This window comes from Momordica charantia (genome assembly GCF_013281855.1).
Source record: "Momordica charantia cultivar OHB3-1 chromosome 9 unlocalized genomic scaffold, Mcharantia_2.0 BLBB01000009.1, whole genome shotgun sequence".
Lineage (NCBI taxonomy): Eukaryota > Viridiplantae > Streptophyta > Magnoliopsida > Cucurbitales > Cucurbitaceae > Momordica > Momordica charantia.
This window is the reverse complement of record NW_028275167.1, coordinates 849,432-971,327: the sequence shown is the minus strand read 5'-3', so window position 1 is coordinate 971,327 and position 121,896 is coordinate 849,432. Positions and strand designations below refer to the sequence as shown.

The 121,896-nt window shown below is 34.5% G+C and overlaps 12 protein-coding genes and 1 pseudogene across 14 annotated transcripts; 5 read left to right on the top strand and 8 right to left on the bottom strand.

The window, feature by feature from the left end:
- The first annotated feature begins 300 nt into the window (after window positions 1–300).
- On the top strand, window positions 301–10,834 carry LOC111019877 (uncharacterized). Its single transcript, XM_022296386.2, has 8 exons — window positions 301–430; window positions 518–628; window positions 930–1,016; window positions 3,022–3,183; window positions 7,221–7,379; window positions 8,507–8,728; window positions 8,831–8,892; window positions 10,371–10,834. The coding sequence occupies exons 1-8, from the start codon at window positions 361–363 to the stop codon at window positions 10,743–10,745; spliced, it is 1,248 nt and encodes a 415-aa protein (XP_022152078.1). The 5' UTR covers window positions 301–360; the 3' UTR covers window positions 10,746–10,834.
- Window positions 10,835–13,082: 2,248 nt separating this feature from the next.
- Window positions 13,083–14,344, bottom strand: LOC111021211 (membrane protein of ER body 2). The gene is made up of 3 exons (XM_022298083.2): window positions 14,153–14,344; window positions 13,971–14,032; window positions 13,083–13,676 (listed from the first exon to the last, which is right to left on the bottom strand). The coding sequence occupies exons 1-3, from the start codon at window positions 14,292–14,294 to the stop codon at window positions 13,311–13,313; spliced, it is 570 nt and encodes a 189-aa protein (XP_022153775.2). The 5' UTR covers window positions 14,295–14,344; the 3' UTR covers window positions 13,083–13,310.
- Window positions 14,345–15,113: 769 nt separating this feature from the next.
- LOC148208809 (putative disease resistance protein RGA4) lies at window positions 15,114–17,584 on the bottom strand (annotated as a pseudogene).
- Window positions 17,585–25,536: 7,952 nt separating this feature from the next.
- LOC111022349 (S-protein homolog 1-like) lies at window positions 25,537–25,980 on the top strand. Its single transcript, XM_022299517.1, has one exon. The coding sequence runs from the start codon at window positions 25,537–25,539 to the stop codon at window positions 25,978–25,980; it is 444 nt and encodes a 147-aa protein (XP_022155209.1).
- Window positions 25,981–27,786: 1,806 nt separating this feature from the next.
- LOC111022369 (S-protein homolog 74) lies at window positions 27,787–28,260 on the bottom strand. Its single transcript, XM_022299535.1, has one exon. The coding sequence runs from the start codon at window positions 28,258–28,260 to the stop codon at window positions 27,787–27,789; it is 474 nt and encodes a 157-aa protein (XP_022155227.1).
- A 2,428-nt stretch (window positions 28,261–30,688) lies between these two features.
- LOC111022387 (S-protein homolog 1) lies at window positions 30,689–31,153 on the top strand. Its single transcript, XM_022299557.1, has one exon. The coding sequence runs from the start codon at window positions 30,689–30,691 to the stop codon at window positions 31,151–31,153; it is 465 nt and encodes a 154-aa protein (XP_022155249.1).
- A 5,086-nt stretch (window positions 31,154–36,239) lies between these two features.
- Window positions 36,240–51,703, bottom strand: LOC111015471 (uncharacterized). The gene is made up of 17 exons (XM_088116937.1): window positions 51,229–51,703; window positions 51,041–51,105; window positions 50,835–50,933; window positions 50,622–50,720; window positions 50,409–50,540; window positions 49,997–50,116; window positions 49,757–49,882; window positions 44,414–44,518; window positions 44,173–44,322; window positions 43,905–44,021; window positions 43,666–43,800; window positions 43,290–43,421; window positions 43,103–43,207; window positions 38,447–38,800; window positions 36,970–37,110; window positions 36,832–36,893; window positions 36,240–36,744 (listed from the first exon to the last, which is right to left on the bottom strand). The coding sequence occupies exons 2-17, from the start codon at window positions 51,081–51,083 to the stop codon at window positions 36,343–36,345; spliced, it is 2,322 nt and encodes a 773-aa protein (XP_087973063.1). The 5' UTR covers window positions 51,084–51,105; window positions 51,229–51,703; the 3' UTR covers window positions 36,240–36,342.
- Window positions 51,704–64,489: 12,786 nt separating this feature from the next.
- On the top strand, window positions 64,490–65,677 carry LOC111018881 (olee1-like protein). Its single transcript, XM_022295145.2, has 2 exons — window positions 64,490–64,939; window positions 65,024–65,677. Exons 1-2 carry the CDS (start codon window positions 64,783–64,785, stop codon window positions 65,365–65,367), a joined length of 501 nt encoding a protein of 166 aa, XP_022150837.2. The 5' UTR covers window positions 64,490–64,782; the 3' UTR covers window positions 65,368–65,677.
- Window positions 65,678–81,843: 16,166 nt separating this feature from the next.
- On the bottom strand, window positions 81,844–88,868 carry LOC111014436 (membrane protein of ER body 2). 2 transcript variants are annotated; one of them, XM_022289163.2, is made up of 5 exons: window positions 88,710–88,868; window positions 86,780–86,857; window positions 83,439–83,774; window positions 83,306–83,367; window positions 81,844–82,585 (listed from the first exon to the last, which is right to left on the bottom strand). In XM_022289163.2, the coding sequence occupies exons 1-5, from the start codon at window positions 88,846–88,848 to the stop codon at window positions 82,082–82,084; spliced, it is 1,119 nt and encodes a 372-aa protein (XP_022144855.2). In that variant the 5' UTR covers window positions 88,849–88,868; the 3' UTR covers window positions 81,844–82,081. The 2 variants fall into 2 exon arrangements, with proteins under 2 accessions (XP_022144855.2, XP_022144863.2); XM_022289171.2 differs by having other exon boundaries at window positions 82,438–82,578.
- A 3,156-nt stretch (window positions 88,869–92,024) lies between these two features.
- On the top strand, window positions 92,025–98,335 carry LOC111016652 (oleoyl-acyl carrier protein thioesterase 1, chloroplastic). Its single transcript, XM_022292115.2, has 7 exons — window positions 92,025–92,520; window positions 93,199–93,332; window positions 93,440–93,553; window positions 96,093–96,188; window positions 96,761–96,848; window positions 96,919–96,987; window positions 97,816–98,335. The coding sequence occupies exons 1-7, from the start codon at window positions 92,179–92,181 to the stop codon at window positions 98,089–98,091; spliced, it is 1,119 nt and encodes a 372-aa protein (XP_022147807.1). The 5' UTR covers window positions 92,025–92,178; the 3' UTR covers window positions 98,092–98,335.
- Window positions 98,336–100,540: 2,205 nt separating this feature from the next.
- On the bottom strand, window positions 100,541–104,515 carry LOC111015304 (RPM1-interacting protein 4 (RIN4) family protein). Of its 2 annotated transcripts, none has more exons than XM_088117322.1 (4): window positions 104,313–104,515; window positions 102,911–103,387; window positions 101,975–102,160; window positions 100,541–100,808 (listed from the first exon to the last, which is right to left on the bottom strand). In XM_088117322.1, exons 1-4 carry the CDS (start codon window positions 104,316–104,318, stop codon window positions 100,779–100,781), a joined length of 699 nt encoding a protein of 232 aa, XP_087973448.1. In that variant the 5' UTR covers window positions 104,319–104,515; the 3' UTR covers window positions 100,541–100,778. The 2 variants fall into 2 exon arrangements, with proteins under 2 accessions (XP_087973448.1, XP_022145992.2); XM_022290300.2 differs by having other exon boundaries at window positions 102,911–103,390; window positions 104,313–104,513.
- Window positions 104,516–108,091: 3,576 nt separating this feature from the next.
- LOC111017268 (GPI transamidase component PIG-S-like protein) lies at window positions 108,092–114,201 on the bottom strand. The gene is made up of 13 exons (XM_022292977.2): window positions 113,877–114,201; window positions 113,083–113,779; window positions 112,342–112,426; window positions 111,936–112,025; window positions 111,572–111,645; window positions 110,743–110,827; window positions 110,573–110,659; window positions 110,363–110,493; window positions 109,801–109,882; window positions 109,647–109,694; window positions 109,034–109,106; window positions 108,823–108,926; window positions 108,092–108,403 (listed from the first exon to the last, which is right to left on the bottom strand). Exons 1-13 carry the CDS (start codon window positions 114,028–114,030, stop codon window positions 108,287–108,289), a joined length of 1,827 nt encoding a protein of 608 aa, XP_022148669.1. The 5' UTR covers window positions 114,031–114,201; the 3' UTR covers window positions 108,092–108,286.
- Window positions 114,202–115,520: 1,319 nt separating this feature from the next.
- Window positions 115,521–120,237, bottom strand: LOC111014608 (uncharacterized). Its single transcript, XM_088118160.1, has 6 exons — window positions 119,855–120,237; window positions 117,910–117,971; window positions 117,538–117,806; window positions 117,141–117,215; window positions 116,973–117,035; window positions 115,521–115,847 (listed from the first exon to the last, which is right to left on the bottom strand). Exons 1-6 carry the CDS (start codon window positions 119,959–119,961, stop codon window positions 115,803–115,805), a joined length of 621 nt encoding a protein of 206 aa, XP_087974286.1. The 5' UTR covers window positions 119,962–120,237; the 3' UTR covers window positions 115,521–115,802.
- Window positions 120,238–121,896: the final 1,659 nt, after the last annotated feature.

The window sequence follows — 121,896 nt, the reverse complement described above, 5'->3', positions numbered from 1 at the left end:
GGAGTGCTCACCCTTTTGTAGGTCCGCCCAAGCGTTCAGATCGGTCCGGAGACCGAGTTCGAGCTGTAATCAGAAATACACTGTTGTGCATGTCCTTGCATAAACAATAAGCATAACATGATTTCATATTTGGTGTTTATAGCTGTAAAAAAGAAGAATATTTAAAAAAATCCTCTTCTTGGAAACACCACAAAACAAACGACATGTGAATTTCTGTACATGAAAGGATGATTCAAATAAGTTTTGGTTCCCCAGTTGACATTAATATATAATATTAATTAATATATATTTAAAGAAACTGCCGATCTAAGGGACTCAGTTTCAACGATCATCGGAGAACAGCCGATCGGGTTCTCTGAAATGGCAACAGAAGGCGTTTCTCCTATCCACGCAGATCATGAGCTCATAACTTCCCAAGAAGAATTTCTGGGTATTCTAATAATTTACTGCCCACCATTGATTTACTCTAGTTTCCACCATTTTTTTTTTTTTACATTTTACTGCTTGTTTTTTACAGAAGGATTTCAAAAGTGGCTAGATCTAGATGCAGGGCGAAACAATAGGCTTTTGGGCGGCAGCCAGAAGAAGAATGTATCATTAACAGATCTGGAATCACGACTTTCTACTGGTAAACTACTTAGAGTCGGTTTGGCAACGTACTTTTCTATTTCGCAAAGGTGAATTGCATGGCTAGAATGATAAAACAAAGTTTTTATTCATGTTGGATTGAATCGGAAGCGAGAATAAAAATAAAAAACTAAATTTATATACAATTTTGAAAATGTTGCTGAAAAAAAGAGAAAAAAGAAACATTAATAGTTGCCGATTGGTTGAGAAATGAAAAAATTTAACAATGTCCTTAATTTCTATTTTCTATTCCTCGATTTTTATTTTTTTTTTCTTTTTCCTTTTCATTTTCGTTTAAGCAGCGAGGAATAAGAGAGAAAAGTATGGCCGCATCGGCACACTGCCAGATGAAAAGACCTCTTTGGCCTCGAGACATCAACAAAATATGGGTAATTTTTAGATTTAATATTTCTGCTTTTGGTAAAATTATACAAAACGCTTATCTTTCTAAGTAGGTTTTGGAACAAAAGTTTGTAATTTTCGTTATAATTATGGTAATCAAAATGCGCTCATATAATGTATGTAGTTGTTTTTAGTTTAACAATATGTTTAAAAATTTTTAAATTTACCCCCAATCATTTAATTCTTGTTAGGTATTTTAAGGCAAGTTTCAGTATTGAAGCATTTTCAATATTAGGGTAAAATTGAAATTCAGTACATAAATCAAGGTTAAGAGTGTTCTTCATCTAGAACAAAATAATTAATAACATTCTTACTTTATTTTTTTTAGTTGGAATACCAATTACGCTGAGTTATATGTACCGCTGAGTTATATGTAAAATTTGACCTATATTTTTCTTTATATAGATTTTGTGCCAAAACTCCGTGGACCCATTAACCCCCTGTTTGTACACTTCATTTGGGAATTGTAAAATCTTAACCGATTTTGGCCTTTAAATAAAGAAAAAAAGAATTTAAAATCCTAAATGATTTAAAATTCTGTTTTTGGTTTAAATATATTCCGTTCAAAATAGATCGGATTCGGGAGAAATTCCCATTTTAGGGCTAAGGTATTGGTCGTTTTAGTTGGAGAGAATTTTAAAAATAGTAGTCTAATTCGTTGGTTATCTATTTCCCTTACAAATACAATTTTCATTTTAATAAATAAAAATGTTTCATTCATATCATTTCTCTTTTTCTTCTTCCAGTTAGGTTGTGGTCTTCATTCTTGTTGCAATTTGTGGGATTTAAACATGCCTCGTTTATTTTGGAATGAGTATGGTAATGAAAATCAATCATTCCATGTGTAATCGTAATCAAACATATGACCGACGATTATCAAAACACTTTTGTAAGATTTTTTATATTGAAAAAAATAATTACCTATAATAATTTTTAGATCTACTTTATATTATTTTACTTTTTTTTGAAAAGATATATTATTTTTTTGTAGTAATAAATTATATCTTTTGTATTTAAGTCTAAAAAAATCTTTACACTTTATTTGATATTATTATTACATTATTTATTATAATACATTTTCTTTTACAAGTTTAATTTAAAATTAAATAATTTGTTTAAAAAATACAGAAGTAAATAATGTTCAAATGCACCCAGGAAACGGAGTTAGGAGCATTCAAATTCAAAGGGTAGAGGAGCAAGGAGAGCAGTTGGAAAAAAAAAATCCTAAAAGAGAGCAGAAAATCGTGAGTATATACGAGAGAGAAAAGAAAATTGGTAAAATAATAAAAGAAATGTATCGTGTGTCATACATAATAATAAGGAATAGGAATGAGATTACATATGTATATTCGGAGTGTAATGAGATTACACATTTTTTTGGGAGTTATTCCCAAATTTATAAGGATGGGGCCCACTTTTTATTCTCAACGCCTTCAAATACTTCACTCATACCCAAGGCTGAGTTGTTTAGCCGTTAAAATTGTTATTACTAGGTTTAACAGTTGTAACCAATTTGGTTAATTTACTCTTTTTATCCTAGAGGACTTTTAAGTGAGGAGGGTATGTGAATACTCGGTAATTGTTTTGAAGACTCTTAAGCTCATAATAGAACTTCTCTCTGACTCGAAAGTGGATGTAGACTTCGATCGAACCACTATAATTCCGAGTTTGTTCTTCTCCTTCAATCTCTCTCAACTTATTCATTCTTCAATTTGTTAGAATTTGGGTTTTTGGTTATCACTACAGGTAAAATACAATCACAGCGACTGAAAATGTTGATTACGATTCCTTGATTACAATTACAGGACTTTATATCAATTCTATTAAGGCAACCCTATCAAATAGTTGATTTGTAAATTTGCAACCCAAAGAGATATATTTTTCAAATTTAGAAGTGTGATTCAATTTAGATTACAATGACACAACTTGCAATTACTTCTTTAGTTTATTAAGGTTTACAGTAATTTTTTCTTATTTTACTTTTTATTTTAGAAAGACGAGAAGGTTATTCGCTCGACGAAATAAAGAAGATAACAAAAGAATGTTTCGAGCTTTTGAATCGGGGACTCGGCAAGAATCATGACAAAAAGTTTTTATTTGATGCTGCCAAAATACTTTCACAATCGGATGTATCCGTGGAAAAGGAAGTCAAAGGTTAGTTTATTGAAATAATTTTATACTTCGATATTTATCGGTGATAAAAGACAAATAAGTATTTTCATTGGATAGTTTTGCGTTGATTGCCGATTTTTGGGTCAGTGCTACGTAAGTCTGGTGTGGTGTTCTACCATATGTACTTTGATGTTTGAGTTAGAATATTTAAGATGGGTGCAAATAGGTATGGGGCAAGTAGGATAAGAAATAGTAATTTTGGAATTGTTAAGGACAACGGTACCCCTAATACCCTGAGTATCTCCACAATGGTACGATATTGTCCACTTTGGACATAGCCCTCACGACTTTCCTTTTGGTTTCATCCAAAAACCTCATAACAATGGAGATAATTATCCTATCTTATATACCATGATCATTTCATTCTCCAGTCAACGAGGGGCTTTGTTTGCACTCTTCTTGAAAACCCAACAGAAATGAGAATCTACTTGAGAGTGTATCAAATTTGTCACAGGGAGTTGCGTAAGGAAATTCCGTTTACCTTACTAGGATTTTGATTCCCCCTTAATATAAATGGAGGGTGAAGAATATTAAGAGAAGGTGAGGCAGACATGGAGCCAGAGTGTAACAACAGGAGATCATGGAAACCACCGACATTTTTCGTTCCACTGTGCGTTGCAAAAAGGGGCACAATGACGTCCTGTGCGATCCTTTAGAGCATGCTGGATTGAGGTAGTGTAGGGTGTTAGTGCCTTGACCACTGGTTGTCTCTTGTGTGGGTTGCCCAGGTGAGCTCGACTGCTTAAATCAGTATGCTTGGAAATGGGCTCCATACGATCTTTCGTCGCAGTTTTCCCGTTTGTTATTAACATGGACAACGTTGGTCGATTGGAGATTGGACGTGTGTCACCTTAGATTTACCCAATAACAATGATATCTCTTCGTTTCACTGAGCCTCTTCCCTTGGCCGAGGAACCAACTGATTTTTTAGAGTTAAGGTGCCACACGTTCTTTTCGACTCTAGTGGGGTATTTGCTTGCACCTCACTCTCGAGTGGACACATATCAGTTCTGATTTTTAGGAAAACGTCTTTTGGTTTGTCTTGCACTTTAATGTTACGCCATCAACATTTCATACTGCGAGATGCGTTTAAGTCACTTTGTTTGTCCTTTATTTGTATGCCTCAAGGCACACTGACTGGTCTTCTGATGGATGGCAATTTCGTGCCGATTAGATTCTTTCTACATCTATTTTTAAGAGGTAGTGGAGGACTCACATTCGTCCATTACTTTTGATACGCGACAATTCAAGCGTAGGAATTTCTTAAGCCTCTAACCATTTCAATCCAATTGTATAGTTGCTTCAAATCAAAAGGGAACAGTTAGATGAATTACCTTTGCAGTCAAATACCACGAGCAGCCGAATATTCAATATGCTTGAGGTCGGAAACACTCCACGAGTTTGGTGACCAACTAAACAAGCATGCTTAGAAGCAAATATGTACCCTAAGTTCAACCACATAAAGGATAACAATATTTTGGAGGAGGGGGGATTTGCACGAGACAAAGTTTGAGAGAAAACTCTCAACCCAAATTTTATTTTCATCATAAATCTATCTCAACTAAAGAGGAAACACCTATTTAGAGGCGAAGGCCAAAGACATTTACAAGTTATTTTGCAAAATAAAAATAAACCTAAAATCTAAGGAAAAATAAAATACAAAACATATTTGCTAAAATCGTAAATATGACTTGCCTAAAGTGCTAGAAATAATTATTTTAAACAAAATAATGCAAATTAGATCTAAAACAAAATTTAAGACAAATTAAAATAGTTTTCAAAACAAATAAGGAAAATTCATTCCTTAAATGAATTGGAGTGGGCAGCAAGTAAACTAAAAATGGCGGTAAGGTCGGGGTGTTCGCATGGGGGTGGTTGACGGGGCAACCGTTGGAGCTGAGGGGCATGCATGTGGCGTTGAGTGGGTAGGTGCATTTGCGTGTACGAGGGATGGTAGCAGGAGAGCATAAATATTAGGCATGTAGGCGGGTGTGGGTGCTGGGTGTCACAATCGCACCTTTTCAAAGCAGCTCGAGCGATTGTGCGACACTTGCTCTAGCTCAAACGAGCAAGTCAGCTGGGAAAAACTGTAAGTTGCGGACAATCTCGGTCGTGGGTCTAGCCTCCGCTCACGTTTTAAGAGAAAATTGGTTTTAGAAAACGTGAGAGAGAAAAACAGTTGAAAACATCTTTAAAACAAGCATTGTAGACATTGGATGCAAGAAAGCTTTGATTGCAAGAAAGCATACAACACTTGGTCGGGGGAGGTTTGATGACTACTTGGTCCCTCCTGAGGTACATTATAAGGCATTTTTGGTGTGGCAGGTGTAGACGTCCTAAGTGGCGAGGAGTCACTCGGTGGCCTACAGGGCCCGTGTGAACTCCGATTGACTTGAAATTTGGCGTGCTTACATATCTTACTAATACACACCTAGTTCCATAGCCGCTCGGCCAAATTCCACCTACAACCCCAAAAACCCGATACAAGAAAATTACACTAGAAAGCTTTAAAGACATGAAAGGAAAGCGAGTGGTGAGGATGGTTTGGACATGCGGCCATGGGGAACACCCTCTGGACAAGCATGCCCACAACACTGGGCATGTAGGCGCACATGCTAGGGCATTCAGGCGCATGACATGGGCGTCGGAGGGGGGGGGGGGGCGGAGGGGATTGTAGCTTTGCGTGCGGATGGGCATGCAGCAGGCACTAGAAGAGGTTGTACGTGGTCATGCGGCAGAGGCATGCAGGTGAACACATAGGCGTTGGGAGGGTTGTGGCTGTGCATGCGGATAGGTGAACACGACAGGCGCTGGAAGAGGCTGCAGGTACTGGTCATGCAGCAGAGGCGTGCAGGCCATGAGCGCTGAGGGGATGTGGTTATGCGTGCAGTAGGCGCTGGAAGAGGTTGCAGGTGGTCATGCGACAAAGGTGCGCGGGCGCTAGCTTGTGAGGTTAGCGGCAGGCGTCTGGCATAGGGGGCTATGCGATGGTGTTGGTGCTCGACCTTGATTTTTCCTCAATCTCCCTCTTCCTCCAGACTCTTGATAAGTTCTCTTTGTCTTTCAAAATTTTCAAATTTAATAATGGATCCAAGGTAGCCTCCTTTTTTTAGGGGTCTTTCTTCTTGGTTCTCCTCTTGTTGTTGATGTAGGTTGGTTTTTGGAGTTGGCGGTCAATTATGATATATAATATCAACTTCCCTTTGTTTTGGATCTTATTGCGTTTCAAATTTCCCCCAAGAGTGTTAACACTCTCCTCAGACAACTCTAATTCTTTCTCTTGAGTGGGGAATGGATGGATGAAGAACGACGGCCTTCTCTTTCTTCAATCACTAACCACGTTGTCGTCAAACTAGAGGCTTACTCGGTGGAAGTGTTTCGAGACGCACTGCACTGCGGGAGAACGAGAGGAAGCTTCGGCGCATGCAGCATAGACTGATCGCTGAGGGTCCACTCCGGGAGAGTGCATTATAGTGGTCCAGACTATACCTCATGCAGTAGAAGGAGTCCCGTGACCGAAACATCGAGCTAATGGTAGAAAACCGCAACCTAATGACTCGGGTGTCAGAGTTGGAGGTTGTTCTGGGAGAGCGGAGGAAGAAGTACTGGACTCCCCTTCTCCCTAATATAAGGTAGAGAGCTCCGAGAGCGTATTCATCACCTGGAACTTCAGAACCAGCATCTGAAGGAGCATGTCGCGGAGTTGCAGTAATTCTTGGGATTTAAAGATGTGAAAGTTCCTCTTGGAATGAGTATAGAATACTTATTCCACTGATATCAGTACTATTAAGACTACCATAGACAACCATATAAAATGGTTTGGCTTCTAAATTTGAAACCAAGAGAGTGTTTGATATATTTTTGAAATTTAGAAGTGTAATTTACAAAATATATAGATTACAGTGATCATATAATTTGCGATTACTTCTTTAGTTTATTATTCTTTAGTTTATTAAAGGTTTAGGAAAGTAATTTTTTCTTCTTTTCTTTTTTTGTTTTTAATTTTATTTTTATTTTAGAAAGAGAAGATTGTAGCGAAAAAGTGAAGAAGATATCAAAAGCGTTTCTTGAGCTCTTCGACGATCAACACATGAAGAATGTAGACAAAACATTTCTATATGATTTTGCCAAAAGAATAATGTCAGAATCTGACGTATCCGTGCAAAAGAAAGCCAAAGGTTAGTTGATTGAAATAATTTTTTACTTGGATATTTATCGGTGATAAAAGATGAATACTTTTTTTCTTTGAACATTTTGATTTTCTTTTTCAATTGTCAAAACGTACAATTGTTTTCTGATACTTTTTTTCTACAGAAACATTATTTATTTATCCAATATATATAGATACACTAAGAAAAAAATATTGCAACGATATTAAGATAGGAAGAGCTTTTAGCTAGTTATTAACTAATTAAATTATACTATATCGAGTTACTTTCTAAAAAGTAGTCTAACACTGTAAAAAATATTCGGAAAAAAAACATATAGAGAGAAAATTCGGAAACAAATAATAATTTTAAAAGGCTCTGTATAAGTTAACTAATATTGTCGAGTTTATAAATTTTAACACAGAGTTGGAGAAAAGTTGCTAGAATTTGGTGCGAGTCTCTTTGAATAAATAAATATAGATATACAATAATTGACTTTATCTTAAATTAATTCATAGAGTTTAGGATGCCTAAATTATTATTTCAAACCCAATTATAAATAGATACTGATCCAAACTTATTTTCATATAGCCCAAGTAAATTAGCAAAAAATTATTCTAATAACAATAAATTACTAGGCTAAGTCTGTTTGAATCTCAGTTCATCCAAGCTTCTTTCCCAGCTCAAATAACAAAAATATTTAGTTACTAACTAGTTAGTATTTATCTTTATATCGATCAGCATTGAAAAGTTGATTGGTTCATCAGCATCTAAGTGTTTCCCTCAATTAACGAGTTCTTTTTCTTTTTTCTAATACAATAATATGTGGGGTGAGGATTCGAACCCACGCGACTTTTTGGTCGAAGATACATGTCTTAACCAGTTGAGTTAAAGTTAAGTCGACTAGTTTGCATCTATTTTTAATTACACTCGCCTTTATCCCTTTTAGCTAATCTTTCTAAGCTAAGCTGCTATTTGTACTTATTTATTTTTTGTGTTTATGGGGATACCAACAAGAGTTTAAACATAACAAAGTTGTAACAATTTCTACTAATTAAGCTTGGAAAGATGCAAAAATGACTCTTATTCTAAGTTGTGTTTTTAATACGTCATATGACATGTGATCTGTGGCTTATGCTTTTCTCTCTGTAAAGCAGAAAACGAATTGCTAAATCCATTACTCCCAGAATCAAGCAGAGCACAACAGCGAGATATAGCAGTCACAATTACTCCCACCGAAAGCACAGAAACCATCCAACAGAGAAATGAAGCTAAAAGTTGGAAAATTTTGCAATGCGTAGTGGTTGGTGGTTTATTTGAATCCATTACAAGTTTAGTCATTGTAACATCTGCAGCAACAAGCAATATCATCTCCAATGGTAAGCCCCTTCAAATTTTCTTCTTTCTTTAATGACAAAAGTTTATACAATTAGTCATTTAGGGTTTATGAGGTATGAACCTAAAAATTTGCTAAATTGCAGGAAATATATTAGCTTTGGCATTGGCAAACTTGATTTCGGGATTCTTTCTCATCAGACATGATGTGAGTAATTACTATTCTTGCTGTATAATGTTAGATATCCTCTATATATGATTAAATTTACCCTAACCCATAACCAAAACTTTTGGGTTTACAGGTGTGTTTGGGAGTGATGGTAGAATGAGTGATTTAAAACAAAAAAGATTTAAGTATAATTGATTTTCCAAAATGACCGTCGAAGTGATACCTTAAAAATCAATTTAAAAAGTGATTCTAGTGATTTTATGCTTCTCTGGAATCAATTTTATAATTTGCCAAACATGATCAATGAAAAGATGAGCGCTTTTTTTACAATGGCAAAAGTGATTTTGGCCATGTGAAAATCACTCTCAAACACACTCTTAATAACGTTTAGAATGTAGGAGGACACTTCTCTTCACTTGTGGGCTTCAAAATTTGTACTAAACCCAATATGTGGATATCGATATTAAATAGGGAAGAAATGACTATACATGGTTCGAACATGGGATCTCCTGCTCTGATACTATCTTAAACATATTAAATCACGAATCAACAACCCAAAAACTTAAGTTCAGAGGTTAATTAAGGTAAATTTTGTATATCTTAACATATAAAATTACATTTTTTGAAATACATTTAGTGTGTTTGAAAATATGCCATCTAAATAATTAGGAATGTATATTTTTGGAGTTGAACTTTATTGACTCGATCAACTTCCTTTATACGTATTCTCCAAAATTTATCATGCTTACCTTCTTAGTAGTTGCTCTAGAAATCTTCTCAAAATTTGTATCCATTAATAGGCTTGATGAATAATGGTGAGATCTTTATGGTCTTTCTTTCTAGTATCCTGCAAAGTCTCTGTTGTTGAGCTTGATTCAAAATCACATCATTGGTTGATTTCTTCGTAACTTCTATCAACATCTCACACCTATCTTGTGAATCAAGTAAAGTGTTCATACGGATACACTAACTAGACTGTAGTTTTATTTGATGAGACGAGGTGCTTGGAAAAGAACCAAATTGTTGTTTGCCATTTGAAAAAACAACTCTCTTTTCAAACTCAACTCTGCTACCACTCTACGGAAGCATGTGATGGAAATTCACAAATTGAGAATCAAACGGGACTTATTTGAGAATCGACAACTTCACACTTGTATTAAAAATTTCTCACAAAATACGAACTTTTTTCACCAACTCCCTCGAACTCGCATTGTTTTCTTCTCCACATACTTGCTTGAAACACATAAAAGATCATCCTTTTTTTATAGGATTATAGTAGATCTAGATCCCAACAATAAATCTAATCTCATGGACTCAAACATACATGTATCCAATTAATCCATCTTAAAAAGCTAAATACATGAACACTTCATTAAATACTACTTCATGAATATGCATAATGTATTTAGGATTATAGTAGTTCATGTATATGATAATTATCATGTTTAATTTTCAATATTAAAAACGGATAAATATACACTTGTTTAGTTTCTAAAGTTAATGAGTGTAATTTGCAGCTATCGATAACACGAAAGGAACAGAAGCTGAAACAAGGAAACGAAATGCTAAGAGCTGCAGTGCATTATAGTTTCCATTTTACAGTGGCCATCATATCCTTCATATTATTTGGTGCTGTGCCCCCATTTGTTTATGCCTTCACAATTGGTGACAAAAATCTCAAGCTCGCCATCGCAGCAGGAGTTTCACTTTCATGCATTGCATTGCTTGCTGCTTTGAAAGCGCACCTTCAAAAGCTAAAACATCAGGCCGTGATAAGCTACATAAAAACTGTAGCTTCTTTCATGGTTTTTGGAGTTGCAGCCTTCGTCTTATCATATTTAGCAGGTTCTCTATTTGGAAAACTTATTGAAAAAGTTGATTGGTTTGAGTAACCTCCTGTACCAAATGTGTTTTATTAGTATTACAACTATACAATATTGATACTGCAACTTTAGTTTTTCTCTAAAGTCTTTTTTTTTTTTCCTTCTTCTTTCTTTCTTTCTTTCTTTCTTTCTTTCCATTTTTTACCTCTTGAAATTCTATAACCATGACATCATCTGAATGTTGCATGATGATCATGTTGGGTTTGCAAGGGAAATGTAAACAAGGTTCCGCATTGAGTATGGAAGGAGAGGTGATCATGCGTATATAAGATAGGACAATTATCTCAATTGATATGAGACTTTTGGTTCCAAAAGCAAAGCCGTGAGGGCTATGTCAACTTAGCTATGTTGTTGAATCCTCGAATGCCGAACAAAGAAGTGGTGAGTCTCAAAAGATGTAGTCATGGTGTAATTCGTAGTTGTGCTCCATTAGGTTGTGTTGCACCCTTGAGCCTTGAGGAGATGAGAAACTGAGAGCCGTTTTGGGCATAGTCCTCACGGCTTTGCTTTTAGTTCCCCTTAAAAGACCTCATACTAATGGAGATAATTGTCTTTTCTTATATACCCACGATCATTCTCTTCCCTAGCCAATATGAGACTTTGTTTGCAATTACTTTACAAACCCAACAGAACGTTCTGCGAGTAGACATGGCTATTTCGAAACTCGAGAGAACCAAGGGAAACGAAGACCAAGAGGGGCGAAAAAAGAGAACCATTCCCCTCCCCCAAAATAGGATTTAAAGCCTTGCCAAATGTCGTTTTGGATCCCAAACGGACGCTAATAATCGCAACTGCCGCCTCCACCGCTTCAATCGGTGCATGAGGGATGCGACAACCCACCAGGGGTATTTACGGTTTGGGTTGGGTCGGGTTAGGAGGGATTTTGGAACCAACCCGAATTTTTGGGTGGCCATATATAGGAATTGTCGGGTTTGAATGGGATGGTCAACCCAACCCAACCCAATATCTTCAGGTTGGGTCGGGATTGGTTTTCGGGTTGTGTTTTTTTTTTAATTTTTAATTTTTAATTATCATAGCAGCGACAGAGAGTTAGGATTAAAACTAAATGGGCGATAGAGATTAAGATAGAAACTAAAAGAAGATAATATGAAAACCTTAAATGGAAGCCTAGGATCAAAACTAAATGGACGGTTGACATTGAAGATAAAGATATTATTATTATTATTATTATTATTATATATATATATAATTAAAAAAAATAGACTTATATGTATAAATTCGGGTTGGGTTGGGTTGACCCTACTTTTTAAAGGTTGAACTCGAAACCCAACCCAACCCGATCGAGTTGGGAAAATCACAACCCAACCCGATGCTTCATCTAACCTAACCCAAACGGTTTGGGTTGGGTTCGTCGGATTATTGGGTTTTTTGAACACCCATACCACCCATAAAACAGCAATGGGCACTTGTCCCCTCATCAACGTGACCGTTTGCTATCACACCCCTGACTAGCCATGGCCCCACGTCTTGATATGAAAAAGATCTTTTCGCCACGCGCCATGCAATGCAACCTGGACACGCTCCGATCCACTCCAATGCTTTCAAACCCAGCCATCTATAATAGGATAGTCCGTCTCTGAAAGATGACTAACTGTTGGGGGAGAAATTCGAACAGAACATAGGTCAGATTCCGGGAGCGACAACGAAGCACGGATCACAGGTGATTATCACTATACTTTGTGCAGGCGTACAGGTGCGTCGACACCATAGCTGTACGTGGGAGACGTCGGGAACTGTGACCTGAAAGCTGCAAGCGGCAAGTTTATAGACATGCAGGTGAAGGCACCACCCACTGACTATTGGGAGCGTCCATCCCTCCGTCAGAGCCTCGTACAGCTCGGCACGCCTTTGCATCCACAACTGTCGTCGTTTCTAGTCGGCTATCCACACCTATAAAAGGGAAAGACGACCTCCACCAACACCAAGTAAGTGAAAAACTTCACTGAAATCCCAAGGTGTGTTTACTCCTATTTTTCTTTTACTCCGATTACTGACTTGAACATCAAAGTGTATTAAGCAAGGCACCGCATTGGTGTCGAGTTTTCTGGTTGCGGACTCATTTAATCTTCAGCGAACACACTCATCCGAGGGACACATGAACCTCTAAAAAATTAGCTGTCAACAAGACATATATTTCTTTACGTTCGAATCCCCTTACCTCATGAGAAGTTGTACTAAATAAACTAAAAAAAAACAAGAAACACAAAATAGTTATAAAAACATACTTTTGTTTATATTTCTTTTTCGTTTTTCAAAAACGAAGAAACAATTGAACACATTCCTATTTCTAGTTCTAAAAGAAATAGGAAATAGAAATTGAGAACATTACCAAATAGACCCTCAATTTATAAAGTTACTCATGAAAGAGGATGTAAGCAATTATAAGAAATAAGATAGAGAGTCGCCAAATAAAGTCGGTGGCCTGGGGGAGGGTTTATTCTTTAGTACAACAAGATTGTTCAACATCCGACCTCAAGAAAAGTAATTGATATCTTATACAATACAACTCGGAGAGGGCTACTAATACTCAACTCCGAGTTACTAATACTCAAATCAATCGAGTTCGTTGACAAGTTTTCCAAACAGCGCGCCTGCTAAGTATGACGAGAAGAAGGCCACAGCTCCAAAGCAAACGAAAGAGGCTGTAGTTCTGATGTAGCTGACGATCTGTCGTCTGAGCTTCTGAACGTGTGCTTTCAGAGCAGCAAGCAATGCAGTGCATAAAAGGGAGGCTCCGGCAGTGGCCGCAAGGTTTAGGAATTTTTTATCAGAGTTTGGGAACGTCAAGGCATAAACCAAAGGAGCCACCATACCAAACAATATGAATGATAGCGTAGCCACTACGTAATGGAAATTATAATGCCATGCAGCTCTAAAAATTCCAGTCCTAGGCCTGTGCTCGTTCAGTGTTATTGATACCTGCAAATTACTCATCAATGTAAGGAACAAACAAGTTTATATTCTAACTAATTTTATTTGTTTAAATTTGATTTCGTCCCTCACCCAGGATCGAAACCGAGCATTAGTCAAAATTTAGGGGTAAAAATTCACAAGCTCGAGAGGTAGCAGCAAATGAAACACTTACCTAACCTTCATGGACCATAAAGTGTATTATCCTTTGAAAAATAACTTCTTTGTAGAACTCTATTTCCAACGTACTTAAAGACCACAAGAAAATTTGATGTTATATGAGAAGCAAAAGTAATTACTCACATCGCGTCTGATGATGAAAAATCCTGCAATCAAGCTTGTGAATGCCAAAGCTATTACATGTCCTGCAATTATGAAAAATACGACTTCATACATGTCTCAAAAATTGTGTGCATGAAATTAAAGATGGCCTAAATTTTTAAGAATGAAGAAAGAAAACTTGTTTAAAGGGTTTAATTAATTACCATCAAAGATATTGGCTGCTGTTGCTGAGGTTACAATGACTAAACTTGTGATGGATTCAAATAAACCACCAACCACTATGGATTGTATAATTTCCCAACTTTTAGCTTCATTTCCATATTGTTGGATGGTTTCTGTCACCATTTCGGGTATTGTAACTGCTATACTTTCCAGCTGATGCACTCTGCTTGATCCTTGTAAAAGATTAACAATATTTTTTGTGTCGATCTCAATTCTCACTTGAAAATTATAAATAAACCATAATAAAAACTATATATTAATTATATTTATAGGACTTTTTTTCTTATTTTACCAAGAAAAAAAAGATAAATAACAATACTTTTTTTTCATATATGTCAATTACCGTTAAACTATGCTTCCTTTGACAGATAAAAAGTGTTATAAAGTACTATGTTTGCGATTTAGTTTTTACATTTTAATATTTGTAATGATTTAGTATTTGTAGTGTAATATATAATAATTTAGTTGTGTAATGTGCATTTGACTTTGGTAGCCACCAGGATTCCCTCTTTTCTTCATACGACCTATATTTTTTATACATAGGATCTTGGTAATGTCAAATTCCTGTTAAACATTATGAGGACTTTTCATGATTGTTATAAATTTCAAACTGCATGATTAAATGCATGCATGTTAAAATTAAAGACTAAATCATTTTCTATTTTAAATTAATTAAAAAGATTAATTATTACATACTAAAGTTTGAATCGTTATTTTAGATGAAAATACAAAACCATCGTTTTTTAACCCTTTTTTATTTTTAACAACAATATATATGTGAATCAACTATAGTAAAACCTGTTTTGACTCAAGACGGGATATAATTTTAAGATTGGGGTGAACACATGTTAAGCTCTTTTATCCTTATTTTTTTATTTTCCCTTTCTTACTATTACTTAATTATTTGCTTTTTCACATGTGGAACCAGAAAATCAAATATAGTTATTGTTTGTGAAGAATACCTGTAAAACTTTTATAGTGGATGTGTGCAATCTTAGGCCAATCCTATCGTTCATGCTTGCATCTTCCTTCAAGTTCAGGGCAACCGCGTACGGTGAGCTCTACCAAAGATTTGAGTTGTCGCATTTCCTCCGGTAGTGACTTTAATTTCGGACATTCAGTGATAGACAACGTAGCAAGTGAAGTGATGGTGCCAATCCATTCCGATAGACTCATCAAATTGGAGCATTTCTCTATTATGAGATGTTGAAGCCGTATAGACGAGGACATGGACATGTGTGGGATTGGGATACCCAAAGAAGAAGAACCCAAACTTTGCTGAGATTCCATTTTTAGATCTTTCAGATCCTTAATTTCGCAGAGTCTTACAATCTCAAAATTCCACAATGGACCCATTGCACTCACCACCTCAACACCAACATCACATAAACTAACACTTGCTTGAGTGGAAGCTATCTTGGGCATGGTTAACTTGGGACAGCGCTCGATACGTAGGAATCGAAGCTGAGGAAAAACGGGAAGAGTCTGATCCCCTGCTCTTGATTCCCACCATCCTTCCAAATTATCCATGTTTTCTAAAATTAGACCTTTGAGAGATGGGAAATTAGAGCATGAGCATGGCTCATTCTTGTCTATGAATCTGAGAGATCTCATGTTATCTAAGTACAAATGTTTGAGGGTCCGAAGGTGGCCCAACTGAGGTAGATATTTCACTCTGTCTCAGTTCATTCCGAAGGTGACCCAATTGGGTAATCTTACTCCGCTGTATCCCTCGATGCTCAAGGATTCAACATTTGAATGTGGTTGTAGGCCTTCCAGAACTATTTCATCGCCCTTACCCCCTTCGTCTTCATCGTCATCCCTGCCGCTCAGTTTCCATACGAGTACCAAATCTCGCACACCTTGAATGTCTTTCAGGTTTACTAACCTCACTTCAGATGGAGTGTGCCGAAATTGCTCTAAACCTATGATTGTTAACTTCCATTTGATGATTCTATAAAACCTTGAGCTATCCATTGTCTAATCAAATCATTTATTTTTAAACTCGTCCCTTTGGGAAATAAGGATAAATAGGCAAAACATGGCTTCAAATTTGATGGGAGATGGTTATAGCTTAATTTTAATATGGATGTCATAGGATAATTATTGTCTATACCATTTTGTTGAAGGGCTTCCAAAAGTTCATTCTCCTTAAAGGACATCCACTCTTTTTCTGAAGTTGTAGAGGATAACAAGCGTCCTATCTGTCTTATTACAAGAGGAACACCTCCACATCCCACTAAAATTTCTTTTCCCAACTTTATCAAGTTTGGATTTGCAGGCTCGTTGCCTTCTTTAAATGCCACACTTCTAAACAATGACCATGACTTACTCTCACGTAAGCCTTCTAAAGTTAACAAAGAGGTCATACTTTCGATTTCTGTAGCTACTTTATTATCACGCTTTGTGATCAAAATCTTACTCCCTCTTGCACCACCCATTAACAAATGTTTCAATTCATTCCATTTCTCCCCACTTTCATTCCATACATCATCCATAACTAACATATACTTTTTTCCTCTAATCACTTTTTGAAGCTCTATAAGTAAAGCTTCCATTCCTTTAACATTAGGATTAATAGAGCTTCCTGTTGCCGATTCTATCATTTTTTTCACGATTACTTTAACCTCAAATTGACCAGAAACCCAAATCCATATTCTTGAATCGAAACATTTTGATACATCGTCATCATTGTAGAGAGATTTAGCCAAAGTCGTCTTGCCTATCCCGTCCATTCCAACTATCATAACGAACAAAACATTGTGCATGACATTCATATCCATATCCAACAAAAGGTGCTTCACTTTTTTCTTATCATCATCCCTTCCAATCACCTCCTCTTCATTTGAAAAAGAGCAAGTTTCGTTTCTTTCCATCGTAATTTGGTCAAATGAACCATAATTTTCACGCAAATGAAATTGTTCTTTCTCAGCATCAACAGCATCTAGCCTCTCCCAAATATTCTTCATCTTGCAAGTCATCCTATAATTAAATGAAATTAGGTTAGATCCGGAGAAGAAGATGCGTACCTTTTTTGTATTTTTTTCTCTAGTCGTCGTGAGTTCTCGACGGAGAGCCTCATAGGAGAATTCATCAAGCATATCCTCCACGTCATAAAAAACTTCTTCCAGCTTTTGGAGCCAATTCTGTAGTGCGTGAGTTTTAGTTTGGCACTCCTCTGCATCAACAAGTACATTCTTAATGGCCGAAACAGTGGCGGTGAGTTTGGTAAGATCATCCTCCAGTCCAGGCACCATTCCAACCATTTGGGAAGTTATGGAGCCTAGCTTCATCAAGATATTACCAGCAACATGGACCAGAACTCCTTCAGCCATGGTTTCGGTTTCAGTTTCTGGTGGGGAAATAGAAATGAACCCTCCAAAAGATTGCTTAGGAAATATATGAAGGCTGTAAAAGAAGGCCTTTTTCCACGACTTGCATACAATTCTAGGACAATGATGTGACATATTTTACCCTCTTTCTCCCTTTAATTTGTCCCGAGAAGAATATAATATATACAAGTCAATAACCGAGCTTTCTCAGTTAAATCTGAGCTGTCAATGGTTGCATAGTCTATTATTTTACGTCATTACAATCTCGTTGGATTTTTTTGATACAAAATAAAGTAAATAAATAAAATTAAAGGTTTCACATGTTTTACGTTTTGCGGGGAGTAACCGTCAGAATTTTAGGAACAGTCGAATCAGGATTTTTTGGTAGTAGTTTTTCGTGGCAGCGGCTCGAAATTGTTGGCAGCAGATTGGGGGATCAAAATCATATTATTTAGGATAAATTGTATCTCGATTATTGTGAGTTTTCTATTTCTATTTCTAAGTAATTGTATTAAATTACTTAGAAGTTAGGAGGTTTTGAGACATCTAGAGAATATTTTTTGGGATAATTTATCATAAACAAACTTATTATTACTTTTAGAACAAAAATGAAGGATGAAGAGGTAAATAATAATAAGCTTAGGATGAATTTGAAATATTGAACTCTAAATACATATCTAAAGTAGCTGACGAGAACACAGAGTTGTGGAAAAAGCTCAATTATTGAACTGAAATGAAATGGAGAAGAAAGCGTGGGCTAAGATATGTCACATCATTGTCAAGTGGGGGCTTGCATATTCAAATTGTATAATTAATCTTTGACCAATTCTCCGTTTTTGTTTTTTATATGTCGAGCTGTATAGCACATCAGTGGAAACGAGTCATCCTTTTTACAGTACACGTCCGCGTTTTCTCGATATTTTCTGGCTGACACAGAGATATAAATCGATATTTTTATAGTATTACAAAAAATTTTACAAATTATGAAAAGAACAAACGGACAAAATAGTAATATTGATTATTTTTACCTTATTTAAAAAGAGTAAATGATTTATTTATGTTAATTAAATATGTTTTTACGAAGTTTTAATTTTTATAGCATTTTTAGAAAGATTGATCAAATACATCGACCTTTAAAATCTTGATTCGTATTTCATTTGGAATAACTATCCTAAATAATCTTTAACATAGATTAATAAAGCCTGAGAAAGCATAATATATCCCATTTCCATTTCCCCACCTGAAACTTAAATCATGGCCCAAGCAGTACTCTTCAATGATGATGGGCAGCAACATCATTCCAACAAGAATTAGTAACAAGTCCTTAATTATTTTGGGATCCAATGACTACAGAGGACATAAGGAACCTAATTTTCATCCATGATTGTTATGTTTGCGGAGGAAAATCGTTATGCCAGGTAGAGGATAGGAACACGTGTGGATAAAATCTGAAGTCAGGTCCACCTTAAACCTTCCTAGGTGGAAGACTTAGTCCATTGTTTGCTATATCCTCTTCATGAAAAGTTGATCTACTCCAAGGACCGACATGTCCGATCTGCCATCCGACATAAATAACCGCCGGTCGGAAAGTCTGTAGGATCCCTAACCTATAAATAGAGGACACCATTTTCACATTAGGTATCGAATTTCTCCTCGAACTTACTATTGAATCCGAGTTGTCTTACTGAATTGAGCGTCGTAAAGTTTGCCCTCTTATATAGGTAATTTCCGTGTGTTTCGAGTCAGCAAGTTTCCATGTCCGACCTTGACCAGGTCTGATCTCGATCCATTTTTCAAACATATAACATGTATCTTTTGACAAAGTCAATAGATGGTGTATTTTGCTGTGTATTGTATTGATAAAAATTTAATTATATGATATCTGAATGAGTTTAGAACTCTCACTTCTTTTAATAGAAGAACCATATTTTGTAGGTACTTCTAAACTTTCAAATACTACTACACAAATAAGAATCATAGACAAAGCTTAGCAATGAATCGTGAATGATAAAAATGTAAGAAGTTTGGAGGAATTAATAGCTTCAAACCATAACCACCTATTTAGAAATTAATATCTTATAAATTTCGCTATATCTATAACAATGTTAATTGTTAGTATGGATGTTATATTTTGTGTTGCAAAATATTTGTTTAATGTGATTAATTTTCAACATCTGTTTGATAGTTGTAGAATATGTGAGGACTAAAAACACTATTAAATAATAAAAAAAAAAACTTTTAATCCCTAAGAAGTTAAACAACCATCAAATTGAGAGGTTCCATTACAATATCACTTCACAAATTAAAAATAAAACATTTTTTTGAAAATCCTGATTTTAAAATTTTCAGTATTCCCATATTACCCTTTTCAGTTATCGCTTCGTTATTATATATCAAACATATATCACATATATATCATGAGTATATCTGACAACATTAGTATATCAGAAGTAAATCAATAGTATATTAGAAGTCAATCAGTTCTATATCAGTTGTATATTAGTAAATCATTATTTTACCTGCTTTAACCCTTTGTCTTGTATTTTTTTGATCAATTAGAAATTAGTAGGTATTGGCATGCATGGAAAATGAGAAAAAAAATTGATACTTACTGAAAATGAGAAAGAAAACTTGATAGGAACGTGAATGTGAACGTCAATGGTGATTTTCGAAATTACTGTGAATGAGAAATCATGTAACAACCGAAAAAAAAAATATAAATATATATATTTAAATTATTATTTTTATTTAGTTGTTTTCTTTTATTTTCTCAAAGATAAACCTTTTTGTTTTAGAAATTATTTTAAAAGATAATTTGTTCTTAGAATTTAAAAAAATAAAAAGTAAGAGTTTTATTAAACCTTCATCTTTTTATGTTAATCCTTTTTTAAAAAGGATTTATTAGGGTTTGTTATCAGTGAGGTATATCACAATGATATATTTTATATTAAGTATATCTATAATTGATATACTCAATACATGGTATATCGACTGCTTATATTAATTGATATATTTTATCATTGCTATTTATTCTATGTTATTTGTTGATTGGTGAAAGCATTTTCAAGATGTTGTTAATTGTTTCTAATTTAGAGTATTGTTGTACTTTAACCCTAGAATACCATATTTGATTATCCTATTAAAGTAAAATATAATATATCAAAATATGTCATAGGTATATCAACAAAGTAGATAAAAGATAAATCAGCAGCATATCAAATGTATATCAGATACTCATATCATTAGTATATAAAATGTATATCATACATTTATATTTCAAATATATCAAACATTTATATCAGTAGTATATCACATACATATCCAAGTATACCGGAATATCATATCAATAGTATATTGGAAATATATTACATAGAAACTCACATCAGGTATATTAGAATATCATATCAATAGTATATCAGACGTATATTAGACATATACCGTATTTAATAGGTTTTTTGTTCATCATTGGGATTTTTCTTTGCAATTTAGGGTTCAATTTTTTAGAATTCCAAAAATTTCTTACCGTATTTAATATGTTTTTTGTTCATCTTATTATTCTTTTTATTTTAAATTAATGAAGTGTTTATGTTCTTGATTCTATTATAATATGAAGCATATCAGATGAGTATATCACATTGATATACTACATATAAAATATATTATAGGTACATCAGTGTTATATCTGACATATATCATGACTATATCAGTGATAAATCAATAAATGGTAAATCATATAATCATATAAGAAGTTATATAAGTGATATATCAATTGTATATACCAACAATTTCAGCATGAAGTCACACGTTATATATACCAATAATATGTAATCACATCAGTTGTTCATTTTGAACCAAAACTTCGATCTCAAAGACAACTTTTTTTTGTGTGTAGAACATCATATAATCATATCAGAAGTTTATATATCAATACACATATATCATAGTTATATCCGGAGTATATCACTGATAAATTAGAAGTATATTAAGTACATATCAAATATATATAAGTGGTAAATCAATGATAAATCATATATCAGTACTATATCAAAAATTATATTAGTAGATCAATCAATGATAAATCATATAATCATATAATAGGTTATATCAAACGTAAATCAACTATATATTAGATGTATTTCAAATATATATTAGACATATATCAGAGTTATATCAGTGGTAAATCAAACAATAGTAAATAATATAATCATATAAGAAGTTATATCAGTAGATATCATGATTATATTAGAGTTATACCAGTAGTAAATCAGATACATATGAAGTATATATCACAAATATATCAGTGTTATATCAGTGGTAAATCAATACATGGTAAATCATAGAATTATATAATAAGTTATATGAGTAGATATCATAGTTATTTCAGTCCTATATTAGTTGTATATCAGTGGTAAATTAAAAGTATATCAAGTATATATCAGTGGAAATCAGAGGGAAATAGAATTTCAAACCGGTTGAAAATGGTTGAAAGGGAAGTTACCACAAAATGACATGCATGGAAAATGAGAAAGAAAGGGGTAAGTTACTGTGAAGGAGAAATCGAAGGGGAGGGGAAGGAGATGAATGTGTAATCAATTAGAAATCAGTAAGAAATCATAAGTAAATAGAAACCTAGAGTTCTTTTGGGCTTCCACCAACGGGCCTGTATTTATGGTTTTTTTGGGCTGTAGGGTATATTTGGAATTTACATAGTGGGCCTCCGTTTTTTTACCAAAAAACTGCTATATTTGAAAAACCCAAATCTTGTTGTTATTTTGCTTATTTTCCTAACTTTTTTGCCATATCTCAAGTTGCCCCTTTTATTAACTACTTTCAGTACATATCCAAATTTATAGTGGTCCTATTCTAGCTGTGGTTGTACGGTTGAAGGGATAACCTCAATTGTTTCTATCAATCATTCATCTACGTGGGGAAACATAAAAAATATATAGGTGATTCGAAATGATTTAGGGGACGTGAGAAGAATACAAATCAGGACTCTCTTTCATAATTTTTATATTTCTTGTTTCTCATTTTTCTATAAAAAAAATAAAATTAATTTTGATAATTTTTTCTTGTATTCAGGTCTTTTTTTATTGAAATAAAAGAACATGTTTGGTACCAATTTCTTGATTTTTTTATCGATTTTTTTCTGAAAAATGAAAATTTTATAGGAAAATAATCTTTAATATTAAATATTTGAGAATGATAAAATATGAAAACCTAGATCTAAATAAAGTCGGCCTTTTATCCATCATTTACCGAGTTGTCATCCACTGAGACACCGAACTGGTTGCACAATTTGACCCCATGACTTGATATGTTATTATCCGACTAGCGGTTAAGTTACCATCCACAGGAGATACCAAAATAGTTGCACGATTTAACCATATGACATGACATGTTCTCATCCCACTCACGGTTAAATTGTCATCCACCAGAGACACCAAACTGGTTGTACGATCCGGCCCCATGGCATGACATATTCTCATCTCACTGTTTATTAAGTTGTCATCCACTAGAGATACCGAGTTAATTATACCGTGACATGTTCTCATCTCGTTGGTGGTCATGCAATCCCACCCATAAAAATCTCGTCATTCACCTTCAGGGATCATACCACTTATCTAGCTTGTGTTTGCTTATAATACCTTTTGTCAAATTTTGTCCCGCAGATGGTGTCAATTGTTGACGCAGAAATTTGGCATTTTGGGATTCACTAAATTTGCACCAATATTCGAGAATGAAAATGGGTTCAACAGACCTTCAAAATAGAAGGGTTACATATTGGTGTGGTGCTAGCCACCTACACTCCGATGCTTAAGTTAGAATCAGATTTTTACTTGAAGTACAGCAATAGGTAGGATTTTTGTTGTGTACCTTTATTTTGAGGTTTCTCAATTTATTTATAGATATCAGAACCCTAAGGTTGATAGGATACGCTCTCTTTCTCAAGTAGTTTGGGCTTTAGTGATAGCACCATCGTGGGCCGAAAAATACAAGAGAATGGAAGCCGGCCTGTCATTCGATTTATTGGCGGAGCACGAAAATCACGCATGGGCACTGGTCAGCTGAGATCGAATCCTGGCCAAGACCTGGTCGGTTGGGACCTAGTTGGCCATGACTTTGTTGGGCCTTGGGTATTGTTACTCCTCCGACCTGGTCACGCTTGAGCCTGATTGGACCTTGGAGTACTTGTGATATGTGATGTTGTTTGCCTATTGGATTTAACTTCGTCTTTTCATAACACCAAGAGCAAAAAAATTTTTATTTTTTTTAACTTCTAAATACCATGACAAGATTTATTTTGTTTTTATAATGTAGAAAAAACATTATAAAATGATAATAAAGGCCATACGCAAATGAAAGACTATATTTAGAAAAGTAAAAAGGGAGTAAATCTTAAACGTTTTCTACAAATGAATCATATATAACAGTTGCATCATATTTTTTCTATTAATTAATTCAATTGTTGAGAAGTTAATAATCTTTGACTAATTTATCATATATAATATCTTTATTTACCAATTATAAAAATCCTCATTCATTCAGATTTTCCCTTACGTGCGCTTGGGAAGATTAAGCTACTTCATTCGGCATTCAGCTTATCATCTCTTTGGTGCACTGAAATACTTGTAATACTTGTAACTAAACCCTAAGCTCAACAATTTATTGAAGGCGTGACCGTCAAACGTATTCTTCGATATCTCAAAGATATTCCTACCATCGCACTGTTTATTCAGCTAAGTGGACATCAAACCTATTGAGATGTCGACGAAGTGACTAGTAGAAATAACTTTTTCGGGATAAAACTTTCTCAATGCAAATTTTTTGATCAAGAAGTTCATCAGTATATGTCCACCGAGAGAGCCCCGTGTCGAGAAAAACAAATCAAAGCATCGGGATGGATGGTCGTTGCTGACGTTTCCAAAAGCGTCGGAAAAAGTTTTTCTTTCTCTCTTTTTTAAATACATAATTTACATTTACTTTATTACAACCTATATCTTTAGAAAGGTAGAAATACTAAACAAAATGTGTTCTTAAACATTTATTTTTACATTAAGGTATCTAAGAAGAGTTACATCATAACTAAATAAGTACACAATCTCTTTAATCCTTCAATATATGTGGAGCCTTTAAGTAATCCGGACCACTTTTATCCAACCAAAATGCAATCCAAACCAGTTAAAAAAAAGTTCTTATGGCACCCTCGGCAATCAAATTTCTTAGCTTCAGAACTCCACCAAAACATTTTTTAAACAAGATTTCAACCCATAAAAATGGACCATAATAAACATCAACCAGGAATAATAAATTTCTATATTTCATTTACGGGTGTAATCGGGTCGGGGCAAGGACAAAACATGAAAATCCGAATCGACCTGAATATGTTCGTCTAGACCCGAATCTAGTTGGGTTTGGTTGGGCCATTTTGTGTCGGGTCTTTTCCTTTTTTCCTGCTCTTCTTCTTCCTAAGGTTTGTATATAAAATTCTAAAAGATCTGCCGACCGCAAATATAAAATAGGAAGACGAAACAAAAAACCCAAAATGATGCCAATCGTTTTATTCACTGCGGTTCTTCGATTTAGTTCGCACCCCTAATTTCATTGATGAAATGAAAATATCTTGACCTCATAGATGGTATAAAAGCGAGAGAGAACCAAACAACCAATTCCCGAAAAGATATTGAACATTTAATTAACATTATTCTTAAACCAAGCACTAATTACCTTCGTATATACATCATTTGGGATATTGAGATAACCACGACCTCTCGTTTGCGTGGAGGTTAAGGAGTAAGGTGCGTCAACCGCTTTAGTTTCCCACCATTCATATGGTTAACAATAAATAACACCCTTTCTATATTTAGTTCCCTCCCCTATACATAAAAGGCTTGAGCTTTACAAGTTCCTAACACGCTCAAAGATCATTTTTGTTATGTGCCTGATGTGATTCATAACTTTATCCAAAAAACCAAAAACCAAAACCAAAACAGAGAAACGAGCTGAGCAATATGCATCTTGGCAGATGGCAAATGGTTGTGTTGCTTGTCTCGTCGGCTCTGATGGTGGTGGGGGCACAGCAATTACTGCCAATGGTAGACGTGGAGCCAAAAAGTAGAGATGACAAACGTGTGTGGCGCGTTTATGTGGCCAATGGGTTGAGCAGTGAGATTCTATTTCTACACTGCAAGTCCAAAGACACTGACATTGGGGAGCGCAACTTGGACCTTGGAGCTCAAATCCAGTGGAAATTTCAAGTCAACTTTTGGGGGACGACGTTGTATTGGTGTTTCATGCGAAAGGGTAGCGACTCGGTCTCGTTAGATGTCTTCTGGGTTGAACGTAAGACCTCGTGGCTCCGCCCGAGGTGCGCTCCTCAAACAATGAGTTGTATTTGGATAGCCAAAGATGACGGAATTTACATAAGAAACCTTTCTGAAAATGTGGATGAGGTGATTCATAAATGGAACGAGTGAAACTTAATTAATTATCTCCACTTTGTTGTGTATTGGTTTGTGAAGAATCAGCAATAAATGAAAATTATATTTACATATATAATATTACACTATTTTTCCTCATTTTATCATTCGTCTTTTTTGTTAGAGAAAGAAATTAACATGTCTTTGGGTACCTCTTTCATTTGTAGTATCTTGATCTTCTCCAGATTTTAAAATTGAAAAAAAAAGTAAGTTTTTCCTGAAAATTGATTTTAAACATTATTGTGCCTATTATGAATTTTTAAATAGATGCCCACTAACCCTTGCTTAGTATCCAATTTTGAGGTGTCTCAAAATCCATGCACCATGTGTTGAAATCATAATGCCCTATGTGTCTCAATTTTAGACATTATTAGTGTCATGTAAATCACACCACATGCTTATCCATGGCCTATAAATAAGGTCAATGTGGTGCTCAATCAGAGAGATTTTGTGAGAAATTAGTGGTGAGAATTTGTGAGAAATTAATGAGAAATTTGGTGAGAAATCAAGTTTGAAAATTGGTGGGAAATGTCATTTTGAATTTTAAATTTTCTTTATTATTTGAATTGTTTTGTTTATTTTATTTTCCCGACGTTGCCTCGTTTCGTTCCTCAATTTTACAACAGTACCTTTTTTTTCCGATTGTTTAATTATATTTATCATACATTTTATAAGTAAAAAAGGTGATGACAATCTTTATTTATGTTATTGGAAAACGAAAAATAAGATCCTAAATTTAAGTCTATTTTAATAATGTTTTTCCTTTTGAAGCTAGGAACAAGGAAAAAAAATATGCATATGTTTCACAATAATTGAAAACATAAAAGGGTCTGGAAATTTATTTTTCGTTGAATCTATTGTTTTGAGATCACCAACGTACAAATTTCTAAATAAAACTCAAAACGAGAAACAAGAAAAGCATATGAGTCATTTGTTTCTTCTTCTCATTTCCAAATTTTTTTTTTCAAAACCATAAATAAAAGCATTATTTTATCATTCTAATTCACAAATAAAATTCATAAAAATATAACATTAAAATAATGAATATTTAATTTGAAAAATCACATTTCATATAAAAAATTCTTTTAGATTTAAAATTTGTTGCTCGAGGAACAATGAATGATTAACGTAAACATGTTTTTGTTTCCTTTTTTATAAAAGAATAAAAAATAAAAATGACAAAGAACCAATAAATGACTGGTAATCATTTATTGCTGTCCATTTCATAACATTTCCCTTCCCGATTAATTTCTAGTTTTATTGAGAAATTTAAGCTCCGACCATTAATTATGTTTTTTTTCTGTAAATATGAAACGAGACAGAAAAATAATTGTCAAGTCGCGTATGTTTCTAAAAACTAAAAACAGAAAAAATTGAGAACATTATTAGATGGATACTTCATAAGCGATTGGGTCCTTATTACATGTTTTCAATTGTTGTGAAACATATGCATGACTTTTCTTCCTTGCTTAAAAACTTAATCATTTTTCAGATAGTAACTTCAAATTTTTTTTCTATTTAAAAATTTGGAGAAAATAAACTAGAAATAGGTACCAAAAATATGGCAATTTCTTTGTTAAGAATAAAAATAATAAAAAATAATAATTATCGTTTTGGTTTCTCTCTATTACACATGACAAAAAACAGCTATACAAGAATATGTGGAGCTCGACATGTCTGGAAGCACAGGAGAACATTCGCCATGTTGCAAAAAAGAAAAGGGCCGATCAAAGTAAGAAATAATAATTTTCATTTATTGCTTTATTCATAAACCAGTACGATAAAGATCATGGATAATTAGTTTCACTCGTTCCACTTATGAATCAACTCATCAACATTTTGAGTAAGATTTCTAATGTAAATTCCGTCATCTTTGACTATCCAAATACAAGTTAATGTCTCATCGCCACCGCACCTTTCTCGGAGCCATGAACTACGTTTTTCAACCCAGAAGACATCAAACGACGCTTTGGCCCCTGACTTTGAAGCGAAGCACCAAAACAGCGTCGTACCCCAAAAGTTTGGCTCAAAGTGCCATCCGATATTAGCTCCAAGGTCTAAGAAGTGGCCCCCAATATTAGTGTCTTTGGACTTGCAGCTCACATAGCAAATATCACCGCTCAGCCCATTCGCCACATGAATCAGGAATCTGGTAGAAGAGTGGTCCACGTGTTGCACCTCCACCACCGGATATAATTGCTTTTGATCCGCCGCCGCCGCCACCACCAGAGCCGACCAGACAAGCAACACAATCACATGCCTTCCTGTCGGATCCATGCCTCTCATTTCTCTGTCTTGTTTTTTGGACAAATAATAAATAGATGGGAGACACTGCTACTAAATTTAGCAATTGGTGATAATATTAGTTAACAATGTGAGTTTTAGTTTTGAGAAGAATGTGGGGATGGTTTGATTAATAAAGCCGGTTGACACGCACTTCTTAACCTCCACCGCAAACGAGAGAGTGGCAAAAACAACCCAGATTTGGAATAAAGTGGTTACTTAAGACTTTGTCACGCATATAATGGACATCGATATCAATATGTTCGGTGCATACTAGTTAGTGATTAGGTTGGATTGTTAGTTCGCAAACTATCGCACCAAATTAATTTCTTGAAGAAGTTGGCGAACCCAAATGATTTTAGGGGAAACAATAGACCAGACCTTGATATTCTAACCTAGTGTTGGATGGAACAATAGCATTTTGTTTCTAATTTATTGTTTGTACGTAGCAATAGACTTGCTGTAATGATCTGACTTTTAGACTTAGACTATTGAGACTGTTACTACCTGTATGCTATTTATATTTAAAACTTTTAGAAAAATATTAAATAATAAATTACACTTTCATAAAATAATAAATGTAATTTTATTTGCAAGTCCAAAGAAATCAATATTGGAGAGAGCACAATCATCATGCATGCATCTTGAAACATGATGTGATAATTAATTTGGAAGCTAATGTCTTGAGTCTCTAACATAGTGTATAGTGTATGTTCTATGCACGCACCAAAAATATTGAGATCAATGTACATTATGTCCGTGAACACGTCCTTAATAACCACCTTGTGGTTTGATATATTCTCTCGTAACTGATTGCCTCACCAAAGTTCTTATCCGCTCTTAGTTGAAACATTTTTGCATTCTTCGGATTGTTTTTTCCACCCTCTCGTTTGGCGAGGGTAGCTTTACTTATCAACCATCTCCACATTCCTCTCAATAAACTAAAATTCATATTGTTAAAGTTAATATCCTTTCTAAATTTAGTACTGTCTGATCCCATCTATTTATTATTTGTCCAAAAAGAAAGGACAGAGAAATGAGAGCCATGGATTCGACAGGAAGGCATATGATTGTGTTGGTGGTCGGCTCTGGTGGTGGTGGCTGCGGCTCAACAACAATTATCCCCTGTTGTGGATGTGATAACTAAAGACAAGGATTCTGACGTATGGCACATTCCTATGGTGAATGGGCTGAATCAAATTTTTTTTGTGAGCTGCAAGTCTAAAGACACTGATATTGGGGCCACTTCTTAGACCTTGGAGCAGAAATCGTATGGCACTTTGAGCCAAACACTTGGGGAACGACACTATATTGGTGCTATGCTTCAAAGTCTCGTTTGATGTCTTCTGGACTGAAAGTAAACATCATTGGCTCGCTCGCGGCGGCCACCAAGTAAAAAGTCTTATTTGGATAGTCAAAGATGACAAAATTTACTTAAGAAACCTTGCTTCTAATGTCGATGAGTTGATTCATAAGTGAAATGAATGAACACTTCACTAAACTCATCTTTTATATTGTATCGGTTTATGAATAAAGTAATAAATGAAAATTAAACTTTATTATTTCTTGGAAAAAACTTTGCTCCTTATCCTCACGTCTTTATAATAAGAAGATAAATGTTGACTATTATTTATTTATTTTTTTCATTATTTCATTAGAACTCATAACCTCGTCAGAGTTTTTCTTAGTTTTTTTTGGTAAGTTGTTTTACATTCTTCTCTCCCTACAACTTCTCATCTCCTTCTATTCTCTATTCTTTCTCTCTCTCCAAAATCTCACTAATATTTTGGTCATCTGAAGCTAAAGGTAAAAGGGAAAAATGGTTACGAACAAAAGATTGCAGAAATCTCTATCTAAAATTAGAAGAAAATAAGGTATAGAATGAAACAATAATATAAGACAGAAAAAAGAAAAAAAAACAGTGGAGAAATATTTGTGAAGATGTATGTTTTATTCTGTAAACTAAAAAGAAAAATAGATGAGAAAGAGGAAAAAAAAAGGAGTTTACACTTTCCGGTACTATTTCAAGTTAGGGGAAAAAAATAAAGACAAAGAAAAGAGAAAAGAAGGAGTTGAGAAGTCAAGGGGGAGAGGGAAAAAAAAAAGAGATGAATCATCCAACCAATTTAAGTATAAAAAAATAATTAAAAAAGATTTTGAGAATTTTAACCAAATAATTAAAGAAACACTAAAAGCACTTGTGTTTTTATCACAGGACACGTAGCCCCTTATCCACTCATAGTTTGAACATTTGCGACTCCAAATTTGGGTTGTTTTTTTTGCGGTGGTGCGCATCAGGTGGGTTTAGTTATCAACCGCCGTCTCCACATTCTTCTCAAATTACTAAATCTCTTTCTAAATTTAGTAGTGTGTGGCCTCTATTTATTAGTTGTGGGAAAGGCAAGACAGAGAAATGAGAGCCATGGATCCGACAGGAAGGCATATGATTGTGTTGCTTGTCTGGTCGGCTCTGGTGGTGGCGGCGGCGGGTCAAGACCAATTATCGCCGGTGGTGGATGTGATAAGAAAAGGCAGGCAGTCTAACGTATTCCACCTTCATATGGTGAATGGGCTCGATGAAATTATCTTTGTGCGCTGCAAGTCCAAAGACACTAATATTGGGGACCATTTCTTAGACCTTGGAGCTGAAATCGTGTGGCACTTTGAGGCCAACATTTGGGGAACCACACTGTATTGGTGCTATGCTGCGAAGGCCGGGGCCAAAGTCTCGTTCGATGTCTTCTGGTCTGAAAAAACTCAGTGGCTCGGTGAGAGGTGCGGCGGTCGCGGAGTGTTAAATCTTATTTGGATTGCAAAAGAAGACGGAATTTACTTAAGAAACCTTACTAAGAATGTCGATGAGCTTATTCATAAGTGGAATGAGTGAACGCTTTCACTAAGCCCATCTTTGTTTGTTTTTCTTTTTAAACAAGGAACACCAGAAGGAATAAAAGTTATCAAATATGCATGTGTATTTCTCACAACAATTGAAAACATATATAATAAGGGCCAAAAGACTTATATTGAAGGATGGTTTGATAATTATGTTCTCATTTTTTCTTTCTTATTTCTTGTTAATAGTTTTTGTAAAACATATAAGCTTTTGGAAGTTACGTTCTTTTTTGTTTCTTATCTTTAAGATTTTTTTTATTAATTTTTTATTTGTCTTTTTCTTCCAAAATTTCTATACAATTTTGAAAATATTTTCCAATAAAAATGAGAAACAAAAATCATAAATAGCAGTCAAACGCTCAAGTTTCTTAATGCCCTTTGTTTCTTATTCTCGTTTTTCTTTTAAAAAACATAAATAAATAAAAGCATTGTTTTATCATTTTTGAGAATATATTCTTTTTCAAATCTAAAAATTTAGAGAACAAGAAAAAAAATAAATTAGTACAAAGCTATTTATAAGTGTGTCTTATTATTATTATTTTTTAGTACAACATGTACTTTGGCGTGTTTTTATTTATTAAAAAAGAGAAAACGATAAAGAAGAAGCATAACCCTCATCAACAACGGAAACAACCCCTAAAAAATCTATTTCGCATATGTAGAATTTTGAGAAATTAGTGACAGATTTTTCACTTACACTTTGGTGGGGGAGGTGATCAGTCTTCCCACTTATAGGTGTTCATGGCCAGCTAGGTGGGCACAATAGAGCTCCTCGTCGTATGGGATTTGGAGCAATATCGAAAAAGTGGAGCTAGGGTTTACGTTCTCTTCGATTGAGAAATTGAGGGGTTTTTCAAAGTGGAGGAACTCAGGTTTCTGCTCTCCTGTTGTCGTTGTTTAGGGAGAGGTGTGGTGCAGGCCGAGAGAGATGGGAGAGAGAGAAAGGCGAAAAAAGGAGGAGAGAGAGAGTAAAAATAAATTTTATTTTAGTTTATTTCAAAAAATTTTAAAATTGAAATTTATGGGTTCAATCTTTTCACTCCTAAAAGTTGAAGTTGAGGGTTAAATTTTTACCATTGAAAGTTCGAGGGTGTAATTATAACAAACATCATAGTTTAGGGATGATATATACAATTTGCCCAAAAAGATAATAATAAAAAATAAAATCTAACTCACAAACAAAAAATATACATTGAAGTTTTACCATATATAATAATAATAATAATAATAATAATAATAATAATAAAAATGGTCAACTTGAGATATGACAAAAAAAATTTTAAAAATAAGTAAAATAGTAATGATGTTTTGGTTTTTCAAATATAACCCTTTTTTTCAAAAAAAAAAAAACGGAGGCCCACATATTAAATTTTGACAACATTTCTGTGCAGGCCCAAACCCAAGCCTAGAAAATCCTATGTTTTGATATCCCTCTAATAATTTCCATCTGATATACTGCTGATATTTGTGTTTGATATACCACTGATATAATTGTCTGATATACTACTGATATAAGTGTCTGATATACTACTGATGTCATAGTCTCATATACGTCTTATATGAATGTTTCATATCAATATGCATGTCTGATATAAATGTGATATACTATATTGATATGAGTGTGTGATATACTACTGATATGTATATATAATATACACGTGATATACTATTTATATGAGAGTGTCTGATATACTACTAAAATGAGTGTTTGATATACTACTAAAATGATTGTTTGATATACTATTGATATGACTGTCTCATACACTAGAAGAAATCACAAAATGAGAGTTAGGGACTTGGAAGTTTTAGAGGACTTTCGGCGACGAAACGAATTTCGTCGCCAAAGGCCAACAAAAGTCGTTAGAAGAATTTTTGGCGACAAATTTATATTTCGTCGCCATATGTCCACTTTCAGCGACGATTTCTAGATATCGTCGCCGAAAGGTTTGCCTTTTGGCGACGACTTTTCGCCGAACCCTGAAGTCACCTAAACCCTTGACTGAGCGCGCATCACCAAGCTTGGACCTTCAGCGATGAAATTTGCTTTCGTCGCGGAAAGGGCCAACTTTTACGGAAAATTTTATCCCTAAAAGGGTCAACTTTCAACGACGAAATCAAATTTCGTCACTGAAAGGGCACACTTTCGACGACGCTGAAAGAATTTCGTCGCCGAAAGTGTGCCATTTCAGCAACAAAATCCACTTTTGTTGCTGAAAGTTGACCCTTTTAGCGACGAAAGCAAATTTCGTCGCTGAAGGCATGTTTTGGCAACGAAATATATTTTGTCGCCAAAGATTTCGTCGTTGAAACTTGAAATTCTTGTAGTGACTATTGATGTGATAGTCTGATTTACATATAATATAATGCTGATTTTACTTTAACAGAAAAATAAAATATGGTATTCTGATGCAAAAGTGCAAAAATATTTAAAATTAAAATTAATAGATATCATTCTCAAAAAGCTAACGTCAACCCAAATAGAAATCTTTAGAAGTAGACCATTTGAACACTTTCTGTCATTTAATATTAGGAGATGCTCACTAATGATTAGTGCATCTAATTCGCTGAATATCTAAAAAGAGTCCACAAGATGCACTGATATTCTCTGATATACTTCCGATATACATCTAATGTACCCCTGATATACATATGATGTACTCCTGATATACATATGATGTATCTCTGAATCTTGTCAATACTACGGTATTCAAGCACCAGTACGAGCATAGCTCAGTGTTAATTGACATATATATCCAACCAAGAGATTATGAATTCGATAATCCATCTCACATGTTGTACTAAAAAACGAGCATCAAACAATAATTTTATGAGTAATGCATTTCGAATATTTGAAGATAGTTGAGCGGTGATAATAGTACAAGCGGTGATACATTTTGAGTGGTGTTGCAGGTGGTTGATGATGTTCTTAATTTTTCTTCCCCTGGGTTGAATTTGATATCAAATAATTTAAAACTAAAATCCCAACAAATTCGAGCTACCTGAGTAAAAATTTGAAGGAAAAATCAGAATATGATTTCAAATTCTAAATTTTATGTTCAATCCAAACTAAAATATAATTTCAAATTCATTAAATTTTATGTTCAATCCAAAATACAAAAGTAATTTCAAATTCATTAATTATGATTCATCCAAAGTAACAAATATACATCTATTTCCTACCATGGTGGGTACTACAACCCGTCATGTAAGCTCCACAACACGTTCTTGAGAACTACATCCAAGAAGCATAATTCCTTCGTTATTTTTCTCCTCCTTATGCATCATGGTGTAATTATTATTTTCATCCTCATTTCTCGAAGCCCCAAAAATCTACTTGAAAATGACCATATCTTTTGCAATTAAAACATTACATGTGAGAAAAATTACTAGGATTGCTTCCTTGGTTTCTACCAAAATCTCTTCCTCTTCTGCATCTTCTTCCTCCAGATGAAGAATAATTTTTTGGTTTGTTTTTATAATTTGCACCATTTCTATTATCATAGTTTCTTCCACCTCCTCATCCACCAGGACCGCCAAGTCTTCCGCAAGAATCACCTTTGAAGGAGGTTTGCATTTGATAAGCTTTTCCTCAGAAGAAGTAACATCATGTTGCTTTATATCAATCTATTTTTATAACGAAAATGTAAATAAATCTTTTGACTCTTCAATTGCAACAAAAAACATGCTCAAAACTTCATGGCATTCTTCTAAGAATTTTTTCAACAACACTTTCATCGCTCTTTTCTTCTCCATTTGATCTCAAATTGTTGACGATCGCACGAATACGCGATTAAAAAAAATCTTCAACACTTTCAATCTCTTTCATCTTTATGGAATCAAATTTAAGATCGTCTTAGAACTTGTATCTTACCATCTTTATCCTATCCTCTCTTTTATAGGTAGATTGCAAAATTTCCAAAGTCGCCTCTGAATTTTGGAAGTTGAGGTTGCAACACATTACCATTTATGTTGACATTTGTGGAACTAGCTCGATCTGGTACCACATGTTGGAAATGAAGTATGCCCTCACAACACAATTCAAAATCGTAGCTTAACTTGATTTCTCCTACTCACAACAAATTGGAGAAACAACAAGAACTTGTATTTTGGTAAATGATTGTGATTCCCTTGACTTGATTGTATTTTGGTAAATGATTGTGATTCCCTTTGACTTGATTTCAAATAACAAATCCTACGCATAGTTATACTAGTAGAAAAATACATCAAAATACATCAATATTAAATATCAATACATATGACTCTTTACTAATACATGAACATTCATGCATGTATTAGTGTAGGTATGTAATTGATTATAATTAATATATTTGAAATATGTCTAGATTAATTTCAACATTAACAGAACAATTTATAAAACCATTTTCTAAACCGTTTTACTTTTGAAATCTCAATTAAGACCAATATGTAGATACCAAATCGAGGGATTGTTTCACCAATAATAATACAAAGGTTTCCGTTTAAAGTAATTATAAACTATCTTCACTTGGATAGATTAGATCTCTATTCAGAATCCATTTATATGAATTAAATTTACCTAACTCATCAAGTTAAACTTTTGGGTTGAGGGGTGATTTATTTATTCTTTATATGACATCAAAGCAAAACGTCCTATGTTCGAATCCTTCCATATTGTTGTTTTCCCCTGTATACAATGATTTCCACTTGAGCCTATGGTCCTAAAGAGTTGCCTTCCTTTCTGTCCTACCAAGTTTCATCGTCCTTAGGCAAATAGGAAACATATTATAAAAATACATATATGATGCGAATGAACGTCAAATATAGCCTACTTAATTAATAAAGACGATTTTGATACTTTTATTTTATCTTGTTGGGGCTCAAGGAATGATAGAAATAGGAAAATTTCAATATAATAGGATAGAAATCCCGAATGTTAATTAGCCAATTCAAGAACCTAAAAACATTTGTGTTGGATTTGCAAGGTGATTGCAAACAAAGTCCCACATTGACTAGGGAAGGGAATAATGATCATGTGTATATAAGATAAGACAATTATCTCCATTAGTACGAAGCTTTTTGAGTGAAATCAAAAGTAAAGTCAAAAATCAAGCGGACAATATCAAGTGTACGTGTGAAAAATCCCTAGCAACAAAAAATTAACAATCATAATAATATTAATAAAGGACAAAGTCGGTGTTGAATATTTTACTGGAACCAAGAAAGATAGTGTATGAGCTGTCCAAATATGTAACCTCCTACGTATGATAACACAAATGCTGCAACCCCAATTGAAAGATGGATGCTTGCAGTTTTGACATACGCCAGCCAGTTTGTTGGCTTTTGAATGTGAGCTTTCAGAATAGCAAAGAATGCAGTGCATGAAAGTGAAGCTCCTGCAGCAGTTAAGATCTTCAAATCCTTGTTTCCACTCGAGAATCCATAAACCAACGGAGCCAATAAGCCAGAAAATAGGAATGACAGGAAAGCAATGGTAAAATGGACCAAATAACGCAATTTTTCTCTCAATACTTCTTTGTAGTGACTCCCTTCCGGTCCAGCTCTACTACATCTCCTTTCTTCCCTTTTCTTCACAAGTCCAGTTGATAGCTGTAAAATTAATTACTTGGTAAATTTAAGATAGTGATAGGCACATATATATTTGATTCGATCTTAAGAGGAAAAGTAGTTACTTACATTATGTCTAACAATGAAGAGTCCGGTGATCAAATTTGTTAATGCTAAAGTCGTTATATCCCCTGAAATTATGTAATTCAGTCAGATATCACATAAATGATGAGGCAAAAAGGGATGAAAGAAATTGAGATTTATTACCATCAGAAATATCAGCAGTTACTGCAGAAGTTACAATGCCTAAACTTGTAATTGATTCAATTAAACCACCGAGTACTATGGATCTTTGAATTTCCCACCTTCCAGCGCTACTACTTTGTTGGAAACTTGTAACGGCTCCGGCTGTTCAAAAAAAAGTTCACAAGAAAAAAAAATCAAAGAGGCAGAGAATTAATTTTTAAGGATATGTATATATAAAATAAAAACTTGTCAAAGATGTCACATTGATAAAATAAGGGACTTAATAAGTGTTTATCAATATTCATGGGTTCTATTCAAATCCAATTGACGAGGGGTACCCTAGACTTATTATAACACTTGTTATAATAGCCCATCTCAAAAATGGGATCCGGCCAAGATTGATAGGTCAAAAGAGCCACGATCACATGAGCTACTCCTCTCATAGTCAATTGATTTTGAGATGGAGCCCTATCAATATTAATATTAGGGGTGAAAGGATCCGAACCGAACCGACGAACCGAAATCGGTTCGGTTATATTAATTATCGGTTCGATTCAGTCCAGTCCAAGAAAACCGACTATTTTATAATTTTTTTTTTATTTACCCTAATTCTTCCTCCCTCTCCTTCTTTGCACAGCCGCCCTTACCCACCCCCTCTCTTCCTGTAACCTCTCCTCTCCCTACACCATTTCCTGAAGCCATTTCCTCCCACTCTACCTAAAGCCTCCCCCCTCCCCCCTCCCCCCTCCCCAAGGTGGCGGCGGCAGCGGCGGCGATTCACGGCGGCTTCAAAAGAGATTCATGGCAGCACGAGGGAGATGCCACCTCCCTTTTCTTTCATCTCTTTTTTTTATTTTATTTCATATCTTCTTTTGATTTTGAAGGTGGGTTTGGATGAATTTCTCTATTTTTTATGTTGGAGGTGAGTTTTGATGTATTTTGAAGGTGGGTCTGATTTTGAAGTGGGTTGATGTATTTTAAAGAAGGTGAGTTTTGATGTATTTTGAATAAGGTGGGTTTTGATGGAGATTTGAAGGTGATTTTTGATTTTGAAGGTGGGTTTTGACGTTGAAGGTTTGGAGGTTGGGTTTGATAATACATAAAAAAAATTTGCTTTCATCTTTCTCTCTCTCTTGTTTGCTTCTGAGACCATTTTTTCATTCTTCTGTTTCTGAGATTGAAGATCAGTAAAACCCTAGATTGAGAAGAAGAAGAGAAGAGAAGGAAAAAAAAAAACCCGCAAACCGACCAGACCCAAATGTACCCAACCCGAACGAAAACCGAACATTTTCGGGTCGGATCGGTTTTGGCGGAAAACCGACCCGAACCGACATATTTACACACCTAATTAATATGGTATTAGAGTCCAATAAGCTACGATACATGTTAAAGATCTCACCTTGATAAGACAAGGGACCTAACAAGTATTTGTAATAGACATGAGCTCCTTCTTTCATTTGCAATTGGTAATTTTGAGATGGACCGCATGAATATCAATTTTCAATACCGTTGCTGGGAGTGGATGCTGTTGAAGTTTGTACAAGCTGAGCGATAATGGAGCTTCTTTCAAGTGTTTTAGCAGGTCGGATTGTAACCATCCTTATATAACTCTTGCAACTGGAACAACAGAGACCACGTGAACTAAGAAACTTGTGCAAAACTTGATAACAATTTTCTGGCACTTCTTCATCTTCATGTGAAATTTCATCATCTTCTAATTTCAAAGCATTTTGAATCAGTACGTTAACACAAGTCGTGCACTTGGAACAATAAAAGTTGAATGATTTGATTGAATTATATAACATCGTGAGAAACTCTTGTTCTTCTGCAGCACTTTCAAATGATTCAGAATCTGGTAGAGTGAGAATGAGAAAGATTGCATGAGATAAACAAATAATATCTAAAATTAAGAAGGAAATATTTATTAGGAGCAAGGTAAAGCCATATCTTTTCCTAATAAAAAAATGTAGTGTCAAAAATGATGTCAAATAAATATATATTTGAATAATACAAGTGACGTCGTACCTAGATGTCCAAGAGGTTCCAAAACATTGGTTTGTTATACTATAAGCATTGTTAGCAAATCTCAAAGCTACACGTGTAAATTATTTTGTGTAATTTTTCATTTTATAGATTTCTTTCCATAGATAAGTACTAGACTGATATCCCCCTTATCATTTGAAGAAATCAAGTGAGTAAAAATACATTATGAAGGCAAGTTATTTCGATGGTACGTAATTGCTATTTGCTAGATTTGTGGACAATATTGAACTAGAAGATGTTAACAACTCCTCCTGTCCTTCATTTATTTAGCTGCTAAATAAAAACGTAGAATACCAATGAGTTAAGTTCCAACAATAAAATCGAGAAATAAATACGGTAAAGAGAATAAACGACACACTGATTATTTATAGTGGTTCGATCAACATGATCTACATCCACCCTGAAATCCATCTATTCTATTCATATCATCGAGAGTAACAACTATTGGAGTATTTATATTAGTATACTTTATATTATTGTAATAATTTGGATCAATTTATCCTTCATCGTTCTTTTACTCTATTAGGTCAACCTAGCTTGTATATTTGTCTATATATATAGTCTTCGATAACGAGAATAGTCTTTATCGGATTCTCTCAAACCTTATAGTAGTCTCTGCAATAGCAACAAATTCCCTTTGAAAATAGTCAACCACTCTCACTCACCTTTAATAAAATGAATACAAAAAGTGATAAATATCCAAGGGAAAAATCTTGCGAAAGTAAAGGAAGAAAAAACCCTCCAAGTTGCTTGTGTACTGCCTCAACTAGGAACTCTTTGTTTCCACGAAATTGTGCCATGGGCACGTGTGAGCTTCAAGAAAGAAACCTTCACATCTGATATTTAGTAGCCCACTATTTTTTAGCATAATAAATGGGCCCAATGTTGAACAAACGGTCGAACAAATCTCCACATGGCTGAGAACTCCACAAACTAATAACTCCTCCACCTTTAGTTCAAGAACAAATGAATGAACATCACTTATTTTCTGATCTTAAAAGTCACTGTTTAGCTTGCTTATAATTGAAGCAGGTTCATGTCTTTCTCAAATTTCTTGGATGTCAAAGTCTTAGTAAATCCATCAGCAATATTATCTTCAGTAGAAATCTTCTCAAATACCACAGCTCAACAAATACTTCTCTTACAAAGTGTAAACGGACATCGGACATCTATATGCTTCGTTCTCTCATGATAAATATGGTTCTTTGACAAATGAATTGTACTTTGTGAGTCACACGCCATAAGATAACAGGATTATCTAATTGAACCAATTCACCAACTAAGCCCCTAAGTCATAATGCTTTTCTAACACTATAAGCTAAAGCTATGTATTCAGACTCAGTAGATGACAATGCTACTACATGTTGTGAAGATGTTTTCCAACATATTATATTACCAAATAAAGTGAAAATATACCTCAATTTGCTTCACCATTTGTTTGGATCTACAACATAGTCTGCATCAACATATTCTACCAAGACATAAACTCCTCTGTAATCTTTAGTACTGTTAGTTCCTTTTAGATACCGAAGAAGTCATTTCACTGTTGTCTAGTGAACCTTATCTGGATTTCACATGAATCTACTCACAACACTCATACCATGAGCCAAATCTTGTCGAGTGCAAACCATAGTATACATCAAGCTCTCAATAACACTATTATATGGAATGTCATCCATTTATTTATTTTCTTGCTTAAAACTTGACACTATTCCATAGATAATTTGAAGTGTTGTGCCAAAGGAATTTTTACTAATTTTGAATCAGTCATATTAAACCTACTCTGTAGTTTTGAAATGTATCCATTCTGAGACAAAAATAAACATTTAGCATTATGATCTTTTGAGATTTTAATGTCCAGTATCTTCTTTGTTGTCCCAATTGTTTCATTTCCAATTCTAAGCCCAACTTCACCTTCAACCTATCTATCTCTACTTTATATCTGCAAGCTATAAGCATGTCATCAACATAAAGTAGCAAATAGAGCTTAGTTGCATGCCCTACCTCTTTACACAATGATCAAATATACTTCTTTTAAATCCCTTAGACAGTACACACCTATCAAATCTCTTGTACCATTGTTTAGGAGATTTGTTCAAGTCCATAAAGGGGACTTTCTTCAACAAACACAATTTGGTTTCCTCACATTTTATCTCAAAGCCTTGTGGTTGTTTCATATATATTTCTTCTTCAAGGTCACCATGAAGAAACACAATTTTGCCATTAATTTACTCAAGGTAAATATCAAAGTGGGTAGTCAAATCTAATATTACCCTTATAGATGTATGTCTGAAAACTCACCATCTTCTCCTTCTTTTTGTGTCGATCCCTTACTACTAGTCTAGCATTAAACCTCATCTCATCCTCATTGGTTAATCCAGGTTTAAGTTTGTAGATCCATTTACAAGATACAAGTCTTTTACCTTTTGGCTTGCTAACTAGCTTCCAAGTCTTGTTCCTGTTTAATGAATCAATTAATTTCTTCCTTCATAACTTGATCCCATTTCTCAATGTCCTTAGCAGTTTGATGGTTGTCTGTCTCATGCTATCTCTGACGAGGTTGTAATCACTCATATTGCATTCATCAAACTTAACGTCTCTGGTTTTATTGTTGGTTTCATCCAAAATGTTTTATACCAATGGAGATAATTGTTCTTCCTTATATACTATGGGTCACTCTCTTCCCTAACTAATGTGGGACTTTGTTTGCACACTTTTACAACCGCAACATAAAGTACTTGTTGAAAAAGAAATTAGTAATTTAATAAAAGCTTTGAGATGAGAAATAAACGAGAAGAATTCACTTTGAAAGAATTTAAATATTTTTTTAACAAAAAAATAATATTCGTCACTCCATTACAGTTCCATGGACCACAACAAAATGACGTTATCGAGAAAAATAGCATAATTATATACTTAATATGGCTCAGAGCACGTTGAGGAGTAACAAGATGCCAAATAAGTTTTTGGCACAAGCTCTTGAATGTGTTATGGACTAGTCCAATCATTCTCTTATTAGAAGTGTGTGGAATAAAACTTCCTCAATAATCATGGATGAGAAGAAAACCATCGATCTATATGAGAATATTTTAGGAGTATCACTTATATACCCATGTACCAAATCAAGCACAATAAGCACGATGATGAAAGTGATAAGCGTATTTTTATTAGATAGATGCAAGCTCAAAAGGAAACAAGTTTTATAATTCCTACTACAGAAAAGATTATGGTATGTAGAGATGTTATATTTTGATGAAGAAGCTGCATGAAATTTGAATAATGAAATAAAAGACCAAGTTGCTATTTTTTTTCCTAATGATGATATAGTTGGTGATATATCTTCTCGACCAACACCACCTCCATCGTCGATCACTCTAGAACATCTCACACCTTCATCATCTATATTACTTCAAGTGAAGGGTCTCGTCACATGAGAGGTTTACGAGACACATATAAAGAATGTTTTGTAAGGGTTGAAACAACCTCCAAGGATATAGAATAGCATAGTTGACAAATAAGATGTCCACAAGAATATTCTATTTATACTAAGACTAATTAATGGAGATCTTTTGTTGGTTTGTCTATATATGAATGACTTAATTAGCTTATGTGTTTAATAAGGTGAGAACTTTACTTAGAGTTCGTAGGGAGGCATGTTGAAAATTAAACATGTATATATATTTCTACATAATGTGTGGAAGAATTAAACAACAAAGAAAGTTTGATAGAGTTTGTGCATTAAGTTTGTAGCTTTTTGAAGAACATACAAGTTACTGTTTCTTCTCAAATAATTAGTTTTGTTTGATTCTAAATTTTTTTTAGTGTCGATCACACACTCCCACCAGTTTAGGAGCGGTTTGGTACTTTTTTTTATTCCTTTTTTTCCTTCAATTTTTTATTGTGTTTGAAATATTTTCAAATTTAATTATAATTACAATATTCTAAGTACTTAAAGCAAACTACTTTATATTTGAACATCTCTACTCTAATTTTATTTTATTTTTTTTTATTTTTGGGAAAACATCCCTACTCTAATTGCTTTGTTGAATAAATAACTTCAAATAATTAAATAGTTACTATAGTAGTAGTGTCAAATAAAATTACCTTTCACCCAGGAAGGTGCATGCTGTATGAAGTATATATTTTGATTCATTCTTGTGCTGAAACATATAAAAATATATGTCTTCTATGTCTCGTAAACGTCTTCGGAAAAATGCTGTGAATATATAATAAATAAATAAAATTGAAATTGAAATAAAATCATAATTCAATAAATTTTCTCATATAATTAATATTACCTATATGGTGTAATTGATCATCTATGTCGTGTTTGATGCCTCTCTGTGTATGTTCATCTAGTCGACGAGCATGATTCTCTAGTACGGTATAACGATCCATTTCCATCTTGTTGATTTCATTTTTTGAAAAAACTGTAGAATACTTAATAAATTAATCAATACCCGCACTCGATTACATTTCAACAAGAGGAGATAATATAAATCTTAAGGATGAATATACCACTACTCAACCCAAATATATTATTTTAACTTACCTATATTGTCGCAAAAGCGAGTATAGGTTAGTAGTAATTGACATATATCTCCAAGAAGTTGTGAGTTCGATCTCCCACCCTCACATGTTGTACCCGAAACCAAAAAAAAAAAAGAAACTTACCTATATTATCTAACACTTCTGGCTTAATATACTTCTCATATATTTGAGCTACATCAATTGATGAAATGTTGTTGTGACTTGTTAAACGCCACTCTCGTATAAGTTTGTGATATTCTTCTTCCATCTGCTTGAACTCTTAAAATCAAATGTACAAAAAAAAAAAAAACAAATCACAGATTATTATAAGTACGTATTATCTGTACAGTAATAATATCATAAATTTGCTATAAATTAGTTACCTGTATTTTGTAAACCATGTTTAAGAGTTGATGAATCAATTCCCATACATGAGTAATTCATCTCTAATTTGCAACCATACGAATCTTCTAATAATGTCAAATAATTTCTCCAATTCACTGTATATGAGATCATATATGCAATTATAAATTCACTCTATAAAGATAGCACAACTAAAAAAAATCTCAATTGGATTAAAGAGATCTTCGAGGTTAATTAGGTCTTATTTCTCTAATTTTTGTTTTATTATGAAAAAGTAGTATCACTTACGTATAATTTCCAGTAGATATTCCCAAAGGTATTCAGAATAAATTAGGTTGAACTTAAGCAACGACGTGTAGCTGCAATTCTTAATGTATCGGTCTTGTAATAGGCACAAATATTTGTCTTCCAACGTTAAGAAGTCCTCCCTCAAACGTACTGCAAATCTTAAATACAATTAATCAAACCTTAATTTGAATTTAAAATCATACTCCATAATAAAATAATGTTGTATTGTAAATTTACTTACCCATCGTTTCTAGAAATTCTATTTTGTAGTGAATGTTGTTGTTGTCTTGCATAAAGCTTGGGTACATTCGTTCTTCTTTCAATGGAGGATAAAATTTCATTCTTTCTGTAGAAGCAACACTCAAAATTGTGCATAAATAGTTAAACTGCAAATATTATAGATATATTTTAATTCCTAATATTTGGGTATTATTTCAATTTAATTCATATTGTTAAAAAAGTTTTCAACATCTCTCAATTATGTGCTTTTGACATTAAATATGTGGTTGATAGTCAACTTATGTATCATAATAATACTATTATAGTGAGTTAGAAAGAAATTTAGAGAAATAATTAAGCAATTTCGAAAATTTTGAAATAAAAAAATTTGGAGAAATTAATTATAATTTTTTTTAGTAGATAAATTATAAATTACATAGCCTAATTTATCCTCTGAATATGTGCTAGGTCTCACTAAGTAAGTATAGTATACTTTAATTTCCATAAGCCATAATTAATAATCACTAACCGAACATGAATAGTTAAAAAATGTTAAAACGTGAAGGATTAAAATGAAAATTTTAAAGCAAAAGGAACAAATGGTTAGAATTTAAGCTAAATTCATTTCTATACACATGCATGAATTCCTAGATACATGATATTCTTAGGTTCGTGTAAGATACATGAATCGTATGTATACATGTATCCTTATATTTTGTGTTTTTTAGATGCGTCTCTTGGATGTTATATAAAGGGATCATTTCCTCATTTGTAACCAAGCAAGAACGAAGCAAATTGAAACATTTCAATCAAGAAAGAAAAGATAACAATATTCTTCTCTGGTATGCTCTTGAGTTTAATAAGATAACAAATTTCTTCTCTTCAAAGTTAACTTTGGTGAGATTTAGAGTGAATTTTAGTGAGGACTTATCAACGTTTCCAACAAAGTGGTATCAGAGTCAAGTTCAAAAGATGTCATCCAACAACATGTTGCAGCCTCAACTTCCTCGTTTTGATGGAAAGAATTATAGACGGTGGAGTCAACAAATGAAGGTTCTTTATGGATCTCAAGAGCTTTGGGATATTGTTGATAGAGGATATTTGGAGCCAGAAGGTGAGGATGATCTTTCACAACAACAACTCAACGAGTTGAGAGATGCTAAAAAGAAAGACAAAAAAGCGTTATTTTTTATCTACCAAACTGTAGATGAAAATATCTTTGAAAGAATTTCAGGAGTCTCAACTGCTAAAGTAGCATGGGATGAATTGCAGAGTTTGTATGAAGGAGAGGAAAAGGTAAAAATGGTAAGAGTGCAAGCACTTCGAGCTGAATTTGATACCATTAGAATGAAAGAAGCTGAAACTGTTGAAGAATTTTTCAATCGTGTTCTCTCTATTGTTAATCAATTGAGATCAAATGGAGATGCAATTGAAGATCAAAGAGTGGAAGAAAAGATCCTTATAAGCATGATCAGAAGATATGAGCACATTGTAGTAGCAATTGAAGAGTCCAAAGATTTGTCAACACTCTCCATAAATAGCTTGATGGGATCTCTCCAATCTCATCAGCTAAGATTGAAGCGATTTGATTCTACTCCTTCAAAAGAAGCTTTTCATATACAAACTTCTCCTAGAATGAGATTTAATGGCAGAAGAGGTGGACGTAGTGGTCGAGGAACTGGAAGGTCCAATGACTTCAAAAGTTTTGAGACAGAGAAAAGAGATAATCAAACTTCTTCAAATAGAGGAAGGGGAAGAAGTTCCAGTAGAGGAAAAAGTAGAGGTGGAGGTCGTGGAGACTTTTCTCACATACAATGCTTCAATTGTGGACACTACAGGCACTTTCAAGCAGACTGTTGGTCTAAAAAGACCGATTCTAGTTAGGCAGAGACCACTCTGATGCACGAACAACAAAATGATGATCAAAGCCTTATTTTCCTCACATTTAATATCTAATAAACAAGTACTGAAGATATATGGTATCTTGATAGTGTTTGTAGTAACCACATGACAGGAAGAAAGGATATTTTCATAACTTTGTGGATGAATCTCTTCAAAATGAAGTAAAGATTGGTGACAACAAGAAGCTCACAGTCAATGGAAAATGAGATATTATCGTGAAAACAAAGAATTGAGCAAAAAGAATCACTTATGTGTATTATGTTCTAGGACTCAAACACAATCTTTTAAGTTTGTTGGGCAGCTTCTATTGAAGGGGCATGATGTTATCTTCAAAGATAGCATATGCGAGATCAGAGCCAATAATGGAAGTCTCATAACAAAGGTACATATGACTCACAACAAAATGTTTCTAATCAAAGTGTACTATGAGAAGTTTCTTTTGTTTTGAGACTTTAAGTAAAAGACTCTTCATGGAACAACATATGGAAAGAGGAATGCCAAATATTAAAAGAGAAGATCAACTTTCTGAAGCATGTATTTTGGGAAAGCATCATCGAAATCCATTTCTGACAGGAAGTTCTTGGAGAGCATCAAAACCTCTCGAGCTAGTCCATATAGACTTATGTGGACCAATGCAAACTACTACGCTTGGAGGTAATCGTTATTTTCTCACATTTATTGATGACTATAGTCGGAAGACATGGATTTACCTGTTAAAAGAAAAAAGTTCTACTTGCGAGTATTTCAAAATATTCAAGGGAATGGTGAAAAATGAAAGCAACTTAAAATTGAAAATGTTGTGTTCTGATCGTGGAGGAGAATATATTGCTTTTGAAGATTTTTTGAAGGAAAATGGAATCAAGCATCAAAAGACTGTTCGAAGAACTCCTCAACAAAATAGTGTTGCAGAGAGAAAGAACATAACAATAATGGAGCTTGCAAGAAGTATGTTGAAGGCCATGAATCTTCCAAATGAATTTTGGGGAGATGCGGTGACATGTGCTGTTTATCTCTTGAATCGTGCTTCAACCAAAAGTGTTCTAGGCCTTACTCCTCAAGAAGCATGAAGAAGATTAAAGCCAAATGTTAGTCGCCTAAGAGTATTTGGCTGCATTACTTATTCTCATGTATCAAATGAGAAAAGAGGTCAGCTCGATGATAAATCAGAAAAATGCATTTTTTGTCTGGTACAGTGAGAACTCCAAGGCTTATAGATTATTCAATCCTATAAGCAAGAAAATAATTATTAGCCGAGATGTAAAATTCAGTGAAGCAGAATTTTGGAGATGGGATGCAACAAATGGAAACCATAATCCATTACTTGTTGACATGAATGACAAAGGAGATGCTCAAGACTTGGAACTTGAAGAGACTCAACCAGTAGCTTCATCTTCATCTCTACCTTCCACAAGTGATGAATCAACTCCACCAAGGAAGATGAGGAATATTCAAGAGATCTATAATGCTTCAAGAAGAATACCTGAAGATGAACATGTTGATTTTGCTTTATTTGCAAATGTTGATCCTATATACTTTGAGGAGGCAATTCAAGATGAAAAATGGAAGGTTGCAACGGATCAAAAGATCGTTGCAATAAGAAGAAATGAGACATGGGAGTTAGTCAACCTACCGGAGAATAGAAAAGTTCTTGGAGTCAAATGGGTCTACCGGATGAAGCTGAAGCAAAATGGTGAAGTTGAGAAATACAAGGCAAGAGTTGTCGTTAAAGGGTACAAGCAAAAGTATGATGTGGATTATGAAGAAATTTTTGCACCTGTGACTCGCTTGGAAACTGTTCCGATTGATTCTAGCTCTTGCAGCACAAAATGACTGGAAAGTACATCAAATGGATGTCAAGTCAGCTTTTCTAAATGGGTACTTGGAGGAAGAGATATATGTCGAGCAACCTCCTGATTTTGTGAAGAATGGAGACGAAGAAGACAAGGTATGTCGATTGAAGAAATCATTATACGGGATAAAGCAAGCACCAAGAGCCTGGTACAGTCGTATTGATAGTTTCTACCTAAAGAATGATTTCAAAAAATGTCCATATGAACATGCTCTCTACACCAAAGAGGACAAGAATGGTAATTTCTTGATCATTTGTTTATACTTTGAAGATTTGATATTTTCGGGAACTTCAACAATGATGCTTGAAGAGTTCAAAGAAAGCATGAAAAAAGAATTTGAGATGACTGATATGGGCTTGCTTCATTACTTTCTTGGTATCGAAGTAAAGCAAAATGATACAAAAGTATGCGAAAGATTTGTTGATCAAGTTCAGAATGGAGAATGCTTATCCTGCCAGTACTCCTATGGAAGTAGGTTTGAAATGGAGCAAGCATGATGAAAGTGAAGATTTTGATGCCATTATCTATAGAAGTCTCGTTAGAAGTTCAATGTATTTAACTACAACTAAACCTGATCTTATGTTCTCAGTCAGTTTATTGAGTAGATTTATGGCATCACCAAAGAGAAGTCATTGGGAAGCTGGAAAAAGAGTTCTTCGATATGTTCATGGAACTATTAATCATGGAATTCACTATAAGAAGAGAACATTGATAATGTTCTTGTTAGATATAGTGATAGTGATTGGGGAGGAAATATTGATGATTATAAAAGTACTTCTGGATATGTGTTTAGTATTGGTTCTGGAGCAGTTTCATGAGCATCAAAGAAGCAGGATGTTATAGCGTTGTCACAATTGAAGCTGAATACATCTCTTTATCCACAGCCAGTTGTCAAGCACTTTGTCTGAGAAAGGTGCTACATGAATTGAAGTGTCCTCAAGAAAAAGGGACCGGCATGTTTTGTGATAATATCTGATCAATTGCTCTTTTGAACAATCTAGTTTTTTATGGAAGGAGTAAACATTTAAGATCAAATATCATTTCATAAGAGAATTGATCAAAAATAGGGAAGTATGCATCAAACATTGCAAAATGAAGACATATTTTAAGGGAGGAGGTTATGAAGACAGACTTGTTTTTGAAAATGAAGGAAAAGCTTGGAGTTATGGAAATCTAGCTTAAGGGAGGAGGTTAGAATTTAAGCTAGATTCATTTCTATACACATGCATGAATTCCTAGATACATAAATTGTTAGGTTAATGTAAGATAATGTATTAAGATACATGAATAGTATGTATACATGTGTATCCATATATTTTGTATCTTTTAGATGTGTCTCTTGGATGTTATATAAATGGATCATTTCCCTCATTTGTAACCAAGCAAGAAAGAAGCAAATTGAAGCATTTCAATCAAGAAAGAAAAGAAAACAATATTCTTCTCTGATATGTTCTTGAGTTTAATAAAAGAACAAATTTCTTCTCTTCAAAGTTGGTGAGATTTAGAGTGAATTTTAATAAGGGCTTATCAACATTTCCAACATAAATCGTCAAACATTAAGGATTAATATATGTATTTAACAAATTTAAAAAATTTAATTACTATTAACTTACGTATCATTCTTATTACTTCCTGTAGTCTTCCAAAGGACATTGATCCAACATCAAACACTGAGATTCTCCCTTTTAGAGGCATAAAGCATTCTTCCTCCAGTACCAGAAGTTCTCTTCTCCGACTTACTAAAACCAATATTTAATAAATAAATATTTAATTCAGGTGGTATACCATGCCTTAAATTTGCTATGAATTAATCTGATTAAAAAAAAAATTGCTATGAATCAAAATTAAATTACCTGCACTTTGAAGTACGTGTTTAGAGTATGTTGAAAGCGCATGATAGGAATATGTTGCCTCAGCTTCCAATAACGCAACATATTCACCTTCCAATTTCGTTAATTCCCTTTTCAAACTTACTGTAAATGAGTACTGATTACTAATCATGCCTATAATGTGAGGATACTGAGAGCTGAGCTTGAGCTAGATAATAGACATTATCTCCAACTAAGAAGTTACATTTATTTTGAAGACAAGATTTAAAACGTACGTACTCTTTTAAAAAACTAGTTTTTTAGTTTCTAAATTTATCTAAAACATTTGAAATATTGTTTAAATTTTGGATAAGCTATAAATTACATAGCCTAACTTACTTAAGATATTAAACGAGTCTTAGATAAACTATTAACTGAAATTTTCACTTTAACTCACACATCTTTTTCAATAAGTTTTCATCGGTGAAAGATATATCATCCACTTCAATTGATGATTTGTAGTGAAAGCTTCTCATTCGTGTGATTAAATATACTTTTTCTGCATTCTCCAACTCTCTTCTTGAACGTACTGCAAATTTAAAATTATATATTAACTAATTAACCAAAATTTACATCATAATCATAAAATGGTGAGACCGACAAAAATTACCTATCTCTTGTAACACATCGTTTTCATTGTTTGAGAATTTCCCTTGCAATATGCCAATATATTCATCTTCCCACTTCTTCAATTGATTTCTAAAACATACTGCAAATTTTTAAAGGCTAAAAATGTGAGCATTTGTTTACCAGAAAGGGTCGGGACTCAATTGAGAATTTTTAATACATGGGAAGTAAATTTGAGAATTTTAAAAATCCTTACGTATTTTGTGAACCAAATCTTGGTAGGAAAGTCCTTCACCCCCTTTTAAGAGACAAAAATAATCCAGGGTCCGATTGTCCAAACATTTGTCAGAGCCAACTGTGAAATCACGAATTGCGTTGGGCAGTAAATGTAAAAGTTAAATAGTGAATTTATGTTATAAATTTTTGAAATTGAGAGTAAATGTGATGGTAAATTAGAATCACCCAGCTGGAATCTCTTTAATCTGTTCAGGTAATCCAGTTGCATTCTATCTTTAGCTTTGGAATTTCTACAGCAACAGCACAAGCACAAATTATCATTTTAAAATTGAATCTTCTTAAAAAAAAATGTACTACTTGTTATTTTACTAATTTTACTAAATGTTTTTACTATATTTGCAACTGATACGTACCTGTAGCTGCTTGGAAAAAATATGACGATGATTTTATAAAAATGGTGTTGCTTTGTCCAAACAGGAGGAGTATATATTCGATGGGCACCTCTTCCTTTCTCCCTATCGCCTCTTCAATGTCGTGTAGAGACGTGAGGTGTTTGATGTCGTCTGGGAGGAGTGCTACGAATTCTTTTGCCTTCTCCTTCGTTCTCAGATCAACATTTTCAGGTTCTTCCACCACCTTGTGTTTCATTCTGTGTGTGTCTGCCATGGGCGGCTAGGATTCAATAATCACCCCTTACTTACTACTTACACTTGCTAACCCTTACCAAAACAGCTTGGCCCGCATCAAATCTGGCGTCCAAACCAGTTGGGCTCGCAGATCGGAGATTCGCTCGGCCACTGCTGTGGATCTGCTCGCCGGAGAGACAACAGGAAGCTTGGGTTGAGAGAATGGAGAATAGGGTTTGATTTGATGACTTCGTAAAGGGATCTTAATGCTGGCAGTGGGGGTCTTAATGGGGGTAGCTGTGGGGTACTTATTAAGTTTTTTTTTTTACAAATGGTAGCTGGTAGTAAAAATCTTTCAAAATATGTCAATCTGTTTTTTTTTTCATTTTCACTTAGACTCATATTAGTAGTATGTATATGAGAGATGTGCAACGAAACTGATCAAGTTGAGAAAACGATAAAACGATTTTTCGATTTTTTGAAGATTGCGGTTCGGTTCGGTTGGTTCTATTTATTAAATCGAAATATTTGGTTCGGTGTTGGTTTGGAGTTCAAAAAACCAACTATGAACCGAACCGACCGAATACATATATTATTTTTTTGTTATTTTTTTAAAATCTCTCTCCTATCTCGGAGGGCAGAGTTTAAAAATAATATAGTTTTAAAAATAAATTTAAAAAATAATTATAATTTAAAAATAATAGCAAAATAAATTCAAAAGTAAGGTAGAAATAGTTAGGCAAAGTCAAAGTCAAAACTCGCATACAATACATGCGATTTCAGTGTCAACTCGCATAAAAAGGCCTACCGTTCTTCGCAACATGGCTAGGGACTAGATCGTAGACGAGCGTGTACGCTGCCAACCAAGTCCCACTGATGAGGAACTATACTTGTCTTTCTAGTGCTTGTGTGGGGAGGGGGTCTTCGGTATTTCTTTGTGACTAGAATTCAGGTAGAAGAACCCAAGAAAATCAGAAATTACCTTAAATATGAAAAGGGTATTGAGTAGAGTAGCCATCATCCTCTTCCCATTGCAATGCTCTAGCCACAGGATTGCCAGGGCTATCTCTCCCAAGCATTGGGAAGCTGCGTATGCGCAAGACGAGTAAGTGATAGGAATGACTGCATGTACAGAGAAAGGGGGAGTCTGACCCATATTCAAATAACATTTGAGTATAAAAACCAACCCAACCAAAAGGGGGAGAGTCGATCATTTCGTCATCCACAGGCAGTCGCATCATAACATAATCGGGAACATGATAGGAGGTCCTAAGTTCCCCCAAAGCCTCTTCCATCAAGATTGATCACAGGACATGAGCCACAGACAGGCGTCCTTCAGCAGAGGAAAGGGCTCTCTCTTCGAATTGAGACCATGAATGGAGGAGAGTGCGGTAAGAGAAGGAAAAAGAGAAAGCTTCATTGAAGAGAAAACAAAAGCTCAACGAAAACAAAGAAAGCGGAAGGAGAACTGAATGTGATAATCGATGACCTTGCGAGACGATTTAAACGCTCCCAAAATATGCTTCAGATCCCAACGCCTACGAGGAATTGTAACCGCCGCTTGCTACCATTCCCATCCGCGCTAGAGGATGTGACAACCTGCGAGACGATGGAGGCACGTGTCCCTTCCCGTCAATACGACGATATGACCGAACAACCTCCACGCCGTGCTTTCCCTCCAACACGTGGACCCCACTAAAATTTGAAAAAGATCTCTTTGCATGTGCCCTATACCAACCTACTCAAGCGCCCACCTATGTCGACGCTTTCGGATCTGGTTCGCTCAGTCGAGGTCAACCCGACCCAAAAGAAGACTAACCGTTGAGGGAAAAATTCGAGCGGGTCGCGTGTCAGGTATTACGGGTAATAGTTGGAGGGGGGACCACGGACACTGTGAAGTGTATGATTACGGAAGGACAAGGGCTGCATGCTTGTTACGCAATATGGGAGACGTGTCGTGGCCTACAGACGATATTTTGCAGAAAGGATAGACTGAGAGATGGTAGTGCGACCACCATGCCCTAAGAATGTGCTCGCCTGGCCGTTAGAATCCCGTACCTGCTGCGCCATGTACGAAACGTCCTCCCTGATCGGTCGTGGACACCTATAAAAGGGAAGAACCACCATCTCCACCAAGTAAGTGAAAATTTTGTCACTAATTTCCCAATGTGCTCTTTGCTACTTTTTACACCGATTACTAATTTGAGCTTCGGAGTTTATTAGGCAGGAAACTGCACTGGTTTCGAAGATCGTTGTTGTAGCCTTATTTGTCCAATGATAATTTGGAAGGACACGTGGACCTCTCTCTATATATATATTCGCAATATGTAGTCACTTCAAATAAAATCATAAGCTAAATAAAATTATTATTTGAATGCAATTATTATAGTTACTACAAAAGCTTTCGTTATAACAACAATAATTAACCTCATGTCTATCCGATAAATTGACAAGTAACATCCCAGTTACCAATTTTGCTTCATTATTTGCCCTATCATGCTGCTTCATTTCTAGTACTCTTAACACACTAGAATATGAAACTATGCATTGGATGAAGAAATGCTTGCAAAACAATTGTGAACGTAACTTCAGCAAGGAAGTTGAAGCCACACACCACGTCATAGTCAAAACAAGAATATCTATTATTGTGCATTTTTGTTACAATATTTTTGTTAAAGTTTAGATTCTTTTTCTTCTAAACTTAGGATATACTTTTGTATAAATAGAGCCTTTGAGTGCCATCATAATACAGTGAAATATAAACATCATACCTTCTGTGTGAAACTTCCTCTTGTGAAATTCTAACTTGGTATCAGAGCTGTAATGGCCAACGCCTCCTCCAACACCTCTACCCACCCCACCTTTAGCAGCCCACCACTCAATCAATTGCTTAACCAAATCACCACAATAAAGCTAGATAGAACCAATTACTTGTTGTGGAAAAACCTAGCCTTACCCATATTACGAAGTTACAAACTAGAGAGACACCTCTCCGGCGAGCACCCATGCCCGCCCATGTTTGTGCAACAGTCGATTGGTAATATGGAAACAAGCCAAACGAACATATCTGCACCATCGAGTTCCTCTATAGCAACAGAAGCAGCCGTCAATCCACTATATGAGTCATGGGTAACTACCGACCAGCTACTTCTTGGTTGGTTGTACAACTCTATGACTCCAGAAGTTGCAACACAGGTGATGGGGTACGAAAATGCTTGTGATTTATGGGCTGCCATACAAGAACTCTTTGGAGTACAGTCTCAGGCGGAAGAAGATTATCTCCGTCAGGTATTTCAACAAACTCGAAAAGGTTCTCTTAAAATGACTGATTTTTTGCGTGTTATGAAGTCTCATGCAGACAATTTGGGTCAAGCTGGAAGCCCCGTACCCACTTGATCTTTGATTTCTCAAGTTTTGCTGGGATTAGATGAAGAGTATAATCCTGTGGTAGCAACGATCCAAGGAAAACGAGGCATTTCGTGGCCTGAAATGCAAGCCGAATTGTTGGTATTTGAGAAGAGGTTAGAACTTCAGAATTCTCATAAAAATACAGTATCTTTTAACAACTCTGTTTCTGTGAATATGGCTAATAGTAGCAGAAGTGTAAGTGGTGGAAACCAACGTCAAAATCAAAACTCTCGGCCACCATTCAACAACAATCGGGGGGTGGTCGAAATCGAGGTAGAGGACGGTGGAACAACAACAATAGTCGGCAAATTTGTCAGGTGTGTGGTAAACCTGGACATTCAGCACTAACGTGCTACCATCGATTTGATAAGGAGTACAGGAACAATACACAAAGCCAGGGTAAAAACTTCAATGGCAACTCTAACCGGGGGTTAACAACAACTCTGGACAAGGTACATCTTATGCCTTCACAGCAACCCAAAATAACAATCCTTTTTTGGCCAATCCAGAAACAGTGATAGACCCGAATTGGTATGTGGATAGTGGTGCTTCAAATCATGTCACCGCCGACTACAATAGTATGGTTCCACCTACTGAATATGGAGGTATGGAAAGAGTTACAATAGGTAATGGCGATAAATTAAAAATATCTCATGTTGGCAAATCCTGTTTAGTTTCTGACGGTGGGTTGGTCATGCTTGAAAATGTGTTGTACGTACCTAACATAGCTAAAAATCTAGTTAACGTGTCTAAACTCGCTAAAGACAATAACGTATACCTTGAATTTCATGCTGATTCTTGTCTTGTAAAGGATATACGTTTAGGCAAGGTGGTGCTGAAAGGGGCTCTTAAGGATGGACTTTACCGCCTCAATACTGTTGGAGTAGTCATTGGGAGTACTTTGACTCCAGTTGACTGTGGCTTGGAGTTGGCTGCTAATAAAACTATTTGTTCTGTGTCTCTTCCCAAATCATCCAGTAGTATAAATGTTGTGGTATCTAAGGATGTTTGGCATCGTCGACTTGGACATCCGTCTTCTCAAGTTTTTAGAAGTTTAATTAAACGTTGTAATCTGCCCTTGAAAGTTCATGATAATGTCAACTTTTGTGAAGCATGCAAATATGGTAAATCTCATAGTCTGCCTTTCCCTCTATCTAGTTCACAAGCTACTGCTTCATTCATGTTAGTGCATACTGATCTATGGGGATCTGCACCTGTTATGTCACCTGATGGGTATAGATACTATTTTCATTTTCTTGATGACTATAGCCGATTTGTATGGATTTATCCGTTGAAGTTAAAGAGTGACACACTTTCAGCATTTAATCATTTTACTACTATGATCAAGGCTCAATTTGGCAGCCATATTAAAATGTTACAGTCTGACAATGGAGGAGAATATAAACGAGTCCATCAGTTATGCCATCAGTTGGGGATACAATCCAGATTTTCGTGCCCGTACACTTCTGCGCAAAATGGTCGAGCTGAGCGTAAACATCGCCATATTGTTGAGACCGGTCTCACTTTGCTCGCTCAAGCTTCCATGCCTCTAAGTTTTTGGTGGGAGGCCTTCCTGACATCAACCTTATTAATCAATGGTCTTCCTTCCCCTCTGCTTAATGGTAAGTCTCCAATGGAGTTATTGATACAACGAAGTCTTAACGTCTCCGAGTTGAGAATATTTGGGTGTGCATGCTATCCCTTTTTACGCCCTTACCATACTCATAAGTTTCAATTTCGAACTAACAAGTGTGTTTATCTTGGTCCAAGTCCAGCTCATAAGGGTCATAAATGTCTCAGCTCATCAGGAAGAGTCTTCATCTCACGACATGTTCAATTCAATGAAGGTGATTATCCATTTGCTTCTGGATTTGGCCTTCAACAATCCACTGTGTCTGACAATTCTTTATCTCATTCCACCGCTGCTCCAAACCTACACACGTGGTTCGGTAGCCTGCCTACTCTTGAACCTGCTACTCACCTACCATCCAACAACCCTCACTCATGCCCACCAAATTTGCCTATCACCCATAACTCTCAGCCTCCTAGATCCCAGGCCCCAACAACCTCTCCAACCTCACCTCCCCAATCACGACCTAATAATCTAGAATTCCCCATAAACAGTCCCCTAAGCCATGAACTTTTACCAATTGACACATCTCCTATTTCTAGCCCATCCCACCAGCTCCCTAGTACGATTTCAGCTGACCAACATGCGTTCTCCACCCCCTCCAATCCACCATCTTTCCCTCTATCTCCACTACCCACACCTGAAGCATCTGACCTAAATATACCAACCTCGTCCCCTTTACCTTCTCTCTCTATTCCTGCACCGGAAACTACCTCAGCGGTTGAAAGCTCTATCGCACCTCAGCCTCCCCCACCATTTCAGTCTATCCACCCTATGATTACAAGAGGGAAAGCTGGAATATTCAAGCCCAAGGTGCTCCTATCCTCCACTCCCACTGATTGGTCGGTAACAGAACCCACAACTGTTAAGGTTGCTCTTGCTACTCCCATCTGGAAATCAGCGATGGATTTGGAGTATAATGCTCTTATGCAAAATCAGACTTGGACCCTTGTCCCTCCTACTGGTTCAGTCAATGTAGTTGGGTGTAAATGGGTTTTCCGCATCAAACGCAATTTTGATGGCTCGATTCAACGCCACAAGGCACGGTTGGTGGCCAAAGGCTTTCATCAAAGTCCCGGTATTGATTTTTTGAAACCTTCAGTCCTGTGGTCAAAGCCTCCACTATCCGAGTTGTTCTGTCATTAGCTATATCTCGAGGCTGGAAACTACGACAACTTGACTTCAACAATGCCTTTCTCAACGGCAAGTTAGATGAAGATGTCTATATGTCTCAACCTCCAGGATATGCCGATCCCAGATATCCGAATTATATCTGCAAACTACATAAAGCACTTTATGGCCTCAAACAAGCTCCTCGAGCTTGGAATGTCACTCTCAAATCTGCCTTGCTTTCTTGGGGCTTCACCAACAGTAGATCAGACACATCCTTGTTCATATATCACCGCGGTCCATCCATCATCCTCCTTCTAGTCTATGTCGATGATGTCATTGTCACTGGAAATAATGTTGCTCTCATAGACAGTCTTGTTGCAACACTAGATAAAACGTTTGCGTTGAAAGATCTTGGCTTGCTCAGTTATTTTCTTAGCCTCCAGGTCACTCATCTCCCTTCCGGAGTTCTTTTAACTCAGGCAAAATACATAGATGACGTGTTGCGTCGCCTGGAATTGGAGGGCTTAAAGCCAGCCCCCTCCCCCACTGTATTGGGCAAACACTTGTCAATTTCTGATGGAGAGCCCATGAGTGATCCCTTTCTATACAGAAGCACTCTTGGTGCCCTTCAATATCTCACCAACACTCGGCCAGACATCGCGTATATTGTTAATCACCTGAGTCAATTTCTCAAACAGCCCACCGACATACATTGGCAAGCTGTGAAGCGGGTGTTACGCTACTTAAGTGGTACAAAACACATGGGCCTCCACATCCAACCAAGTGACACGGTCTCTCTCACAGCTTATTCTGATGCAGACTGGGCATCAAACATTGATGATCGCAAATCAATTGCTGCTTATTGTGTTTTCTTTGGAAACACTCTTGTCTCGTGGTCGTCAAAGAAACAAACAGCTGTTGCTCGCTCCAGTACTGAGTCCGAATATTGTGCTCTTGCTCATGCTTCCGCTGAAATTATTTGGCTGCGACAACTCCTTGGTGAACTTGGTGTCAACGTTAGTTCTCCGCCCATTATTTGGTGTGACAATATCAGTGCTGGTGCTCTAGCAACTAATCCAGTCTTCCACGCTCGGACCAAGCACATTGAAATAGATGTCCACTTTGTTCGGGATCACATGTTACGCGGTGCTCTTGAAGTTCGTTATGTACCATCTGCTGATCAACTAGCCGATTGCCTGACTAAACCACTCACTCACTCACTCTCAGTTCCACCTACTACGATCCAAACTCGGAGTGCTTGACCTACCCGCTCGTTTGTGGGGGGATGTTAACGTAACTTCAGCAAGGAAGTTGAAGCCACACACCACGTCATAGTCAAAACAAGAATATCTATTATTGTGCATTTTTGTTACAATATTTTTGTTAAAGTTTAGATTCTTTTTCTTCTAAACTTAGGATATACTTTTGTATAAATAGAGCCTTTGAGTGCCTATCATAATATAGTGAAATATAAACATCATACCTTCTGTGTGAAACTTCCTCTTGTGAAATTCTAACTACAATCACCAATTTGTAGATATTTTAGCGAGGACCTATAAGTTCGAAAGCCATGTAACACAATTGCTCTTTGTTTTCGTCCCAACACATCATAATCTCATCTCCAACCATATATCCTTTGCCTTGTACGTCCCATTGGATATGAATCCATCATCAGCGGCCACCCATTTCATTGTTGTCTCAGTTTCTTTGTTCGTCCTCCGATCGAACAAACTGATCTTCACTCCATTTTCAACGTCTTCCTTCACTTGTTCAACTTTACTTTTTCGGCCACCATTTGAATATATTGTCTTTGATGCCTACTTCTTCATCTCTCAGCAACAATCTTCCTCAATATCTCCTAATCCCAAAATCTTTTGCATTGTCCTAAACATTTTTAATCAGTAATTTCTCGATCGATCACCTTCTATTCCTTGTACATACCAACTACTCTGCATACTTTGTATATATAGGTAGAAAGGGAACCAAATATTTAATATCATGCATGCTATTAGATCTATGGGAATACATGCGTGTTCAATTTCATCGTTGTTTTATTTTCAACCTCAATAAAGGCTATTTAATGTATATATGTCGATAAAACGAGTGCATGCTATTCTTAATTCATTAAATATATAGAAGAATGAGATTACATTAAATTTTATTTGTAATGAAAGTATACATATATATTGTTTTTTTCTTTTTATTTTTAACGTTTCGTGATCTAATTCTTTCACTTCTTTCTATTCTATGCATGGCAAACGACAGGCTTTTCATATTTCAATTAATGATAGTATGATAATTTCTACTTTAAACCTTCATGAAATTTTTTTTAGTTTCTTTCGAAATGCCTAAAACTAAAGGAGTTATTATCCAAATTGCAAAGGGAGGGTTATCTTCCTCCAATTCACTAGATGGTTGCATGCACCTTTCGAGGTCCCCATCCCAAAAGAAGTTCCTTGTCAACTTCTCCATTTCTTTGACTACTCCCATTGGGGTTTTTAGGACCAAGAAGAAATAAAGAGGGAGGCTAGTGATCACCGATTGAGCTAAAATTAGCCGGCCACTTTTTGAGAGGAAAAGATTCTTCCACTTGTCAATCTTTTTTCTATCAATTTATGGGTCCAAAAAGATTTCTTATTGTAGTTTTCCTCCATCGGAATGTCCAAATAGGAGATGGGAAGCCTTTCCACCTTGCAACCCAACTTACTAGCCATGGTCTACAGAAGCTCTTCTTCCACCTGAATTCATTTTCCCCAAATTCAAGGACAGCCCAGAAGCTTGAAGGAAAATGTCCAGGATCATCTACCAATTATCTAACATACCTGGTTCATTCAGGCAGAAAATCATTGTGTCATTTGCTTACTGCAAGAGAAAAACCTCCACCTCATGTCTACCAATCCCAAAACCTTTTATCTGTCTCTGTGTTGACTGAAAAAATGGACCAGACGGCTAAATGAGTTGCCTATTAAAGTGAAAGAAGAAAGAAGAAAGAAGAAAGAGGAAAGAGGATTTTTCCCTTTGGTCTAGCATTACTAAGAATGGAAAAGTTCACTGAAGATAAGCACCCATGATCCATCTTCTCCACCGATGGCCAAAGCCTTTTTGCTCCATAACCGCACCAAGGAAGCAAGGTGTCCAAATATGTAGCTTGCTACATAGGATAACCCAAATGCTTCAAAATCAAAACATGAATGCTTGCAGTTCTGACATACGCCAGCCAGTTTGTTGACTTTTGAATGTGAGCTTTCAGAATAGCAAATAATGCAGTGCATGAAAGTGAAGCTCCTGCTGCAGTTATATGATCTTCAAATCCTTGTTTCTACTCTCGCTCTGAATGAGAATTCATAAACCAACGGAGCCACTAAGCCAGAAAATAGGAGTGACAGTAAAGCAATGGTAAAATGGGCCAAATAACCCAATGGAGCATTTGGGTTATCATAATATTATATGATTGTTAATATTTTGTTTCTATGGATTATTTCAGACTATGGTTTTAATGAATATTATATTTTTTTAAGTTCCTGAATTGGCTAACATTCGGAGTTTCTATTGCTTTTACTTCCAAATCTCTAGTAATCTCTCTTCTTTTTTTTTTTTTACTCTTTGATAATGAAAGTTTGGCTGCTTTACAAGGAAAAAAAAAACAATGAAAAGGATAAGTTACTCACGTTGGCTCTTGTTGATATAAATTGGAGTCAAAACAAGCAATGGGTCAAAATAGACAAAGCCCATTAACTTGCCATCATTATATATATATAGGTTGATAAATCTCTTTTAGGTTTAGCTGTGGAAATTGAACCTTTTGGTGTTGGTGCACAAAAGTGAATGTGGCAGCTAGAGTGTGTTGGCGCACAAAATCAAAGGCAGTTTTTGGCGGTACAGAGTTCGAGATCTCGGGTTGTAGTGCATCGTCGGCAACCAAATCTCGTGAGTATTGTGAGGTTTTTCATTATTATATTTTCTAGGATTGTATTGTTGTAGTTCCTAGGAGCTAGTTGGCTTTTATGGAGGCCTCTAAATTTGAGAGATTGTATTGCTCATTGTATCTATCCAACAGCTCTAAAAAGTACTAAAATCAGAACACTTCCCAGCAACCATGTTCACAATGATAATAGAACTTTTGCAATTCTATAATGTTAAACGAAGTAACTATTATCAAAAGTAGATTATTTTCCAATGGAGGTTGTGCCAATCGAAGATTATATTCCAAAAAAGGTCGTGCTTCTTGGAAATCTCCATCCATTGTAGTTGACACTAAACGATCGTCTTATATAGGACATCCCAAAGTTAATGAGCGTCTTTTATCTACTTAAACCATGCTTGAATTGACTACAAATTAAAATTCACGCTTCTAAGCCTTATTTCCTTTACAACTGAAACAAAGACTATATAAATCCAAATTTTGTTAAGCTCAAGTTTATTACAACTGCCCGTTTCGTTATTAAACATGCTTGGTCTTAGAAAACTGGAATTTTATGTGTAGATGATAAGTAATAACTAGCTTGGCTATTGTAATAAACTTGGATCAAGAACAAAGCTGCGAAGGACTAAATATCGATGTCTGGCCCTTATGCTCTAAGTATAATTAGAATCCTTCACCTCCACTTATTGTACTAAAAAAAATATTCAAAAAAAATATTCAATCACCGTACACCTCTGCGACACAATAATCTAGTAACTCTCATGTCCATCCCAGATCAATGAGGAGGAGAGATTCAACAAATAATCTAGTAACTCTCATGTCCATCCCAGATCAACGAGGAGGAGAGATTCAACAATTACAAACAAATGTAATGGATCAATCGAGGTAATTATGAATTGTAATTAAAAATACCATAATAGTAAAGTATTCTGACTAATAATTAGATCCTGCCAAAAAGTAACTTTTTTCATATGAATTCTAACACAATTATTTCATCCATTTTTTCAGAATAATTATCCTCAGAGGATTACCGGAAGTTTTTCTACCTGTTAGCTCAGATGCTGGAATTGCCACCACGCAGCCTAATCTAGAAGCTCTTCACTCGAACATAGACAGCTTTGCCAATGTCTTTATCGCCGAGATTCCATGGTAGCTAAGTTTGAAAACGAGCGTGAGGTATCGTCGATGGCAAATTTCATCGTAAAATTTCGAATTGTTGCCACCTTCGCTTGGGGATTCAAATTTCTTTACTAGCTTTATTTTATTTTTGGCTATTTTAATTTTAAAAAAATTTTTAGTCAGCTATGATGTTTGTTAATGTCGACATTGAAACTAACAAAATAATAACGCGCAATGATAAAATTTCCTGAAATTTTGAAACTATAGAATTAGTATAAATAAATATACCTAAAGTTATCAAATTTATCTTTACCTCGTGGCAATTGTGTCATCCCTCCAACAGTTTTACGTGAGTTTTATAAAAGGAAAAATTTTTCGTTAATGTTATTTTTGAAGAAGAAAAAAAAAATCATAGGTTAATTTTTAAAAAAAGAAAGAAAAAAGAAAAGAGAAATCGCAAATTTTCTATACAATAATGAAAAAGAAATTGCTGGTACTAGTATTAAGAGAATTTTTCTTTACTTTACTGTATATTTGATCAGATTTGTTTCTGTTTTCTTTCTTCTACATGTATAGCTACATGCAAACAAAGATCCAAGTATATGTATCCCGAAAGGGTTTAACAATAACACAACTACAGTGCCCGCTCAAAAGTCTCAAAAGCATAGGCGAATAAGTCGATCGGCTAAGAATCATGATTATTGTATAGGTCTCTATTTTATACCTATATCCTCGTACATAATATAATTGACAAAAGTTTTCATAGAAGAACCCAAATAAATATTGATAAATATTAAAGAGATTTAAAATTAAAGTAATAAATATAAATTTTGTTTACGAACTTAAATAAAATATAAACTTTTATCTTTAAAACTCGAGCATCACAAAGTGGTTCATTTTTGGTCGAAATCATGGCCTCAAACCTCTGGAAACTTTTTATTCGATCTTCATTGTCTTAGGCTAGCCTAATCTTCTTCCATATATTCTCAACATTCATTCATTTGTCTTATCCATATATATACTACATGAAAAAGGCTGCATTATTAAACATAAAATTTTTCTCCTTTTTTTTTCTATAGCTTAAGAAATATTTTTCTTAACAATAATGCAGGAAACATAGCTAAACCTAAACCTAAACCTAATTTGGATTAAGATAGATTAAAGTTTTTTTTTCATGATATTACTTTTCAGCTTATGTGGCATTAGAACTCTTCAATTTCAAATCAATTGCCAATAATGACAATAAGAGGTTGTCGTTAATGCGCTGATGATACCGAAATACTATACTACCCATATTGGTAATATTGCACTTTAACACCTTATTTCTTTCTTCTTTTTTTTTTTTTTTTTATTTAACTTTAAAGAAATTCAAAATAAGAATTTGCTGAAATTGATTTCAATTCAATTGCTCTTAAAAAGTCAGCAAAATTCTTCCAAACAAAAAGGGCAAATTAAATGTTACACAAGGCAAAATTATCTAAAAGAAAATAAACGTCCCAACAATAATAAAAGAGATACAGCTTATACTTCTGTAATGCTCCTCAAAATTTGAAAACTCATTTTTGTTTTTTAAAATTGGCTAAAAATTACAATAGGTTTGTAAACATGGTGAAATATGTTAAAAAAAAAACATGATTTTTAGAAAACAAAAAACAAAAGCCAAACAATCATGTAAGGAGATTGAAATAGTCAACAAATGTTTCAATTTATTTCATTCAATTTCTAAGTAATTAAACAAAAATAAACAAAGATTGGCCGACAAAATAATTAATTTTTAGGCTATAAATCTAGCACATCCTCCTTTCATAAATGGCAAAGCTTCCTTTATAAACTGAAAATATATATACAACATATAGTACCCAACCGTTATAGCCTTATATGTTCGCAACATATAATAATTAATAATTTTGATTAGTACACATTTGAAACAAACCAAAAAAAGAAAACAAAAGGAGTGATTTAGAAATTAGAAACAAAGAGAGTCTAAAAAAGAGAGTTTTTGTTGAGAGGTTGAAAAGGAACTCCATGGTCCTCCTCAAAATAAGTGCAACTCAACAAACTCCCATAAATAAACAAGCAAAAGGGGAGTTATAAAAGAAACGAAACAGAAGAAGAGCTAACCAGAAGAGAGCAGAAAAAAAGGAAAAGAATGGGGAAATCTGAAATGATCCTTGTTTCGGCGCTGTGCTTGGTGTCGCTCCTGAGCGCGGTGTCGTGCGAGAAGGACAAGTTCTTCGTGGAGGGAAAGGTGTACTGCGACACTTGCCGCATCCAATTCTTCACCAAAGTCAGCAAATTCCTCGAAGGTAACAGAAAGCACTAATTCTAATTCCAATTTCGGAGCCCTAATTGGTGCCCTAGGGATTCAAATTTCCAATTTCAATCTGCAGGGGCTACTGTGAAATTGGAGTGCAAAGACAGGGAAGGGGGGAGCGTCACGCTGAGCAAGGAGGGGGTGACGGACAAGACGGGGAAATACAGCATTGAGGCGGACGGAGACCACGAGGAGGAAGTGTGCGAGGTGGCGCTGGTGAAGAGCACCGACCCTGACTGCAACGAGAAGTCGGAGGTGGGGTACGGGCACAAGGCCAGAATTAGCATCACCGGCAACAGCGGAATCACCGATCCCGTCCGCCATGCCAACCCTCTTGGCTTCATGAAGAAGGAGAAGCTTCCCGAATGTAAGGAGGTCCTCCGCGAGCTCGGTTTCGACGAAGAGGGCAACCCCGTCTAAATCAGTCTCAATCCCCACTTTTACATATTATTCCATTATTGGTGGAGTAAAATGAAATTACAGTCCGTAGGTAAGTTTTTTCTCTCTTTTTTTTAATTGCTCGCAATTAATTTTACTAATTATGTTTATAGAGAATCATTCTTTTAATCCATGCATTTAAAGAAATCCTTTTAGTTCTGAGTAGAATCACTGTTAATTTTGGTTAATTAGTTTAAGGTAATGTATTGCGAAAGAACTTTTGAATGTTAATGGAAGGTTGTCGTAATAAATAATGCATACTATTATCGATATGGGTAATATTGCACTTTAACATCTTATTTCTTTTTATTTATTTATTTATTTATTTAACTTTAAAGAAATTCAAAACCCGAGTAAGACGGGGCCAGAGGGATTATTTCTTTTTATTTATTTATTTATTTAACTTTAAAGAAATTCAAAACCCGAGTAAGACGGGGGCAAAGGGATTCGAACCCCGGACACCGTGGTTCGTAACCACGTGCTCTAATCCTTTGAGCTTCAGGCCCCATCCCAGTCCTCGAAAGCCGAAAGTCGAAGAGCAGGTAAACTAAGCAACTTGTTGGGAGATTAGGCGGCAGTTGAAAGAGTTGCTCGAAGGTAGATAAGAAACATTATTTCATTTCCGACCTCCCCGATCAGCGAAGATATATAGCTTAGTCTTCAATACATCGTCAGCAAGCTTCAAATTAAATTCTTCTAAAAAGAATTTGTGCAAATTAAATGTTAGCAAAATTAGCTAAAGAAAATAAATGTCCCAACAATAATAAAAAGATACAGCCTATACTTCTGTAACACCCCTCAAATTTCAAAAATTCATACTGAAAACAGTAAAAAAAAAATAACTTTTAGAAAAAAAATATAAAAGCCGACAAATGTCTTAATTTTATTGCATTCAATTTCTAAGTAATAAATATGGAGAGCACGCAATTAAACGAAAATAAACAAGGCAAGAGATTGGCCGACAATATAATTAATTTTTAGGCTATAAATCTAGCACATACTCCCTTCACAAATGGCAAAACTTCCTCTATAAAAATAATATATATATATATATATCAATTTTAAATCCTAATTTTATAGAAGATTTTGAGAGAGTGCAATTAAAACATATTTTATATTTAATTCTAATTTATATGTTGTCTAGGATGACAACAATATTTGGCCAGGTCGGACCCAAGGGCCAGAGGCGCCTTCCCCGAAATTAATTTTTTTAAAAAGAATTACTAGTTTCTTTATTTAAAAATATTTTAATTTTTAAAAAATAGACATTTTTTTTATAGAATATAAGATAAATATGTATAATTAAGTACGATTAAAATGTTTTAATGGGTTGGTTTTCTCAATCCAGCAGATCTTTAATTGTTAGAGAAATTATAAAAATTAAATTAGGGTGAGGAGAGGGAGGGAAAGAAAGTTTAGGTTTTTAAATTTGAACAAAATTCTTGAGCGTTTGTTATTGTCCACTCTAGGCCTACTTGGATCACTCTTTCCTTAAAAGCAATGTGAGGGGAAACTTATGAATATGAAGTTTGTTATACAGTTGTTGAGAGGAGCTTTTGAATGCGAATTTTGTTGGAGTTTAAACTTTTAGATGTATTTGATGTTTTATTGTTGAAGTTTGAAAGACATGAATGTGACTTATGTTTATTGTTAGAATTTGAAACTTATGAATATGAATTGTTTGTTATATAATTGTTGGGGGCTTTTGAATGCGAATTTTGTTGGAGTTTAAACTTTTGAATATGTTTGATGTTTTATTATTAAAGTTTGAAACATATGAAAGTGGCTTAGGTTTATTGTTGATCTTGAAACTTATTGGATATGAAGTTTGTTATATAGTTGATAAAATGTTGTTATGTTTTGTTGGAGCTTGAACATAAGTATGGTTTCATGAAGGTGTTTATGTAGTTTGTTATTTCATATTATCATTTTGATTTCGGATGTATTTTTAACCTAAAAAGAATTGATCACATGAAATTATTTGTCTAGGATTGAAACATAATGTCTAATGATCGTGTTGTGTTATGCTCGAAGATTCGGTAAACTTGTCTTTAGACCAATTTGAAAAATACTTATATTTTGTCACATGACATATTTTTGTTGGATATTATGTATTTACACTAAGTTTAATTTTAAAGTTCGATGTGATTTATCATATATATTATCATTTATTGTATTTTTTAGAATTGCAGGAAATATAGCGATACTAAATAGATAACAGTGAAGTTTGGTTTTTATTTAGCGACGATATAAATGAAAACATGATTGCATTTAGACGAAATTCACCATTAAAAAGAGAAAAACCTACGAATAAAAAATAAATAAATAATGACGAAAATAAATCGTCAGTATTCCAACGATCGTTGATGAAAACCATTTTCGTCACTGCGATGAAAAGTGATTTCGTCGCTGAGCCGAACGACGAAAACCTTATTTACCAGCATCGCCCATCTTTTCGTCGCGCGCTTCCACTGACAATGATGTCACACGACGCACTTAGCTATGATTCACTTTTCATCGGGAGTCGCTGAAGCTCGTTTTCCTTGTAACTAAGGACGATGGTAAAAACAGATGGTCTGGAGATCCCCTATTCCATTTGCAGATACACCAAATTTGTACAGATTGAGGGGTACCTGGCTTGTAATTTGTCCTTAAAAGAGTTATTCCTCTGTGCAGAATACACCAAACAAACAATTTGCATTTCTTGGGAAGCCAAGAAAACCATGCCTTAGCATAATTATTAGACGAAATAATATTTACTTTGGTCAGCTAACTTAACTTTCGTAGATTCTACTGAAGAAAACATCTTTGGAGACTGTCCAAACAATGCAATCGAAACCAAGAGACTGTGAATATGAGATAATATTCCATGTGATTTGTTCCCTTTCATGAAGAGGCCTTTGAGGAAGCAATGGTTGAGTTGACTCCATGCATCCATAATTGGCAAGGATTTGACTAGTATGAGAAGAAAATAAAGGGGCATTGCTCTTGCCAATTGTTGTACCAAAAAATAGTATTGCTGCCGCTTCCGACCATCGAGCTTGTTTCATTGTAATACAAATCACTGCACTTTGCTATGTGAAACCAGGGCGATATGGCACCGCTATATTTGCAAATCGATCGAGCTGCACCAGGCAAATTGGTTGCATATTTTGCTTCAATGAGGGATCTCCAAAGCCTATCTTTCTTATTGTGAAATCTACATAACCACTTTGAGAGGAGGGCTGTGTTTGTGTTTGTAATCTTTTCACTACTGAGACCTCTCTTATCTTCTGGAAGAGTAATCACATCGCGACAGATAAGGTGAGAAGAAGGCTTTTCACCTCTACCTTTCCAAAGAAAATTTCTCATTTTCGTCTCTAACAACTTCGCTGCTTTACTAGGAGATTTGTAGACGGAGAGGGAGAGGTAGTATGTTGGAAGATTATTTAAAACAGCCTCAATTAGAGTCAATCTCTCTCTTTCGGAGATATAGGAATAGTGCCAATTGTCCAACTTTCTATCTATTCTTTCAAGAATAAGCTCCCAAAAAAAATTTGCTCTAGGATTTCTCCCAAGTGGCATACCCAAATAAATGAGAGGGAGATCTCCAATGGGACAATTCCAAATATCTGCCAAACAAAAAAGATTGCTGATCTCATGTGGGTTGAAAGTGTTCCAGAACTTTTTTAAAAACTCTACGCTGAACCCATCCAGTCCCGGAGCTTTGTTTTGGCCGAAACTTTTAATGGTATCCAGGATTTCGATATCGATAAAAGACATGATTAGCCATGAAGCTTGATCCTCTACTTGATCTGTGATTTCTGAGATGAAACTTTTCATTTGATGAGCTATGCACATTCTGTAAAAGAAAGCTGTGTTTTTGTCCACTTTAAGGAGCCAAAGCTTTTTACATTTTTGTCTCCACAGTCTTGCTTTTGCAAGGGCAATGAAACTGAGCTGATCTCCTTCAAGGAGGGATAGATGGAGGAGCCTTTTGAAATAATCTATGTTGTCTTTTTCCTCTTCAAGATGTACAGCTGGAATTGTCTCTACAATGCTGACTTCTTCTAACAAATTTTGCCCAATTGTGTTTTTTCTCCAGTCTTTTACACCCCAAGAGAGAAATTTAAGCCTCTTCGTAAGAACATAACCAGCAAAGCCAATAACAACTGAAAAAGTCAGCCAAAGAGAATCCACAAGCTTCTGAAAACCTTCATCTTGAAGCCAAATATTTTCAAATCGAAAAGGGCAGGGCCTCCATTTTAATTCAGGCAATCGTCTAATATGATGATGAGAAAATTTGTCAACCCAACTTCGCAGGTGAAGAAATCTATCAGTGCGAGAAAGAGTTGAACTATGGCGGAAGTTTGACCCTGTGATCTTACCATTGATCTTTTGAGAGTCAATTGAACCTGCAAAATCAATAAATTATGTGTTAAACTTTCTTCATTTCTCCAACTATACACATTGAAATTTCCTCAAAGCCAAGAGGACTATGTAGAGATATTTACAAATTCCAGTTATATTTTTCCATAACTTTAACTTAACTATTTTGATGCTTCCCTTAGCTTTGAATTATCATGCAAAGAAATTTTGTTGGAAGAGATCAATTTTGAAAGAATATATTGAAAAAGATTAAATGAATATATACCACCCCAATACATAATTTTGAGTTTAGCAAGACCAATGTGATACGAGAACAAAATGTGTCCACTAAAAATTTATCGATATTAATTATTCACATATTGTTGGACTCTGAGGTCACACAGGAGAGGGAGTGTTGAAAATATATTTTTCAAAAAATTGAATATATAGTAATTTATGACCCGTGTAAAGTTTTTGGATATATGAGGTTAATGTTTCCTTACTTTCAATCGTAGAATATGATATCATCTATTTTGAGCTTAAACCTGGCATGATTTTACTTTTAGACTTTATCAAAAGACTTCATTTTGAATGAAGATGTACGTATTTAGATTCCAAATATATATCTTTCCCACAGGAGTAACCATAAATACTTAAAAGCTCAAAAGTAAACAATATATCAACTTTATTAGAATGAAATGTTGATTGCCTTTGAAACTCAAAAGGGCAAACCAAGTTAAAAAGCACCAAGAGAAACAACGAACAAAACAAAACAACCTGCGAAGAATCAAAAGACAAAACAAAAGTTGAGTTTGTTTTCACTTAACTTTCTCAAAGACAAAAGGAAGCTCGGGGCCATCCAAAGCCAACAAACTCACTCCATCCTCACCGACAATACCAGCAGTTCCACACTGAGGATTGTGATCTTCTGAAGTACACCAAAGAAGATGGTAAAGTCCATTGTTTTTCACAATCTTGAACAAGACTTCAACCAAAAGTTCCGACCCTGCCGTGATCAGCCGTCTTCCTGTCACATTCTCCCGATCGCCGAGCCCCCACATGGCTGATTTTGAGCAGGAACTCGACGCTTGAAACGTAATATGTACGCGCCAACCTTCGTTGGTCACTGGAGACAACGTAAATCTTACTGGGGTGCCTTTCTGATCAGGATGCTCTACCTGACCGACGTATTTCGGGCATGGCTTGCCATTTTTTCTGGTGACCAAAGTGAGAGCTCCTCCTCTACCAGAAAGTGCAGGCTTTATGTAGTATTGTGCACCCGATACAATGCGATGTCCATCGGAGTCGAGCACCGGAACCTCGTCGGCTGAGGCTGAAAATATGGCAGCAAACAGCCACAAGGCAACCAGTTTTTGCAACACCATCTTAATTGGAATAGTGATATTTTGCATTTGCAGGCACCTTTTAATAGAGAATATATAGAAGCATTATGTTGGCATGATCATGTTCATCATATAGTTTCAAAGTCTTTAATATCCATTTGAACTACCTACTACATTATTAAAAACAAAGTAAACCCTAGGGAAACTAAGACGCCTAAGAAAATAATAAGTATATAAGTGAGAACAATATTATCTCTATTAGTACGAAGCTTAATTAAATTAAAATAAAATCACATTAACTTAGGCTTCCCAATTGAATTGACTTTATGGCTTCGACGCCCACCTCTTATTCTAGGTAGATATTTATTCACAAGGGATGAACATAATGCATATCCTAAGTTCTTGCAAATGACAACAACTAAAATAAAATTTATTAAAAATTATTTTTTTCATGTAGTTCATCTATTAAAACAAAATCTTTAGAGGCAAAAAGTAGCTACATATAAAAATTTAAGGACCACGCAATAATATATGGAAAGATAGGAACCAAGACAATGAAATTAGAAGCTAACTATATTAGGATATAGTTAGATTTTCCACCGATTTAGTAATGCTTTCGTTTCTTGTTATTGAAAAAAAACATAAACTGATAATCACTTTTTTTTTCTCGTTCTCTAACCTTTTAAATTAAAAAACTAAAAGTTTTATATGAAAAATTAAATTTCAAATTTTTTATGTTATATTTATTATACATTTTATAAGTAAAATATGATAAAAGAATACTTTTTTTTATCTATGTTTTAGAAAAAAATTGAAACAATTTCCAAACTTTCTACCAATTTTAGATACATTTCTTAAATGGTTTTATTTTTTCCTTAAAATAATAAACAATAAAATTAAATAGGAACATTGTACAAAGAAGTTTATGTTTTTCACTTTCGAGTTTGAATATATTGCAATCATAAAGGTATAAAATAAAAGGGTCGTCGTGGTGTGAGTTTATTTAATAATTCACATGAACATTCTTTTCTTTTGTACATAAGACGATATTGATAATGTGAAAAGTATAAATTTGTAAGCAAAGACTAAGCCATATGCATAATTATGTGTAATATGATATATTTAACAAAATGTATAGATAATTAGTGATGATCAGATTCAATGTCCCTATGTAATATATTACACATCTAAGAACCAAGTACTCAAATTATTTATATTATCATATTATATTGATATATTGTCAGAGGTGTCTAATTAAATATAAAAGGAAACTTGTAAATTTTATATATCCTATATATCAACTAATTGCTAATAAGCTTGTAAAGTTTAATCATGAAATCGGCCTGATTCAAGTTTAAGTTAGCCTAAATTTGCGGGCGAATGGTAGAAGAGAATAGGGGCCATGGCCCCTCAAATTTTTTTTTTTTTTAATTTTTACATATAATATACGATCTCTAATTCTTTCTCTTAAATTATTTAATGACTCGCATGTGGGCTTGTTGATATTCTTTAATGGTCGGTCTGTGGGCTTCTTGATCTTGATTTGTGATTGACCTATGGTCTTGTTGATCTTCTGATCGGCCTATGGCTTGTTAATCTTCCTTTAGTGATCGGCCTATGACTTGTTAATCTTCTTTTGTTGATTATCAACCTCTGTCTTGTTATAATCATTCTTTGGTGATCACCCTCTCGCTTGTTGATCTTTGTGATCGGCCTCTAGACGGGATTATCCGAACTCTAGCCATGGGACAAACTTGGAAGCCATGCATCTTGCTCTTCTTCTCTGAAATCTTGAAGTAAACTTAATTATCTCAATCTCGTCTCAGATTCCATGCACACACTCTCTTACTCGAATTTAATAAATATCAATTGATGATATATTGAACATATAGACAATCACAAATGGGGAATTAAAAAAGCACTGGTAAAAAAGGTTGGCTCTACAAGCTGCGAAAGGGCTGGCACCACGTTAATGTGAAGCTAGAATGAAAGAAAGACAAGAAACTGTGGTTGCGATTGAGAGAAGATAAAGAGAAATAGGAAAATCTATGGCTGCGGCAAACAGAAGAGAAAGGGAGAAAAAAGATGAACAAAACCCTAATATATATATATATAATAATTTAATATACTGTTCCGGTTCAACCAACCAAAATATAATTAAACGTCCCGTAACCCGGACTAAGTTTTTGGTTCTAACCTAATCCAACCTTTGTTAAAGATTGTCCAATTTTGGTTTGGTTGTCCGGATTGTTCGAGTTACCGGTTGTTTGAATACCCCTATTGTTAAAGATCCCACATTGAAAATATAAAGACCTAAAAAAGATTTATAATACATGAATATTAATATGGTATAAGAGTCCAAAATGCTCAAACGAGCATTCGTTCAAAAATGGGATCCGGGCTACTCCTCCCTCCTCGTATCTTCAATCTTTCTCTTCAACACAATAGCGGAAGCAATCTCCCAAAATCTTTCCCCCATTCCCCTATTTTTACTGCACACCTCCCTCCCAGTATTTTGGGTAAGTCTAAACTATTGAAAATATGGCGATCTAAGCCTCGTGGATCCAGAAATCCAATGTCAGATATGTAGAAATTTTGGTCATTCTGCTGATGTATATATATCTTGAAAACTTAGATGATGATGACACATCAGCACAATCCACTTCAGCAATCCAATCACCTCCAGCCCAACATGATGAGAATATACACACAAAGATGATTCCCACGGAAGCCCACTAATTGACATCAACAAGGCAACAAAGCAATTATAATTACCATACATAACAGGTGGTATATTAGCCTTATACAGCAGCTCACAGTTCCCTTATACAAGAACTCTAAATTGGAATGTTTCTAAAACAATGGAAAGTGATCAGCCCACCAAATCATTATGTAAATGCAATTCTTACCATTGAGATTGCTGACTATTAGGGCCAGCTAAAATCTTGCACTATTTTTACTTTCTTTCCTTTATTGAAGAACCCCTTCGAGCGGTATTTTGTAATGTATATAATCACCATGGATCAAGATCAGAAATATAGAGAATTCTACTAAAATTGTCTTGTTGGTCCATTGATTCTTTTATGGTATCAGAGCTAGCTCGAAGGAATTACTTTTTTATCGATCCTTAAACACCCCTACCATCAGTCATGGCTAAACAAGAGACAATTCTTACAATCCAGTCTTTTCACCAATGCTCAAGTCTCATATCAATCAAATTGAGTGTGTCAAACTACCTACTTTGGAAGTCGCAAGTTCTACCACTAGTGAGGAGTCTGGGAATTGAAGACCACCTCAAGGAAAGCAAGAAACCAGAAGAGCTCTTGACTGACAAAGATGGAGAAACTATTCCAAATCCTCAATACAACATTTGGCTCAACAATGATGGCCTTCTAACCTCTTGGCTTCTAGGCATCATAACTGAGGATGTGTTGGCCACAATTGAAGGAACAGATTCAGCATATCAAATGTGGAAATCTCTAGAAGAACAACTCCTCGCCGTTACAAAAGAAAACGAAATTCACCTCAATGAAGCCATCCTGAGTCTAAAAAAGGGAAGTCTCTCTTTAGATGAGTATTTGAAGAAAACTAAATTGTTTTGTGATCAACTTGCAGCTATGAAGAAACCAGTGGATGATCTCACAAAGGTGTTTCATGTTGCTAGAGGACTAGGAGCTAAATACCATGGATTTAAAACAGCCATGTTGTCCAAAGCACCATATCCAACCTATAATGAGTTCATCCTAGCTCTTAAAGCACATGAGGTAATGATAAATGCTGATAACGACGAGGAAAAGATGTCACAACTTGACCACAATCAAGCATTTTTTGCCCAAAAAGGAAGAGGCAGAGGCAGAGGAAGAAATTTCTCTTTTAGAGGAAGAGGTTTCCCTCAAGGCAGACAAATCGCTCCTGAAAATGCAGGTTACACAAGTCCTCATAAAACGAGCTCTTTCCAAGGGAGACACAAAGATTCAGGTTTGTCCAATTCCCCCTTTCACAAAAATGAGAGACTGACATGTCAAATCTATGGTAAAGGAAACCATACTGCATTGGAATGCTGGAATAGATTTGATCACTCATTCCAATCAGAAGATGTTCCCAAAGCCTTGGCTACACTGAACCTAAATGAAGGAGCAGACCCTCTCTTGTATGCTGATTCAGGTGCTACCTCACATATCTTGAATGATCCAAGTAAGATCCTTACCTATCAACCTTATAAAGGAAAAGAAAAAATATTTGTAGGGAATGGAAATCAACTTAACATATCACATATTGGACAAGGAAAAATAATCACTAATTACAAAGATCTTAAGTTGGAAAATGTTTTAATTGTGCCAGAAATTAAAAAATCTAATCTCTATTAGTAAACTCACACAAGATAATGATTGCACCATCACTTTTCTTGCTGATAAATTTGTTATAAAGAACAAACAGGGGCGGATTCTTGCTGAAGGAGCAAAGAAAGGAGGGTTGTATGCACTTGATGAGCAGAAACAAAGACAAGAAGCCATGGTTGCAATATCTTCTCAAAATAAGGTTGATTCATCCATATGGCATAGAAGAACGGGACATGTGAATCACAACTCTCTCAAACTTTTAAGAGAACAAAGTCTGATAAACGTGTCCTGTTGGACAAAGCAAGAAAAAATATGTGAAAGCTGTCAAATGGGAAAAAGTTGCAGATTACCCTTTGAATCTAATCATGTTTTAAGTTTATTTCCATTAGAAAAAATACATTGTGATTTGTGGGGCCCAACTCCTATTATTTCCTGCCAAAACTTCAAATATTATGCATGTTTTGTTGATGAGTATTCAAGATTCACTTGGCTATACCCTCTTAAAAGAAAATCAGATCTTTTTCTCTTGTTTTAAAAGGTTCAAAATGCTAGTTGAAAATCAATTTGACAGGAAAATCAAAGTATTTCAAAGTGATGGAGGTGGTGAGTTCACCTCTTTTGAGCTCAAGAAACTCTTGGAAGGAAGTGGGATACACCATCAATTCTCTTGTCCATTTACACCTCAACAAAATGGGGTGGTGGAGAGGAAACATCGTCCTATTGTAGAAACAGGTTTGACTCTTATGTTTCAATCTAATATGCCTTTAAAATATTGGGTGGATGCATTCCTCACTGCCGTGTATCTCATTAATAGAATGTCATCCAAGGCTCTTAATGAGCAAATTCCATTTCAAAAATTGTTTCAAAAGGCTCCTAATTATAGTGGCATCAAGGTATTTGGATGTAAATGCTTCCCTTATCTTAGAAACTATGGTAAACATAAGTTTTCAAAAAGAACATATCCATGTGTTTTCATCGGATATAGTCCTATACACAAAGGATATAGGTGTCTAGATCCGAGAAGTAATAGGGTATACATATCTCGTCATGTGATCTTTGATGAAGAATGTTATCCTTTAACTAACAATGCACAACACACAAACAATACACACCTTGTAGCTACTGAATTCTCAGGTTTTGAAGAATGGGAGAACACATCAGAAGAATCAAACAAGGCAAAATCACAGCCAACAACTCTTGGAGAGCCAATCAAAACCTCACACTGTTGTGACATAGAGAATAACAGTAGTTCACAAGAAGGGTCAATTGAGGAAGAAGATCATTTTCAAGAAAATAACAGGCCGCAGGAGATTATAATTGAGGAAGAAAATATTTCACCTACTACCAACACAGGAGATGATACTCAAGGAATAGAAGAGTCTACCTCAAACAACAGAACACCCATCTTCAACAAACACAATGAGCATTCTCATCTCCTTAACCTTCCTAACTCTAGTATATCAAATTCTAACAATCTTCCATATATTAGCAAACAGTTATATGTGGATCTTAACTTACATTCTGCCGGTGAACAAAATTCTGCAGGTGAACAAAATGATAGTAGTACAAGAACATCACATCCAGAAGGCTTATGCCAAATTCCATCGGGTCATCACATGGTTACAAGAAGGAAATTAGCCCAAAATCCAAACTTTGACCATGAATTACACCAAGCTATACAAAAGACCGAAGAACCCAAATCATATAAGACAGCTCTCCAAATACCTCATTGGAAATTAGCGATGGAAGAAGAAATGCAAGCACTCATCCAAAACCACACTTGGGACCTAGTGCCAAAACCAAGCAACATCAACACCATTGGATCCAAATGGATTTTTAAGACTAAACTTAAGGAGGATGGAAGTATTGAACGATACAAAGCACGACTAGTGGCGCAAGGCTACTCACAAGTTGAAGGACTTGACTACGAAGAAACATTTTGCCCCGTAGTTAAGGCTTCTACAATACGAATTATTTTAGCCATTGCTACAAGTTTGAACTGGACTTTAAGACAATTGGATGTAAAGAATGCATTTCTTCATGGGACACTCAAAGAAATAGTATACATGACACAACCACCGGGATACCAGAACTCCAAGTTTCCTCATCACGTGTGTAAGCTCAACAAATCAATATATGGATTGAAACAAGCCCCAAGAGCATGGTTTGAAAGGCTCTCAAAATATCTCCTTCACCTTGGTTTCATGTGTTGTAGATGTGACTCTTCAATGTTTATGTTTAAACAACATTCCTTCACCTTAATTATGTTAATATATGTTGATGACATAATTTTGACAGGAAATGATAGCAATGGCATTCAACACCTTGTAGACCAACTTGGAGATGAATTCGCAATCAAGGACCTCGGGAGATTACATTATTTTCTCGGAATAGAAGTGCACACTACAAATCAAGGATTATTTATCTCACAAATCAAATATGCGAAAGAAATCCTCCAAAAGACTAACATGGAGACAGCATCGCACTTCAACACCCCAATGGCATTAAATAGTGCAGTTGAATTCCCAAAGGACCAAGATCCAGTTGATGCTACTCTATATAGAAGTATTGTGGGCTCATTACAATATTTGACCCTATCACGACCAGATATCACACAAGCTGTCAATAAAGTTTGTCAGCACCTTCAAAATCCCATGGGTCAAAACTTCCAAGCCGTCAAACGAATTCTAAGATACATCAAAGGGACAACAGACTACAGTATACTTTTCCATAAAAATAGTCCCTTAAATTTATATGGTTTTTGTGATGCAGATTGGGGAGGATGTCAAGAAACTCGATGAAGCACGACAGGATTTTGTATTTTTCTTGGAGCCAATTGTATATCATGGTCCTCAAAGAAACAACCTACCATCGCAAGATCAAGCTCAGAAGCAGAATATAGATCAATGGCAAGTACAACTGCTGAACTCACATGGATAACCTTCATCCTAAGAGATATAGGAATCAAACTCCTTCAACCACCACAATTGTTTTGTGACAACCTGAGTGTTCTTCAAATGTCTATCAATCCTGTGTTCCATGCTAGAACTAAACACATCGAGATGGACTATCACTTTGTTAGAGAAAAGGTGGCATTGGGATCACTCGTCACTCGGTATGTTCCATCTATTGAACAACTAGCAGACATCTTTACTAAGCCTCTCGCCAAGACTCCCTTTCGAAATCTACGGTCCAAACTTGGAGTTCACGCTCTAGCACACTCCAGTTTGAGGAAAAATGAAAACTTAGATGATGATGACACATCAGCACAATCCACTTCAGCAATCCAATCACCTCCAGCCCAACATGATGAGAATATACACACAAAGATGATTCCCACGGAAGCCCACTAATTGACATCAACAAGGCAACAAAGCAATTATAATTACCATACATAGCAGGTGGTATATTAGCCTTATACAACTCACAGTTCCCTTATACAAGAACTCTAAATTGGAATGTTTCTAAAACAATGGAAAGTGATCAGCCCACCAAATCATTATGTAAATGCAATTCTTACCGTTGAGATTGCTGACTATTAGGGCCAGCTAAAATCTTGCACTATTTTTACTTTCTTTCTTTTATTGAAGAACCCCTTCGAGCGGTATTTTGTAATGTATATAATCACCATGGATCAAGATCAGAAATATAGAGAATTCTACTAAAATTGTCTTGTTGGTCCATTGATTATTTTATATCTTACCATCGAAACAACATTTGCTTATCAAATCTCTTCCCCTCAAGCTTTATATCACAATGCTTTCAGTTCACACTTTAGTAAATTTGATATCATGCATAAGTAAATTTGATTGAAAGTTTATATGATATCATGCATGTATGTATGTGATTGTTGGTTAGTTAGACTCTTCTATGACACAACAATTTAGAAAAAAAATTACTTTTAATCTTAACATCAATAGGTGAGACTTAGACTATTCATCTTAACACCATGGTTTTCTTTACAAATATAAGCAAATCGATAGACATGAGAGAAAATGCAATATATTTAGCACAGAAAAGAAAATCAACAATCTTCTCCCCTCAGAAAGAAAAAAAGTATTATTCCTTGCTTGAACATAGCTTATAGCTTATCTAGTTGAGCATATATCATCACCAGTTACATCACAGATAAAATGTAAAAAGAACAAAAAACAATATATAATACTTGCATTACAAATACAATTTAATGTAATCTCATTCGTTATATATTAAATAGATTAATTACAGCATGCACTCATTTTACTGACATAAAAATAAAATAATATAATGAACATGGATTTATACGTAGCATGCATGATATTAACTTTTTTATTCTCTCCCTATCTATATATATAAATTTACACATAATTAGGTGAAGAAGTAAAAATGGTGAAATGGACAATGAAAAAGATTTTGGGATTAAGAGAGATTGAAGGAAAATTGTTGTTGAGAGAAGAAGAATTACAAATCCAATACAATATATTCAGATGGTGGCCCACAAATAAAGTTTTGCAAGTGTTGACAGACTTTGAAAATGGAGTAAACATCACTTTGTTTGACCAAAAGAGGAGAGAAAAAATTGAGACAAATATGAAATGGGTGCCTGCTGATTCCGGGTTCCATATTCAATGGGACATTGAAGGAAAATGGTATGAAGGTGGAGATGAGATTAAGATGTATTGGGATTATCTCAACGATCAATTGTGTTACCTTGTAGTGTATAGCAATATTAATCTAAAAAAGTGGACGATGAGAAAGATGTTGGAACTACGGGATATAAATGAAGGAACGTTGTTGCTGAAAGAAGGAGAAGTAGATATTCAAAAGAAACTATTCGACTGCTGGCCTGAAAGCAAAATTAGAAAGGCGAGGACCGACATAGAGAATGGAGTGAACATAACTTTGTTCGATGTAAGAAAATCGAGAAAAATGGAAACAAGTGTGAAATGGGTGGGATGTGACGGTGGATTCCATGTTAAATGGGACACCAATGGCAAAGGGTATAGGGTTGGAGATAGTATTTTTATGTATTGGGACAGAAAAACTAGAGAATTGTGCTATGAGGTCCTTAAATGAAGCATAATTATAGAGCAGAACCAAAATGGGGATTAGGATATTACTTATGAATTCATTGGATAGACATGGGTTATTGTTGTTATGATGGAAACTTTGTAATAACCATAATAATTGCATTAAGATATTAACTTATAGTTTTCATTCAAAAAATATATATAGATAGGACCGTTTACATTGCAACAAATCTTGGATTGAATGATGACAGTTATAAACGATAAAAAGTGTTGGAAAAAAAATCATAAATGGTTTTAGGTGCATTTTTTGCCGAAAACAACACTATATTTCAGATTTCTAAAAAATTTATGTCAATTAAAAATTGTCTCGAAATTTTAAAAAAAAATTATTGATTCAATGATAGTTAAAATTGTCATGGTGGAAATGCGATTTTGACGAGAAAAAATGGAGATTTATAAAGTTTTCTATTATTTATGACATTTTTAATTGTCACAAAAAATTAATAAATATTATGATTCAATATTGAGAGCTAAAGAATGTAATGAACGGTCAAATGTGGGTTTTTTTTGCAGGAAAGCATGAAATTTTTTCAGATTTTCGTATTTATGATAATTTTAAAACGTCTACTAACACTTAGTTTCAGGAATTAAATAACAAGAAAAAAATTAACAAATGGTTTCAGAGTGTTCAAACATATATATTTCAACGACGAAAAAGTCACAAATTAGAATTTCATCGACAAAAAAGTCACAAATTAGAATTCTTACGCCACATATTATTGTATTAAAAAAGGTCATATGTTTGGACATGCTTTTTGGGAGAATAAAATAAAGGTTTACAAATATGTCACTGTGGTCAACTATATATTATGTCATCGTCAACTCAATATAAACTTTCTGGAAGAAGTCTATGACGTGGTAATTAACTTGGTGACATGGCTTCACCGTGTTTAACTACCACCAACAAAAAAAAAAATTTATAACATAAAATATTTAAGTTTCAATTGCATATCATATGTCTTTTTCCCTAAAAAAGAAAAAAGAAATACAAATCAAAATTTTCATTTCATAAATGAACAGTTACCCAAGATCAGTACAAGCATATTACAATTAATCTAAAAATTAGAACACATACTAAATTACGAACTCAGACATTTTCCCAAACTAAAAAAAAAAATAAACCATTAGAAACTTTAAAAATAAATTAGTAAAAGCTTTCAACCACCGTTTGCTACATTTCCCAAACTAAAAGTAAATGATAATTTCATTTTATTTACAAGATCACAAGCTTCAGGGCATACACCCCACTATTCAAGATTATAGTTATTAACTAAACATCAAATTCCCTAACAAAAACTATACAATAGATGGTTTATTTTTCATTTCTTTTGACTCTTTTAATGTGAAACCATCAAAACATGAAAAATCGTGTTGAATACATAAATTTTTTGTTCTAATGAATGTAAAACATTCAACCCAATACTTAACTTTCCCAAGAATACGTAAGAGTGTACAATGTTCTAGACTCAATCAATCGTATTGGTACGAAACAAAACATTTCATGTGCCCTTGGGAATAATTTCTAGTACTAAGAAATATACATATTTTAACTTTATACCACTGAGAATAGTTCTCATTACAAGAAAAAGAAGAAGTACTAGAAAAAAATTAAATTCGATAGTTCTCGAAAGGCTCCACGGGTACGATTGTGAAAACTCATGCTGGGGAGGAACAAGGTTGGTATTTTATTTGGTTCAAACCAACCAAGTTGGTCAATGTAATTTCCAATTATGTCACCTCCAATAGTTGTAAGAATTGCCGTGCCTGTTGCATCAACAATACATTTGCCAATGGTATTGATATATCCAACACAGTTGTTTTGTCTCCCAATGTAAGCTTTAATCGCACCAAGTAATGCAATGCATAAAACAGCAGCTATTGTAACTGTTGGGATCTTGAGATTTTTGTCCTCAGGGTTGCGAAACGTGAAGCCATAAACAAGAGGAGGTACCAAGCCAAAAGATACGAATGATAACATAGCCGTTGTGAAATGGAGACGATAATTTTTTCGATCTCCAAATAATTCTTCATACTGTTCATCATTTTCGTCATTTGATTCATGCGATCCAGTTTGTTGCTTGTTCATCCAAAGATCTGATATCTATAAATTTGCTCAATACATTGGTAACAATAACTATAATGAGAAGTATGTAAATGTTGTTTTGAACGTTTCAATTTTACTTGAAGCTCCTACTCAATAAGATCATATAAATTGAACAATAAAATGGCTTGGAAAATGACATTTGAAAGTCAAATAATCGCATAAAATGTGGTAAAGTTAATTGCTATGCTATCTTTGTAGATTTCTAAATATGGATTAGTGATATATGTAAGTGCATACTTAAAAGCTCAAACTACTAATTATAAATTAAAATACTATTTTGGTCCCTATAGTTTAATCTAGGTTTATTTTAATTCCTATGCTTTGGAAATATTCATTTTAGTCCCTATATTTGAACTTTAGTTTATTTTTGTCCTTGTACTTTGAAAATGTTCATTTTCATCTCTATACTTCTAAAAAGTGATCATTTAATCCCTCCTTGCAAAATTTTAACACAGATTTTACACCTAACAAAAACTCTTTAGTATAAAGTAATGTTTACATCTTAAAAAATACATTGAACGTAATGTTGGGTTGAATAGAAAAAATGATATTAAAAAAATAATAAATAGACCAAAATGGTCACTTTTTAAAAGTACAAAGACCAAAATGAACATTTTCAGTACAAGAACTAAAATGAACCAAAATTAAAAGACGTGGACCAAGCTAGTATTTCAACCCTATTTATTTCATAGGCTTGAAGGGAATGCAATTACTTACTTTATAAGTCATGACAAACAATCCAGTAATCAGGCTTGCCAGTGAAAGAGCTACAACTTTTCCTGCATTATGAAAACAAAGGCGTAAATTTAAAAGCACATAAGAGATGAGAGGAAAATTTAAATAAAATTACCAGTAGTAGTTTTGGTACTTGCTGCAGATGTTACAACCCCTAAGCTTGCAATCAATTCAGTTAAGCCACCATATAATATGCTCTTCACAATTTCTATCTTTATAATAGTTCCACTTGGTTCTACAGCTGCAAGTAATTGGGTTGCAGAAGTAACAAGCACTTCTCCTTGAGGGGCAGTGGGAGAAGAATTAACTTCATTTTGAACTGTCTCAATTTCTGTAATAGTTCCACCATCTTGCTTGTTATCTTCATTTTGGTTTGTTCCTATTTCTTTTGGTTTATTTTTAGGGACAATATCTTGAGTTGATTTCTTACTGCTACTTTCTTGATTGAAACCTGTAAAGAATATAGGACTCTTTAGATAACCATTATCCTTTTAACTTTATAAAACTAAAAATTAAATCACTGTCAACTAGGCCATAAATTTAGAGGTAATTACGTATCAAATATAGTACGAGCTACAAAAATTGTAAATATAGAACAATTTCAAGCCTACCAAGAATAGAAGTGTGTGAAAAACCAAAAAACTCCATCAACATATCTCATCATCTGATATACAATATCAATAAAATGAAAATGGTATATCAAGTGCAACGCTCCCAAAGCCTTGACAAGTTGGAATGCAGCAGACCTCATTTATGTCAACCATCAAGCCAACCAAGTCTAATTAGTCCAACTTATAGACAATATATGAAGGTATAATTAATCCATTGAAAACCAACTTGTTTCATTCAGCATAAACTACCAAAATACCATAAAACGACTCGAATCGACAAATGAATCGTGTGGAATTGTTTAAGTAACCAACTTCCCATGATTAACACTCCCAAGTTCTTAGTATCATTCAACATGGATATATTCGACTAGTTTTTATTGAAGGAGTAATTCATTCTTCAAAATATTATTACTCCAACAACACTACAGTTACCTTTAATCTTATATTCACTCTATTTTTCTATACTTCCCCATGCTCTAAGCCAACATGACATTGGTGTCCTCTAACTTCATACTCTTCTTCTATCCAGACTTCCAAGTAGAGATGGTATAATGATAGTGATTTTTCAACATCCACATCAAGTATCTTTCCATATATTGAAGATTATTGAAGCTTTGGTGCTAAAAAGAGTGACCTATTTTGTTATTTTTCATAATATTCTCTATATATCTCTTTTTCATTTTTGTATATGAACCGAAGTTATCTCCATCGATAACAAGCAATTGCTAATAGCAAATTTGATAACATTCCCTAACTTTTGTTATGCTTCATAAAAACCTGATTCTAACTTAAGCATTGGAGTATGTGTGGCTAGCACCACGCTGGTGTGTAACCTTTCTATCTTTGCAGGTTTCATCGAATCCATTTTTCTAAAAGAGTGGTGCGAATTTGGTAACTCAGTTGAGCCAAATTCATGAATCAATATTTGGTATCATCTATGGAAAGCAATGCTCAATCTAACTTACACACCAATCTCAATTCAACAAGAGTAAAAGCGTGGGCAAACCTCATCAAAACTCAGAAGAAGAAAACAATTTGGATTGTGATCAACATCCTAAGAGAGTGGCAACCTAGGGTTAGACAATTCAACAACCATAGGTGCTCTCTCAATGGAACCAAGCCGACCCGCCCCAAAGCAAAGTAAGAAGAATAATAAGTTCACTTTCCTAGAGAACATGGTAGAAGGGATGAATCAGAATCTGACTTTACTATTGGACATCGTGAATCGCCAAAATTCGTCGGTGTGCAGTCTCAGCCAACCCTGAGTTGAGCAAGACCCACCATCACTATTTTGCGATCTTGCTTAGGAAAGGCCTTAGCAATCGAAGAGATTATCGAATCTTGGACCGATCTACTGAACCTTAACAATCGCAAATTGGGTGGCAACCATAAACCCCAATCTCGTGGAGGCGTATTCGAGTGACTAAGTCTAAGAGATAGCAAGCAACATCAGTTTCGAACAATCACATACAGAAAAACTAGGACTCGCACTCGAGATCCAACTGTCACCCATCAACGATGAATATAGCAGGGGAGAAAGACTATCGAGACTTGTGGGACATACTAAGCGCCATGCATAGCGAATTCCCTACCGAAGATAAGAAGGAGGTGCAGAGCAAATCCTAGTCTAAGGAGGTCCAAGAGTGCCTCTAAGCTCAACAATTCCCTCGTGTGTTGAGAAATCTAGCCATTAAATCCTGACCATTAAATCCTGATTCACATACAAGCCATAGGAAAACCTGACAAGCCAACCTAGACCAAATGATGCACATAGGTATGAAATGGTGCAAAAGGTCGAGCCCCCTAGCATAATGTGCATGAGCCACACAAGTAAATACTAGAGATGCAAATCAATGGATCAAGTCACGAAGAACTGAGCCCCCTTAATAGGATCTTGAGGACTAAGGCCAAGACCCATAGATAGGATCGACCCGAGGGATAAGGCTCATGGACCGACCAGCCTAATGGGTGCCTCTAAGCTCGACAATCCTCTCGTGTACTAGGGAATCAAGCCATCAAATTTAAGATCATGGGATCTAAGGAATAAGATAACCGAGGAATATGAGGTTTTTCCTTTGTATAAATAGGGAAAGAGATTTCATAATCAAGGTACGCTACAAACCCCGACTTTTGATGTGTTTCATACAAGCCAAATTCTAACTTAAACATCAAAGTGTGTGTGGCTAGCAGTTAGCACCACACCGATACGTAACCTTTCTATTTTTGTAGGTTTTATCCGATCCCATTTTTCTAAAAGGGTTGTGCAAATTTGATAATTCAACCGAGCCAAATTTACGTGTCAATATAACTAATGTAAAACTTGTATTTCTTATTTTTATTCATTGAAAAAAATTTGTAGGGTATAACTCAAACATTTTCATCCATTATATAGGTTGAAAGAGTGATGCAATCGTTAAAAAATACCCATTTACTAGTCTTTTTTTTTTTTACAAAATTTATTAGACTAAACAAAGTAATGGTTATTAATATCTCCTTTTTTTTTTTTTGACAAACATAAACGATTGCTAGAAAAATATATGTTGTGAATTAAATTAACAAAGTAATGGTTATCAATATCTCTCTTTTTTTTCCTTTTTTTTCCTTTTTTTTTTCATGTGATAGTAACTTAGATGTGGATAAACTAAAATCACAACCATTTATTAACCTACATATTATTTTAACTATACTCACTATTTTGATTTTGCTATATTTGTATTTATTCTTTTATCTGCTATTTATTGTAATATTTTACATAAATTATGCTACATTTATAGCCACCATATTTTAAAAAGTAAAAAAAGAAACTGATTCTTTCAACATTGAGGCAAACAGAAAATAAACTCACCATTTTTTAGATCTGGCATACTCATGGAACATCCATTAGTGAGTCCATTTTTTCGTGGCGGCACTTTACCATTAACACCTGCAATGACACATTACACAGCATTTTACATAACTAATAAGTAAGCTAATCCACTTTACAATAATATTCATTTTTTATATATATTTCTAACTGTAATCAAGAGTTAAGGAAATTTTTAAACAAAAATTTTTCACCATCTTTGAACATTATGTAAATGAACCTACAGAGTTTTTAGTACTCCCCATGTTAAGAACGAAAAGTTGTCTCTAATGCATTTGTTAAGAATAGTACCTAAAATTTTACTTCACTCTTAAATAGACCCAAATACAATTACAAAGTAAAAAGTAATTCACCTCATATTAATCAATGCCTTAGAGCCACAACTCAAGGCTTTTAACAAACTTCAAGTGTCGATATCTATAAACCCTTTAGCTTTGTTGTTAAGACTTCAACAATACTTAGAAGTGCCTTAAATCCTTTTATTACATACTCTTTAAGTACATTAAACAACTAGATTTTAATAAAACTTTTCTCTCGAGCACTCTAACATATCATTTTCACCACCTTAACCTATGATTCTTCTTTCTAATCCTAAACAGCCTCAACATTCGCTATCAATGAAATTTGTTTCCTATCAAAAAAAAAAAAAAAGACCTCAACATTCATAAGCTTGTGAAAGCTTTGAATGGGAATCAAAATAAACTTTACAAGCTTTGTAGGATAAGCTATAAGGATAGGATACTTTAATTCAAATGTGTGGTTTCAACTCTCATAGACAACAGAGCATACACATTTTTTTCCTTATTTATATATGAAGACAACAAAACCATCTTCCTTATCATTTATATCGATGATACTATGCTAACAAGTAATAAATGTACTCTTCCCACGAGAATCGTTCGTAAAGTTTTTGTTTTCGAAGATCTTGGTTATAAGCTACACATTTTTTCTTGGAAATGAAGTTCATCAACTCTCTTAATGAACTCTTGACTACAACCTTTCATCTGATATCCTCCCTAAACTTCAAAATCTGGCCTTTATGATGTTTGAGAACTAGTTTTGTTACGTCGGGACAACTATTTTATTTTTAGTTTTATATTTTTTAAAGCTTTTTTCTCATAATTTCTTTGTTTCTTACCTTTCTTAAAAATAAATTTACCTTCTTAGCCAAATTTCAAAAACAATAACAAGTCTTTTAAAATTATAAGATAACATAACCAAAAAATACATAGGCAGAGTAGTGATAGAAGCTTAATTTTATAAAATAGAAAACTAAAACTAACTTTTTCTTTCTTTAAAATTTCTGAGCTGCTAGTGCAAGAGAAAGCTATAAAATGATTGTGTGGCTTAAAAGAGATGCTATTCGTTATGCCCACAATAAAAATTATCCAAACAGTAGGTTAAGAATCTCATGAAAGAGGACTGAAAATGAGGAAAGACAGGGTAAAGAAGATGGGCCAATTTTAGAAAGAGAGTAATATAAGAACATAACTAAAAGGATTTATAAGTAAAGATCCAGATACCATTGCTATTTCAGTATTAAACATGTGGTGCAAAATTGTCCACTTTAGCTAAATTCAAATAACTTTGCTTTTGATTTGAGCAGTGTTCTTCAGTTATATACCCATGATCTTTCTCACCTCTAGTCAAATTGGGAAATTGTTTGGTATTTCCAACACAATTAACTTAAGTGATGCAACACAATGATTCCAAAGTCTAAAAACTAAAGCATATCTCAAACATCTATGCACAAGGAAGGAACAGAATACTAACCAAACTTTATGAATTAAAAAGAGAAGAAATAGAAGAAACCCCATTGTTTAGTTTCTAAATCTAAGTAAAAGCCTGTAGAAGTTATTTTACAAAGTTCAAAAGAAAAAAGATAAAAAGTAGTAGCAGAAAGAGAACGTACAATGAGCAGTTGAAGATGAAGACGAGGGAGCGGCGAGTGCGATGGGTCCTTCAGCCATGGATCTGCCTCTGCTTTCTCTAGCTCCCGACCGACGACTTTTCAAATTACAACCCACAACTTTTTTTTTTTCATTTTTCATTTTTTTCTTTTTTGTGTCTGCAACTTGTTGTAATTATATATTTGAATATTTGGAAATATTTTCTCATCCAAGTCCTCGATACCATTTTCGCGCTCAACTTTCCAATTAATATTGCTTTCAAAACCAAAACAGACATAGCTAAGCGGTAATTGACATATAGTCTTTTTGGGTGCTTTGTCGTTGTTCTCTTGGAGTATCTGGACTTTAATAAGTATCATTTTCCTCCCAATTTTGATTCTTTTATGTTTTGTCTCCTTTCGATTATTCATTACTGTAAAATATATCTTATATATGTAAATCTTTCGAAACAAAAACTAACAATTAAGTCTAGTATTAAATCTCATGAAAGGTAGCTCTCTACACAGATTTTTCTCTCTATAATATATACTTTCGACTTTCTAATCTTTTACAAGCAAAAAATTAAAAATAGTTATAAACATGTTTATTTTTCAGTTTTTTAAAAACTAAAAGCAATTATATTTTTTTTCTAAGGACATAAAACTAAAAATAAATAAAAAAAAAAACCAAAAACAAAATATCGAACAGAAATAGTCATGAAAACAGACCATATATTATTGGTCTTCAAAAGAAATAAAAGTTAATCAAATGTGAGAGAACTTACCAACTTTCGAAATTGAAGGATATGAGAATTACTTGTAAACTTTCTTAACATTCTCTAGAAAGATATGAGAATTACTTACAAACTTTCAAAATATACTTTAAAAGGGTAAGAGAATTACTTAACTTAGAGGCTAACCAAATGGAAGAAAAAACTTCCTAAAAGAATTATATTGCTAAGCCTCTTTTCTTTAATTTCCTTGACCTTTCAACACCCCTCGTCAGAAAATGTTGGATTTGATATGCGAAATATAAAGTTATATGATCTTAGTCGTGGATCTTTTTCTTTCAAGTAAAAGGAAAGATAAATTGATCTGAGATAACACAATATAAATTCAAAACCGTTTATTCAAATAATATTAATCTTTTGTAAAAATATAAATATTTTTTTCCAAAATAATCAAATAAAATACTACAAAAATTTCAAGAGTGTTACATTAAGATAGGTAATAGATGAAACCTATGACATTTGGAATTTGGAAAAAACTTGCAAATATTGTAGGTGGAGAAAGATCTACCTAACAAAATCTTTCTTAGAAAAATTTTGTTTACCTATGAGATGAATGGCTCAAAATCATTAAATAAGAATCTCAATGAATTCAAGAAAATGACAATAGAATTCGCTCTCTTTTGCATGTAAGCTAAGCAGCAAAGGTGAAAGATAGGAGTGACATCATTATAGTGGACTTAGACATAGCAGCTATTAACCGTAAAGAACTTGAATTAAAGACAAAGATAAAAGGTAATGGACGAGCAAAGTTATTATATTCGAAAGGAATAAACGACTACTACAAAAAAGAATAAGTTTGTGAAAGGTCAGAGATACCATAGGTCCATAAGTCCAAAACATCTCTCCTAGATGCTACATATGTTACAAGATAAAGGGCATCTAAAAATAAATTTTTCTAAGAGAAGGAAAAGGATTTTGAAAAGACTAATGAGCATGAGATCATGTCTCCGTTGGGGAAGACACTTTAGATAATTTATTAGTGTTAGCAGATGTGACCCTAAAACCTTGCTCCACGATACTTAGCTATAGACGGTAAATAGAAATGGTGATTTTAACAAGGGTGAACTAGGGCAGTTGATATGTTGTTTACCTTCTATTGGTCGAACGTAGTATATTTATCATTGGAAGGATGAGGAGAGGATTGCCCTAGATTGCCAAGTGGCTAGCCTAGGTTGAAGCAAAACTTATCCTTTGAACGAGGACTTGAAGATATACTATGACCATTTTGGTGCGAGGCAAAAGTTAGCGAATACAACTATACACTTGCAAGATTGCATTCTTGAATATCCACATGGCACATAGTGTTGAGGCCATATAGTAAGGTTAAATACAATCTCGTTAGGTATGACGGGAATACATTATATTCTTTAGAGAATGATAAAGTAGAAGTAATATATGTTCATAAGATAGGTCGCTCTTCATGATAGATTACATCCCTAATAACAACATAGGTAACATGTTAGGCATACAAATACGATGGGGTATTAATTGCCTAACTCTTCTCTTGTAGATGTTTTTCACTTGCTTTAGACAAGGTACATCATCTTACACGAGCCAACCAAAAAGAAGAAATAATCTCTACTTCAATATTTGAAGAAAACAGGTAGAAAAAGGAGCTTCAAGATAACATAACTATAGAAACTAAGAACTCCAATTTATGGGTAATTTATTATTGCAGCCTTCCCTTCGACCTTCATTATAATAAATATTTGTGAGCCCAAAGCTCATGTTTAAATGTCATGACGAAGCTTGTACGTTTGGATATCTTAATTAGTTGAATGTTATTTTTAATGCTATTATATTAGTTAGGTTAGTTTAGGGTTTACTTAGTATTATAATCTCTTACTTATACATTTTAGAGTCTAGTTTTTGGAGATGGGTAATACACCTGCAATCTCTTTGTTCCGGACATAAACTTCAATGATACAAATCAATTAATTAATTTTTATTCATTAACTAAAGGTTACTCCACTATAATTCAAGAATTGCACTCTTATATACTATCTATTAATATAATAATACATGCAAGTCGACTATTTATGAATTTTTTTCTATAGTTACAACTAGGTAAATAGTTCGTCTTACTCATGTCATTGAATGTTATACCTTAAGTATGGACAATATGTTTATGATTCAACCCTAAACTAAATTTCTCTCAAACCAATGAAAGGGCGATACCCCATTATTTAAGTCTCAATTCTTACTCGTTAAAGTAACGTCGAGTATCAATTCTCGAGTCACGTCTCTTCCTCCCTCCATCCTTTAATTAATCGTGAGGGTTAGGCAAAGGTGTCTAAGTCATACCAATCCTCAACAAAAAGATCAACAACCAACATTAAGTACTCTTGTAACCAAAATTAGAAATTGAAATGAATTCACAAAGCTAGGTACAAGTACAATTTAGTCAAAATAAATAAAGAAAGACAAAAAAAAAGAAAAAAAAAAAGTGGTGCACCACTTGGCTAATCACAATGGAATCCAAGGGCAGTATCGTACTTTCACTCCTCTCCTCGGTCCCATCGACAACTCCATTATTTCCACAAACACAGAGCGCCAGAGAAATAGAAAGTGAAGAAAACACTTTCCTCTGTGCATTAGAGAGAGAAAGAGAGAGAGAGAGAAAGTTTTTCCACTTTGCTTCCACTCCTTTCTTTATCCTCTCTCTCTCTCTCTCTCTCTCTTCTCTCTCTCTCTCTCTAGATATGTTGAAGGTCCCCTGTAATGTGAGCGACCAAATCCATGTCCTCAACCAATGTAGATTCCTTGCTCCTCCCAGGCCCCTCTTCTCCTCTCGCCGCCGCAACGCCACCGTCCTATCCTCTCCGGTCACCAGACCTCCGGTTCTGGCCGCCGTTGTCTCCGACAGGGGCGGCCTTGGCTCCGAGGCCTGTGTTCAGAGCGGCTCTGGAAGCTTGGCGGATCGCCTCCGCCTTGGAAGCTTAGCCGAAGACGGATTGTCCTATAAGGAGAAATTCATAGTGCGGTGTTACGAGGTTGGAATCAACAAAACCGCCACTGTTGAAACCATTGCCAATCTCTTGCAGGTGCATTATTTGATTCATTGGTACCCTGTGAATTCTCCAGATATATGACATTATATGTGGCTTTTGATTAGCTATCTTGTAAAATTTTACAGCTTTATCCGTTCTGCTGTTTCTTGTTTCTGTCCAAATGAATTTTATACGTGCATGAATTCAAGTATAATAAAATAATCTTTTTATTTGTGTTTTGGAATAAACGGTGAAATCAGAACAGGAAAGAAAAACTTGTTTTATATTTCTAAAATTTCTATATAATTTTGAGAATGTTGTCACGAGAAATAATAAACATAGTTAATGGTAAAATACTGGGATAGAAAGGGCAACGTTATCAAACGGTGTCTAATTGAGGCTTCTTCCCTTGATGTTTTCGAGAAACATAATTGGAAAATTTCAATCGATTTCTTGTCCTGCATGTTCTGAACATATAACGTTAAACCTGTTGTGTCTCCTAGCTTACTTGTTTAACTTTTACCATTGCTTTCTGTAATTCTTAGACTTTTCATGGATGCACGTGTTCCAAACTGACAAAACCTTCTTATCTCTCGCATTTGTATGCTTATGAGATTTCATTCTCAAGTTTAATAACAAAGGTCTCATTCATATATGGACAGAGTTTATTAAGGATTAGCCTTTAAGTAGGATCTTATTTCCTTAATCTCCTTGGATGTGTGTTTTATGCAGGAGGTTGGTTGCAACCATGCTCAGAGTGTTGGATTTTCCACGGATGGTTTTGCCACAACCCCCACCATGAGGAAATTACATCTCATATGGGTAACCGCTCGTATGCACATCGAAATTTACAAATATCCTGCATGGTTAGTCTCTTCTTGCACGGTTACTTTGAACTTTTACTTTCAAGTTCTTCTTGTTTTGTCTTTCTCTAACTTTCTTTTGCTAATTTACATGTTTTTGTTTGGCGTAGGAGTGATGTGGTTGAAATTGAGACATGGTGTCAAGGGGAAGGGAGAATCGGAACTAGGCGTGATTGGATACTAAAAGATTATGCCACTGATGAAGTTATAGGAAGAGCAACAAGGTGAATATAGGCTATTGTTCTATTATTCATTTTACAGAATATTGAAAAGTAAGATCAAGTAGGAGTTACGAATATCCTTCTCATTCCAAAATAATTATGCATGAACTGCTCTCCTATTTGTTTTTCGGGATTATTTATTCTTTGGACTGTTACTTTCTAGGATTTTACTGGTTATTTTTATTGAAAATGCAATCTGTTGCATGCCTAAAAATTTTGGTTCATGTTCATAGTTCTTCAGGATGAAAGTGTGCAACTAGAAAGTGAAAACTACTCTGTTGTACCTATTTACTATTTTAGGAATAAAATTTCATGTCAAGTGCTGTTGGAGAATTCTAACCTTATACCATCCTCACAAATTTGGAAATATATGTACTTAAGCTCCTAATGCGGCGGTTTGCTTCAAAGTCCTCCAGTCTAGATTTTAGCACTACCAAATCCTTGATGTTTATCATTTTTGTTGTACTTCTTGTCCAAGTTTGTAATTTTGGTTCATTACCGGGGTATGTTTCTATAGTTCATTATGTCTTCTCTTATTTCCAATATTTTCACTACTTTAATAACTTCTCTAAACTTCATGCTAATAGAGACACACTTGATGTTTTCCTTTCTTGGCCTCCTAGTACTAAAATTTTTATCATATAATTTAGAATCTAGAGTGTGAATTACAAATGCCTACCAGTAGTTGGTCTTTCAACATTCTATAATTAGATCTAAATTTCACTATTTTGGCTCCAAATTCATGTCTGTGGAGAGAAATTTGTCCTCAAGATGAAAAATAGAAGTCTTGTCGAAACGTTGGAATGTCAATATAAATGACTGAACTCAGAGGATAGCTTAGGCCTATGTCCCAAGTACAGCCGAAGAGGAAAGTAAATTGTATGGGCACTTTTTTGGTGTTTGGAATGGAGGAGAGAGCAGGGGAGGAAGAAAGAAACGTTGTAATAAACCTATTCCCCAACAGAGAGGAAAAAAGATAGAAAGACAAACTTGAGGGTTTGAGTTCCCAAGCTAATAATTAACTCTTCAGATCCTTTCACTCACATGACCACTAAGTTCACTTTTTCGTTATTCTATGTAATTTGTCTCTTATTTCTATATGTGCAGAATTATTGGGCCTTAAATTGTCTGCGCCAGTTGGTCCTGTTGAAATAGTATTCCAATTATATTTTTTCCATTAGTTATTTTCTGTATTTTCTTCTCTTAATGTCCAAGATCTATGTCGTAATGCCATTTTAGTGTAGTGTGGTTAGAGGTTTATAAAGATGCTCCCTAGGTTTAGCCGCGATATATCTTAACAATTGCAATCCGAGGCAAGAAAAACTTGAATATTTTGGAATTTCCAGCTTGACTTTCTTTTTTTCTTTATAAGAAACTATGCTCTCATCGAGTAGAAATGAAAGAATATACAAGGTGCATACAAAAAACAAACCTGTCTAAAGGGGAATATAAGAACAGGCCTCAATCCAAAAGAAAAACGCCTAATTGATAATTATAAAAGGCCTTAGAAACCGACACTCAAAGAGAGGTATTAAAACCAACCAGCTCCTAAATATCCTCCCAAGACCTGTCAACTCCCTTAAAAGTTTTGCTAGTGATATTCCTCTCAATTCAAATATCCCACAAAATGGCCAAAAATCCAGCTTGTCATGACGGGATTCTTCTATCTTGAAAAGGCGGGAACACCACTTCATGGATCCAGATACCCCTTTCTTCATTTTCTGAGTCAAATTCTCAGCCTCCCTCATTTTCCAACATCATCTGCCATCTACATTCGGCTCAACAACACATCATGGAGATCACACGACCATGTGAAACATTTACCTCTTGGACAACATTGTATTGCATGGCTCTTCTTATCCCATGACCATATCGTGTATCCTCAATGGACATGACAGTTCACTCCATGCCTTGCATTCAACTAGCTTGCTATAGCTTATTCAGCCAAATGCACCATCCTCACTTGTAGACTCTTCTCTAGTGAATAACCAACCATCTTCACAAGCCCTAGTTCATCTCAAACTCTCTTTAAGAGCTTCATCTTTATATTACTCTATTAGATTACTCTTTAATCTAATAAGGAATTCATGCAATATTCTAAGCAGAGTAGTAGAGTGTAAATTATAAATGTCTGAAGTATCTTTACGGTTTATCTCTGAACGTTCTATTGTAGTATTTTTAAATCTAAACTCGCCATCTTGCCTCCAAATTAAAATTTCAGAGATGATTTTTTCCTGGAAATGAAAAATAAAAGTCATGCTGGAATATGGGTTCGTGGACATAAATGATTGGATTCAGAGAAATTCTTAAGCCTACATTTGCAACCTCAATTTTGTACAGTGGACAGCTGCCAATCTAAACTTTCTTATCCCTTAAATTTCCTCTTCTGCGGAATTGCTTTTTTCTTTGTCACTTCTACTATTCTGCATCTCTCCAAGCTGAGTGCAACTATCCTCATTTATTTTTCTTCTTAGTCTGTCATTTTATGCATCACATCTCATTCTTTGTGTTGTACCTGATTCCTTGCTTCTTAAACTTTTAGCAAGTGGGTAACGATGAACCAAGACACTCGACGACTTCAGAAAGTTAGTGATGATATTCGTGATGAATATTTGGTTTATTGTCCCCGAGAGCTCAGGTAGGTGCCTCTTCTCCCCAGTGAACTAAAATTTTAATTTGCACTGAAGATAATATTATTGTTCAGTAAGCATTACTATTCAGGTCTGTCTTCGCAGCATAACATGGTCAGATCATGTTAGCCTACTGCTAATTACTCTTTTTTTCTAAAATGATTGGTTTTGAGCTTGTTAAGCCATGATTATTAATTTATTAGTGCAATACTTTTCAAATACCTTTCCAACTAAAATTAGTAATACAGGCTCCATTAGGTAGCAATTTTATTTTTTGTTTTTCTGTTTCTAAAATGTTGTTGGCTTTCTCACAGTTATTATTGTTATTTTTTTATTATTATTTTCACATTTCCTAAAAACACATTTGAATTCTTAGCTAAATTTCAAAAATAAAAACAAGTTTTAAAATCTCCTTTGTTTAGTTTTTAAAATTTGACTTGGATTTTAAAAACAACAACAAAACAAAGAAACATATAGGTGGAAGCAGTCTTTATAAGCTTAATTTTAGAAAAGAGAGCCAAAAACAAAAAAGTGATCAAGCAGTATGATAGTAATTTGCTTTCTATCTCCTTTGGTACAGATTAGCATTTCCTGAGGAGAACAGTAGTAGCGTGAGGAAAATTCCAAAACTGGAAGACCCTGGTCACTATTCCAGACTGGGACTAATGGTATGATTTAAGAACATTCCGTTCAAGCTTTTCCACTTATTCCAGGTACTGAAAGTACTTTCTATTTCAGCCAAGGAGAGCAGATTTGGACATGAATCAACATGTCAATAACGTCACCTACATTGGATGGGTTCTGGAGGTTCGTACGCTCGTTCCTATTTTCTCAATTTCTTTTTCTTGCATGCTGCAATGAAAATATGGGCCCCAAAGATTCTGGCCCTTTCCTGCAGGAATCCTTAAATGCTACAATGTTGAGGAGCATAGTTTTTCTGGGGAAAAAAAAAAATTATGGCCATAAAATATAAGGTTGCATGGTCCTTGATAGGACGAAGTCTACTGTTAACTATCCTAAGTAACTCTATTAGGAGGATGTTAACAGTCAAGCTTATATTTCTTTGAGTTTTTCAGAAGAATGTGTCCCAAATAACCAATGTGTTAAGAAAACAAAAATAATAATAACAACCAGACACTCATTTTCATGTGTTGCACACGTGTCTGGTACAAGTCTAAGCATGTGCGTGTCGGACACGAGTCCAGCAAGTGTCTGAACGTATCCATGTCGGGTGCATGCCTAGAACTGTCTGCATGCACCAGACATGTGTCCAAGCATGTCTGTCTTGGACACTTGACACTCTACTTCTAAGAGTGTCCATACTTTCTAGAAAAATAAAGGAAGAAATGAGCTCAACTGGTGAAGACATGTGTTGCCATCAAAAGGTCATGTGTTTGACTCCACCTCCGCATGATTTGTACTTAAAAAAAAAAAGAGGAAAAAAGAAGAAATGAAAATAGTTGTAGGAAGGAGAAGGCAGAGTGAAAAGTGCAAGTGATTTGTAGACTCAAAGCTGTTTGTTAGACATTGAGAATGTAATGGCACCAAATAATTTTGGTGATATCATTAGATCGCCTTTGCTATATTCTGAATATCAAGATATAATGATATCATTATATCATTATTCTATGACAGAGTATGCCTCAAGAAATCATCAGTAGCCATGAACTACAGACAATCACATTAGACTACAGACGAGAGTGCCAACAAGGCGATGTCGTGGATTCCCTTACGAGCGTGGAGGAAGTCGAGAATGGTCGTGAAGCAGTCTCAGAGCTGAATGGAACAAATGGTTACATTTCCAGTGGCAACCAAGATAGCCGCCAGTTTCTGCATCTACTAAGGTTGTCAAATGATGGACTCGAAATCAACCGAGGGCGCACCAAGTGGAGAAAGAAACAACAGAGATGAGGGTGATAGTTTGATGATCTATATGTTTCACTATTTGGGATAATTTTTGCTTTCATTTGTTTTCGCGTTATCATTTTCGTCGTTTCAAATTTTGGTTGAGTTTCTTCTGTCAATTGTTGGTACTAAAACTGTTAGTGTGGAGTCTAGAATCAGTCCTTTAGAGTCAGCAAGTTGAATATATGTACTTTTAGTAGGATCAAGAACTAAAAGCATAACTTATTTTTATTACCTTTAAAAAGTTTCATTTGTGTTGTGATGTGGAAATTTGTTAGCAGGCAATAAGAACCAAGAATCGTCAACCTTTCTGGCTTGTTCCTTTCTTGGCTGAATCTTTAATCCTAGCAGTTTAATTAATGTCATATCTTTGTTAAAACTATAGGAATGAAATTGAAACCATGCCTAAACTATAGGGAAGGGACCAAATTATTGGGTATTCTAATTTAAATTAACAGCACACACAAATCCGTCTAGAGAAAACAACACACTTGTTTGTAGTATTTCGATCTTCCACTCACGATAACAACACAACATTCCCATTCCATTATCTTCCACCTAGACAATCTTGGTCTTTCAACGCCGTCACCTACGTCCAAAATCTTTGTCCCCTGACCTTCGTCTCAGGGGACTTTTTCTTATGGTCTTCTCTGACAAATTTCTTCATGCAGGTCCTTCCATCTCTCACATATGAGATTTTAGGTATGAATTAATTTATTTTCTTTCAAATATGAGATGTTCTTGTTCCCCTCCTCCATCGTCTAACACTTTGGTCGAAACTTTGTTCTTTTTCTTTTCAGATCTTGCAAACTTGTGTTTCAGAAGAGGTAAAAAAAATAAAGTTCGGTTAACCGACTGAAATCGACCGACATTTCGTTAGTCGACGAGAAGAATGAAAATAGGTTGGTCTGTTTCAATTTTTGGAAACCAACAATATGTCGGTGGGCGGGAATTTTGACTGAAAATTGACCTGGTCGACCGATTTACAACCCTAATATCATCGTAGCAAAAGTAGTAGACAATAGGGGAGTGACCAAGCCTTCCACAAACTTGACAAGTAATCATGTTATTGCTTCTCTGCCAATTTCCCCTACCTATATGTCCTCTGCCTCTACCATATCCTCGTTGATTTCAACTTGGATTGTTGGTATTTATATTGAAAGCGTAGTTAGCAGATGCATTAGACAGATCTGAATTGTTGCTTACCAAATTAAGACGGAAGAGTGTGTTCTCAAATGTTATGAGAGTGGCATGGAGCTCCTGCCAAGTTATTTCTTCCTTTCCATTTATCTAGCAAGCAAACTGGGAGGTACTCTACGTCAAGACCAGCCAAGACACTCGACATCAGAGAGCTTTCACTAATCGATTCTTCTACAAGAGCAAGACCATCAGCAATTTGTTTTATTGAGGTTAAGTAGTCACTCATCTTGAGTTCGCTTTTCCTTGTTGATTGAAGGCTTCTTTTCAATTGGTTTATGCGTGGCTTGCTTGCCGCTTCAAAGGGATCTTCTAATATCTTCTAAACATCTCTCGAACTGGAAAGATTTAGAATGTCACCAGCTATAGAGGGAGTCATCGAACTATATAACCAAGCCAATAGTGACTGATTTGTTCTTGCCCATGTTTCATAGGCTAGATTTTAAGTCAACATCCCTACGCTTGTGCCAATTTCTTCAGCAACTTGAATGAGGACGGCAGGTTGGACAGTTGTTCCCACGACATGACTTTCTATTTTTTTGCCACGAAGCACCATCGACTTCCATAGGAGACAATTTCTCTCATCAAGTTTCGCAACGGGTGTTGTGGTTCGTTGGGTCGTGGTGTATGTTGTGGAAGATGAACCTTGGGGCTATGGTAGCGTGAGCTTACTAGCTCTGATACTATGTTAAGAATGAATAAATCACCACTAAACTCAAAAACTTAAACTAATGAGCTGGATAAATTTAATTCATATATAGATATTTCAACCCTCCACTTCACTTGTGGTCTTGAATAATTGCACAAGTCCCAACAAATAGAAATCATGACACGTAACAACAATATTGGGGTCAAACACAGGACCCTTGACTCTAATACTAAGAGAAGATATTGATAAGAATAAGAAAATATACGTATTGATAATAAGACTCTCAACGATTTGAGTCATCCAACAAATTCACTTTTATATAGAATAATTTCCAGCCCAATATTGACAAAGAAACTAAGCAAGGAATGTTTATAATAGGAATGATTTGAGCTGAAGAGAATAATTATAATGGCAATCAATTCATGAAATCATGTTCTAGCATTTGATATATGTACTTAACATGATAATTTGTGACTTGAATGATCTATTGTCAAAGATTCATTAAGAAATTCAAAATCCTCTACAAATTTTCATGATATGATATCAGTAATGTTTCTCAAAATATTCCGTCAATATTTTGGAACCAACATGTCTGTCAAGAAAAGAGTGTACGGAAATAACAAAAGAATCTATTATTTCGGCCAATAATGAAGCATAACTAGGAAAAGAAATAAAGATATTACAGAAAATACCCCCAAAAACACAAAAAAAAAAAGAAAAAAAAGAAAAAAAAAGATGAAGATGAATGAAAAACAAATTTATATATAATAAATACAAAAACAAACAGCACACTGAGTTCAGAAACAGAGCTTCGTGGGGTGCTTGGAATTGTTCCCTAAATCACACATTATTTTCTCAGCCATGGAAAGCAGCATCCCTGCAAAATCAGACAAATAATATTTTAATTCATGTTTGAATAATAACATTAAATTTTGAATTATTTGTTGCTTTATTTACACTTAAACTTTAGATTTCTTTCAAAATTACGGTGCCATCAACTTTTCCGTTAAAATGACGACGGAATGACTTTTAAAATAGTGGTACACGTGGCATAGGTGGTAGTTTCAGTTATGCCCTTAGATTTTATGGTGGGTTTCAAAGTCACATTCAAATTGTCTCCAAAGGAGAGAGAATAGATTTAGGAGATAGAATTCTAGTCGAAATGATGAGAGAAACCACATATTGTGAGAAAAGTCATGTATCGGTCAAAATTACAATCTCTTAGACTCAAACACTGGAAAAATCGAAGGAGAGAGAAGTCAAGAAAGAAAGTTTCATAATTCATGAGTGAAAGTGTAGGGTCTTTGGAATCTAGGAGACAACAAAGAAAAAGACTTCCCGAAAAATGAAGATAATTTTCATCTTCAAAGGTAAGAAATTTAACCAAAAAAAAAAGTTTATAGGTGTGATTTTCATCTTAAATTTCTTTATTTCTCTCTTCCAATCTGCTCGTCCATCCTAGCGGTTTACTTATCCTAAAAAAGAACTTTTGTTTTCCTCCCTCTTTTGATCTTGAGGGGAAGAAACAATATTAATTTTATCCTAATCCCTAAATTTATTCCTTTGTCTCCAAATTATATAATATTATTTCAAAGATTTTGATATTCTTTTTCCTACGGTTCATCACGACGTCATATTTCCATCTTTATTTTAAGTAGGGAAGCTAATGAAATGTTGTTTCGAAACAATTTCAATGGTTAAGATTAAAAATGAAACTTCTTAAATGATAATGGTATAATTGAAACGTATCATAAGTTCAGGAGCATAAATGAAACTTGAAGTCTTTGTTATGTATGCTATTATTTTACAAGTTGTCGGAATGTCACCTTTCCGTAAGAGTAGTTTTAAAACAAGTTTAAAGTTTAAAGGTAAAAATGAAATTTTTTAAAGCACAATGATATTATCGAAACTTATTCTCATTTTCGTATAATTCAACTGAGATTGAAACAAGAAGTTAGAACGTTGATTATTATGCTCCATCTATCGAACAATAAAAGGAAAGAAATTGAAGAACAGAGCAAAATGAGAGAGAGGTGAGTTTACCTTAGCATTGTGGTCGGTTTTTTGGTTATGAACATTGTTGTAAGGTGAAGAAGAATGCACAACAGGTGGTGTTCCAGGGCCTATCCTTTCCTCTCGAACTTTCCCGAAAATGTGCGTAAAACCGTCGGCCGATGCCGGATTATTCACATCCCACGCCCCGAACTTCGGCACCGCCGTCCCTTCTGGCTGAACCATGTTAAAGATCCAAGATAAGAGACTTAACTTAATAAAGGTTCATAATATACATGACAATTCTTCTCTCATTGATTTTTAAATGAAGCCTTGTGAATATTGATACAAAAAATTTCATTATTCGAAAACGAAAAAGGAAAAAAAAAGTTTACAAAACGTACAAGTTCCTAACATGTGTTGAATAGATTCTTAAGAGTGGTTAAAAGCTTTCCATTTTATATGACAAGATATATTAGACACAAAATTAAAACTTGAGAATTTATTAGATATTTTAAGAATCAAACCTGTAATTGAATCTAAATTTTTAGCATATTATTTCATTTTTTGTCTCTAAAATTCTAAACTAGGAAATTATAGGGTAGGTACGAGCTGTCATAGTTGCAAATATGACAATTTATCTTTCCTATATCACTAATATGTCATTTTTAGTACGATGTTTGGGTGTTTTTTCAATTTTTCTCTAGGGAATATGTGAAAGTTTAGAAAGTTTCAATTTAGTCTCTCATTATTGATAATTGAGTGAGGATGAACTTTACACCACGTAATAACGAAAATTTAGAGGAAAATGAAGGTCTCATAATTTCTACCAATATTTAGAAGTTTAAAGGAATAATTAAAAACTTTCGTCTCTTAGATCATCTTTATTTCTCTATTAAAATTTTATTCTATAGACATACAGTTCAACTAGACAAGACATCGAAATAAGTCGTTCAAAAAATAAAAGGTAAGAAACTTAAGACTTACAGCATCATCGCGTAAAACCGGCTTCATTCTAGTCTTCCCACGATTGCCATGGCCCCCATCGAGGCTCTTGCCCTCCGCGACTGGGCTTTCTCGACCGGTAGGTTTTGCATGACGGTGGAGAGGAGAGCGGTCAATGCTGTACTCAGAGCCACTCTGTCTCCGGCCAGGATTCTCACGGTGGCCGGGGGAGTTGGCGTAGGGTTGTCGGGAGGCACCATCTTCCCGGCTCCGTCTCCTCTCATGAGCTGTAGGTGTAGGTTTAAGTGTTTGAGGGTCATCTTTAGGCATGGGCATGGAAGGAGGAGGCTCATGGGAATGTGAGTTGTCGGAGAACACGTCGGGATACTCTTCGGGATCGTTCGGGTTTCTGATTGGCCCGCCGCCTCGGCCTTTTCTGGCCTTGTCGAAGAACACTGTGTATGGAACATTCCCTTCGTTTTCCCAGTTACCAAACGGTGGTACATGTGACCGTTGCTGCTGCTGTTGCCCCAACAAAATATACATTCTTTCATCAAAAAAACTTCCCAAACTTAAATCAACTGATAACAATATACATATATAAGATTAAAGTTTTTGGATGTAACATTAATTTATTATGCCATATAAGATTGAAGTTTTATATTGGAAAAAAAGAAAAAAAGGTTCCAACTTAAATTTTGGGTTTAATTTTTAAGCTGCTAAAAATGAGTATAAAATCAAAGATCAGATATCCCATAATTTCTTTTTAAGCTTTTGGCCTTTGACTACAACCAAAACTTAACATGAATCACTGTAGACATTTCTATCACCTCAATGGTATTAGATACTATTCTCTGATGATTTTTTGTTTTGTATATTTCCGTACCTAATTAGAGTAAGAGATTCTTTGTTCGAATTTTTATTATATCATTTCTTCATCGATCAATATTGATAATTATTTGTTGTATTTTATGTTAATTTTGAAATCCAAAGTAAACTAAATACAGGGTTAATTACTATTTTGGGATTTATATAAAATGACAGGTAAAGTTCAAAACTAATAATAAAAATAGTTCAGGCCTATTATAGATCTTTTTAGGAACGCTTTTCTAACACCATAAAGTGGAAGCTTTTCTAGTTTAACAGGCAGATCAATTAAACAAGAAATTAAAAGTGATTTGAAGGTTTGCTTGCCATGTTAAAAACAGAAGTCAAAAGAAAACAGAGAAACTTCATCTTGAAACAGAGGACGAGAAATCAAAAAGAAGACAGATTTTTCAGACTGCCCAAAACACAAACTTTACAGATCTGACGACCGCCGCTCAACAACACAAATAAGTAGCACGATAATGGGATTCTAATTTGATTTTCTCTTGTGTTTCCTGGCGGTTTTCTCGGCAACCAAACAAACAAACAGAAAGAAAATGGAGGAACAGAAACTTACCGCCATTGATGAAGTGTAGCCACCAAATTACAGCTTGGGGTTTGGTTTCTTGAATCAAAAATTAAGGGTGTGGGGGAAGAAAAGAAATCCACCTTGGAAATCTCACAGAAGTTGTAGAGAGAGAAATGGATTTTTAGAGAGAGAGAGAGAGAGTTTTGGGCGCCACCGGTAATGGTTTGACCATTCTTCCTTTTGCCGTTTTGTTTGGAAAAGTCTTCGTTTCTTCTCCAACCAACGTGTCTTTTACCCGGTCGCCAAGTTTGATATTGACACCGCCCGTTTTACTACTTCCACCCCGCTTGACTACTTACTCTACTACTCTACTCGCTCCTTCCCCCGCGTGGACCAAGTAATTTTGACCTCGCCTCCAAATTAAAATCCTCCAGACAGTAGAATAAGTGCTTTAAAAAAAATTTATTTAAGTATTTTATTAAAATCATCGATGCTTTAAAAATTAATTTAAAATTATTATAGAATTTTCTAAAATCAATTTTTAATTGACATGAAAACATGACTCATGGAAATGAAGTGATTTTGACCATGCCAAAATCACTCTAAAATTTTTTTTTTTTTTTACTTAATTATGCGAGGTGAGATCCGCATGAGTTGAGCGAAGCGAGTTGGACAAGAAGACCTACACGCAAATAACAAACCTCAAGTTCGTCTAAAGTTTGAATCTCTAGATCGATTTCAGACATAATTGCATACTTCGTTGAGTAGGTGGAAATTTGTCTGTTACGACGATTGTTAGTGTGTTACTAAGGTTGTTGAATTGTTATCAATCGTACGATGAAACTATCAAATTATTATCTTGGGCAAGACGAGCTAAGAGCTTTATTGAGACTCCAAGTCATAGGCACCGAGCTCTGTAGGTCAGCGTCGTGAGGTCGATAGTGAATCTTAGTTCTCGATCTACGATCTACATGTGGCATTATGTGATTTTACCTTGCGAAGTGGGACATTCGAAGAAATTTATTGTTAATTTGATCCTTGGTTTAATCATTCAACTCAACTGAAAAACACTAATTACGTACGTGAACTTTTAATTTCAATTTTAACCAAGTTTAATATCCTTCATTAAATATTGACACAATATGTATGGTAGGAGAATAAATCATATGGGATCAAATAAGGAACATATCAAATGTCCTAATTTCAAATCCAATTTTGCTGGGCCACCTAATCTTATTTTATTTACCTGACCTGACTTACTCGCTAGTACCCCGTCATGTTAGAATATTACTTATTAATCTAATCAACATGTCATATCAATTTTTAAGTACTAGAATTATCTATAGAAGCTTGTTAAAAATAAAAGTCAAAAGTGGTAGAATCTAACAAAAACTTTATGAACTACAATATACAAATTAATTGAAATTTAATAGTAAAATAGTGACCAATATGAATATATAGGTCAATAGTAAAGACATATAACGTCATTCTCTTTTAAGTTGGAAGTTCAAAACTTCACTCCTTTCCTTTGTTGTAATAAACTAAAATATTGGATGCAGATAACATAAAGGAGTTTCTTGTCTAAAAAGGTTATAAACTTTGCAATTTTATTAATGTCTACTATCAAGTTTTCAATATTTATCCAATTCAAATGTCTAATTCGATAATGTTGATGCCGATTTCTAGACTAGTGTCATGTAAGTGCATAGGGATTGCCACGTATGTCTTCATCTCCTAGCTTAGAGTTTACCGGCCTACGCACAGAAATCTAGAATCGGTGTAGTGCTTTGTCGAATGCACTCCAATATGCTTGAGTTGAGACTTAAAATGGAAGCAAACGAGTATGAAATAAGTATAGTAAAGATGCAGAAATCTCAAGAAGAATCCGCTTGAGAGTACTATGTGCAAAATTCACATAAGGGTTCGCATATGAATTTTTGGTTAGAGAGCCAGAGAGATAGACAGAGAGAATAGGATCGTACTAGCTAGTACTGGTTGTGGGGACCACCGACACTCTCATTCCCTCTGTGTAATGTAGAAAGGCGCAGCGACGTCTTAGACAATTCTCTAGAGTGTATCACGATTTAGATATAGGGCATTAGTGCTTCCTTTACTAGAAGATGTCTCTCGTACAACCGTCCAAGTAAGTTCAGCCTTTTGATTTGGTGTGCTCGGGTTGTGACTACGCACACTTGGCTTTCTCTATCTTGCATGTCATGAGTGTCATTCACGTGGTTCGATTGCGTTTACCCGATAACAGATAAAATAAAAAAATATAGGGTAAAAATGAAATATGGAAAAGCTAACCGTTTGACAGAGTTGAATGTTAATTAACGGTGACTGTTGAAGGCGGCTGAAGAATAAAAGCTCCATAAATTCCCAATGGTCATTCTGTCGAAAATTAAATGCTATTTTATTTTATTGTGATGTGATGTGGACCCCAAAGCTGAAACCAATAACGATCCCAATTGTCGACCAATTTTGGCTCGCGCAATTATAATTTTAATTATAATAATTCTTTTTCTTATTTATTAATTTAAAATGACGTGTATAATATTGTTTTTTTATTGTTCTAAGTTTTGAAAGTTTAGCTGTATGGTTGAAATCTATCCTAAAGTTTCAGGGTATTATGTAAACATTAACTTTAATTACTTGCAATTTTATTATTTCTTTGTTTATTTTTATTACTAACATTTTTCTTCTAAGAAAAGTTCTACAACTTTTTATTATTGGTTATGCGATTTTATTATAAAATGTTATATTAATTGATCGATAATTTAATTTTACTATTTCATTATTAATTAGTATCAATAAAATTATTAAAATAGATTTCATTGTTATAAAATGTTATAACAATTAAATTTATTATTCTTTTAAAGAATCTCCAAATGGTTCCATAACAACTAGAAATAAATTATTTGACTAATAGTTTATATTTTTTCATGAATTTCTAAGTTATACATAAATTTATTTATTTATTTTATTGATTTATCTTTAGCTGTATTATAAGTTGACCATGCAACTTGCGTTCATTAAAAACCCAACGTGGGATGAATAATTTCATATTTCGTAAAACTTTTTGAGCCACCAAACCAAACAACTTATTATTATTATTATTATTATTATTATTATTAGTTGATTAATTAATTAATAATAATAATAAGTCAAAATAAAAATGTTGATGGCGGCCGGCAGCCGCACAACTTGCAATGCAAGGGGATCTCGCTTTCAAGTTTCAACACACTTTATTACTTTTCTTAAAATAAAAATTCTATTTTAAACCTTGAATTTAGGGTTAGTTTGACGGAATTATAATTTAAATACTTATAAAAATAATTTTTTCCTTAAAATATTTTTCATAAAAAATAGTGCCAATAAGAATACCTATGTAATTTTTTTTATTTTCTTCTTCGTAACCTCGTGAATCAAGATATTTTTAAAAAATAATGTAATTAAAAAAAAAAAAAAACAAATCTGAGGTAGTTTTGCTTGAAGCTAATTGACAAAAATACGTGGATAAATAGTAGGCATAGATACGATTTCCATAAGTTTAAACATTAACCATATTTAAAATAAATAAAAAACCATGAATAAGGGAAATGAAAAGATTTAGGAAAAAAAAAATTATTCACAACATCATATTGAGATGAGATGATAATATCTCCGATACCGTCAAAATTATATTATTCTTACTCCATAAAAACATCTGGTATCTGATTTTTAAAGATATATATACACAAAAATTAGAGAAATCATTGCTCCCATTTTCAACCATACACTAAAATAAAAATCAAAGAAGATAACCTTATAGAATATCAACATTGGCATTAAACAGAAAAAACTATGAAATGCCATTGAAGAATATTAACAATATCTACTTGTTTGCATCCCTAAACTAACACAATCAGAGAAATCATTATACAATACATCACTGAGAAGCATCCTTAAATTACAAGGAAAACTAAATAAAAGAAGAAATAAGTGACTAAACCAACCTAAAATCACCATGATAAAACTGCTTGCTAGTTTTGCTTTGATTTTGCCACAAAAGTCAAGTACTTCTTCTGTTCCTGCTTGTATCTCTTCCATTCTCTCAGTGCAGCTAAAATCACATGCAAAGCAACTGGCAAGAAGAAAGGCTGTCTCCAAACAAAAGCCGGCATTAAAACTAAAGCCATTTTTCTTTTATCCTCAAAATCTGTTGGTTATTTTCGAATCAAAATCCTAACTTCCCATGTGGTTATAAACTGCACAAAGATTGGTGTTTATAAAACCATACAGCTTTTTCTGCAGTGTATTGTGAAGTATATTTATCTCAGCAAATCAATGCTATTCTTGTGATTTAATAACCTGCTGTGAAAAACTCTCTCCTAGCAATAATATGATGGTTAAATGCCTCTAAAGTTTGAGACGAAATTAAACCTTTTTAAAGTTTAGAAACTAAAATGACATGATTCTCATGCTCAAACTAGATTGGACTAAATTTATAATTTAACCAAACATACATAATACAAATATATTATAAACACAAGTGCATAGGCGATGATCATCATCATACCGAGTAGACAGCAAAGCAGTGCTCAAATGAATAATAGCTGACTGACATTATTGATGGGTGAAAAAATGCATCCTCTGCCAGTGATCGTGCTTGCCTGGAAGAGACTGATAAAGAAGAGGAACTCAGTTCAGGATTTTAATTGATTTATTCAAAGTCGGTAAGCAAATTCTCAAATTGAGCTTCAGATATAGAGATTAGAGAAGGATCATACTAGCTGCAGCATCAAAAATTCCCAGAGAGGCATTTCGTTGGGCTAAGTTTGCAGCCTCAAGAGAATATTTTACCTGATTGAGACAAGCAGGAAGTAAAACCTTGTGTTAAACCACAAAAGATACTGCAAGTAGAATAAAAAACACTGTCTATATTCAATAACCGACCCTTATTTGACAACCCCCAACCCAACCACCACCCCCCCCCCCCCCCCCATCCCAAAAGAAAGGGGAAAAAAACCAAAAAAGGGAAAAAATAAAGGTTATTTTGTTTTTTTGGTGTTCAAGGTTGAATAAACAAAAGTAGAGACTGGGAAACAAATAATTAAATTTTAAAGAAATAATAAGACTATATCAATTACCTGTCTCAAATGTGCTATTTACTGTTCTGTTCATATCTCATATTTTAATATTACTATAAAGCATTTCAGATAGTGATTCCAGGAAACCTTCAGGAAGATTGTCGTTCAGACTACCAACGTCAGACCAACACAATTTGGAGAATGACATATAAACCCAATCTCTTAGAAATGAATAGAAGAATTGAGCGCAAGAAAATCATTCAATCCAGAAGAGGAACGTAAAAATAGATTTACAAACAAGCGATGGTGGTACCTGTTTTCCAATCTCATCCATGATAATCATCCTCGGCAGTGATTGAACCTGCATAATAAATTAATCAAAATTTTCCCCAAAAGGGGACCAAGCACCATTTTATCACTAAATTATAGGATTTTACTTTGAACTCAACCAAGAATCTAGTACATACCAATCTAGAAAGAGATCCAAGGGATGAAGCACATGAATGAAGATTAAAACATGAATGCTGCCTTGACAGAAAATCCATTTCCCTGCAAATGGATAAACCATATCAATGCCTTAATTTGACAAAAAGTATTGGAGATGTGGATTACATAGGCAAGCACAATAAAATTTCATTCGTATGGAAGCCTCAAAACTTCAAACAAGTTTCTTTCAACTCTGAAACAAAATATAATTTTTTTTATATGAAACAAATATCTGAAACAAAATATAATAAGTTTGCAACAGAAATATGATATGAGAATATCAGCATGGGGATTATAATAATGCAATTAATATGATATATCAGATATTAGCTCACAAATTCAATATAAAAGGTGGGTCAAAATATAGTTTTGATCCCAGAAGTTTACCCTCATTTCTAATTTGGTCCTTAAACATTCAAGATTGTAAATGACAAATATAAGAAAATAAGACACTTTCCCGTTTAAAGTTTTAACAACAGGGCCTGAATCTAAAACATATCATAACTTAATAAAACTTGGGGACTAAACAAATCTTTTCCTAACCATTCTGTAAAGCCTTTCTTGCTAGTTAAAATGTTGAATGTGCCCGATAGACCAACATGTTGTGGATTGGACTTCAGACCAAAAAGTTGCCGAAACTGCCCCAGGAAAACTTCAACAATTTTCTCCAAATCCTGTTGCAGAATGTGTATGATCGATAATCAGAAAAATAGATAGAATACCGAAGTTCGTTACATAGTATCGACACCTTACCGGATAAGAAATCATATGCCTATGGAGTTGCTTACTTGGGTCTCCCAGGCAGCCTTTAGGATTCCAAACAATTACGCCTCCCCACATCTGAAGATAGCATAATTTGTACTTGAATTTGGAAACTTCAACAACAGAAATTATAAATGTAAACAGGAAAAAGAATGTCATACAGGAGATATAAACCCATTTGTTTCTGAAATCTGGCTATCAGGAAGCTGTAAAAGAAGGGGGCACTCCCTTGCTGATGGTACATATCTGACAACAAACAGAAATTAACAATGAAAATAAAACTTGATTAGGATGTACCAATATAAATGGGGCAAAAACGGAGAAGCAAATTTTCTTTTTTGGATACAGAATAGCAAAATTTTCACCAAAAAACTCACATAAATAGAAAATAGTCCCAGGTTTATTACAAGTTTCTCATACATATCATAAGATACAAATATAACACAGTTTATCCTTAATTGAGCTTTATGTTAAAACTACTGAAGCCATTAACATATTCCTTCAACAACCAACAACAACTGGCATCACTATATGAAATGATTGGTATCTTCACAAGATAGAAATTCCTTTCAAGAAGAAAACTACAAACTAGTCAATGATAGCAAATTCAAGTGGGTTATCGTCTCTCCCAAAAACACCAAGTGCTGCTTGCAGAAAACACAACCTACTTTCCCACTAAACTTCCTCCTACTCATCTAAAGTAACCAACTTACAATTAACAAAAAATACTCCAAAACAGTTAATAATTACAAATAAGTACTTGGAAATACATCCTAATTCTTATCCACGATCTTCTTAGCCTTCTAATATATACTTGAGCTACCGGAAGTCTACCAGAAAACTAAGGAGTTTCCAATTGTCAGACAAGTTATGATGTGTAATAGTGGCAACTACCTTCCAAACATATCTTACTATAGTCTACAAGATTGTCACTTGGTTTCTTAAATTGATTATAAACTGGTAAAATGTGATCTGAGTTAAAGATTATACACCACAAAATGCAATATCTTTGACCTCCCGCCTGCGGCAATTGAAGTATCCAAATGCCACTCATTTGAATTCACCTATTAGATTTAAAAAGAAAAGAAAAAAAAAAGATGGTGCATTAGTAGAAGTTAAAAAATATATAAAAATTAGGATGAGACCAAAGTCCTTGAACTCTTGACCAGATGAAATGCGAAAAACAATGACATAATTTTGTGTAATTTATGAAACAGAAAAAGCAAGTATACAAATCGAGATAGATATAAATGTAACAATTACAATGTTGATCCTGGTGGCAGGAGGGATAAGTCACGTACAAGCATCAAGGAATTTATCATATTATAGAAGTTAAAGACTAAAGGAACCATACAAAGAATGGAAGATCTTTAGTATTGAAGATATAGCTTTCCTGCTTATCGTCCCAGTAAGAAAAGGAGGCTGTTGGCGTATGATATAAAACCTAGTCAACAATTAGCAATTAGATTAGATTGAGTACATTTACATGCATTATCAAGGCTTCTGGAAAACATTGAATGAACTTAAAAAGAAGAATGAATGAACTCACAATAAGCATTCAATGAGAAACATCATACCTTTTTTTTTTTAGATAAGAAACATTTTATAGACAGAAGGGACAGAGCCACAAAAAAACAGCCTAAGGGCAGGGGGAAGAGGGCTCCCCCTCCCACGAACTAATGAAGAAAAGCTCTCCAATCTTGCAAAATCGATGAGAGGCTGTAATTACAAAAGAGTTTTCTATGCCTATAACACCATACCTGACTCTCCACAGAGATATTTGCTACAGGTGCTAATTCCTCAATTAAAGGTTTCAATAGAACTTCATCTACTGTCTGAAAATCCCTAAAAAACAACAGATAATCATATTAGATAGATTGCAAAAACAATGAACTAAAATTTTCTATAATTCAGTATATAATTCTTAATGGCAGAACTGATAAATATCTTAAGCAGTCTAGTCAACAGAGCTGTTACCACATTAACTAAGTCTAATATTAAGATTTTTGATAAGTTGGGAATAGAAATATATTTAAGGATTCAGGAGGGGGATAGGTGAGGTTTGAGACTGTATGCCTCTTAATAGTTCTCTTTGCCTTCCAACACTAAAGAGTTTTGTCTTTATTCTTTTTTATCTTGACTAGTTGGAGAGCTTTTCTTAAACCATTAAAGCTTCTAGGTTGGATTGGACTGTAATCATCAAGAAGTCAATCAAAAATCATTATACCAGCTATAGTTTTCTCAGGATGAACACGCAATCAAGTTTCAATCTGCATAGAGGTTGCCAAAGGGGACTGAAACAATCCCCAGTATTGTGGGTGAAATTGGCCTACAAATTTACAATGCATGCCACATTTAAGCAAAAAAATTACAATTCAGTGCTGAAGAGTTACTATTCTACCTATCTATTGCAATCAAGAGTCTCTATTCAATGCTGAAGCTATTCCAAAAATAATAACGATTAACGGCCTAAAGATAGAAGGTAGTAGACAGCAACATACCAGTCATATATCCAATCATCTGGATCTGCATTCAACAAATTAAAAGAAAGAAAAATCTTTCCATCAGCACCAACAGGCATAAACTCCCCAGGAATTAATCCCTCCTCCCTTCCACCATTACCAAACAACTTCACAAAAATTTCTGCTACTTTCGATACTGCTTCCGCCTCTGAAATCCTCCCAACAATCCAAGCATGGCGATATTTTCCAATGGTGACCTCCACATTCTCGTCCCTGTTCATCACCACTACACTATAGACTCTCCCACCAGAAGCTGAACTCGAACAACCCTCCAGAGCAAGCTCCAAGAAATTGTCGGCATCATCATCATCATTTTTATCCAAAGAAACAGCAAAATCAGAAGCACTGAGAGCTCCACATCGCCACGAACAAGAGGATTCGTCAGTGTCTGTCCGCAAGCAGTCGGAACCCGATCCTATAACTACAGAGACGGCGTAGTTGTTGCCGCAACTGCCACAAACTGAAGATTTCGAGGACAATTCAGTCATTTCATCGAGAATAGATGATTTTAGCCGCTCTGCGGACACACCCATGGAATCGAATCCAACAAAAATTACCCTGAAACTACAGGGAAATTGCAACGGTGTTGATTCTATTTGAGAAGATAGGGAATCTATGTCCCTGAACGGAAGCGGTGCACGGTAGATTTCTACGGATTTCCATAGAAATGGAAGGCCTGCAAAAAAATAATAATAATAATAATCCCCATGAATCATACAATCAGTGACATACCAACAATCACATTTGCTCCAAGAGAGGGAAAGAAAGCGGACCTAAGAGGAAAGAGGCTAGGACGGAGATGGTAAGAATTAGACGCTTGAATCCAGGCTTAGTTTTGCGCATGGTTTTGGGGTCGAAAGCGAATCGTGCATCCGCCGATCCAGAGTCGACTTGTGAAGGTCTCGAAAGCTCTGAGATTTCCGCCATGGCTGAATCAAGACGGAAGCTCGTGGGGGTTTAGTGGGGCAGCCGATTCATAGAACCTTTGGCGAAAATTCAATCCGCATGACGATTTTCAACTTCATAATTCTCATATAATCACTTCCAAATGAAAATGGCTCAACAAATTTTAGTGAGATTAGATTGCAACAGGCCACTGTAGCAGAGGAGGAGCACGAACTGGGCGAGGGTTCTGTAGGGGTTCCTACAAAACTCTGTGAACCAACCCCAGACCGTAAACCGGTCGGGTTTTCTTTCCATTTTACTAAATCTTTGATTTCCTCTAAAAAAATAGAACTTCTAGTTCGACTTTAAAAATAATAAAAGGAGAATTTACAATACATACCCAATGTATTTCAAAAAAAATATATATATATATTTTTCTTAATATATTTTTTATCATATCTGACTTTGAGTTAGATTTGAATTATGTTACTTTTGTGAGTATAATTCAAATGGTATTGAAGATTTGAGTTCCAATTTTCACATTGAACTAGAAGAATTATATTATTTTTGTAAAATTTTAGCATGTCATCTTATTTTGAGTTGGATAATACTTGATTAGTGAAGACTCATCTCTACTATGTTTGACAATTAATATAGAAAAATATAAAAATAGAGATTTTTTTAAAATAATAAATTGTCAAACAAGATTGGAAATAAACTTGATGATGGTGAAAAAAAATTTAGCCTTTGGGGTCGGCTTCATAAGCTTGGCCCTATTGTTTACTCAACACCACAAACTTGATTCAATGTTAGATCCAGTGGTTTAAGTTATTAAGGACTTTGATTAATTCAAGTTGGCTAAGTTTAAGGATTTTGATTAATTCAATTTGGCTTATCGAATATTTCTATAGTTTGTTCGTAGATTGGAATTTTATTTCGACCATTCAACTCGCTATCGTTACTCTTTTGTATATTCACTAACTCGTGAGATAGTTTAAATCTTAAAACATAATTTGTTATAATTATAAGTTATAAATAAACTTTTTTTCAAACTAAATTTGTAAGACTGGAAATCAAATAATCATTCATAATTTAAATTTTCTATTTCTATTTTTTGTCTTTTACAAATACTCATTTAAGTCTCATTTCATAGCTATTTCACATTTGATAACTCAGAGCATTAATATGAATCAATATAGTTAACCTTATAATCAATAGTCATTATTTTAACACCCAATAGAAAGTTGGGAAAATGATGACCAAAATCCAAACAGATCCAATACACTAATAAATCAATTATTAACAGTCAACCAAAGATTTAAATATGGTAAATCTGATGTATTCATTGGTATATCAACTAAAATCAACCATAATTTCGAATCTAAAAAAATCATACTTTAAAAATTAAATAGAAAAAGCTACCCATTACAAATTGCCTAAAAACACTGCTAAACATTTCTGTAAGTTGAAGCCTTTAAGGTGCAGAACATTTGAACACTGAAAGTCACCACAAAAGCTGGAAGCCATGGAAGTGTTAAAAAGAGTTTTGCTGAGACCACAGCTAAGCCATACCCATTGTAATAAATCCCATATTTCCATCCATAGCTAAATATTTCCGAGGTCCTTAACATCAATCCTTACAGTAACATCAGCGCGAAAAAAATGGAAGAAAGTAAAAGAAGAAAGAAGGAAACGAGAGTTACAACGGCTGGATTGGTAAAAAGACAGGCCTACTTTGTTCACAGTAGTCTCACAGCTGGGTATAAAGATAAAACACAGGCGAACAGGAACTTACTCGACCCACTTTCCATGTTTTATACTCTTGATTCCAATGCCAAAAGGATCTTCTTTCTTGGCCCCTGAAACAGAAGCTAATAACTTGAGTACAAGGTTCTTGCTTCCAAGCATTCAAAGAATTTATGAGTTAACAAAACAACAACAAACACACGTAGTCCCGCAACTTTATTGTCTTGAAATTATTGAAAATATTCTTCTGTTTTTGAGTTATCTCACATGGAGTTAAAATGAACTGACCATATAGATGCATTTTCTGCTATCAAGATGATATCAAAGCTGACTCTCCAGTAATAACATAACTATTTTTTAGGCTAAATACTCAATGAGTCAATGGCTTGGTCCTTAAACTTTTGAAATTCTCGAATTCCATTAAATAGAAAAACTGTTAAATTCTGTTAACAAAAAGTTAATGTATCATTACATTATTGTTTAATTAACATATTTGGACATGTGAAAAATCCACTCGAATGACACGTGACACATGAAACCAAACTTGTTAATCAACAAAATCTGACTTACTCATCCATAAAATTATTCAAATATGTTAAGAAGAAAATAAATTAATAACAGTCAACTTTCTAGAAACTAAAATAAATTTTAGTTTGCATCATCTTGGAAGAAAGATCTGGAATTAGGCGAGTTTCAAACTTTTAGGAGCGAATCAGCAATGTTAGTTTGTTGCTTATTTGTGTGTAAAGCCAGCTCAGTTCCAGTCAGCTTTTGATTAAGTTCTGTAATGTATGCAATTGCATATTATGACTTAGTTTGAGTTTTCATAAAGACTTCTTTTAGCTATTAGTTTTGATTGACTAAATATTTCCTTATCTGAGAAGCTACGTTCTGATACATTAGTCATGATAGGTTCAAATATTAGACATTCAAGAAACAATTAGCTTTCTAAGAAACATGAATTACCTCACAGCTTAGCCATCTAATACAAGAAATCATTAAAACCGGTTTTTTATCGTGAAACATTAGATAGTGCGTTCAAATCAGCAACTCATACTAGTAATCATAAAAGATGGCCAAAAACGTACAGGCATGGCATACATGAAGAAAAATTGAGGATAGAATTAAAAAGAACTGCACATAATAAAGAAGGTAACTAAATTCAACACACTTAATTAGTAGAGAAACCTCAAACAAAAATGTAAAATTAAAGCAGGACAGGTGGTCTGTAAGTTTACCATTGGTACTCCTAAAGCCTTGAGATCTTCATCACCCATGTGTACAAGTGCTGTCATATCGACCTATATGAAAGAAGTTTCAAAGTTGTAATTAATTCAGGGAAGCTCAGCTAAGAGCTTCAAAGAGAGGATTTTACAATATGCATGAAAATATAAAGATTTTCATACCTCCTCTGCTTGAAATGTAATAGAATATTTTTCAAGGCCCAAGGACTGTAGAAAGTCATCCATTGATGTATCGCTCTGCATCAAAACTCTTGTTAATCAATAAAAGAAAAATTAAAAAGCAAAACATCTGACTTTCAATTGTTCACATGGTTACTCAACCCACAACTAGAATGAAAGGTAGCTTAGATAAATTTAACAAATAACATCTTGAAGCCCTCCCAAGGAATGTTAACAAGTTAGTTTCTCGGGAAGGAAGTTTTCCAGGTATGAAATTGACGACTACAACAACTAGCCTCCATCATGTGTTTGGCAGAATGAACACTTTCTAACGTGCAATTTCCAGACTTCAAAACACAAACAATAAAAAATGATAGAAAAAGAGATAGAAGTTTCTTGCCTTCTGAGCAGCCTTTTTCCTGGTAGCAGGGCTGGCTGCAACTTTTTGAGTGGTTGAAGGACGAGCTTCACCAGAATCACTTTTTCTGGTTGCTTTTGCAACTTCCAATTTTTGTTTTTTTGGGGGATCAGTATTCACAGTTTGTGGCTTCATTGTGCCAGATAACTTTTCACGTAGGTCCCGCATTCCTGAAAAAGATGCATTTCCACTTTGCTGTAGACTTTTCTTTTGAAGCTTCAAGCGAAGATCTCGAGCACTAACTTTGCGATCTTTAAAGCCATTAGAACATAGTCAAGAGCTTATAAAGTTGATTAGAACCATCTAACAAAAGAAGGGTTTTAGACGTGTGATAGAATTACACCCAATTCATACTTGAAGTTTGAGGTTCATCATCCTCATAGAGATCGTGCTCCCACTTGTCATCTTGCCTCTGCCTGAAATGCACATGGTTCAGACATAATATAATGAATACAGAACATTCAACAAATAATAACATGTAGATCACGAACTGTGCATGAATCAAGAGAATAAGAGAACTTCAGAGGAACAAAAGTGAAAAGCCTAAACTTAACATGAAAATCAGTCACATGTTTGCCATCTTAAATTCAAAAATGAAAGCAACAAGACAACATGCACATAAAAAATACTATGAAAGAAAGCTCACAGAGAACTGAGAAGCATCAAATATCAGAAAAGCTTCAGTTCAACAACCTTTAAGCACTAGAGAAAGTAATCCATGCTAGTCTCAATCAAACTGGATGGTAAATTCAATCTCTCAACTCTCGCCATACGTAAAAATGTGTATGACAATGCATTAGCATAATCTTGGAGGTTACTTTTTTTTGGATGGAAAATGATACTTTCACTGAGAAGCTACGAAACTATAGGAAACTATGAATAGAAAGTTCCCACAGCACTAGAGGTGTAAGTTTAATACTGAAAAAAGCCAAACAGACAAGTTTGAAAGAAATCAAAGGATTTTCAAAGGCTTGGAGACAACTAGTGAGTTTTTGGGATAGGCATTCTTTCGCCTCCTTGTGGTGTCTTACCTCAAGCGAGTTTTGTGATTACAGCCTTGTAAATTTCAATGCTAATTGGTATTCTTTTGTGTAGTTGGGGCTGGTTTGGGGATGCCTTTTCCCCCACTTTTCTATATCTCTTTCTCGATAATGAAATTATCTGTTTCTTATATATATATATATATATAAACTCCCGTGGATAGGGATTTCCTACTTTTGTTTTGAAATCTCATATATCAATGAAATTGTTTCTCATTCAAAAAAAAAAAAAAGAGGCGGCAAACATACAGCGCAAGTTCAATTGGTATGGCTAATAAGTATTAGTCAATCCCTGAGCAGTTGGTTTGACTTTCTAACTCAAAGAAGGTCCATTTTTCTTTTAAATTTGCCTAACTCAGTGTTGCTTTTAGCCAAAACTAACTGAACCATTTACACCCTATAGAAGCAAAGCACCAAATAACCATAACTAACAGCCATAAGAATCTTAAGATCTTTGAGAGATAAAATATGCTAGTATAGTCTATAGACCAAGTTAGTTTGTTGATGGTAAATTTCAATCTCTTAAACCTATGTAATGAATGTGTAACAATTGATGACAGCTCAATTTATGCATAGTTAGGGCTTGAACCCCTTTTGTGAAGCTCGTTTTTTGTTGTCCCTTGTATTTTCTTTCATATTTCCAAATGAAAGCTCGGTTTTCATCCATATATATATAGACATATTGAATGTGTAACAATGCTTTAGCATAATCTAGCAACTCTTTTTTTTCTTTTTTGAGAGAGAAACAACCTTTGATTTCACTGATGGGATGAAATTTAAAAAAAAAAAAAAAAAAAAAGGGGAGACCCCATTCAAAGGAAAGAATCTTGTAACTTTTCTCTGCTTGGCTAGAAAACAAGACTCAAGCTAGAAAACTATACAAAACCAAAACAACACGAGTACAAACAACCATAACTAATACACCAGAGAACAGTAATGACCTAACGTAACCAAACAATCCTCACTACATGTAAGTTGTAACAGCTCAATGTGCTCTAAAGACACACAAATCTACGAGATTCTAAATTACGCCCAAAACAGGTAACACCTTCACTCTTAGGTAAAATCTTCGGAAACCAGCAAGTGCTACGACAGAGAAATCCCACTACCACAATGTCTTAGCTTTGAATTCCACCAGAGCACTAAAACTTGAGAATAATGCAAACTACGGAACAAAAAAAAATCCTAAAGAAAAAGGTACTTTCTACATCTAAAAAATTCTCCAAATAATCGAAACAAATGGGGGAAAGACAACGAACCTCTTCCCAGTAATCGGCCGGCGGCGGACGGAAAGCTCAGATGAGTTTCCATTGAGACGGTCCTTTATAGACCTATGGTTGTCGGCCTCCATTCGATCAGCATACATCTTTAGAATACTCGGGAGACGAAGGAACACCACAACGGAGCTCAACCCTAACCCTAAATCCTGTTGGAGAGCAGAATCTGAAGCAGGTGTGTTCGTACCGATTTCAATAAATTTTGAAGGCTGAAGAAAATCGAAAGAGTGAGAGAACAGAGAGAGAGCGGGGGGAACTGCAGTTTTGGAGATGCAAGAAGCTCCTCTTGGTTTTTCTTTTTTCTTTCTTTTTTTTTCCTTCGCAAATGCAACTTTTTGTCTTCCAAGGAATTGCAGTCCAATTCGTATCTAAAATGTTTGCTTTTTAACCCCATTCCTTAATTTCACACTAAAATCAACATTAAATATATTTTTATATTATTATATATAAATAATAATTGATGTCTTTTAAACAAAAAAAAAAAAAAGTCAATATTTATTAATTAATTACAATTTCTTTAACAGAGCATGTTAGATGTAGATTCGAAATCATTGATCGAAAATGGGTGTCTTAACTATGTTTTTTCTAAATGCTTCATTAAAACACTAAATAGACGTCATTAAGGCTACATATGTTAAATTTGTTAACTTCCACATCCTCATCAAAATCTAACCATAATCCACGACATTTCCATAAAAAAAAATATTTTGGTAGTCTAAAATAGCACAGAATAGCTTGAGCCATACACTTAATTAACTTGAAGAAACCATAAGATCGACTTCTTTTTTTTTTCTTTTTAATACTCTGAAACTCCTCCATGATCAACAAGAATCTTCTTGATAGTAAAAAATTAAGATATCTTCACTTTACCAAAGATAAAGACTATCATCTGCAAATAAGAGATGAGAGATGATACAGGACAAGTATGCATGATCTTGTTGGATAGAAGTCGATAATCCTTCTATGCACATATGAGAAACAAATAAGCATATACCTCTCTAAGGAATAATGTTTCTTTTGGTTCACCATTAATCAAAATCAAAAATGAAGTTGTAGAAATGTAATCCATAATGATCGCAACCCGGCCAGAGAAAAGCAAACCCCATTTTTAGCATCATTTTATCAAGAAAACTCCACTCCACTCGAGACTTACTCATTTTTCAATCTTAAGCCCTCCCTCCAAATTCTTTGTGAATGCATTTGTGGCTAATAACAACATTATCTATATAACTCTCCCACGAACAAACGCCTCCTAATAATAAGATATTAATATCCCTAACAGCTGTTTCAATCTATTTGTCAAGAACTTGGTAACAATCTTGTAGGCCACATTACAAAGATTGATCGATCTATAATCTGATACTTTCCTTCGATGTTTCAACTTGGGAATAAGAGCAATATTAGTAGAATTCCAACATCAAATTGATTTCCTACCATTCAAGAAATCCAAACAATTTTCAACGGTCTTATCCCCTACAATAGACCAGTATCTTTGATATATATAAAAAAAAAAAAGAAAGGTGAGAAACCATGGCAGACTCGAGGCCTTACTTGGACACATCGACTTCACAATCTACTCTATTTCAACCCTGCAAAAAAAAAAAAACACACACACACAATAATAATAATAATTAAAACATTAAGCATAGAACATTCATACAATTTTACCAAAAAATTCTGTCTTACAATTATGACATATTGATATAGCAAAATATTTAAGGGCTAATTACCGAAGTTTCCTTCTTTGGTCTTTTGTGCAATGAGCCTCCTAGATGAGTTTCATCTTGTAATGCTATGAAAGAATGATGCTTTTTTCTTAAAAAAAAAATACAAAATATAATTTTTCATTTCATCTCTTCTTTAAAACTATTTATATTAAAATAAATTTAATTTTATTTTTAAAAAAACTTTTTTTTATTATTTATTTTTCAAAAATTTACATAGATAACTCAATTATATTCCTATAAAAAACATTCAATTATATTTTATTTTGAAAAAACTAATATCAAATACATAAAGTCATA

Excerpts from the sequence above, each read along its gene's own strand:
- LOC111022349 (XM_022299517.1), top strand. The coding sequence starts at position 25,537 with ATGGTTGTGTTGCTTGTCTCGTCGGCTCTGATGGTGGTGGGGGCACAG.
- LOC111017268 (XM_022292977.2), bottom strand. The coding sequence starts at position 114,030 with ATGGCGGAAATCTCAGAGCTTTCGAGACCTTCACAAGTCGACTCTGGA. Across the intron at positions 112,026-112,341 it reads ATATCTCTGTGGAGAGTCAG|GTTTTATATCATACGCCAAC; the intron begins GTATGGTGTTAT and ends ATTGTTGACTAG. Across the intron at positions 108,404-108,822 it reads ACTGCTTTGCTGTCTACTCG|CCTTTCTTCTTGCCAGTTGC; the intron begins GTATGATGATGA and ends GTTTGGAGACAG.
- LOC111021211 (XM_022298083.2), bottom strand. The coding sequence starts at position 14,294 with ATGGTGACAGAAACCATCCAACAATATGGAAATGAAGCTAAAAGTTGG. Across the intron at positions 14,033-14,152 it reads AGCAGCCAATATCTTTGATG|GACATGTAATAGCTTTGGCA; the intron begins GTAATTAATTAA and ends TCATAATTGCAG. Across the intron at positions 13,677-13,970 it reads TTTTCATCATCAGACGCGAT|GTATCAATAACACTGAACGA; the intron begins GTGAGTAATTAC and ends AGTAATTTGCAG.
- LOC111018881 (XM_022295145.2), top strand. The coding sequence starts at position 64,783 with ATGGGGAAATCTGAAATGATCCTTGTTTCGGCGCTGTGCTTGGTGTCG. Across the intron at positions 64,940-65,023 it reads AGTCAGCAAATTCCTCGAAG|GGGCTACTGTGAAATTGGAG; the intron begins GTAACAGAAAGC and ends TTCAATCTGCAG.
- LOC111022387 (XM_022299557.1), top strand. The coding sequence starts at position 30,689 with ATGGATCCGACAGGAAGGCATATGATTGTGTTGCTTGTCTGGTCGGCT.
- LOC111014608 (XM_088118160.1), bottom strand. The coding sequence starts at position 119,961 with ATGTATGCTGATCGAATGGAGGCCGACAACCATAGGTCTATAAAGGAC. Across the intron at positions 117,216-117,537 it reads GGAAAAAGGCTGCTCAGAAG|AGCGATACATCAATGGATGA; the intron begins GCAAGAAACTTC and ends GTTTTGATGCAG. Across the intron at positions 115,848-116,972 it reads AGGCTTTAGGAGTACCAATG|GGGCCAAGAAAGAAGATCCT; the intron begins GTAAACTTACAG and ends CTTCTGTTTCAG.
- LOC111016652 (XM_022292115.2), top strand. The coding sequence starts at position 92,179 with ATGTTGAAGGTCCCCTGTAATGTGAGCGACCAAATCCATGTCCTCAAC. Across the intron at positions 92,521-93,198 it reads CCATTGCCAATCTCTTGCAG|GAGGTTGGTTGCAACCATGC; the intron begins GTGCATTATTTG and ends TGTTTTATGCAG. Across the intron at positions 96,849-96,918 it reads ATTCCAGACTGGGACTAATG|CCAAGGAGAGCAGATTTGGA; the intron begins GTATGATTTAAG and ends TTTCTATTTCAG.
- LOC111015471 (XM_088116937.1), bottom strand. The coding sequence starts at position 51,083 with ATGCAACTGGATTACCTGAACAGATTAAAGAGATTCCAGCTGG. Across the intron at positions 50,541-50,621 it reads CGATGTGTTACAAGAGATAG|TACGTTCAAGAAGAGAGTTG; the intron begins GTAATTTTTGTC and ends TTAAATTTGCAG. Across the intron at positions 36,745-36,831 it reads TCTTCATTGTTAGACATAAT|CTATCAACTGGACTTGTGAA; the intron begins GTAAGTAACTAC and ends TTAATTTTACAG.
- LOC111022369 (XM_022299535.1), bottom strand. The coding sequence starts at position 28,260 with ATGGATCCGACAGGAAGGCATGTGATTGTGTTGCTTGTCTGGTCGGCT.
- LOC111019877 (XM_022296386.2), top strand. The coding sequence starts at position 361 with ATGGCAACAGAAGGCGTTTCTCCTATCCACGCAGATCATGAGCTCATA. Across the intron at positions 3,184-7,220 it reads CGTGGAAAAGGAAGTCAAAG|AAAGAGAAGATTGTAGCGAA; the intron begins GTTAGTTTATTG and ends TTTTTATTTTAG. Across the intron at positions 7,380-8,506 it reads CGTGCAAAAGAAAGCCAAAG|AAAACGAATTGCTAAATCCA; the intron begins GTTAGTTGATTG and ends TCTGTAAAGCAG.
- LOC111014436 (XM_022289163.2), bottom strand. The coding sequence starts at position 88,848 with ATGAAAAATGAAAAAAAAAAAGTTGTGGGTTGTAATTTGAAAAGTCGT. Across the intron at positions 83,368-83,438 it reads AAGTACCAAAACTACTACTG|GAAAAGTTGTAGCTCTTTCA; the intron begins GTAATTTTATTT and ends TTCATAATGCAG. Across the intron at positions 82,586-83,305 it reads TGTTTGTCATGACTTATAAA|ATATCAGATCTTTGGATGAA; the intron begins GTAAGTAATTGC and ends GCAAATTTATAG.
- LOC111015304 (XM_022290300.2), bottom strand. Across the intron at positions 102,161-102,910 it reads CGGTTTTACGCGATGATGCT|CCAGAAGGGACGGCGGTGCC; the intron begins GTAAGTCTTAAG and ends AACATGGTTCAG. Across the intron at positions 100,809-101,974 it reads AAACCGACCACAATGCTAAG|GGATGCTGCTTTCCATGGCT; the intron begins GTAAACTCACCT and ends CTGATTTTGCAG.